Here is a 114,006-nt window from a genome sequence, read left to right as displayed (position 1 = left end):
TCAGTGCTGCCATAATCTGGAACAGTTGTCAAACAAATGATAGTGAATTGAGCCTTGCCTGAAGTTCCCTCCCTTTACAAGGTGAAGTGTTAATACTACTTTATAAGGCCTTGGTAACGCCACACTTGCAATACTGCATCCAGATTTGGTTGCCACAATGCCAAAATGATGTTGTGACTCTAAAAAGAATGCAGAGAAGAGCAACAAAGATGATTAGGGGACTGGAGGCTAAAACATATGAAGAACGGTTGCAGGAACTGGGTATGAGCCTTGGTGGTACAGTGGTTAGAGTGCAGTACTACAAGCTACTTCTGCTGATAACCATCTGCCAGCAGTTTGGCAGATCAAATCTCAGTAGACTCAAGGTTGACTCAGCCTTCCATCCTTCCAAGGTCAGTAAAATGAGGACCCAGATTGTTGGGGGAAATATTCTTATGCCCTGTAAACTGCTTAGAGAGGGCTGTAAAGCACTGTGAAGTGGTATATAAGTCTTGTGTAACTGAAACCTGGCTGGTTTCAGTTTGCCCAGACGGGTTTCACATATGGCATCAGCCCCGACCCCAGGGAAGTGGGGGAGGAGTGGCTATTATAGCCAGGGAGAGCCTTGGCCTGCGTAGACTCATTGCTCCAGAGATTGCGGGTTGCGAGTCCCTCCTTGTGAAGTTCGACTTAGGGGTTCAGGTGGGCTTGTTTCTCACGTACCTGCCTCCCAGCTGCGTGTCACAGGCCCTGCCTGTGCTACTCAAGGAGGTAGCCGGGTTGGCGGTGGAGTTCCCCAGACTTATTGTCTTGGGGGACTTCAACATGCCATCACTCGGCGAAACCTCTGGACTGGCACAGTAGTTCATGGCCACCATGACAGCCATGGACCTGACTCAAGTAATACAGGGTCCGACTCACGAGGGAGGGCACGCACCCTGTTAGATATTTGCCTGGGTGACCTACCCAGACAGGGTAAAAGTCAAAAGTTCAGATTTGTTTATTGCATGTTGATTGGTTGCCTTCTTTTGGTGCTTAAAATGTATCTTTGTAAAACTGCCCTGTTGCTGGCCTAGATTGTATAAATAGGAGAACTGTCATTGTATAGAGCTCTCAATTCTCCATTGCTTCTTCACTGAATTGACTTCCTTGTCCTGTTAACGAAATAAACCTTGTTTGATTCAACGTTGCTTTGAGAGTTATTACATTGGCGACGAGGAAACCGACCCTCCGTGTGCTATCATGGCTACTCCATCGGTAGTCCAGCCACCTGAATTCTTTGACCCAGAAAGAATGACCTGGACAGCCTACATGGCGAAGTTTGAAATATTTTTGGAAGCGGACGGCATGAAAGATGCTGACAGCGGCCGCAAGCGTGCCCTTTTCCGCAATTACTGTGGCACACAGATTTTTGAGCTGGCAGAAACCCCCACTGACCCTGAACTGGCGAACTCAGTTTCCTGGGACACTCTCTCATCCAAGCTAGCCGCTCACTTCAAGCCTACGAAGCCAGCTAAAGTTTTTTGCCATCAATTCTCCCGGATGTCACAAGCAGAGGGGGAAACGATCAATCAGTTTGCGACTCGCCTCAGAACTGTTCTCTCGAAATGCCAATTCGATAATCCAGAGGCTCGTCTCACTGATGCCTTAATCTTTGGCATGCGTAACATTACGATCCGGAACAAGCTCCTCTCTGAGGAGGAATCCTCGCTACAGGATGTCATTAAAGCCGCACAAACTTTTGAAGTTGCCCAAGCCGCGGCTGCGGAGCTTAAGAGCAATGACAAGCATGCCACCGTTTTCCACATTGCAGAAGCCTCTTCTCAGATCTCTGTTCCTGCCGATGCCCATGACACCGCAACTGACTCCTATGATGACTACTGTTGCCAGATCAGGTCCCCTCCACCAAGACCTGCCAGATCACAATTCGCCGCCTTCTACTGTGCTGGCTGCTGAGGCAATCATCCCCGTTCCCGCTGCCCCTTCCAAGATGTCTTCTGCCGCCGCCGCGACCGAAGAGGGCACATCGTGGAAGCCTGTCGAGCTCGCCTCCCTGACGATCTTCCCATGACTTCACCATCCCAGCGACAACAGCCACTGCCACCCCCGCTGAGAGACAACCGCCTACCGTGCCAGCCGACCAGAGGGAACCGCCGTGCTTCGGGAAATTTCTCCTGCGACTGGAACCGAGGTAAACCAAACCCCGGCGCAGCTGCCAGTTCCAGCCCGACCACCACAAAGCTTGTGGTGCCCTTGCTTCTGAACCATAGACCTTGCCAAATGGAACTGGACACGGGATCAAAATATTCCCTTATGCCGTGGCATAAATTAAAACTGTATATGCCTTCCATGACTGTAGCTCAACTTGAGCCCATGGCCACGGCCATTAAGGACTTCCAGGGTAATCCTATTCGGGTTCTGGGCAAGGCACGGGTGCCAATTATATTTAAAGGGGTAAATCATATCCTTCCCCTACTTGTGGTTCAAGGACTAACCATTCTCTTTTAGGATTGGAGTGGATGAGCCCCCTAGGACTGGCTGTCACAGGCATTCATAAGTTAACCAGCTGTACCATGCCTAACTTTGTCCATGAGTTTCCTGGGGTATTTGATTCTGCGTTGGGCACATACAAGGGGCCACCCATTTCTTTCTCTCTAGATCCTAAGGTTCCCCCCATACGATTGAAGCCCCGCAGGGTGCCCTTGCCCATTCTCCCCAAATTGGACCTCCAATTAGATAAACGTATTGCTCAAGGGATATTAGTACCAGTAGACCATGCCCCATGGGAAATGCCTATAGTAACCCCAATGAAGCCTGATGGGTCCTTGAGAGTTTGTGCTGATTACAAATCTACACTAAACAAGGCCCTGCAGCACAACTCATACCCCATTCCAGTAGTTCAGCAACTACTGCTGGGACAAGGCAAACTATTTGCAAAGCTCGATTTAGCCCAGGCTTATCAACAGCTCCCCGTTGATGAGGCCATTGCCCTCTCATAGACTATAGTCACCCATAGGGGTGCCTTCAAGTGCACCAGGCTGCAGTTTGGAGTAAGTGTCGCCCCGGGTCTTTTTCAACGCCTCATGGAACGCCTATTAGTTGGAATAGAAGGCGTGGTGCCATATTTTGATGACATCTTGATACCTGGGGAGGATTATGACCAATTGAACTGCAGAATCAGGGAAGTCCTTTCTAGACTACAGGACTAGGGCCTTAAGTTAAAGGCAGACAAGTGTGTCTGGGGCACTACCAGTGTTGACTTCTTGGGCTTCAAAATAGATGGTGAGGGAATCCACCCCACCCAGGACAAGTTTAGGGCAATTAAAGAAGCCCCAGAGCCCTCAAACAAAGCGGGGCTGCAAGCCTTCCTGGGCCTATTAAATTTTTATTCTGTTTTTTTGAAACAGAAGGCCTCTGCAGCTGAGCCGTTACAGGTCCAAGTGACCACCCTCGGGATGAAAAGGCTCAAAAGCTCTTGTGGCCAGTCAGAGGGGTATCTAATAAATAGAACATTTCTAATTGTTTTATTCAGAAGAAGGGGCTCAAATACAGATTGAATTCTCACCAAATGCTTTAAAGCCTCTCCAACCTTTTGGCTTCCTTGGGCAGCATTGAATGAAAAGGAATTGTCTTGGGCTGCCTATGAATCATATATAGTTAATGTACACTTTTATTTTTTTATATTATTTATTATAAGATTAAAAGTTTTGTGGGACTGCATTATTAGCTGGCCAAAGCTGAATGTGGCTCTCGTGTTGCAGGTTGGAGGCGTCCGTTTTAAATTTCCCACTTTTTATGCTGTGAAAGATGGGAACTCTTGAGGGCATCTGGGAAGCCCAAAAGGAATTGGGGTAAAAGACCCTCCCACCCCCTTTTCACCCATCCTTGAACAGAAAGCATTCACTTTTCAGGTAGTCCTCGATTTACAACAGTTCATTTAGTGACCATGAAAAGCTACAACAGCACTGAAAAAAAAGACACATGACAATTTTTCACAATTATGACCCTTTCAGCTTCCTCATGCTCAGGTGATTTACATTTGGGTGCTTGGCAACTGACTCATATTTATGACCATTGCAGAGTCTAGCGGTCAAGGGGCCTCTTTTGCAACCTTCTGACCAGAAAAGTCAAGGGGAAAACCAGATTCACTTAAAAACTGTGTTACTGATTTAACAACTGCAGTGAACCACTTAACAGCTGTGGCATGAATGCTCATAAAATGGGGCAAAACTCACTTAACACATTTTTCATTTAGCAACCTAAAATTGTGGTCGTAAGTTGAGGACTATCTGTAATATGGGGAACATCTTTCCCATCAATCAGGGGTCTCCCCACTCTTGGGCCACTGCATCAGATGGGGCAGCTGAGGAGCCCAGAGAGGATCTCTCAGAAGCAGGAGAAGCTGCCCTTCTGCAAGGGGATGGCTCTGACCGGGCCTTGAACTCCTGGCTCCCGAAGGGCCCTTGGATGAGGCTCAGAGACCAGGAGAATTTACGGGAAAAGCAGCCTCTGTTCCTGCCATCAATAAGCCAAGACCAAAAGCAGCCATTTTACAGATGATCAGCTGGTGATGCTGGAGAAACAGGCACAGAAACAAAATGGCCGCCTCCTCCCCAAAGGAGCAGAGAGGAGTTCCCCTCCCCCACCCAGTTTTTGCCTTGGTTCCAACTCTTCTCCCCCCTCAGAGTGAAATCGAAGTCTCTGAGCAACAGAGGGGAAAATCCTTGTTATTCCCAACTTCCAATAAGACTCAGCAGCTCAGGTGAGTAGAAGCAGCAACTCAGGTGAGTAGAAATGAAAAAAAAAACCCATTTATTTTCAGGAAACAATTTTGGTCTTCTTACAGTGTGTGTGAAATGGTTATTGGGGAAGCAGCCAGGCCCAACTCTGGATCTCCTGCTCCATTTTTTCTTAGAATTAACCTTTTTGCTTTATTTCAAAGATTAATATCCCAAATAAAAAATAAAAAGATTAAACAGAGACAGAACAAAACTAAACAAAAAAATTGAAAAAAACAATTTTAAAGAGAGAAAATGACATATGCCACCCAGTTGAACCCTGAGTAATCTGTTGCAGAAATAACAGCTTCCTCCTTTGTAAAAGAGGCCCAGAATTTATAATCTTCTACATCTATTTGCAACCTGACCAGGCATAGATTACATATGTGAAAGAAAAAAAAATAGTTAATAGATTGAAAAACAGCAAAGTTAAAATTTAAAGCACTCTGCTAATAGTCTGTTATTGTAATTTATTCATAGAAAGTCTACACAATTTCCTATTGGCCACAAATCACTGATCATTATATCTGAATGCAGATCAAATAATCTGTGTCTAATTTTAAATAGTAAAACCTTCCCTTAGATTTTCAATTAAGAACTTTATCAACAATTATATCTCTTTTTTTTATAATATAGTTTTTTATTGGTTTTTTAAATTTTTTTAACAAAAAACAAAACAGAAAACATAAGTGTACCATCACCATACAGAAAAAAACCCTTCACCAGGGAAGAATCAATTTTTGTCCTTCATATGCTTTGTCTCTGGGTTACATTGTTCATTCTTTATAGAGTGATTGAATTTTATTTCTTACATTTGCATCGCTTACTGATGTTAATATATAATTTTTTACCTTTTCCCACCGCCTCATTGTTGCTAATTTCCCTTCATTATAATTATGTAGTCTAATTTCCATAATTTCATAGTGAATGTGATCCATCATATATTTGCACCAATTTTTTATCGTCCATTTATTGTCATCTTTCCATCCAAGCACTATATTAAGATGTTCCGCCCCAGACGCTTGATGGACCCAGAGGGCTTTCAGACGGCGCTTGGGATTATACCAGAGGCACTTGTCCACAGTTCGGCAGAGTCTCTTGCGGAAGCCTGGAACAAGGCCGCAGCGGAGGCTCTTGACCGGATTGCGCCTTTGCGACCTCTCCGAGGCGCTAGACCCCGTAGAGCTCCATGGTTCAACGAGGAGCTCCAGGAGTTGAAACGCCAGAAGAGATGTCTAGAGAAGCAATGGAGGAAGAGTAGGTCTGAATCCGACCGAACACTTGTAAGAGCTTTTATTAAGACTTACAAAGTGGCGCTCAAGGCGGCAAGATGCGCGTACCATGCCACCTTGATTGCATCAGCGGAATCCCGCCCGGCCGCTCTGTTTAGGGTGACCCGCTCCCTTCTTAACCAGGGGGGAGTTGGGGAGCCCTTGCAGAGTAGTGCCGAGGATTTTAACACGTTTTTCGCTGATAAAGTCGCTCGGATCCGGGCCGACCTCGACTCCAATTGTAAAACAGAGTCGACTGACAACGAGTCAGTCGAGGTGACTGGGGCACGTACTTGTCCACCTGTCTGGGAAGGGTTTGATCTGGTGACACCTGATGAAGTGGACAAGGCCATTGGAGCTGTGAGTTCCGCCACCTGTTTACTGGATCCGTGTCCCTCCTGGTTGGTTTCGGCCAGCAGGGAGGTGACACGGAGCTGGGCCCAGGAGATTACCAACGCTTCCTTGGGGAGGGGAGTTTTTCCATCACTCTATAAAGAAGCGCTCGTGCGCCCCCTCCTCAAGAAGCCCTCCCTGGACCCAGCTGTGCTTAACAACTATCGTCCAGTCTCCAACCTTCCCTTTATGGGGAAGGTTGTCGAGAAGGTGGTGGCACTCCAGCTCCAGCGGTCCTTGGAAGAAGCCGATTATCTAGGTCTCCAGCAGTCAGGTTTCAGGCCCGGTTACAGCACGGAAACCGCTTTGGTCGCGTTGATGGATGATCTCTGGCGGGCTCGGGACAGGGGCTTATCCTCTGTCCTGGTGCTCCTTGACCTCTCAGCGGCTTTCGATACCATCGACCATGATATCCTTCTGCACCGGCTGGAGGGGTTGGGGGTGGGAGGCACTGTCCTTCAGTGGTTCTCCTCCTACCTCTCTGGCCGGTCGCAGTCGGTGTTAGTGGGGGGTCAGAGGTCGACTCCTAGGTTTCTCCCTTGTGGGGTGCCTCAGGGGTCGGTCCTCTCCCACCTGCTATTTAATATCTACATGAAACCGCTGGGTGAGATCATCCGAGGGCATGGGGTGAGATATCATCAATATGCGGATGATACCCAGCTTTACATCTCCACCCCATGCCCAGTCAACGAAGCGGTGGAAGTGATGTGCCGGTGCCTGGAGGCTGTTGGGGCCTGGATGGGTGTCAACAGACTCAAGCTCAACCCGGATAAGACGGAGTGGCTGTGGGTTTTGCCTCCCAAGGACAATCCCATCTGTCCGTCCATCACCCTGGGGGGGGAATTATTGACCCCCTCAGAGAGGGTCCGCAACTTGGGCGTCCTCCTCGATCCACAGCTCACATTAGAAAAAAATCTCTCAGCTGTGGCGAGGGGGGCATTTGCCCAGGTTCGCCTGGTGCACCAGTTGCGGCCCTATCTGGACCGGGACTCATTGCTCACAGTCACTCATGCCCTCATCACCTCGAGGTTCGACTACTGTAATGCTCTCTACATGGGGCTACCTTTGAAAAGTGTTCGGAAACTTCAGATCGTGCAGAATGCAGCTGCGAGAGCAGTCATGGGCTTACCTAGGTATGCCCATGTTTCACCATCACTCCGCAGTCTGCATTGGCTGCCGATCAGTTTCCGGTCACAATTCAAAGTGTTGGTTATGACCTTTAAAGCCCTTCATGGCATTGGACCAGAATATCTCCGAGACCGCCTCCTGCCGCACGAATCCCAGCGACCGATTAGGTCCCACAGAGTGGGCCTTCTCCGGGTCCCATCAACTAAACAATGTCGGTTGGCGGGCCCCAGGGGAAGAGCCTTCTCTGTGGCGGCACCGGCCCTCTGGAACCAACTCCCCCCAGAGATTAGAACTGCCCCTACTCTTCCTGCCTTCCGTAAACTCCTTAAAACCCACCTTTGCCGTCAGGCATGGGGGAACTGAAACATCTTCCCCTGGGCATGTTTAATTTATATATGGTATGCTTGTGTGTATGTCTGTTAGTATATGGGGTCTTTTTTAAATCTTTAATATTTTAAATTGTTAGATTATTTATGATTTGTTTCCACGTGTTGTGAGCCGCCCCGAGTCTTCGGAGAGGGGCGGCACACAAATCTTAAGTAATGAATAAATAAATAAATAAATAGTTGCTTGGGCACTTTCTATCGCTGCAATTTTGATTTCTTCATATTCTTTTACCTCACTATTTTTTATCAATAATGCTGCTTCCTTAGTTATTTTCCAATTACCATTTGTAATTTTGTTCACTTCCACTTGTATTTGTTTCCAAAATTTTTGAACTTTATTACATTCCCAAAATATATGCATACTCCTTTTTCCTTGCACCCATGCCAACAATTTCCTTTCTTCGTTATTTGAAAACGTGCTAATTGTACTGGTGTATAATACCATTTATGTAATATTTTTCTTCTCATCTCTCTTATTCTTGTATTTTTAATTTTTTTAATATTTTCAATTATACCCTCCATATCCCATTCATCAATTTCTAATTCGTCCTGCCAATATCTTGTCAATCCTTTTACTACTTGTTCTTCCACTTGTAATAATTCTCTATATATATTACCTGCTTGTGCTTTTATATTCTTACACTTGTCCCTTAATATCTTTTCTAAATTTGTTTCTTGTCTCATAAATATTTCTTTGTTTTCCCTTTTACTTAAATATGTACTTATCGCATTAATTTGTAACCAGTTTTGTCCCAGGCACCTCTCTATTTCATTTCTATTGATTCTTCCGTCCCTTTCATATAACTGTTCTAATCTCTGTATCCCTTTCCTCCTTAGTTCCCATATTATCTTTCTGAGGTTACTTTCTTTCTTTGTATTTATCACATGCAGCGTTGCTAATTTAGAGTTTGTCATTTTCAATTTATCTTGCCATTTCATCCAACTCTCTATTATCGCTTTAGTAGGATCTAATACTGTAGTCTATTTATTTCTACCTTATTCCATTTCCTAAATAATAATTCCTGGTTCTTAATATCATTAATTTCTTTCTCTAATTCTACCCACGGTTTTTCTTCTAATAATTGTAATTCCATTAGCCTATCAATATGATATGCGTCCCTATAATACTCCAGGCTTGGATTTCCCCAACCACTCTCGTCCTCCGTTGCTATCAGCCATTTTTTAAAAATCCTTGATCTTTTATTACCTTCTATCCACACATTCAATTTAGTATCCCATTCTCTTATCTTTCTTATTGGCAAGGTTCCATGCATTACCTGTAAAATATATAGCATTTTTGGAATAATCATCATCTTTAAAGCTCTTACTTTAGCCAATCTTCTCAGATTTTTATTTCTCCAGTTCTTAATTTGTTTCTGAATTTTTTTCCATATTAAATTATAGTTAAATTCCACCATTTTTTTCGGATTCTTTAATAACCATACTCCTAAATATTTCATTTTCTTGCTACCCAATTTTAAACCCGATACCTTCCGTATTTCAATTTGTTCTTTAGGCCCTGTATTTAAACAAATGATTTCTGATTTTTCCATATTCACTCTTAACCCTGATTGGTTTTTAAACTCCTGAAGTATTGTGATCATTCTTTTAATCATATCTATTGGTGTTTCTGTAACTATTATAGCATCGTCTGCAAATAAATTTAATTTTAATTCCATGCTTCCTATTTGATATCCCTTCCATTGTGTATCTTTTCTAATTTTGTTTGCCAATATTTCAATTGCCATTGCAAAAAGCATTGGGGGTAGGGGGCATCCCTGCTTGGTCCCATTATTTATTTCTATCTTCTCCGTTCTATTCCTGTTCACTCTGATGTAGGCTGTATTATCCTTATATATTTCTTTCATTATTTGACAAAACCCTTTCCCCATACTCAAAGTATTGCATAATTGGAACAAATACTCATGATTTATTTTGTCAAAAGCTTTGTAAACATCTAACTTTAGTAATCCAATTTTCCTTTTAGTTTTGGTAGCATGGTGCAGCACATTCACTATATTTCTAATTGGCTCATATATTCTTCTCCCTTTTATAAAACCATACTGGTCTTTCCCAATTATCCTTGGCAATATATTTTCCAACCTATTTGCTAAAATTTTCATAAAAATTTTATAATCTTGATTTAGCAGACTAATTGGGCGGTAGGAACCAGGTTCTTTTAAATCTCGACCTGGTTTAGGAATTGTTACAATTTCAGACACCCTCCACGTGTATGGAACATCTAGTGTTATGAGGATATTATTATACAGTTTCTCCAAATGCGGTAATAGAATTTCTATATATGTTTTATAATATTCTCCTGTAAATCCATCGGGGCCTGGTGCTTTACCGGGTTTTAACCCTTTTACCACTTTGATTATTTCGTCCCTTGTTATATTTGCATTTAACATTTGTCTTTCTTCCTCATTCAGCCTTTCTTTAACTTCTATTTCTTGTAACATAACATGTTCTTTCTCATATAGTTTTGCATAGAATTCTCTTATTATGCTTTCTAATTCTCTGTTACCATATTTCATTACTCCATCCTTATCCTTCAAACCATTTATTATTAATTTTTCTTTTCTTTTTTTAAGGTATTTCGCCATTTGTAATGCTGATTTCCCCCCCCATATTTCAATTCTCTGTTTCACTGCTATTCTCATATTATTCCAGTTTTCTTCCTCTATGTCCTTTAATTGTCTTTGTTTAAGTTTTAACAAGTCATTCCATTCTTTATTTCTGGTTATTCTCAAATTTTCTCTTATTGATTCTATTTCCCTTATTCTTTTTTCCCTTTCCATCCCCCAACTTTTTCTGATATGAGACTCCATACTAATTAGATTACCCCTAATAACTGCCTTCTTCGTGTCCCAGATAACTGATTGTCTCATCCCACCATTTTGATTTATTTCATAAAATTCCTGAATATCTTTCTGTATTTTTCCTTATTTTCTTCACTTACTGAGACAATTGTATTATATCTCCAAATTCTTTGTCTAATAGTAGGGTCTATCTTTATAACTGCCGTTATAGCTGCATGATCAGATATCCAATTACTTTTGATTTCTGCCTTTTTAACTTGAATATTTCCCATTTTGTTCATGAATATATAATCAATACAACTAAACTTGTTATGTCTTGCTGAGTAGTATGTCCCTCTATTTGAATTATCAGCATGTAAATCTATCATATTTAACTTATTCAAATTTAATTGCTTCTTTTCTTTGTTATTAGCTGTTATTTCTACATTGAAATTCCCAGCAAATATCACCATCCCCTCTGAAAATACATCCAGTTTACGTTTTGCATTCATAATAAATTGTTTAGCATTTACATTTGGAGCGTATATTACCGCTAACGTTATCTTTTTTTGATTCATTTTTCCTTTTACAAATAATAATCTTCCTTCTTTATCCCCTTTTGTTTGTATCACCTGAAAAACATTTCTTTGATTTATTAACATGGCCACTCCTTTACAGTTTGTTTTTCCTCTACTCTCAAAAATATATTTCCATTCTTTACTCTCAATCAGTTTATCCGTTTTTTTCCTTCCCTTATGAGTTTCAGTAAGGAATAAAAAATCCATGTGGTTTTCTTTCGCTAATTTCAATAGTCTATACCTTTTCCCATGCGATGCCAAACCATTTATATTCAACGTCATAATTGTTCGATCACCCATAATATTTCCATTTAACCTTTCTCCCTCTTGCAACCCAGAGTTCTATTAATTTTTTCATTTTTATTGAAAGTTCTCCCCACCCAGGTGCCTCCCCCCGAATCTCTCTCACAAGGAGAGAAAAGCGGGGGGGAAATCCGCTGCTTTGGCTAGGCACCATAAGGGGGCATGGTTCCACCGAAGCTAGTGCCCCCCCCAAACACCCTTTTAAAGTTGGAAATAAAACCCCACACTCCCCTCCCCAAGTCTCCCTTAATTTGATTTAGGTTAAAGCAGATATTAATTTGAAACAGACATCAACTTTTCCCCTTAATATATAAAAACATTAAAACAGTTTAAGACAGAGATTTTTACAAGCATTTCATTTCTTTTTTTGCCGCGTGACTCTTGCTTCCATCTTAGAAGATTCCGGTGCTTCTTTCTCCTTCTCCAAAAGAGCTTGTTTGCCGAGGAATGTTGATTGTAAAAGTTCCATAAAATCTTTACTCCCCCCTTCTCCTGCTGCTCCCGCTTCTTCCAGCACTTCTGTAGCTCTTCCTGCCTGTTGCTGTAAATCTGGATTCAAGCCGAGTTTCGCCAGCATTTCTTTTCCTTCTTGGAATGTTTTTGCTCGATGCCACCTCCCTTCATGAAACACGACGACGATGGCGGGATACTGCCAACTGAAACGCATATTTCCTTTAAACAAGGCCTCCGTTATTGGGCGCATTTGACTTCTTTATTGTAGGGTTGACACTGACAAATCTTTTAACACCCGAATCGGGGCTCCCTTGGAAGTGAGGTTGGTAATTTTTCTTAATTCTTTATAAACTTTTTCAGCCATTCTTTCTGAGAGGAATTTTGAGCATGCGCCAGTGAGTGATGACGCTCTGCTGAACGCTCTTCAAATGAGAAAGTAAACATTGGATTTTAAAACCCTGTCGAACCAACCTAAGTCTCAAATAAATTGAACTAAGCAATAAAGCCATAAATTTGGAACCCGGAGATACCTTGGGCTAACTGAAGGAGAGAGAAACAACCTGGAAACAGTCTGCTTTCCACTCGAAACTGTGAGTAAACAACAAAGCTAAGAGGAGAGATGGCGGAGAAAATGGGGGAGGAACTCACAGGGAGAATGGATTCTTTGGTAAAAGCTTTTCTTGTGGTCGGTCAGCAGTTAAAAGAAATGCAAGACGTGGTTACTAAGACCGCAATTGATTTAGAAACAGTGAAAACAGAGCAAAAAGCCCAAGGTGACAGGGTTTCCAAACTGGAAGAAGAAAGAGAACAAGATAGTCAACGTACAAGTATGTTAGAAGACAGATTGAGAAGGGCAAATTTACGCCTGAGAGGCTTCAAAGCTGATTTTGCTGATAGCAGAAACATGATCCCAAATATCCAGCAGTGGTTTAAGGAGAATAAAATTGAAGTGTTGGACCATGAAATAGAGAGAGCACACTGGGTTTTTGGAGCTAGAAGAGACCCAAATCAACGAGACATTGTAATCAACAATTACAGTATATCTCATTTCCAAAGTTCAGAAGTCTCTGTTCTAAATATCTTATTCATGTTGAATAATCTCAGAGTTCTTGTCAATTTTTTCTGAAAAGCCAAATACTTGTTCACATTTGAGAGTGACAAATGGAATTCCAATTCCTCACACTGGAAATCAGGTACAACTTATTACCTGCTTTTGGATACCACATTGATTTTGCAAACCCTTTCTTCACCTATCAATTTTTTTCTTTATATTGTCACATAAAACTGTAAATTGGAGAGCATTCTTTCTTTTTTTAAAAAACCTAATTTTTATTAGATTTTTTAAAACCATACAAACACATAAAAGACATTAACAAATCATTCAAATAACTTCATTTACATTTCTGTAGCATCAGTGTATAAATTTCAATATATTATTATCCAACTATCTTATCAATAATATTTTCCATTTAATATTTACCTTTTATATTAGTTATTTATTTTATTTCTTTTGTATTCGTATTTACAAGCACTGATTATTAATTACTGGTTATATATATATAATTTTTTTCAAGCCATATATACAATTTTTCCCACACGGTATAGAATTCTTTCCTTTGATCGTTCTACAATTCTATAGTAAGCCTGCTCATTTCTGCATAGTTCAACATTTTCTTTATTAGTATTATCTCTGTTAAGTGGGGGAGGGGTTCATCCTTCCATGTTTGTGCAAGTGCTAATCTGGCAGCCGTTAATATATGTATTATAAAATAATAATTCATTTTTCTACGTTGCCCTCTCATGATCCCCAGAAGATAGGTTTCTGGCTTTAATTCTAATTCATATTTTGTCATTTCCTTTATCCAATTACTGATCATATTTCAAAATTTCCTAATGACTGGGCACGTCCACCATAAGTGGCAAGATGTTCCATGATCAGTTTTACACGTCCAGCATTTTGGATTTACGTTCGGATATATTTTGGCTAATCGTGCCGGGGCCTAATGCCACCGGGAGAACGTTTTCTTTATACGCCATTAATAAAGTAAATTTATAATGTTCCTTTCATATTTTTTCCCAATCTTCTAATTGGATCGTGCAGCCAAAATTTTTATCCAGGCTAACATATTCTCTTTCACTGTTTCCTCACTGTTATCATAATATAAAAGATAATTATACATTTTTGTAAAAAATTAATATCTGGTTCAATCAATATTTTATCTATTAAATTATATTTCTTAGCTATACCAAATTTTACCAGGCCTGATATATATCTACTTTGTATTTGATAATATGTTATCCAATTCATACTTTTCCCTTCATCTTCTAATTTTTGACTGATCTTTAAGCGTCCAGTTGAGTCTAACAAATCATCATATGTTATCTTTTTTGTTATATCTACTGTGTTGGGATGTCAACGTCTCAATTGTTGAAAGCCACCTGGGTATCTCTACATAATGTTTACTCCTTATTTTTCTTCATATGTATAATATTGTTGCTCTTTAGCATGTGATTGAAATTGTGTGTGTTTTCTATCCTTTTTTCCCCCATAAGTGGACATTCTTCTTTCAATGATCTCCCGAAATAATTTATGTTCTTTCAAAGACATGAAAAACACTCTTAGTTTTCTCTTCAAAGGTAAGAAAAGCAGATAAGCAGCAGCTTCCACAGGGAAATTTTCTTTTTACTCCTGGACAGAAAAAAAATAAGAGTGGGATTTTCCCATTAAAAAAATAAGGGAGAAATATTGACAGTCTTTTTAAAAAAATTAGGTAGGGCCAGATTTACTGTATAGAATAATATTGTGTAAATATAAATGTAACATCCACCACAAATTCCTTAAGGTTAAAAAGAATAATTTTGAATTTTATGGTAAACAACGAGAGCAGAAAAAATGTTATAAAAGTCAAATTAGGCATTATAAAATAGTTCAAAAGACAACTAGTCATGAATCGGGTGATTGAAAAGGTTCAAGAAATGCAGTTAAAACCCAGATGTGCTTAAGAAAACTGAGCAGCTGAAGGGAAAGGATGGCGAGAAATTAGACCTTCTGATCACTCCTTAATAACAATTGCAGGCATCCAGCCCCCTCTCTTCTCTGTCTGTGCATGATTGTCCGAAGATCATCTTGGGTCATTTCTAGTCTCCCCTTTAAAAAACAAGGAGCAAAACCACCAAATAACCAGCTTTGGTGGCAAAATCAGCTGTTTGTTGGCAGGAGAAAAAACGATCTCTGTTCAGCACTTGATGATGGAGGAAGGTTCGTATTCCATTCTTCTAAACTCTGAAAATACATAAATGGCACTTACAAACAAAAAAATAAGGGACAGAAAAAAACCCCCTCCCCTTTCAATCCAAGCAACTCTGATGAAGATTGACATCTCATCACTCTCCCTTAAACCAGCTACTCTTCATCCTGTTCCTCACCCCAATTCACTATGAACCCTTCTCTAAAACCTGTCAATCAGCAGAAGCCCATTACTAATCAGAAATAACAACACAAGTCTAGAAGCTATATTACAAAGCTATTACAAGCCATGCAAAGCAGTTTGGGCCCCTCTAGGAGGTCAGGCCAGAACTCAGGACCTTCTGTGGCCGTGGCTTGGTGGGCGTAGAAAGGGAAGGATACTGCAAAATCTCCATTCTCACCTGACTCTGAGACCAGCCAGGGATGGTATTTGACGGTTCTCCAAACTACTCAAAATGTCTGCGACCGGTTCTCCAGAACCTGTCAGAAGCTGCTGAATTTCACCCCTGGCCCATAACTCTGGAAGCAAGCAGAGGTCCTCCCAGAGTCCGAGAACTTCCAGGTGGGAGTAAAGCCAGTGGAAGGAGGTGCCCTTACTCACTGAGGGGAGCAGTGGAGTCCCCCCAAACCCTTTCTGGTCTGAAAACAGCCAGGTGGGGTGGGAGACTTGCTAGGAGACTCGTTTTATGCCAGGACCCAGCAGAGCCGGATTGAATTTCTGCATGGGAAATGGGGAAACCTGGGATGCTGTAGCTGGAGGGTCAGGATGGGCTGCTCTGTGGAAGACTTGCTGGATGCCTGGGACGGAAGGAGACTGCCTGTCCAGGTGGGCATGAAGATTGCATGGAGAGTGGACTGTGCTGAAGGATGAAGCTGGAAAACCAACTAGACTAAATGAAGGTATTTAAAAGAAAAGGGAAATATAAATATAAATAGGAACGCTGGGGTTTTGTTTGTTTGTTTGTCCCTCTCTGTCACTTGTGAACCGAACCAGATGGATACTTCTCCCAATACCCTGAGGACACTCAAATCTCCTCTTTGCAGGTCTCTGAGACTCCTGATCCCAGACAGTCTGAGCCTGAGAGGGGCCCCAGTCTGGCCTTGCAGAATAAGAATTTGGGGGCAGGCAGCCTCTCCCCAGAGCCCATCTGACTCTCCCTCAAATTCCTCACTTTCTAACGTCTGAGTAGATTTCCCAAAGTATCTTCACCCTTGGTTGTTCCTTGGACCTCAAAGTCCTCAACCTCCATTCCTTCCCCAACTCCATACAGCCCCCATTGGGGTCACTCACCTGCGAGGGGGCTGCTAAATGGCCTGGTTCCTCCCTGCATTGGAGAGAGAGACACACAGAGTGAGAGGACAGAAAGGGAATGGACACAGGAACAGGAATGCTTTGTCCTGATCCTCTTCTCTCTCTTCACCATTAAACCTCTGCAGCCTCATGAATCTCTCAGAGGAGACCAGCCTGTTCATTTATTTCATGATTTCACTTCTATGACATCCATCTCTCCAAAGTGACTCCAGGAAGCTTGCAATAAAATTCAACAAATGCCGTATAAAATATTTTAAACATTACATTACAACCTAGATTCCTCCACCAGATCACATTGCCATTGCTCTGACAACAAGATCATATCTGGTGTGTGACCACTGTCTTGAGTTGGGCCCAAGATGATCTGGAAAAGGTCCATGTCCACCATGGTGAACATGAACTTCTGGGCGGCTTCTGAGACCAAACCCAGGGATGGCAGATTGAAGACTCCCAGGACCAAAATGCTATGGCAACTCCATGCCAACCTTGAGATGGTCTCCAGCACTCAGGCAGGGAGGTGGCCATGCATCAAGGAGGCTGGTACAGTATTAACAAGCCCAACTGATCTCTTGAGCTTAGATTCAGAAACAGGGAATCACAACCAGAAACCTGGGGATCAAGGCCCTTAAAGGCCAGAAGAGACTCTCAGAGGACCACTGCCATCCCACCTGCCCTGGGCCCTTGAGACCGGCTGGTGCCAAACCGTCAACCCAGCTGGACGCATCTCTGAGAGGAGAATCTCCCCACTTCCAGAATCAGCCAGGTCTCAGCTATGCCACCTGAAGAGTCTCTAACCATTGGGGATCACGGCATTGCCGGTGGTTTTCCTATTTCCCACCAAGGAATGAAGGGCTCTTTCCCTCAAAGGGGCCCAGGCTCCACCATGCAGACTGTGGGCTGCCTTCCCTGCCTGGATGAAAGTGCCTGGAAATCCAACAGGGAGAGTTCCCCTTCTCCTCCGCAGGAACAAACCAGTGCAAGGAAAGTGGATTCTGCAAGTTCCTCCTACTTGGAAACCAGAGCAGCTTCTCACTCAGAGCAAACTTTTCACCCAGGTGGATCTTCTCATCCTCTGGGGGGTTTCTTGTTCTGGATCTTCACTCCCAATATCAGCCTGGCTCTTATGGAAAGGGGGCCTCCTTCCCCAGCTTAGTTCTTAGGAGGAAATAGCACAACTATGCAGCTTCATGAGTTGCTTTTGTGTTTAAACACACACACACAATCCTCAAGCGATGGGGCCTCTGAAGGTGGAGATTACATGCAAGGAGGACAATTCACTCACTTGGGACTGCATTGTAGTCTTCTTGACGTCTGTCTGCAAAGAGAAAAATCAGTGAAAGCTCAAAAAAAGTCCACCAGAGATCGTTCAATCTCTCCCTCAGTAAGAGGAGGAACCCCAGGAGATATTTCACAGCCTTTTTGTCCCATCAATAAAGATAGAAAGATCTTCAAAATACAAATGTATCTCCTGATTTCTCCTAAGAGAGACCTGCTGCCTCCGAGATGGATGGAGGGGAATTGGGGGAAGCAGCTGGGAGGGGAGGGAGGTTCCCATGGAAATCCTTCTCTGCTGCTCTTTGATCAAAGCCTTTGAGGGGGACAAAGGAACTGGGATGCTTCTTCCCAACTCAGAAGAACCTCAGACTGCCTGAATCTCAGACTCAGCTGGATCAAAATTGGAGTCCCAGCAAGAGGCTGAGATCTCAGATGCTCCCCAAGAGGACTGGGACAATAGGACAGAAGGAGCTCCCCAAAGGGAAAGACTTGGGGGGAATCTCCCCATCTTCCTTCCATCATCCCTCCCCCAAAAGGAAACTTACTATAAAGACAGATCCCAGTAATCCCGCCGACAACGACCAGAGCAGCCACAACACAGCCGATAATGATGAGCCAAAGGTTGGATTTTGAATCGGTGGGTTCTGAATTGGGAGAAAGAGCAATTAAATTTGATTATTTCCTGTATGATGGTAATCATCAATTAAAAAATTGGATTTCAATTTGATTTTGAAACTTTGGAAATCTGGTGTACGTTTGAGACACATCTGCAGAGTTCTTTGGTAGGGGGCTTTTTTCCTTGGATTTTATGCTGAGCCTCAGGAATTCACATATCGTATCATAAAACAATGTGCAACTTCTTTCTTAGAGAAGCAACATACAGTGACCTTTTGACCTTTAAAGCAGGAAACCCTGTTAGTCTCTGATGGGAAAAAGCTCAGACTTGGGAGCCTCTGTTCTGACTCCTGATGTCCATCAGTCCAGCCAAAATCTGCCTTCAGAAAAGGGGCTACCAGACTCCTCCTGATTCTTCCACTTTAGGAATTGTAAACAAAAGCAAATCTATTTCTGGTGCTCAACGTAACTGATGCTTTTCTGCTGGGAGGAAGAACCAGGGGAGGCCTAAGAGAGGATCTAAGGGCATTTCATCAGGATCAGCCAAGTATTGTGATGGGATTCTGTAGTTTCCTTTCTATCCCCTGAAGTCAGTTCTAGGGTCTGGTCCCTACAGCGTCAGCAACCTCAAACAATGGAAAAACCAATGTATTAAAGCTCAGGTATGTTCACATCTGGACACACCTGGGGCCAGATTTCTCTCCCATCCCCCTCCAGGCTGCCCAAGAGCCCGGCATTTCCCTCCCTGCAGCCTCTCACCCTTCAGCTCCAAATCCAGAGGATCCTGGAGGCCGTCGTGCTCCACGTGGCACCGATAGCGGCCCCTCTCTTTGGGGTCGATGTGGATGCTGATCCAGTAGTGGTAGGTCCCATCCGCGTTGGGGGCCAGAAACCCACAGAAAGTGTCCTGCAGCCAGACCTCCCCGTCCCTCGTCCAGGAGGCATCGATCTCCCTGGGGTAGAAGCCGTGGACCCGGCAGACGTGCGTCTCCATCCCATCCTCCACCTCCGTCCTGCTGCTCATCGTCACCACTGGAGGCTCTGCGGAAACACCGGAATTGACTCTGAGCCCCTCCAGAGACTGAAAGGTGGGTGAGAAAATCAGGGGCAGGAAACTCTCCCCCTATTTCCCCCTCCACACCTGAAGCATCTCAAGGGGTTTTGGGAAATGCTCCGAATCTGGAAAACGCTCAACCACAAGAACTCCTGATTTTGAGTCCTTCCCAGGGACTCAGCCTGAAAAACCTCCGGCAGCAAATTGAGGGTCCAAGGAAATTCCTCTCTGTCTGCTTTGACCTCTGGCTGATCTTGGGCTGCTCCCTTCAGGGGAGGGAGAGTGGAGATGGTCTCTTAGGTTCCCTCTCAAAACAGCCACAACACAGAAGATTCTCTCTACTTTCTGCATCCTCTTCTGCTCCCCTGAATCTGAGGCTGCTGCAGGCCTCTTTCCAAGGGACACAACCCCAATTTTAAGGGGAAGAGAGATCAAAGGGAATCTCACACTGATCAATTTGGAAAAGAGATTTTGTCTCTGAAAAGGGGGGGGGCAGGGAGAGAATGATGTCAATGGGAAGAGAGAGGGGGTCCTCTTCCCCAGGCACAGAGGGGCTGTTGGTGATAATCAGTGGGGGGAGGGATCCCCCCATTGATTCTAATCTAATGCAGCTGATCCTGGAGGGATCAAGGACCCCAGGGGGAAAAGGAGAGACCGAGGGGGGAGGGGTGTTCTAGATAGTAAATTAATTGTAGGAAAAAAATATAATGTGACCTCCCCTGTGGGGTGAGGGGTCCTTCCTAAAGTGGGGAGAGGGTTGTTTTGAGAAAGGCTGACTGAGAATTGTGGGAACTTGATTGAAGCTTAAAAGAAAAACAGAAACTTTGTTCCCCACTGAACCCCCTGGAAACAAAAGAACCCCCCATCCATGGCCCTTTTACCCCAGTGGGGACACTGATAATGTCTTCTTAATGGTAGAAGTGGAGCCCTCTAGTGGTGGGGGTGGGAGGTACACCATCATGTGCAAGGCAGGGAGGGAGCCCCCTATGGGATGTGGGGAGAGGCAGAGTTAATTGGGGGGGAATTAAGGGTGCCCACCACTCTCGATTACAGTTTGGCAAAAGGGGGTTTCGCTGAATGGCCCTAAATGGTTCCCTCATTGTGGGCAGTGAACTGGATACCCTCAAGGGCTTTTCCTGCCTGACCCACCCAGACTCCTGCCAGGCAGAGGCTGCATTTCCTGGTCCACTGAATGGCTGCCTGGTAGTGAGAACCAATCAAGGCTTCCCGTGTCCTGGAGAGAGGCTGGAAGGGGGGGGGGGGATTCCCACCAGGGTGAAAACAGGCTGCAGACCAGGGACTCAAAGGGCTGAATGTGTCCAAGAGATCTGGACATAAAGGAGGAAAGTCCAGTCTCCATTCAGATGCTCACCTGTCCTCAGCAGCGTCTCATTCCCATAGGACAGGAACTTCTCCAGCCACTCAATGCAGATTTCCTCCAGGTAGGCCTTCCTTCCCTGATTCTTTCCTGGATCAGCATCCCATTTCCTCTGGGTGATCAGGGCCTGGGGGTCGGGAGCCACCCAAGTGAGGGTCTTCTTGTCGAAGGTGATGAAGGTCTTCCCATCATAGCCATACTGCGCAAACCCTCCTTTGCTCCCGTCTCCCCGGAGCTCACAGCCATACATCAGCTGCCATGTGTGAAGGCCTGAAAGACAAGAGGAGGATGGTTTCCGGAGTCCTGAAGATAGACAGAGCTGCCCCCCTTCCTGCAGGGACTTTGACAGAGGCACTGACACCCCCATTTCCTCCCTAGAGTCCAAGGGAAAGGAAGCCCCCATCACTAACCTCCCTCCTCCCCTCCCTCCCCCTCCCTCCCTGCATTCCCCTCCCCCCAGACGGAGTCCCTGAACCTTCCCAGGAAAAGGGAATCTGGAAAAGGCAGCAGAGGATCCCAAGGGAGACGGAGAGAAGGAGGAGGGGGAAAAAGAAACAGAGGGACGGAGATCCTTCCATCTTTCTCTCTGCTGTTCCTCTGGGGGGAAAGGAAGGGATCCCAGAGAGGGAACAGGAGCCTGGATCTGCAGCTGCAAAGAGGGACTGAGAATCTTGTGGTCTCAAAGAGGATCTGGTTGATCTACATAAAAGCTTGCAGGGATCCCTGTGACCATAAATCTTGGTCCATGTTTACAAATAGCATCAAGCCACAAGGGCCGATTCCCACTTTGGGCTAAACAGAAACAAACCATGGTTTAGTGCAATGTGGGGATGAAGCCTTGAAGGGCCACAGAGGAATATTTTCCTCAGCAACAGCAGCAAGTGGCCCAGTCTGATCTGGACACCTGAAGGGTTATTGGCCTTTGAAATGAGCTTGAAGACCACAGTCTTTGCAAGGCCCTGGAGAAGATACTTAGACTTCAAGTGACCAGATTCTTGGATTTAAAAGAAAACTGAATGCTTGAAAAAACCAAAAGGAAATCCTGAAATGTTTCCACTCCTGTTTGGGCTTGAGAGGGAGGAAGGACGCCAGGAACTCTCAAATCTAAGGGAAAAACCACCTGGAAGGACAGTTGAACTAAACTGACCAGTGTTTTCCCTCCCTTTCCCCACCCAGGAATGTCGGGGGAGGGGATCCTTTCTCTGCATCTTCTGCTCAGCCAGAAATCTTCCCTTTGGAGGAAGAGGAAGATCCTCGTGAGCTCCAGCCTGATCCTTCCCTCGAGAGGAGATTCCCTGATCTCCCCATGGGGAAAATGGACTTTCATTTATTTTTCTTTGAATAGTTTCCTTTTGCTACTTTACTTTATGTTACCTTCTACTAGTTTTTATCTTTTGTTCAAAAGGTTGAATGCAAATTATATTTAAAAGTTCAAAAGGCAAACAAGGTATCATTAAAATTGTATGGAGAACCCAAGAGAGGCTGATGTCCCAAAGCCTTTACATGAATCAAGGCAGAGCAACCACATCTGGAATACTGGGAGCAGTTGTGGCCCAAAGACCCCCAAAAGGAGAGGAGGGAGCTGGAGAAGGTCCAGAGGAGGCGACTCAGGCGAGGGGAGGGGGGAAGCAGCCCCCCTTTGAGGAAAGGTTGGGACATTTGGGGCTCTTTAGCCTGGAAAGGAGGCTCCCACTAGACCCACAGGTGTTTTCAGCCCCTGCCCCCAAACAAGGTTCCTTGAAGGTGAATCTTGTTCCCCAAAGATGGCAGAAGGGGGGGGCTGCTGAAGAAGGCCTCCCCCCCTCCAGGGCAGCCCCACCAAGAGGGCAGGGCAGGAGTTCAGCCTGAGGGACCAAGGATGGGAAGCCACGAAGGCTCTGAGAGACTCTGGAAGGGCCCCAAATGGAGGATCCTTTCTTCTCTGTCTTTCCCTCTCAGGATTGGGAGGATCCTGGCCCTGTGACCCCCCCCAAGAGCCCCCACCCCATTTGGCTCTTCCTGGCCCCTCCTTCCAACTGGGGGTGAGCAGAAGCTCCTGGCATTTGGGGGCCCCTTGTCCCTCCAAATAGGGGGTGAAGGGATCTGGTCATTCCGGGTGGATCTGTACTTGATCCCTTATTTCTCTGGGGTGGAAACAGAGAGAAGGATGAGGACCTGCTTCCCTCAGGATCTAATTAGGATCCATTGCCTTTTTTTTGGAGGGGGGGAAAACTTTGATTCTCTTCCTCCCCCACAGCAGACCCTCCAACTTTCATGGGGGGGGGAGATTTCAGTGTCTTTTTATCTCATTTTATATCAATATCAACATTGAGAAAGACAGGGATAAATTTAAGCATGTTTTCATTAACTGCAATTGGCAGAACGTGTCAGCTATGGAGGCAAGGACAATCTTATATGGATTTTAGAAAAAAAATAAATATATTAAAATACACTGTTTTAAAGGTGTGGAAGCAGCCTTTCCCTTTGAAGGGACCCCCCCCTTTCTCCCCCCTCTGGTTCCTGGGGAGGGGAATATGGGGCCGGAGGAGCCACCTGACCCATCACTCACCTTCGCTCTGATTGTAGCGATTCCTCAGAATCTCCAGGTTTCCTCTGGATGTCTCCTCAGTGCCACGAGCTCTCTGGGTCTCTCTGTCCCAGTATTGGGGATCCTCCTTCCCCACCTTCTCCATCCAGGAGACTTGAGGCTGCTCCTTCCGGCTGTTGCTGTCGTAGTGAACAAAGACCTGACCGTCCACAAACCCCATTTCGACAAAGTGGGGCTGCCCCTGACTGGGCTCCGAGATGGAGGTGACGAAATACTTCAGGGAGTGGGAGGAGGTGCCTGGAAGGGACCCAGAGGGGCAGAGTTAGGGGGCTTCAGTCAAGGACCCTGATGCTCTATGGGGCACAGAAGGCCCCATTCCCAGGTCTGGAAAGAAGGAAGAAGAAGAGGAGAAAATGAAGGGGGAGATGATGGGAGAGAGAAAGAAGAGGGTGGAAAGTGAGAGAGGTTGGGGGGGCAGGGAGGTTGGGGGTCAGAGGTTGAGGGGGCAGAGAGGTTGGGGGTCAGAGGTTGGGGGGGCAGAGAGGTTGGGGGTCAGAGAGGTTGGGGGGTCAGAGAGGTTGAGGGGGCAGAGAGGAAAGGAAGGGAAAGCAGAGACAGAGAGAGAGCAGGATCCCCAAATATTATGTGCTTCCCTCCAATTCTTCCCCCCTTCCAGCAGGGCCTCCCTCCACCCCCTCCCCCTTCTGCATTGCTCAGTCTCTCCCCCAGGGAGGCTGTAGGGGCCCCACAGGAAGAAGGGGGGCTCCATCCCCATCTGGTCCCCCCAAGAGAAAGAAAAAAACATTCTGACTTCAGTGAGACCCAACATAGATTGTGAATAGGTGCAGATTTGAGGGGGAGTGTTATAAAATAGGGGGAGGGAGGGGGGAATTGGGGTGAGACCATTCCCAGGTCTGGAAAGAAGGAAGAAGAAGAAGAAGAGAAAATGAAGGGGGAGATGATGGGGCAGAGAGGTTGGGGGCAGAGAGGTTTGGGAGCAGAGAAGTTGGGGCGGAGAGGTTGGGGGCAGAGAGGTTGGGGCAGAGAGGTTGGGGGGCAGAGAGGTTGGGAGGCAGAGAGGTTGGGGGGGCAGAGAGGTTGGGGGGCAGAGAGGTTGGGAGGGCAGAGAGGTTGGGGGAGCAGAGAGGTTGGGGGGGCAGAGAGCTTAGGGGGGCAGAGAGGTTGGGGGGGCAGAGAGGTTGGGAGGGCAGAGAGATTGGGGGAGCAGAGAGGTTGGGGGCAGAGAGGTTGGGGGGCAGAGAGGTTGAGGGGCAGAGAGGTTGGGGGCAGAGGTTGGGGGCAGAGGTTGGGGCAGAGAGGTTGGGGGCAGAAAGGTTGGGCAGAGAGGTTGGGGGGCAGGGAGGTTGGAGGGCAGAGAGGTTGGGAGGCAGAGAGGTTGGGAGGGCAGAGAGGTTGGGGGAAGAGAGGTTGGGGGGCAGGGAGGTTGGGGGCAGAGATGTTGAGGGGGCAGAGAGATTGGGGGCAGAGAGGTTGGGGGGCAGAGAGGTTGGGGGAGCAGAGAGGTTGGGGGCAGAGAGGTTGGGGGCAGAGAGGTTGGGGGGGCAGAGAGGTTGGGGGGCAGAGAGGTTGGGGGAAGAGAGGTTGGGGGGCAGGGAGGTTGGGGGGCAGGGAGGTTGGGGGGCAGGGTTGTTGGGGGCAGAGAGGTTGGGGGGCAGAGAGGTTGGGGGGGCAGAGAGGTTGGGGGGCAGAGAGGTTGGGAGGCAGAGAGGTTGGGAGGGCAGAGGTTGGGGGAGCAGAGAGGTTGGGGGAAGAGAGGTTGGGGGTCAGGGAGGTTGGGGGGCAGAGAGGTTGGGGGAGCAGAGAGCTTAGGGGGGCAGAGAGGTTGGGGGGCAGAGAGGTTGAGGGGGCAGAGAGGTTGGGGAGGCAGAGAGGTTGGGGGCAGAGAGGTTGGGGAGGCAGAGAGGTTGGGGGCAGAGAGGTTGGGGGGCAGAGAGGTTGAGGGGGCAGAGAGGTTGGGGGGCAGAGAGGTTGAGGGGGCAGAGAGGTTGGGGGGCAGAGAGGTTGAGGGGGCAGAGAGGTTGGGGGGCAGAGAGGTTGAGGGGGCAGAGAGGTTGGGGGGCAGAGAGGTTGAGGGGGCAGAGAGGTTGGGGAGGCAGAGAGGTTGGGGGCAGAGAGGTTGGGGAGGCAGAGAGGTTGGGGGCAGAGAAGTTGGGGGGCAGAGAGGTTGGGAGGGCAGAGAGGTTGGGGGAGCAGAGAGGTTGGGGGAGCAGAGAGCTTAGGGGGGCAGAGAGGTTGGGGGGCAGAGAGGTTGAGGGGGCAGAGAGGTTGGGGAGGCAGAGAGGTTGGGGGCAGAGAGGTTGGGGAGGCAGAGAGGTTGGGGGCAGAGAGGTTGGGGGGCAGAGAGGTTGAGGGGGCAGAGAGGTTGAGGGGGCAGAGAGGTTGGGGGGCAGAGAGGTTGAGGGGGCAGAGAGGTTGGGGGGCAGAGAGGTTGAGGGGGCAGAGAGCTTAGGGGGGCAGAGAGGTTGGGGGGCAGAGAGGTTGGGGGCAGAGAGGTTGGGGGGCAGAGAGGTTGAGGGGGCAGAGAGGTTGAGGGGGCAGAGAGGTTGGGGGGCAGAGAGGTTGAGGGGGCAGAGAGGTTGAGGGGGCAGAGAGGTTGGGGGGCAGAGAGGTTGAGGGGGCAGAGAGGTTGGGGGGCAGAGAGGTTGAGGGGGCAGAGAGGTTGGGGAGGCAGAGAGGTTGGGGGCAGAGAGGTTGGGGAGGCAGAGAGGTTGGGGGCAGAGAAGTTGGGGGGCAGAGAGGTTGGGAGGGCAGAGAGGTTGGGGGAGCAGAGAGGTTGGGGGAGCAGAGAGCTTAGGGGGGCAGAGAGGTTGAGGGGGCAGAGAGGAAAGGAAGGAAAAGCAGAGACAGAGAGAGAGCAGGATCCCCAAATATTATGTGCTTCCCTCCAATTGTTTCCCTCCTTCCAGCAGGGCCTCCCTCCACCCCTCCCCCTTCTGTGTTGCTCAGTCTCTGCCCCAAGGAGGCTGCAGGGGCCCCACAGGTAGAAGGGGGGCTCCTTCCTCAGAAGCTCAAAATGCAGCAGGAAACCCCACCTGGTCCCCCCACGAGAAAGAAAAAACCCATTCTGACTTCACTGAGACCCAACATGGTTTGTGAATAGGTGCAGATTTGGGGAGGGGGGGTTATAAAATGGGGAGGGGGGAATTGGGGTGAGACAAGGCCGTGGGATCCTTACAGGAAACCCAAATTGCTTCCCTGGGAGTTATGGGGAAACAAAGGGGGGAGCGGAAGGATCAGTAATGATGCCATGTAGCCCCCCTAGATCTTCGTCCTCACCCACCCACCCTGATTGGGAAATTCCCCCTCTCATCCCAGAGTTCAGGCATCCGAACAGGAATTGTCTTTGAACCCAGGACTCAGTGGGGCTCAACCCCATACCTTTGGAACTGTCTTCTGCCACACGAATCCCAGCAGCTGATAAGGTCCCACAGAGTGGGCCTTCTCTGGGTCCCGTCGACTAAACAATGTCATCTGGTGGGCTCCAGGGGAAGAGCCTTCTCTGTGGCGGCCCCAACCCTCTGGAATCAACTCCCCCCAGAGATCAGAACTGCGCCCACCCCCCTTGTCTTTCGCAAATTACTTAAGACCCACCTGTATCACCAGACATGGGGGAATTGAGACATCTCCCCCAGGCTTTTATAGTTTTATGTGTGGTGTGCGTGTGTTGCATGGTTTTTAAATGATGGGTTTTTTAGATACTTTTTTAATATTAGATTTGTTTACATTGTCACACTATTGTTGTTATTATTGTTGTGAGCTGCCCCGAGTCTTTGGAGAGGGGCAGCATACAAATCTAATAAATAATAATAATAATAATAATAATAATAATAATAATAATTATTATTATTATTATTATTATTATTATTATTATTATTATTATTATTATTATTATTATTATTACCTTGAGCCATGGAGGCCCAGTGATTAGAATGCAGCATTGCAGGCTAATTCTGCCCACAGCCAGGAGTTCAATCCTGACCTGTTCAAGGTCGATTCCTTCCAAGGTCGGTAAAATGAGGACCTAGATTGTTAGGCTGACATTTCCAACTGCTTCGAGCGGGCTTGAAAGCATTGTGAAGTGGTATACAGGTAGTCCTCCACTTGCAACAGTTCATTTAGTGACTATTCGAAGTTATATCATCACTGAAAAAAGTAATTATGCTCATTTTTTACACTTACGACCATTGTAGCATCCCCATGTTCTTCACATGATCAAAATTCAAACACTTACGACGACTGCAGTGTCCCGCGGTCATTTGATCTCGGTTTGCAAACCTCTGACAACCAAACTCAATGGGGAAGCAGATTCCCTTAAAAACCATGCCATCAGTTAACAAGTGCAAGTGATTTGCTTAACAAATGTGGCAAATTGAGGCAAAACTCACACATTTCTCACCCATAAATTCTGAGCTCAATTGTGTTCGCAAATCGAGGACTAGCAATATAAGTCTAAGCGCTGGTGCTATTGCTATGCCGCAGAAAATCTGTGACTATCTGTTCTGTCGGGCTCTCTGGTAGACTCCTCCCAAAAATTCACAGGTACAAATTTCAGACACACACACGTTTGAAAATTCAAAATAATGTTCTTTATAATGAAAATTCACAACCTAAGCCCTCTTTTGGTATAGCAAAGAGCACTCGTCTCCAACCAAACTGGTAATTTGTACAAGTCCCTTATCAGTTCTGTGATACTTAGCTTGCAGCTGTGAGGCAACTCACAGTCCTTCTTCTTTCACAAAGTGAAACACACTTTGCTCTGGTTTAGTTTCAAAGCGGGGGGAAATAAGCACACAAAAAGTCAAAGTCAGTAAAGCAGTCACAAAACACAACAATCAGATAATCCTCCACAATGGCCAAACCCACAGGCTACTATTTATAGCAGCCTCACTAATTACCACAGCCCCACCCAACCACAGGTGGCCTCATTTTCTTTGATAATAATCTCTCAGTTGTTCCTGCCTGTGCATCACTCTCTGCATGCGTGGCTGTATCATTAACTCTTGTTCTGAATCCAAGGAGGAGCTAGATAATTGATCTCCTTCTGAGCTGTCTGCCACACTCTCCTCCTCCCTGTCACTCATGTCTTCTTGGTCAGAGGAGCCTTCATCAGCAGATTCCACCAGGGGCAAAACAGGCCTGCAGCATGTGGATGTCTCCCCACATCCACAGTCCTTGGGGCAGGAGCTGGCCAGAGCTAACCACAACACTATCCATCCCAAGAGAGAATAAATGAATAATTTCAGCTACCCAATTAGGGTCTGAAAACATAATTCCCAGGTGCTGCCCATTTCCTCCAGTATGGTCTCCCAGTCCTTCCCAGTTCAAGGCAAAGGCCTGGGCCTCCTCCTTTCTGCTCTCTCCCCACAATTCCAGGGGATGCTCAGAGCTTTTGAGGATCCCCAGATCCACTTCCTGCTCTGGGGACATTTCAGAATCCAAATGGATCAGATTATAAACAAATCAATTACTCTCCATCTAGAAACTAATAATTTGCTCTCTAACAATTTGGTTTCAGAAAAAAACTATCCTGCAACCTGCAGCTCCTCCACTGCAAAAATATATGGACAACTCATCTAGATCAATGAAAATCTACAGATGCAATTTATATTGACTTCGGCAAAGCCTTTGATTCAGTGGTCCACAACAAACTACTCCTAAAACTCAAACCCTATGGCATCTCAGGATCCCTCCATAGCTGGATTACAGCATCCCTGTCAAACAGACAACAAGTGGTCAAAATAGGAAGCACCATATCCACCCCCGTCCCAATTAAAAGCAGTGTTCCCCAAGGTAGTATACTGGGACCAACGCTCTTCATTCTCTACATCAATGGCCTTTGCAATTACATCACAAAGAACTGTGTCCTCTTCGCCGACGATGTAAAACTCTTCAACACCACCGATAACACAACTACTCTCCAAAAAGACCTTGATGCTGTTTCTGAGTGGTCTAACACCTGGCAACTCCAAATCTCAACTAGCAAATGCTCTGTCCTACACATTGGGAAGAAGAATCTGAACTCCAAATACACACTGAATAATCAAATTATCACAGATAATCCCCACTCGTTTAAAGACCTTGGTATACTACTGCGGAGAGGGGCGGCATACAAATCTAAATAATAAATAAATAAATAAATAAATAATAACAAAAGATTTAAGTGCCAAAGCCCACTGCAACAATATAGCCAAGGAGGCTTCAAGATTTGTAAACCTAATCCTACGTAGCTTCTGCTCTGGCAATCTCACACTACTTACCAGAGCTTACAAAACTTTTGCCAAACCCATCCTCGAATACAGCTCATCTGTTTGGAACCCATATCGCATCTCAGACATTAACACCCTTGAAAATGTCCAAAGGTACTTCACCAGAAGAGCCCTTCACTCCTCCACTCGAAACAGAATACCCTACAAGACTAGACTTTCAATCCTGGACCGAGAAAGTTTAGAACTAAGACGCCTTAAACAAGATCTAAGTATTGCCCACAAGATCATATGCTGCAACGTCCTGTCTGTCGGTGACTACTTCAGCTTCAACCACAACAACACAAGAGCACACAACAGATTTAAACTTAATATTAACCGCTCCAAACTTGACTGTAAAAAATATGACTTCAGTAACCGAGTTGTCGAAGCGTAGAACTCATTACTGGACTCCGTAGTGTCATCCCCAAGCCCCCAACACTTTACGCTTAGATTATCTACGGTTGACCTATCCAGATTCCTAAGAGATCAGTAAGGGGCGAGTACAAGTGCACTAGAGTGCCTTCTGTCCCCTGTCCTATTGCTCTCCTATATCTCCTATACCTTTCTTCTATTCCTATATCTCTTCTTCAATTCTTTCATTGAAGCCCCAAAGAGCCCCAAAGCCCCTCCCAAGGCAGGAAAGGGGATCCAGGCGGAGGGGTTGGGTGAAGGGAGCCCCAAAATTCTTGATCTGATCTGATCACCTGCAAACGCCACTTTCCGGCAACCTCCACTTGGGGGAGGGAAAGAACTGCGCTTGGGGCGCCCAGATAGACTGGACTGACCTCTGGAGGGGCCCCCTTGTCCTGTTCCCAGAGGGGTCTCCTGGGGGCGGGTGGGGGCGGAGGCAACGGAATCCCCTTGAGGCCTCAACTCTTTGGGACCGAATCTCAAAGTGGCCAGAGGTGGGGGGGGAGGGGGAGCGGACCAGAAAGAGGACCGAATCAGGATTTTATTTCTGGGAATCAACTTTTTTAGGGGAGGAGAGAAAAAGGGGCCGGAACCTCCGAAGGCCGCAGAGGGACTCACCATCGCAGCTGTCCCGGAGGGCGACCGCCAGCAGCACCAGAAGCCAGAGAGGCGCATTGCGCAGAGTCATCCTGCCCCGATCCTCAACCCCCACTCCGCTCTCCGGAAAAGTCGCAGGCAAACAAAGACTCGCCCCGCGTGACCAGCAACGTAACAATCCAGGAAAAGGTGGCGATTGGGCAGGCTCAGCCAGTAGAAAAAATGTATCTCCATGTCGTCATTGTTGCTAGGCAGACATCCAGGTACAACCGGCCAGAGGCGAAAGCGAAAGTTCTGTCAGGAAATCCCCTTCCAGGGGTTCCGCCTCTTGGGTGGAGGGGCAGAACTGGTGGGGGGAGGGGCTGGGAAAAGCGAGCGGATTCTCTGGGCCTGGGGGGAGGAGTGCAGGCGAGGGGGAGGGGAGACCCTCGCAGTGGGGGATCAGGTGGAGCTGCCAAAAAGCAACGCAGTCTTGGTGTCAACAGAGGAGCAACAACATCAAAAGAAGCAGAGAAAGAATAATCCTGGTTTATCCTGCACTAGTGAGGCTCCTCTTTGCCTGCTGGTCCAGTTCTGGTCTCCACGATCCAAAAAAGATGCTGAGACCCTGGAAAGAGTGCAGAGAGGAGCCACAATGATGATGAAGGAAGGTTGAAAGGGATGGAGAACCCTTGAGAGAACTAGGGAGGCCCAACCTATCCAACAGAGGAATTAGGGGTGGTGGGTGTATGTGTCATAATAACTGTCTCCCAGTACTTGAGGGACTTTTCAAGAGAAGAAGGGATGGACCTCTTCTCCAAAGCACAAGGCAGCAGGACACGAAGCACCGGGTGGAAGCTTGTGAAAGAGAGATCCAACCCAGAAGGAAGGAGGAATTTTCTAACAATAAGAACAATTACTCAGTGGAATAACTGACATCCAGGAATTGTGAGAGCTGCAACACTGGAAGTTTTCAAAAACAGACTGGAGAACTGTGAGACTGGGATGTTATTTGGTCTCCTGCCTGGATCTGAGGGTTGGACTAGATGACCTCTGAGGTCCTTTCCAGCCCTGTGAGTCTGTGTTTTACCTCAAACACCCCAATTGATCTTCACTCTGGCTAAAAATGCTCAAAGCCTTTTTTTGGTGGCATTTTCAAAGCAAAGATATTTATTTCTATGGAAAAAATGTCAGAGGTATCAAATACAGTATATAAATTCCCTATTTCCTTTTATTTTCTGGTGTAATGAATCTTTTGGAAGCTTCAAACTCTTCTCTTTTCCCACCATAAACTAAGGTGGCTGCTCTCCTTTGCCGGTTCTTCTGGAGACTCCTTGGACTAAAAGAATAAATCCCTCTTCTGATTGCAGTTATTGTGATGACCAAATTCAGTTGATTTTACTGTACATTTCCTATGCAGTCACCTTTCCACAGAGCATGTACAGAGTGGAGATTAGGCCCTGTCTGTGGAGAAGAGGAGGGGATAGCTTAATAGCTCGAGAATATAACATATAAAACATAAAAGGATATAAATTGAGAGTCTCAGTAAGGCTCTAAGAATTTCCGGAAATAGGGATGAGCTGGAGAATGGCGCCCCCTGCTGGTTTGCAGCTTTGCAGTTTCTCCCCTCACTTAGAACGGGTGGGAGGAAAAACCATCCCATCAGTGTTGATGCACTGAGCCAGTGGTGGCTAATCTTTTTTTTCCCCTTGGATGCCGAAAGATCATGTGTGCGTGCTATCTCGCATGTGTGAGTGCCCACACCCATAATTCAATGCCTGGGGAGGACAAAAACAGCTTCCCCCGCCCCCTGTTGCTGATGCTGTTTTGGCCTTTAAAGCTTTTGGTGGAATGAGATCTCCTCTTCCGGATTCCATCCATCTCCCCATCAGCTCTAGCAGAAGAGGTATGGTGTGGCTACGTTAAGGACTCCCATGTAGTGAGATCCAGGAGATGGGCCTTTTCTAGCCACCTTTGATATCCTCCCAGAAGTCCTTTAAAATATGGTTGTGTGGATGAGCTTGAGGATTTCAAGGAACTGGTGAACTTGCAATTGGGCTACACTGCTTATTGTGTCAAATGGTTTCTTCTAGTTCATTAGTAATAAAATGCTTTGTTCACAATTGCACATTTAAAAAATATTAAAATAAGGTTTATATATTAATATAGAAGATTCTCAAAAGTAAACCAGAGTATATTCTTTCAGGAGTACTGGAGAAAGAACTTGAAAAGACCAATATAACTTCATTGTTATTATTGACAGTAGTGAGAGTAGCCAGATTAAGTGCTTTAATCAAAGAAAATAATACATTCAACTTTATTTCCGCTTGGAAACCACTTCCGGATTTTGTGCTGAAGCTAGAAAAATATCATACATTGACTTTGAATTTTGCTGATCAGAAATATTTCTTGGTATAGAAATGGCTAATACATATTAAATTTGCAAAAGTAAAAGATTGAGGCTGTAAGGTTAATTATTTGTATTCCATATTGTTGAAAAGAACAGACAATATTATTCCTTGGGAGGTGATGGACAAGTGGCATTTGCTTTCGTAGCCAATAAGGGATATTATCTCCCAACCCACATTTATTTTTTTCAGCCAAGAAGGCACCAAGTGCTGCCATCTTCCTTCCACCTTCCAAAGACCACCACTGATGAAGAAGGGATGTAGTTGATTTTAATACTACATTTTTCCTTTTTCTGAGTTTTCACTTTGGAGGCAACGTAACTAGAGAACAAGGGGAACACGACAGGACTCAACATGCTGGATGGTTTTTCTCCTTCCTTGAGCAGAGGAGCTGCTGAAGCTGCACAATGTTTTCACAAATTGCTGAACACAGGCTGCAAATGCATGCATGACTTTGTGACACTCCTGGAGGCATTGAGGGACTGGCACTTTGTCTGCTTCAGATGGGGGGAGAGAACCATGGGCCACGTTGCCTTGGATCCCATTGGCAGTCAGCCATTTTAAGTCGACTGTAGGGAGCCTTCCGCCATTTTAGGGACTGCAGGCAGCATTTGTAACTCTGCACAGTCTGTCAACGAGAGATTCTTTAGGCAGGCCCTGCGGTTGCCTCCAAACTCAGGCACCCGGACTTTAGCCTGGAGCGGATAAGAAATTGGGCCCTGAATTTGAGAGAGATGCTTTTCCCTTCACAAAGGGGCTTCTTTGCCCACCTGAAAATTGGAGGCTCCAAGAAATTCATAGAAATCCAATCAATCAATCAATCAATCCAGGCAAAGCAAAGAGGGCTGAGAGAGAGAGCAGTCTGCCCAGAAAGTTGCTACCAGGTGTATTGTTTTTGTCCTGTCTGTTCAAGGCCTCTCCTCGGGCACATCACAACAACATTGCCTGTTAGACTGACAATGGGATCTAAGGCAACATGGCACATGGTTCTCTCCCCCCATCTGAAGTTGTGGTGTGAAACAACTGAGGGTGTGTATTTTTGTGTGAAAGTAATGCAGTTAGAAGGGGATTTCTTTTCTCTAACATTACTTACAAGGAGTATTATAGGTAGGAGTAGCTGTGGAAAAGCATGAGTAGTAATAGTATTGAGTGGGTTTTGGTGTATCTGTGTGTTGTGTAGGGAACTATGTTGTTAGCTTTTACAGAATAACAGCATTGGAAGAGACCGTGGAGGTCTTCTAGTCCAACCCTTTGCTCAGGCAGGAAACCTTATGCCGTTTCTTATGCGTCTCCAGTCCACCAAACTGAGTAAATAGTTAAAAGAACCTGCAACAGGAGCTAAAAATTTTAAAAAACAATATTCAAACAACAATAAAATCTAAGTATTGCCCACAAGATCGTATGCTGCAATGTCCTGCCTGTCAAAGACTACTTCAGCTTCAACCACAACAGATTCAAGCTTCACATTAACCGCTCCAAACTTGACTGTAAAAAATATGACTTTAGTCATTGGGTTGTCGAAGCGTGGAACTCATTACCGGACTCTGTAGTACCATCCCCTAACCTCCAACATTTTACCCTTAGACTGTCCACGGTTGACCTCTCCAGATTCCTAAGAGGTCAGTAAGGGGCGTCCATAAGTGCACTAGAGTGCCTTCCGTCCCCTGTCCTATAGTCTCTCTTATATCTCGTATTTCTTCTCTACTATATCCTCTATAACCTTCATTGTGTATTATTGTGTATTGGACAAAATAAATAAATAAAATAAAAATAAAATGGATTAAATGTGAAGCTTGAACAATACAGAACAACGATTCTAGATGGCATTTCACAACTGCCAAACCATATGGTCTACGTATTCCCTTTTCCAGATAAATGTGTATCTTGCTTATTGCTTGCAAATGTATCCCAGGTCTTCCAGAAGACACTTTCTGTTGTGTAGCTGCTGAGGAAGAAAGTTCTCCCATAAAAAAAGAAAACAACCTTGACTAAGGAGAGAAAAACACACTTCCTTAATTTTTTCTTTTTAAAGGAGACCCAGCCTCTCTTCTTAAAAACTCAAAATCCCCCTTTAAAATGCTGCTCATGAAGCCCAGAATCCCAGGCAGCCCCGACTGCACTTAAATTGAAGTCCTATAATATCAGATTTATTTTCTGGTCACAGAGTCAGCAATGTCCCCAAGAACATCAACCAAAATAAAACCTTGCCTTCAAAGTGTGTGTGCGTGTGATTGTTAAAGAAGAGCACACACAAGAGTTGTTTATTTGCCCTAAAGCAGTCATGGGTTTCACTTTACCATTGGTTCGGAGGAGAGTCTCCTGCCACTGCCGGTTCACTCCGACCGAGGGGAACCGGTACCAACCCACCACCGGTCCAAGGTCGAAGATCCAGTTCAAGGTCTTCAGCAGGTCCAAGAGTGAAACTCAGAGACTCCTGAGGTAAACTCTGTTTCCAGCAAAGAGAAGGAAGCCAGGCCAATCTCTTACACAGGCTGCAGCCAACTGTCAAGTCACCAGAATGTTTACTCTGTTGCTAGGCAACGACCAATGGGACCTCTCTTCTGCCCTCCTCCTTAATGGAGCTTTAAGATGTTTGAGAAACTGTCACCTAGGAGTAAGGAGGAAAGTGTAGAGGAAGGATGAGGTTAGGTGCTCTGACTTCCCCCATCTGTAAAATGGGTATAATCATCACTCTTAAATTAGACTTAATAGTGACATGAGAAGTCTGAGAACACAGTGTCCTTCTAAGTGATGCTTAGCAGTGCTGATTATGCCCATTTTACAGGTGAGACCTCAGAGAACAAGATCTCATTCTAAGTGATGCTTAATATCTAGCATAATATTTATGCTTCCATCTAAAAAGAGAAAGCAATCAGAATTGTTCAGGCTGTAATTAACTTATTTACAATTGTAATTAATTTGCAATTAATTGATTTAATTAATTTGCGATTAATGAATTAAATGAATTTGCAATTATTAAACCCACTGATTTGGCAGCAAACTCCACCGAACTACGGAAGGCTTAGTCGAAAGGAGGCGTGCACAGGTGTTGCCTTGCAAAGGACAATTAGAAAAAAAAAAGCAGCAGCGGTTGGAAGGGAAAAAGCCGCAGGAAACACCCAGAGCGGGTGCAAGACTCTTGGTCTCGAGTGCGGGGACTCGGCAACTCCTCCCACGGAGAACACGTGATGCCCTGATGGGAGCCGATGGGATCCGCCGACCGACAGTTGCCTTTTCTGAGAAATCAAGTGGTAAAAAAGAAGCGCCGTTCTCGCAGTGGCCACGGGAGGCACTGCCGCACTAGTGAAGCTTCCCACAGACAGGACGGGGGTGGAGCGAAGGTTGAGTGACGGTTTGGCTGCTGAAAGAGTCGTTTGAGGCAGATTTCTTTCCCTTGTTTAGAGGCCAACTGTTAAGTGTCGGAATTCCTCAGCCGGGAGCTGTGCTGGCACGTTGGGCTGAGAGAGAAACGAACGGGATCAAAGTCGTCCTTCCGATATTTTCCATGCCTAAAGGAGCCCGCTGAAGGCCCGGCCACAAATGGCGGCCTCTCTCTCCCTCTGACGCCGCCCGCCTTCCTCCCTTCCCAGGCACTCGGCGCTTCCTTCGCAACAAGGGAGGAAGCGACGTCTTGGCGGCCTTCACGTCTTCGCTCTCGGGTGGGACCAGACAGGAGTAACGGCTGACAGGACGCAAGGGGGGGGGGGAGAACATATGGGCCGGAGAACGGGCAGGGGAGGGGGAGGGAGAGGGCGGAGGGGAGGGGAAGGAATGAGAGGAGAACTAGGGAGGAGAAGGAGTGGAGAGCAAAGGATAAGGGGAGAGGAGGAGGGAGAGGGCGGAGGGGAGGGGAAGGAAGGCGAGGAGAACTAGAGAGAAGGAGTGGAGAGCAAAGGAGGAGAGGGGAGGAAGAGGAGGAGGGAATTGGGGAGAGAAAAGGAGGAGGGGAGGGGAAGGAAGAAGTGGAGAGGAGAACTAGGGAGGAGGAGGGGGAGAGGAAGAGTGGAGACAAAAGGAGAAGAGAGGAGAAGTGAAGAGGAGGAGGGAGAGTAGAGAGGAGGAGGCGATGGAGGGGAGATAATTTACAGGACCATCTTCTGCCTCACACATCCCAGCGACTGATTAGATTGCACAGAGTCCGCCTTCTCCAGGTCCCGCCAGCCAAGCAATGTCCACTGGTGGGACTGCAGGGAAGGGCCTTCTCGGTGGCCGCCCTGGTCCTCTGGAAACAACTCTCCCCAGAGATTTGCACTGCTCCCATCCTCCTGGCCTTTCAAAAGACTTTAAACCTTGGCTTTGCCCATTGAGCAGCAACACTGTGCTCCGGCCAGTAGTATGAATAATAAATGGATGAATTCTTTTTTTTAATATTGAGGTTTTAAACTTTGTACTTGGTTTTATTGTTGTACGCTGCCTTGAGTCCATCAGAAGAGGGTGGCTTATAAATCGAAATAAATAAACAAACAAATAAATGGAGGAGAAGACAGGGAGAGGAGATGAGGAGAGAAGGAAGACTTGAGTGGAGGAGGAGATGAGCAAAGAAGGGGAAGAAGGGGAGAGGGGAGGGAAGGAGGAGTGAAGAAGGCAAAGGGGAGGAGGGGAGGGGAGGAAAGAAAATGAGGGGAGGAGAGGAGTAAGAGAGGAGAAGGAAAATGGATGGAGAGGAGGAGAGAGATGGAGGGAGTAGGGAAGAGGAGAAGAGAAGGGGAGGGAGGGGAGAGGAAAAGAGGAGGAGGAGGACTAGAAAAAGGAATAAAGGAGGGGGAAGGAGAGCAAAGGACTGGGAGAAGAGGGGGAAGGAGAGAGGGGAGGAAGAGGAGGAGGGAGGGAAGGAGCAGAGAGAAAGGAGGAGGAAAGAGAAGGAAGAAGGGAAGTAGAGAAGAGGGGAGAGGAGGACCTGGAGGAGGGGAGAGCATAGCTATTGCAGCAGAAAAAAAAAATACAATGGGTTTTTAGGTCTCAATTTGGAAAAGGGAGCTAATCTGGTAGGGCAGAGTGACCAAAAGTGTGGCCCCCACACAGCCCGTGGACTCATCCCTTATGGGCTCTAGAGAGACAGGGTGAGTTTTAGGAGTGGGGAGGGGTTACAGGCCTTTGTAGAAGGAGAAGAGGGCTTGTCCAACTGCTTCCTGTTTTGCGAAGTTGGAAATAACAAAGGATTTTACCCTCCTTGTTGCTCAGAGACTTCAATTTCTCTGAGAATCTCCATGGACATTTAGGAGGTGTGGACTTCAGCTCCAGAATTCCCCACTAACTACCCAGTCACCAGCAACTCAAACTCTCCGTTAAATGGAGAGAGCGGAGGTAATATTGATTGCTGCGGAGGAAGATAAGTTCTTTCTCTCTTTTGCATTACTTTTATCTATAGATGCTGGGGATGCCACAACGAGTCTGCAGAGAGGGGCGGCATACAAATCTAATAAATAATAATAATAATAATAATAATAATAATAATGGTCGTAGTGTCAAAAAAACGGTCACAGGTCACTTTTTTCAGTGCCATTGTGAGAGAAGAATCTATAGAATCTATAGAATCTAGGCATCTAAGGCCTAGAATGGATACAAAACACTCTTATTAGAGTACTAAACTTCCGACCTTTTGGACAGTAGTTCTTGCCAGAAAAGCAAGAATGTACAAAAACATGTTTACATCCTGTATCAAGATGAAGAAATCCTATTGTTTAGGCCAATAAACATTCATAAAGGCTTGATGGATTAATCTAGAGAGTTCCAAGGAACTATGATGAAATTGGATGCAAGACAACCCCATATATGGACAGGAGGAAGGGGGTGTTAATTAGACATGAAACTACTATAAAAGATGATACTTGAAGTTAGGTACTCTACCTTTTGAGGTAGACGGGTAAAAATACCTGTGACTTCAAATTGGTCCCAGTGTGATATTATCACACTGGTATGTTTGGGATCTGTATGTTATGTTTGATATGTGTTATGTTTGATAAATGTTTCTATGATATATATTATATATCATGTGGTTAATAAAAGATTTTTAGCTTTTATTCTCATGGTCTGGGGAATTTTTTTAACAATTGGCGCCCAACTTTAGGGCTCGAGAACTTTTTTCCTGGATGGAGGACGAGAGAAACCTGGCAGGGTGCCCTTACTGGAGTTTTTTCCAGTGGCTGGTTTTCTCTTGCTTCCATGTCCAGGAATTAGCTTCTTTTCGAACTGAGAGGCCAAGAGAATAAGAGATTTCCCGGGGAAAAGTTGCAGCTGCCGGCGAGAGCAAGCGTCCTTGGTGAGTAAAGGTGGCCAAGGGGTCTGATCCTGGGTTGGTGATATGTGGTAGCATGATTGAATACATGTGGGCACGCAGAGCATGTGAGAGAAATGTCTCTATATTTGTGCTGGGTTCTTGTGCACGAGAACTAATTTAAAACACATGTTGGGTGGTGACACTGTGGAGTAAGAGTTTTAAAGGGATCAGAGTGGATATTTACATAGTTGAATATCGGTTTGCTTATGTTTCACTTCAGGGTGAACGTCTATGTCATAATGAAACGGGTTTTATTATGGAACAAAAATATGGGTGTTGACTTTAAATTTAGGACATAGCGTCTAAATTAAAACTAACAGCGGAAGCTGTGATGGAAGTTTTGTTTGTTTTTCTTCTTTCTTTTTCTTTCCCCCCCTCTGACAAGGGATGTAGGCTGCTTGTATGTTGTACGTTGAGGAGCAGAACGGTGTCTTTATGGGGAGATAGCAGCTGTGCTATGTAATATTTTGTCCTTTTGCTGGTATGATTTAAGAAGTGTAATACATATGGTTATAGTTAGATTGCTGGTACAGCGAAAAGATTATTGCAAGAGGTGTAGGGAAGTCCAACTGAACTTCTTGAATTCTTGAGAAATAGAGCTTTTGATGAATGTGAATAATAATCAGAGATAGATGTTTCGGGTGAGCAGATGGTAAGTACTTAGGGGTTTTTTGTTTGATGAATTGGAGTTGAGGCTGTATGTGTAGGGTTTATAGTATTGTTTGTTTAAGACAAGGAATGTGAGAATGTGAGGCTGTCTTGAAGTTAAGTGGGTGGACAGGCTGTGTTTTCTTTTTGAGGAGGTAAGTTTATAATTGTTGAGGGGCTATTGCTGTTCCTGGGATAGTTTGGTGCAGTAGGTTTGAAGGAGAATTAATTTATTACAGCAGGCTTGGTTTATAAGCAGCTGGAGATGAGGGGATTTGTGGATATTTGTTATTTGAGAGAGTGGAGATTTTAAATATTGTATTGGGATAGATGGCATGTGTTTAATACACAGGCGAAAGGTTTGCAGTTCTGTGGCTGAGTTGTTACGTTTATGTGTTATGTATATTAAGAGGTTGAGGATGAGAAAGAGTTATAAAGGTTTTTTTTTATGGCTTTATGTGGCAGTTGGAGGGAATTCCGTATTGGTGAATTCCAAGATTAGTGTATAGATGTGGATATGAAAGAGGTTTTTTTTTCTATGCATAGTAGAGTGTATGTTTTACATATGATGAACTGGAGTCCAGTATTGAGGACAATAACTGGCTATTTTTGATGTTTTTTTATATAAGTGTTTATCTTGGTTTGAATCAGAGAACTGAGATGGAATGTCAAGCCTACTAAGTTACTAGTAATTACTTATTAAGTTAAAGGAAAAGCTAACACTGTATCTCTAAAACAACCTAGTCAAGATACATAGCAGGAATTGGATTTTCTTTAACAATTGCCTTTTATATCTGTTGGAGGTAATAGTCTCTTATTGTATGCCCATAAGAAAATTGCTAGCTGGGAGATTTTGAAGGATATCTTGAGATTCAAGATGAGGGGAATCATATTTTATTTTATTTTAAAAAAAGCTTTGATTATGAATTATGAATTGTACACAAATCTGATAAATGAAATAAAGTACTGGTAGGGAGTCTTGTGGTGTTATGAAATGAAAATATTTAATTGTTGCTGTGACAATTGTTGCTGGATTTTACAATGCTCGTAAGGAAGCTAAACATTTTAGGAAAAATTTCACAATTGAGTAGAATTCGATGATAGATACTTGTTTTCTGGATTAAATCTGTGGCATCATTGAATACAGCTGAGAAGCTCGTGTAGATTTAGATAAATTGGTTCTGTGACAATAGATTTTTGCACTGTATGGTAACGTATTTCTGGATTTGGCTCTGTTTTAAGGGAAGAGAAAGTTGTTTATGAGTGTATGAATGTTGATTGTGCAACATTCTTTTCCTTTTACACATTATTTTCTCTCTGTGGTTTGTAATCTGAGAGAATGCAGGGAAGTGTGGTTGTTTTGTACAGCATGGTATAAGTAGTGTTTATACATATGTTTGGGATTGTGGTTCTGTGTTTTATATTGTTTATTGATGAAGAAATACTCCTATGTGAAAACTGTTAGAAGATATGATGTGGGATGATACGTATGAGGATGCTGGAATGAAGCCAGCGATTACATAGTGGAGCGGTTTGCCTGTTGTCATTTTTATGAGTTGGTAGAGAGCTGTTTGCTGAAGAAAGGGGGTTGGATTAGATGACCTTTGGGGTCCCTTCCAACTCTGGCTGTTGTAATAGTAGTGTTGGTATTTGGGTTATTTGTGGCAGTAAATGTTGGGTTAGCTACAGAATATAATAAAAAGTGTGTAGCTACATTAGATAAACCTGTTGTGATTTAGAAGACAGGTAGTTTTGATAGTTTTGGATTGATGATTTCCTGTGGTAAAGGAAGGTGTTAGAAGCTGAAGGCATTTGAATGGATTAGTATAGACTGGTAGGGTGTCTGTTTATAGTATAATTTTGTTTAGCTCCTAGTAAGTGAACTGGGAAAGGTTTTGTGAAAGGGGGTTGCTTTACAAATGTAACAAAATTGGATAGAAGAGATTTAACAAGAAGTGATAGCAAACAATTTGTGTGATAAGTAGGGTTTTTTACATGCTGTCTGAGAAAAATAAAGCTGAATGATCGGTGTGACTGATTATAAGAAATGCCTGTATAAGATGTGGATTATTGAGTGTTTTAAAAGAGGCAGTAGGGAAGAAGAAGGACAACTAATTTAACTTAGTGTGAGAAATATGTTGGACATGTGCATGAAAGGATGCATAACTGTTTTCCATTCATTGGGAAAGAACGTTTGTTTTTGATTGAGTGTGAATGAGTGTATATACTAAAACATGGATATTGGAATAACATAAATAAGGGAATACAGTGGTTGGGATGAATAACCTGATACTGTTGATAACAAAAGTAAATCTGGTGTACCTGGTGAAGAAGGTACTCCAGGACAAGCTGATGCTAGTAGAAGTCAGCCCTAGTGGTGTTGCTGGGTTTTTGTTTTTTGTTTGGAATTACTTGGTTTTCCTGTTTAACCAGGAACCTCCAGGTGAGCCTGGTGAACCTGGTTAAACAGGGCCTCAAGGTTTTTGTGGTTCAATAGGTTCTTTTTGGAGAATCTGGATCTTGTGATCCAGGGTCTTATGGCAAATATGGTGATACAAGGTTTAGGTGGTGCTATTAGTCCCCACTGGTGAACCTGGTCTGATGGGTCTATGAGGTCTTCCAGGACAATTTGGAAGCCCAGGTCTAGGTCTTCTTGGTTCAACTGGACCTGATGGTTGCCCTGGTCCAGCTGATCCAGCTGGTCCACAAGGTGAACCTGGTAATATTGAATTCCCAGGACCAAAGGGTCTTTAATGGTGAACTTGGAAAATCTGGAGAGAAGGGTATTTCTGGATCTCAGTGTACTGTTTGAATTCAAAGGAATGAGAGGACTAATTGTAGTAGGTAACCTGCTGGCTGGTTATTTCAGTGAATTGAGTGAAAAGAAAAAAAAAATGCCAGCAGTTGAGATATGTATTTGGGTAAGAATTGAATCCTTTAAGTGGATGGGTGAAAGCATTTTCATTTGTAATGATAAATACTTAAGATGAGAGTGAATATAATAGTGAAATAAATATGCCTTGGTATGGAAAAGTATATGTATATTAAATGTATATTAATAATGATAGAGGTACACGTTTTATGGTCTATTTAGTAGAATAGGGAACTGAAAAGGATTCCCTTCTGTCTGAGTATATTTGGCAAAGGCTGGGGAGAAAATTGAATCTCAGAAGCAGCATAAAATTATAACAACTTTGAAACGTTTACCTTTAGCATTTGTATGTGTATAAATGATTGTGCAATGTATATTTAAGTGTGTAATACTGGAACGAGATGCACTGAAATGCTAAATTGTCTCTGAAACAACTAAAAGAAACTTGTCCCAGTTTTTTCTCGTTTAAGGTCTGACGGGCTGGTGGCTTATTTACAAGTGCATAATTTTAAGAGTGAGGACTGATTCCTGAGTGAAAACCTAAAAGAACACAAATGGAAGATTATTTGGGAATGTCCATTGAAAAGACTGATAATGATTGAGATGACTGTGCACGCCATGGACACATATGAAGGGTCTGATGCATGAAGGAATGGACTTTGTCAGTTTATCAGTGTCTCCCGAAAGCAGAGTGAGAGAAAGAAGGACTAATAAACCTTTTAATGTTTTTTTTACATAAATGGAACTTTGGAGGGTGGATACATGAATCTGGGTATGAATGATTTACTTTGCCATTGTCATTCTCATAGAGAAGAGGATATATCTGAATAGGTCACATTTATGTTGTGGAAATTTGTGGATGTAAGCCCCTGATTTCAGAGTGTTAGTGTATACAATACTGTCACATATACACATGACATGCAACTATACGCTGGGGGGGGGGGGCTAGTACACATAATACATAGCAGCATGAATGTGATAATAAAGTTGGTGATTGTTTTGTGGAATATTATACTGTACACAAAGGGATGGGATCAGAGGCTGTGTTATCTAATCACCTGGTGACATGATAGCAGCTCTGTTTCCATACCGGACTGGATCATTCGTATACTGTACACCGATATCATCACTAGCATTAATTGACCCAGATTTGAAAACTGGAATATGCCTCAGATCCACTTTCAGAAGCTATGAAGTGGAAGCAATTTATAAGTAATAGTTTTAAAGGTATAGATTACACACCTTTATATAAGAAGTGAAGGATTATAAAAGAAGAATTATTATTGCTATATCATGAAACAAAAGCACCTTCCAAACTGGTATTTTTATACAATGTAGCCTTAGCAAAATTGTGCAATAAGCTATGTGAAAGAAATGAGACTAAGTTAAACAAGGGAGATGGAAGACACGTTAAGAAAAGGGGAATTAACAAATTCAAATATAATGCATATATGTCCCCTATTGTTTGAAGAAGTCGAGATTGTTATGAAATCTAACTTGCAAGGGTGAATACTTGGGATGTTCTAAATGGACAGAGTAAAATATGCCTGGTGATTGTAGGGAAATATGTTACCAGCCAATTAGTATGTAATATATAGGCAAGAGGTGTGAACACAATTATCCATAGAGTTGCTGGAAAAGGAAAAAGCTGAAGCCCTAGGACAAGTGGGGTTTTATTTGGTGACTTATATGTTCATGCTTATGCATTCTTGTACCTGGATTAGATGAGCCCTGCACAAGAGACAAACCTAACATTTATGGAGATAACATTTTTTGTAAACAAATGGGTCATTTGTGAAAGGGTGAGAAGCAAAACCATTCTACACTATAACATGATAGTCATGTATTAGTAGGCATTACAATAGAGAAAGGTGAGGTGAAAAAAACAATACATAAACATGTCCCAGAAGGTGGAGAAATGGTATATGTACCCCATTATAAGCATATACCAAGATAATGGTTTATTTAGTGGCCTATCTTTACAAATGTTGTTTGATCAAGGCCTAGAGAATATAATATAATTGGTGACATATCCCACACTCATGGATAAGATACATGGAGTAGTAAGGTGGTAGTACTATTATACAAACATATAAGGCGATTTGTTGAGTATATGTCCCTGGTATGCCTTAAAGAACTCAACTTAAGCTGATGAGGCATTGTACATGTGCAATAGAAAGGGAGATAATGAATCTATAATATAAAATAGAGTGACCATAAAGACATATAGATATAGACATGGGAGATGAGTTATTCAAGTAGAGATACGGCACAAGAAACCGCAGTTAGGAGTAGAATCATACAATGCTGCATCTAGTGACATATGGAACACTCCAACTCTTGGTTGCCAGACTCATTTGTAGGAGTTATCATACGCATTGTATTAAGTTATGTATTATGTTCTGTAACCTGTATCTGTATCATATGTATGCTAGTTTGCATTTTCTGATGGAAGGTCCGCTGGCATAAGGATGAATATCCCCACGAATAGGGTGGTCTGCATTATGATAGAAATATTCTAAGAATTTGAAAAATTCTTAGAAAAAATAGAGGAGGGATTGAGATAATTATCTACAGAATCTAGGCATCTAAGGCCTAGATAGATACACAACACTCTTATTAGAGTACTAAACTTCCGACCTTTTGGACAGCGGACCTTGCCAGGAAAGCAAGAATGTACAAAAACATGTTTACATCCTGTATCAAGATGAAGAAATCCTATTTTTTAGGCCAAGAAACATTCATACAAACAGGACAATAACTTGATGGATTAATCTAGAGAGTTCCGAGGAACTATGATGAAATTGGATGCAAAACAACCCCATATATGGACAGGAGGAAGGGGGTGTAAGCCAGACATTAAAATACTATAAAAGATGGTTCTTGAAGTTAGGTACTTTACCTTTTGAGGTACACGGGGAAAAATACCTGTGACTTCAATTGGTCCTGGTGTGATATTATCACATTGGCATTTTTGGGATATTTATGTTATGTTTGATATATGTTATGTCTGATAAATGTTTCTATGATATATATATATCATGTGGTTAATAAAGATTTTTAGCTTTTATTCTCATGGTCTGGGGATTTTTTCTTTAGTGCAATGTGGGAATGAAGCCTTGAAGGGCCACAAAGGAATATTTTCCTCAGCAACAGCAGCAAGTGGCCCAGTCTGATCTGGACACTCGAAGGGTTGTTGGCCTTTGAAATGAGCTTGAAGTCCACAGTCTTTTCAAGGCCCTGGAGAAGATATTTAGACTTCAAGTGACCAGATTCTTAGATTTAAAAGAAAACCGAATGTTTGGAAAAACCAAAAGGAAATCCTGAAATGTTTCCACTCCTGTTTGGGCTTGAGAGGGAGGAAGGACGCCAGGAACTCTCAAATCTAAGGGAAAAACCACCTGGAAGGACAGTTGAACTAAACTGACCAACGTTTTCCCTCCCTTCCCCCACCCAGGAATGTCGGGGGAGGGGATCCTTTCTCTGCATCTTCTGCTCAGCCAGAGATCTTCCCTTTGGAGGAAGAGGAAGATCCTCGTGAGCTCCAGCCTGATCCTTCCCTCGAGAGGAGATTCTCTGATCTCCCCATGGGGAAAATGGACTTTTATTTATTTTTCTTTCATCAGTTTCCTTTTGCTCCTTTACTTTATGTTACCTTCTACTAGTTTTTATCTTTTGTTCAAAAGGTTTAATGCAAATTATATTTAAATATTTAAGAGGCAAACAAGGTACAGTATCATTAAAATTGTATTGAGAACACAAGAGAGGCTGATGTCCCAAAGCCTTTACATGAATCAAGGCAGAGAAACCACCTCTGGAATACTGGGAGCAGTTGTGGCCCAAAGGCCCCCAAAAGGAGAGGAGGGAGCTGGAGAAGGTCCAGAGGAGGCGACTCAGGTGAGGGGAGGGGGGAAGCAGCCTCCCTTTGAGGAAAGGTTGGGACATTTGGGGCTCTTTAGCCTGGAAAGGAGGCTCCCACTAGACCCACAGGTGCTTTCAGCACCTGCCCCCAAACAAGGTTCCTTGAAGGTGAATCTTGTCCCCCAAAGATGGCAGAAGGGGGGGGCTGCTGAAGAAGGCCTCCCCCCTCCAGGGCAGCCCCACCAAGAGGGCAGGGCAGGAGTTCAGCCTGAGGGACCAAGGATGGGAAGCCACGAAGGCTATGAGAGACTCTGGAAGGGCCCCAAATGGAGGATCCTTTCTTCTCTGTCTTTCCCTCTCAGGATTGGGAGGATCCTGGCCCTGTGCCCCCCCCTCAAGAGCCCCCACCCCATTTGGGTCTTCCTGGCCCCTCCTTCTAACTGGGGGGTGAGCAGAAGCTCCTGGCATTTGGGGTTCGTTGTCCCTCCAAATAGGGGGTGAAGGAAAGAGGGATCTGGTCATCCCAGGTGGATCTGCATTTGATCCCTTATTTCTCTAGGGTGGAAACAGAGAGGACAAGGACCTGCTTGCCCCAGAGTTTAATTAGGATCCACTGCCTTTTATTGGAGGGGGGAGACCTGTGATTCCCTTCCTCCCCCACAGCATAAGACCCACCAAGGTCAGACCCTCCAACTTTCATGGGGGAGAGGGGAGATTTTGGTCTCTTTTTTCCTCAGTTTGTATCAATATCAACATTCAGAAAGACAGATGGATAAATTTAAACAAATTTTCATTAACTGCAATTGGCAGAAAAGGACAAGGACTATTTATATGGATTTTTTTAAAAGAATAAATATATTTAAAAAGACTATTTTAAAGATGTGGAAGCAGCCTTTCCCTTTGAACGCCCCCTCCCCCCCTTTGTCCCCGCTCTGGTTCCTGGGAAGGGGAGTATGGGGCCAGAGTAGCCACCCGACCCATCACTCACCTTCACTCTGATTGTAGCGACTTCTCAGAGTCTCCAGGCCTTCTCTGAATATCTCCTCAGTGCCATGTAATATCTGGGTCTCTCTTTCCCAGTATTGGGGATCCTCCTTCCCCACCTTCTCCATCCAGGAGACTAGAGGCTTCATCCTCCGGCTGTTGCTGTCATAGTGATCAATGGCCTGACCGTCCACAAACCCCACAGAGACAAAGTGGGGCTGCCCCTGACTGGGCTCCGAAATGGCGGTGTAGAAATACTTCAGGGAGTGGGAGGAGGCGCCTGGAAGGGACCCAGAGGGGCAGAGTTAGGGGGCTTTAGTCAAGGACCCTGATGCTCTATGGGGCACAGAAGGCCCCATTCCCAGGTCTGGAAAGAAGGAGGAAGAAGAAGAGGAGAAAATGAAGGGGGAGATGATGGGAGAGAGAAATAAAACAGAGGGTGGAAAGAGGGAGTGACCGAGAGGCAAAGGAGCATCTTCTGGAAGGTTGAAGGGGAGAGAGAGGGGAAAGGAAGGAAAAGCAGAGACAAAGAGAGACCAGTACCCCCAAACTTTTTGTGCTACTCTCCAATTGTTCCCCCCCCTTCCAGCAAGGCCTCCCTCCACCCCCTCCCCCTTCTGCATTGCTCAGTCTCTGCCCCAAGGAGGCTGCAGGGGGGCACAGGAAGAAGGGGGGCTCCCTCCTCAGAAGCTCAAAACGCAGCAGGAAACCCCATCTGGTCCCCGAAAAGGCAAAAATAACATTCTGACTTCACTGAGGCCCAACATGGATTGCTAGGTGCAGATTTGAGGGTTTTTTTTAATAAAATGGGGGAAGGGATGGGGGAATTCAGGTGAGACCAGAGGTCGTGGTATCCTTACAGGAAACCACAGAAAGCATCAAACCCAAAACCCATAATTCTACTCACATCTTCCGGTCTGACTTTCAACCTACCATCTCACAACATCAAACTGACACCTGCCAGACCACCATCCCACAACAACAAATGGACAACCCTACCACCTCAAACCAAGAATAGGAAAGTGTGCCCCTTACTTCCTCTCACCACCCCAAAACCAATCCCCAACACAAGACCAATCTCAAATGTAAACTATTAAATGCTAGAAGTTTAGTCAACAAGATATCTGAATTCCTCCTTCTACTTGACACCTCAAATTTTGATAATTTTTATATGCAAAACATGGCTAAATGCTTCCTACCCAGACTCCATTATCACATCAAAAAACTACCATGTTTTCCGCTCAGACCGTGAATCCATCAGAGGAGGCGGAGTATCTATATTCTACAAAAAATCGCTGAACCTAAAAATCTTCAAAGTTGCACAGGATTTATTGGTACCTGAAACTGTTGTCTGTGATTTATCCCTAAATACCACAATTCGCTTCTTACTCTACTACAGAGCCCCGGACTACAACATCGAACATGCTAACAAATTATCCACATTACTAACGTGGGCAACCAACTGCCCATACCCCATTATCTTCCTCGGAGACCTCAACCTACCACACATTAACTGGAATGCAGCACGGAACCCATCCATTCTACTATATATGATACCGTCACCTATTTGGGATTTGACCAACTAGTAACTAACAATACCAGACTTGATAACTGTCTGGATCTCATCTGGGACCAACGCTCTTCATTCTCTACATCAATGACCTTTGCGATTACATCACAAGCAACTGTGTCCTCTTCGCCGACGATGTAAAACTCTTCAACACCCCTGATAACACAACTACTCTCCAAAAAGACCTTTAGGCTGTTTCTGAGTGGTCTAACACATGGCAACTCCAAATCTCAACTAGCAAATGCTCTGTCCTACACATTGGGAAGAAGAATCTGAACTCCAAATACGAACTGAATAATCAAATTATCAAAGATAATCCCCACTCGGTTAAAGACCTTGGTATACTAATAACAAAAGATTTAGGTGCCAAAGCCCACTGCAACAATTTATTTATTTATTTATTTAGATTTGTATGCCGCCCCTCTCCGCAGACTCGGGGCAGCTCACAACAAAGTGGAAAAAACAATTTATAACAAATCTAAATTTATACTAAAAACATTTTTAAAAACCCCATTTTCTAAACTCGCATACATACACACATACCATTCATAAATTATATATGCCCGGGGGAGATGTCTTAATTCCCCCATGCCTGACGACACAGGTGGGTCTTAAGGAGCTTACGGAAGGCAAGGAGGGTAGGGGCAGTTCTAATCTCCGGGGGGAGTTGGTTCCAGAGGGCCGGGGCCGCCACAGAGAAGGCTCTTCCCCTGGGGCCCGCCAACCGACATTGTTTAGTTGACGGGACCCGGAGAAGGCCCACTCTGTGGGACCTAATCGGTCGCTGGGATTCGTGCGGCAGCAGGCGGTCTCGGAGATATTCTGGTCCAGTGCCATGAAGGGCTTTAAAGGTCATAACCAACACTTTGAATTGTGACCGGAAGTTGATCGGCAACCAATGCAGACTGCGGAGTGTTGGTGAAACATGGGCATACCTAGGTAGGCCCATGACTGCTCTCGCAGCTGCATTCTGCACAATCTGAAGTTTCCGAACACTTTTCAAAGGTAGCCCCATGTAGAGAGCAATATAGCCAAGAAGGCTTCAAGAGTTGTAAACCTAATCCTACGTAGCTTCTGCTCTGGCAATCTCACACTACTTACCAGAGCTTACCAGAGCCAGACCCATCCTCAAATACAACTCATCTGTTTGGAACCCATATCGCATCTCAGACATTAACACCCTTGAAAATGTCCAAAGATACTTCACCAAAAGAGCCCTTCACCACTCGAAATAGAATACCCTACGAGACTAGACTTTCAATCCTGGGCCTAGAAAGTTTAGAACTAAGACGCCTTAAATAAGATCTAAGAATTGCCCACAAGATCATATGCCGCAAAGTCCTGCCTGTCGGAGACTACTTCAGCTTCAACCACAACAACACAAGAGCACACAACAGATTTAAACTTAATATTAACCGCTCCAAATTTGACTGTAAAAAATATGACTTCAGTAACCAAGTTGTCGAAGCGTGGAACTCATTACCGGACTCCATAGTGTCATCCCCAAACCTCCAACAATTTACCGTTAAATTATCTATGGTTGACCTATCCAGATTCCTAAGAGGTCAGTAAGGGGCGAGTACAAGTGCACTAAAGTGCCTTCCGTCCCCTGTCCTATTGCTCTTCTATATCTCCTATACCTTTCTTCTATTCCTATATCTCTTCTTCTATTCTTTCATTGATATGTTCTATTACTATACCTTCTTTTCTATTATTACTTAGATAGATTTTACTATGAGTATCTCCTCTATAACCTTCATCATGTATTTTACTATGTGTATATAGATATATACCCACTAAAACCCTCATTGTGTATTGGACAAAATAAATAAATAAATAAAAATAATAAAATAAAAAGTTATGGGGAGGTGAAGGGGGGAACGAAGGGGGGCAGCAATGATGCCACGTAGCCCCCCTGGATCTTCCCCCTCGCCCCCTCCAACTGGGAAATTCCCCTGCCCATCCCAGAGTTCAGGCATCCGAACAGGACTTGGCTTTGAACCCAGGACTCAGTGGGGCTCAACCCCACACCTTGAGCCATGGAGGCTTAGTGGTTAGAATGAAGCATTACAGGCTAATTCTGCTCACAGCCAGCAGTTCAATCCTGACCTGCTCAAGGTCCATTCCTTCCAAGGTCGGTAAAATGAGGACCCAGATTGTTAGGTTGACATTTCCAACTGCTTCCATTGGACTTGTAAATAGTATATAGGTAGTCCTCCACTTCCAACAGTTCATTTAGTGATTGTTTAAGTTACATCATCACTGAAAAAAGTAACTTATGATCATTTTTCACACTTTGTAGTAGCCCCATGTTCTTCACATGATCAAAATTCAGACATTTGACAACTGGTTCATATTTATGACAGTTGCAGGATCGTCCCGGGGATCATGCGATCCCCTTTTGCAACCTTCTGTCAAGCAAACTCAATGGGGAAGCAGATTCACATAAAAACCATGTTATTACTGTAGTTTAACAACTGCAAGTGATTTGCTCAAAAAATGTGGCAGGGAAAGTCATAAATTGAGGAAAAACGCACAAATTTCTCACTTAGCAACATCAATTCTGGGGTCAGTTATGGTTGCAAGTTGGGGACTAGGTTTATAAGTCTAAGCACTGGTGCTATTGCTGTGCCACAGGAAATCTGTGATTATCCCAAGAGAGAATAAAGAATTTCAGCCACCCAGTTAGGGTCGGAAGCCATAATTCCCAGGTTCTCAACTATCCATCAGTGACTCTCAATGCTGAACTCAGAGCTTCTCTAACTCAGCCACTTGGACTTCAGTGTGGACTTCAACTCCCAGAATTCCCCTCACCCCAGAAACCCCTGGAGCCTCTCCACCCTGGCCCCCACTGAGGCTGCTTGGGAGTTCCTGCTGGGACCCTCCATGTTGTATGGGGCGGGGGATCAGCTGGGGTCCTCTCCCCAAACCTCTTCAGCTTCTGTGGGGAGGTTCCTGTCCCCTTAAAGCCCTTCTTATGAACCCAAGCTAAAAAAAAACAAAATTATTTCAGTTTCTCTCATGCAAAGTCCCCACAGAGGAGCATCAAAGCCTTTTCAGCCCTTCCTTGGAGAGGAATAAATTCCCAAGACATAAACTATGCCAACTTTCACTAACAATGACCAAACCCAAAATCTCATTCTCACTGTTTAGTTTCTATTGTCAAAATTGAAACATGGAAGAGACTCTAAGGCTGCCCAATGAACAAGGAAAGCAAATGCTCCTGGGAAATCTCCAAGGCCCCTTTGTTGGTGTCTATTCTGAAAGCTCTTCAGAGCAGAAATTCTTCCAGGGCACCAAATATTTTAAAGATCAATTTCAGGATCATTCAGGGGACTTATTTGGGCAGAACACAGGAAAAAGAAAGACTTCCGCAGTCCAGAGAAATAAACAGCCCCTCTGCCCATTCCCTCCAGTATGGTCTCCCAGTCCTTCCCAGTTCAAAGCAAAGGCCTGGGCCTCCTCCTTCCTGCTCCTCCCCACAATCCCAGGGGCTGCTCAGAGCTTTTGGGGATCCCCAGATCCACTTCCTGCTCTGGGGAGATTTCAGAATCCAAATGGATCAGATTGGACCCTCCATGATCCAGAACCCGTTTCTTCCCCTTGTGGGGCTGAGCAATGATCAAGGCTGAAGTCTGCCTGAGAGGAGAAACGTGTGAATGTAACTCACAATCCTGAATCCTCCTCAAGTCAGAAATGACAGGTGTGACTGTGACACAGGTTTCCATAGGTTTGGCATCCTAACAATCGTGAATGTGCCTCCAGTCAGGAATGGCTGGTGAGTTTGGGCCTGTCTGTGTCCAAGCAAGCGGCTCATTTCATGGTCCCCACCCAGAGGTCTTCTCTCCTTTTACCTCCAAGTAGCTTATTTCATCCTTAAATTTCTGCGAACCTTTTAAAATCTCTTTTCAAAATTTGCTATATTGATAATTTCTCAGAGCAAACAGCCAGAAACACCCCAAGTTCCCCATTACTGTAAATATTTACATTGTAAATATTTTTTTAATTTTGCAAACTGTCCCATGTTGGGAGCTTCTGCAATTCAAGAAGGAACCTCTTGGGGGGCAAATCTCTGCCAGTTCCCCCCCAAAAAAGCTCTGGGGATATTGGGGTTCATTTTAGGACCAAGTGGTGGTGGGGATTAGCAGAAAGTAACAATCAGGAAGGAGGGATCTTCAGGAAGATTAAGAAGCCCTTCTCTCCAGACTCTTGTATTCACAGGAAGCCTTTAACCCGGATCGATCCACTGCACCAGCATCTGCCAAGACACGGATCCGATTAGAGAAACCATCCGGGTTCTTCCAGCACCAGAAGCCCCAAAGCCCCTCCCAAGGCAGGAAAGGGGATCCAGGCGGAGGGCTTGGGCGAAGGCAGCCAGGAAGTTCTTCATCTGATCTGATCACCTGCAAACGCCGCTTTCCGACAACCTCCACTTTGGGGGAGGGAAAGAACTGCGCTTGGGGCGCCCAGATAGACTTGACTGACACCAGGGGGGTTGACCCTCGTCCTGTCCCCAGAGGGGCTCTCCTGGGGGAGGGGCAGCAGAGTCCCATCAAGGCTTTGGGGCCCAATCAGTGGCCAGAGGGGGAGGGGGAGCGGACTAAAAAGAGGACCGAATCAGGTTTCTATTTCCGGGATTAAACTTTCTGGGGACGAGTGAGAGAGGAAGATTCCCTGGAAGAAAAAGGCACCGGAGCCCCCAAAGGACTCACCAAGGCAGCTCCCCCGTAGCAGAGACACCGCCACCATCACCGGGAGCCAGAGGGGCGCAGGGCGCAGAGCCATCCTGGCCGCCACCCTCAAGCGCCGCTCCGCTCTCCTGAAGTCGCAGGCGGAGGAAGAGGCGCCCCCGCGTGACCAACGGCGCAACAATACAGGAAAAGACGGCGATTGGGCAAGCTCAACCAATAGGAAAAAGGTCTCCCCATGTTGTCACCGTTGCTAGGCAGACGTGGAGGCGCAATCGGCCAGAGGGGAAAGAAAAGGAAAGCGAAAGTTCTGTCAGGAAATACCCTTCCAGGCCTTCCGCCTCTTGGGGGGAGGTGTGGAACTGCGAGCAGGGCCGCCGATAGGCCAGTATTACTGCCACTGGCGTCAGGGGGCCGGCCAAATTGAAAAATGGGGGGGGGGGCGGTTTTGGCCCGCCACCGTGCCGGCCCCCTGCCGCCCGCAGCAGTCATTGTGCCCAGCAGCGCCGAGCTCCAGCTCCTCGCACAGGCGCAGCGTGAGTAAGTGTGTGTGTCAACGCCTGCCCTCTTGGCCCGGCAGCCATGCGGGGTTGCTATGGAGCTGAGGGTGACAATGCGGGAGGGAGACGAGGGCAGGCGTTGACACACACACTTACTCACACTGCGCCTGTGCGAGGAGCTGGCCTATCGGCGGCCCTGCCCCTGTGCGCTCCAAAAAGCCGGCTTGGAAGTTCCAAAACAAGGCAGCCTCTTCTCGCAGCCCCAGCCGGAGGAGGGTCGTTCTCCCCCCTCTTTCCACCCGCGATCGCAGGAGGAGAATGAGGCTTTAACTCAATTCAGGGGACGTGGGCTTCTGCAGAGCCCGGGCGCGCGTCCTCCCCATGCGAGAGAAGAAGCTCCCCACCGGTAGGTGCCCGAACTGAGAGGCTGCCCGGGGCTATGCCGCCCCGTGATCCGGAGAGGGTGGGAAAGAAGCAGACGCTGCCACCCCCATTCCCCCCCTCCTTCCAGCGTCGTCTCACTGTTCTAAGGCAGTGTTTCCCAAACTTTGACATATGTGTACCCCTTCTATAATTTTCCTAACGCTTAGTACCCCTCGTCCAAAAAAAATGGATGTATTTTAATAACAATAAAATATATTTATTTTTTTCTCTTTTTGGTACATACACAAAATAATAATAAACACAAAAATTATTCATAATAAAATATAAATAAGACAGGCTACAAGAATGGTGGAAGGTCTTAAGCATAAAAGTTATCAGGAAAGACTTAATGAACTCAATCTGTATACTGTAGTCTGGAGGACAGAAGGGAAAGGGGGGATATGATCGAAACATTTAAATATGTGAAAGGGTTAAATAAGGTCCAGGAGGGAAGTGTTTTTAATAGGAAAGTGAACACAAGAACAAGGGGACACAATCTGAGGTTAGTTGGGGGAAAGATCACAAGCAATATGAGAAAATATTATTTCACTGAAAGAGTAGTAGATCCTTGGAACAAACTTCCAGCAGACGTGGTTGGTAAATCCACAGTAACTGAATTTAAACATGCCTGGGATAAACATATACTGTATATCCATCCTAAAATAAAATACAGGAAATATATAAGGGCAGACTAGATGGACCATGAGGTCTTTTTCTGCCGTCAATCTTCTATGTTTCTATGTTTTTATAAAAGTTATATTGTAAATAACATTTATTTGGATCAATGAGAAGGATGAAATTGTTTGTGCTGAGATGACAGGTTGTCATAATTTGGTTCCCTGTTTGTTAATTTTAATCTGAGATGCGGTTCCACGTCTAGTAGTCTGTTCCTTGTAGACTTCATGTCTACAAATGCTGAAAAAACAAGTTCACATAAAAGCAAGATATATTTCAGAGCTTTTTCTGAAAATGGACCCCCACCAAACTCTTCCCCTACCCCTGGGGGTACACGTGCCACACTTTGGGAAACACTAAGGAACATGTTTTGGGAAACACTAAGAATCTAAGGAAAGGGCGCGGTCAGAAGTGAAAGCCGTCAGAAATACACTGCTCCAAAAAAAATAATAATACAGGGAACACTTAAACTACACAATATAGCTCCAAGTAATTCAAACTTCTTTGAAATCAAACTGTTCACTTAGGAAGCAACACTGATTCAATGAAAATATTTCACTCATTCGGATCTAGGATGTGTTCTTTGAGTGTTCCCTTTATTTATTTGTTTTTTTGAGCAGTATATTTTCTAGAACAATCTTTGTGATGAACATTAAAAAAAGTCATAGAAGTCCTGATCTGCACCGCTCAGATTAATTTAGGGGTTTCCGCCTTGACAATTCCTGTATAAAATTAAAAGTGACCCCCCCCCCCCTCACCCGCCAACCCATTCTGCTTTTCATGAATAATGTTCAAATTATTTCCAAATGGTAAAAATCTCCATTGAGCTGTGTGGAATCGAACAGTTTTCTTAGCAAAGTGGTTTTCAACCTGGGGGTCGGGATCCCTTTGGGGATCGAACGACCATTTCACAGGGGTCAGCTAAGACCATGGGAAAAGACAAATTTCCCATGGTGTTAGTAATTAAATCTTCTATTCTGGCGTCTTGGAACATGTTTTTACAATCTGACCAATCAGGCGTTTATTTACTTGAAGAAAAGGACAGCTTTACTTTACCCACATAGACACGTAGGAAAATGTTATCATATGGGACTTTGTTTTTCATTCAGCTGTGGACTTCACAGCTAAATACAGGTCCAGGTTTACTCTAGTGACCCTGATCTAGCTGATGTTCAAGCCAGAGTGCAGTTGGTGCAAAACAGTCCATGTGTTCACCTCATCACAAGGACGGCACTTATGCATGTGAATGTGCATGGCTATGAAGCGTGGAGCTCCTCAGCGCTTGGAGTGGCAGTGCAGTTATGATGTTGGGAGCCCCACTCACATGCACAAGTGTAGTCCTTGTGATGCGGTCAGCACACAGACTCTGTTGCATGAACTGCACCTTTGTTTTGGAGCCAGCTGTTTCTTGCAATAGAGGTTCTATGTGATTTGAGTTGGTTGACTTTTTTTACACCTATGGTGGAGTTTACGTATAGTTTTAAGCATTATTGCGTATAATTTATCTTCTGGTGACCTGTTATTTATTGGTATTATTGTGAAAACAAATATTTTTCTAGTGTGGTGCAGGAGTATTTTGTCTTTATCCTTTGTGCCATCTTATTGCTGCTTTTAATATTGTTGTTGGCAAAATTAATAATATTTTGTTAATTTGGTGTATTTGCACTGTTCTGGTTATTTATTTATATGTATGTAATATGTTGATGTGACTTGAATATATTTTCTGCATTATTAACACATTGGTCAAAAACTGAGAGGCCACCGAAGAGACATATGGAATCAGCACGGCTTTACTAAAGCTGAATATATGACAGAACTGGTGGCCCTAGCAGCTGCACTTTATAATGTTATATTTGTTATATGTTGTGTTGTCTAGTAAATATTTGTATATGTTTACAGTTCACTGTGCTTTCCTTTATGATGTCATATTTGGATTATAGTAATAAAGATACTTGACCAAAAGATTTAACAAAATGACTCATATTATTAATCTGTCAAGCAAGTGTGCCTTGTTGTAGTGGCAGGGTTTAAATTTTTTTGTGAAAGGTAAATTTAATACATAATTGGTATGTTGCAAAATAAAGTAGTTTTAAAATGGCGGGGGCAGAAACTTAGGCTGTATGGGGCCCCAAAATTCCTGATGGCAGCCCTGTGTTCTTGTGTTCACTTTTCTATTAAAAACACTTCCCTCCTGAACCTTATTGAACCCTTTAACATATTTAAATGTTTTGATCATGTCCCCCTTTTCCTTCTGTCCTCCAGACTATACAGATTGAGTTCATCAAGTCTTTCCTGATACGTTTTATGCTTAGGACCTTCCACCTGTCTCCCAGCCCTTGAGGGGCTTCCCTAGAGAAGAAGGGATGGACCTCTTCTCCAAAGCCCAAGGCAGCAGGACACGAAGCAACGGGTGGAAGCTTGTAAAAGAGAGATCCAACCCAGAAGGAAGGGGAAATTTTCTAACAGTGAGAACAATTAATCAGTGAAGTAACTGACATCCAGGAATTGTGAGAGCTCGATCAAAAACAGGCTGGAGATCTGTTAGATTGTTATGGTATTAGGTCTCCTGCCTGGATCTGAGGGTTGGACTAGCTGAAGGTCCTTTCCAGTCCTGTGTGTCTGTGTTTTACCTCAAATAGCCCCACAGTCACACGATCAATATTCAGAAATGTCTTGTGTTTATGACGATTGTGGTGTCCTGGTGTCACATGGATCAGCTTTTGCGACCTTCTGACCAGCAAAGTCAAGGGAGAAGCTAGAAGAGCACTTAACAACTGGGTTGCAAACTTAATACAGTAAATGCAACGATTCACTTAACCACTCAGACAAAAAAAAATGTCATAAAACGGGGCAATGTCACAACAAATACAGAGGGGAGGAGGGGCAGGATCCCTCGTGTCAACTCTGGGCTACAATATGAAATGAATATAAACAGAGAGCAAGTCCCACTTCTTACTAGCACTGATGATGTTACCTAGATGGGTAATGAAACGTCTGTGTGAAAATGAAGCAATGAGGAGCCCTCCCGGAGGGCAGGCAGGGCAGGACGAGGCACCCTATGAATCGTTGCAGAGGGCGGCCCCCAAGGTGCAGTGGGGGGGAACAGACTGAGTTTGGGGAAGCAATGCAAGAACGAGCAAGATGCCCCGACAAGCTCTGGGAAACTTCTGCGCAGAGACAGGATCCCAAGCAGGCATTGCGTGTCGCCTGGGAGCTGGACGCTGCCTGGTCTTGTGGCACCGGGCTGGGACGGGCCGAACATTGCCCTGGTCCAGTTCTGCTGAAGTTTATCCATGATCGTCAGCAGGGACCTTTTGCCGTCCTGTTGGCTCCTCCTTTCAGCTTTCGCCCTCTCACCGCAGATCAAAGTCCCATGTAACCAATCTGCCACCCACTCCAGCTTCCAAGAGCGGGGGGTGGAGGGTGGGTTGCTCCCATCTCATCTACACCAATCTGCCGATTTCTGGCCTCTTTCCATTTGTTTCCTGATGACGCACGCTAACAGTCATCACATTTATTTATTTATTTATTTATCTATCTATCTATCTATCTATCTATCTATCATTTATTTATTTATTTATTTATTTGATTCATTGATTCATTGATTCATTGATTGATTTGTATGCCGCCTACCTACTCCGAGTAGCTGAGTTGGAAGGGACCTTAGAGGTCTTCTAGTCCAATCCTGTGGCTGGCATAGTTCCCTCTAAGCTGAGCAGTGAGCTATAGCTCACTTAAAAATCATCATCAACTCAGAGTTTTTCAAACCTGCCCAGAAGCCGAGAGGGAAAGAGTGAGAGGGAAGGAGAGAGAGAAGAAGAGAGAGAAACAGATGGAAAAAAGAGAGGAAGGAAAAGAGGAAAAAAAGAATGGTGAGACTGTAGGGAAGGGCCTTCTTGGGGGCCACTCTGGTCCTCTGGAATCAACTCTCCCCAGAGATTTGCACTGTCCCCATCCTTCTGGCCTTTCAAAAGGCTTTAAAAACTTGGCTTTGCCCGTTGAGCAGCAACACTGTGCTCTGTCCAGTAGTATGAATGATAAATGGATGAATGTTTTTTTTATATTGGAGTTTTAAACTTTGTACTTGGTTTTATTGTTGTACAAGGCCCTGAGTCAAGAGGGGGCGGCTTATAAATCTAAATAAATAAACAAACATAAATAAATGGGGGAGGGGATAGGGAGAGGAGATGAAAGTTAGAGAGGAGAAGGAAGACGAGAGGAGGGGAAGAGGGGAGAGAAGAAAAGGAGAGAAGGAAAGGAGGAGTGAAGAGGAGGAGGAAAACAGCAAGGGGAGGGGAGGAGGAAGAGGGGAGAAGGAAGAGGCATGGAGAGGAGAAGACGATGGAGGGGAGAGGAAGGATGAGGAATGGAGAGGAAAAGCGAAGGAGGAGGACTAGAGGAAGAAAAGAGGGGGGAAGGAGTGGAGAGCAAAGGAAGGAGAAGGAGGGGAAAACAGTGAGGAGGAAGAGGAGTGGGGAGGGGAGAAGGGGAGAGAAGAAGAGGAGGGAAGAGAAGGAAGAAGGGAAATGGAGAGGAGGAGGAAAATAGAAGAGGAGGGGGAGGAGGAAGAAAAGAAAGAGAGCATAGCTATTCTAGCAGAAAATTTAAAAATAGAATGGGTTTTTAGGGGTCAATTTGGAAGAGGGAGTTAATCTGATAGGGCAGAGTGACCAAAAGTGTGGCCCACACACAACCTATGGAATAATCTCTTATGGGCCCTAGAATGAGTTTTAGGAGTGGGGAGGGTTACCGGCCTTTTTAGAAGGAGAAGAGGGCTTGTCCAACTGCTTCTTGTTTTGGGAGATTGGAAATAAGGGATTTTACCCTCCTTGTTGCTCAGAGACTCCAATTTCTCTGAGAATCTCTATGGACATTTAAGAAGTGTGGGCCTCAGCTCCCAGAATTCCTCACTTACCATCCAGTCTCCAGCAACCCAAACTTTCCGTTAAATGAAGGGAGCTGAGGCAATATTGATTGCTGTGAAGGAAGAGAAGTTCTCTCTCTCTCTCTCTCTCTCTTGCATTACTTTTATCTATAGATGCTGGGGATGCCGTAACAGTCGTAATGTGAAAAACGGTCACAAGTCACTTTTTTCAGTGCCCTTGTAAACTTTGAACAATCACTAAATGAAACTTGTCAGTTATGGTAAATTGTGATTATACCCATTTTACAGATGGGGAAGTCAGAGAACATAACATTTTAAGTGATGTTTACTAGTGTAATATTTATACTTCTGACTAAAAAAACAAAGCAATCAGAATTTATTCATTCATTCATTCAATTTTTTATGCCGCCCTTCTTAGATTCAGGGCGGCTTAAACATATTAACAATAGCACTTTTTAACAGAGCCAGCATACTGCCCCCACAATCCAGGTCCTCATTTTTCCCACCTCAGAAGAAGGAAAGGTTGAGTCAAACTTGAGCCGCTGATGAGATTTGAACTGCTGACCTGCAGATCTAGCAGTCAGCTTTAGTGGCCTGCAGTACCACATTTTACCCATTTTGCCGCCTCTGCTCACTCTTCTCCTAGTCCCGCCAAGCGACATTTTCTAGTTGACGGGACCTGGAGAAGGCTGACTGTGGGACCTAACTGGATGCTGGGATTCATGCGGCAGGAGGCAGTCCCGCAAGTAATCTGGTCTGATGCCATGTAGGGCTTTATAGGCCATAACCAACACTTTGAATTGCATCTGGAAACCAATTGGCAGCCAATGCAGTCCGCGGAGTGCTGAAGAAACATGGGCATACCTTTGGAGGCCGATGACTGCTTGCGCAGTTGCATTCTGCACAATTTGTAGTTTCCAAACGCTCTTCAGAGGCAGCCCCAAGTAGAGAACATTGGAGTAGTTGAACCTCAAGGTGATAAGGGCACAAATGAGTGAGTAGAGACTCCCTGACCTGATAGGGCCGCAACTGTTGCACCAGGTGATCCTGGGCAAATGCCCCCCTTGCCACAGCCGAAAGATGATGGTCCAGTGTCAGCTGTGAATTGAGGAGGATGCCCAAGTTGCGGACCTCTCTGAGGGGGTCAAAAGTCCCTCCCCAGGGTAATGGACAGACAGATGGAGGTGTCCTTGGGAAGCAGAACCCACAGCCACTCCATCTTATCGAGATTGAGTTTGAGCCTGTTAGGAATTGTTCAGTCTGCAATTGTTTACCTATTAATTTGGCAGTAAACACCAGTGAACTTTGGAAGGCTTACTCTGGAGTAGACATGCACAAGCATTGCCTTGCAAAGGACAATTAGAAAAAGAAGTAGCATATGGAACAGGGAGAGCCACAGGAAACGCCCATGACGACTACAGGACTCTTGGACTCGAGCACAGGGACTTTCCAGCTCCTCCCTCAGATAACATGTTATTCCCCCATATGAGACTAGCTAAAATGAATAAAAAGAGTTCACCAAAATGTTGGAAATGTAAAAAAGCGCTGGGGTCCTACTATCATATGTGGTGGGAATGCCCAAAAGCCCCAATACAGTATTCTGGTAGCTGATAAAACGCTGGCTGGATGAGGTACTAGTACAAAACATGGAGTCGAAGCCAGAGCTTTTCTTATTAGACATCAGCAAGAACAAATTCAACAAAGGAACCTATACAGTACATCTTATTACAGATGTTGACAGCAGCAAGATTAGCATTTGCTCGGAAATGGAAAGATGAAGAGATACCTTCAGAAGAAGTAGTAATAATGAAGAGAGTATCCTGTGCTGAAATGGATAGATTGATGTTAGAGCTCAAGCTAACAAAGTTCAAAGTCTACTGAGCCGTAGTGCTAACTACCATGTTGTATGCCAGTGAGATTTGGACTGCATACAGGAGACACGCTAGGCAACTGAACCACTTCCACATGACTTTCCTCCATAGAATTCTGAGGATCTGATGGCAGGATTAGGTGCCTGACACTGAGGTCCTCTCCAGAGCAGGCTGATGAAAGCCCAGACATGTGGGCAGGCCATGTTGATAGGATGCCAGACCATCGCATCGCTAAAGAGCTCTTCCATGGTGAGCTGTCTCAAGGAAAGAGATCACATGGGGGATGAAGTGCTACGAAGACATGTTGAAAGCCTCCTTCAAGTCCCTTGATATCAAGACCACCTCCTGGGAAACCCTGGCACAAGATCAACCAACATGGTGCATGTTGATCCACCAAGGCTGCCAGACATCTGAGGCCAGAAGAACATTCAGAGCAGAAGAGAAGTGAGCACTCCGCAAAGCCAGGGCTGCAAATGCTGCGACAGTAGCGTCCATACATGTCTGCCCAACATGTGGCAGAACATTCCGTGCCCGTATAGGCCTTACTAGCCACCTGTGGACTCATCGCATAGAGCCCACAACCCATTAGAGGTCCTCCAGCCACAGACCAGTAGAAATGGAGTTGAAGTCTTCAATGAAACACAGCAGCAGTAGGAAGTTGTGGAAAAATATATTCACTTCTTTATACTACTACTACTGTCTATACCAGTGATGGCGAACCTATGACACGCGTGTCAGCACTGACACGCGGAGCCATTTTAGGTGACACGCGGCCGCTGGAGAAACAGGGAGCTTAGAGTGGTGAAGATGCAAATCTCCCCGCTTTCCAATTTCCCACCGACTGCAAGTACAGCAACTGCAATTATTATTATTATTTTTCCTCTCCCCTTAATTTTGTTTTGCACCAATTTTTAAAAAAATTGCGCCGGTTGCAATTTTAATTTCACTCCCAGGGCTATTTACCCGGGGTCCTACTTTGCTTACATTAAACTGCTCATCCCATATCGCTCCGCCAGGAAATCTACTCCAACCTCCCCTCCCCTCCTTCGCTTCTTTCCCTCCACGAGCAGCGCATGGTGTCTCCTCACCTTGGGTCGATCGCATCGGGGAGGGCTGAATAACTGAATTGCCGTTTCTCTTATAGCTGTTACAGGTAAACCCTTACCGGGTTATTAATTTGTAATTTTAAAAAATCATGCCGGGCTCGCAAAAAAGAGTGAAAAAAAAAACCTGCGTGGACGTCGCGCCATTTGCTTCCTCCTTTGGCGGCTCATAACTAGATTTTCACAACCCCCCCCACCCCCCTTGATAAGCTTTTTCTTGAGTCTGAACAGTTTGGGGGGTTCACCAAAGAGAAAAGTGAAAGAGAGGGAGAGAGGAAGAGAGGAAGGAAGGGTTAAATATAAAGGGAGAGAGGGAGAAAAAGAGGGAGGGGAAGAGGGGAAGGATGAGGGGTTATTATTAATTTGTAATTAAAAAAATTCATGCCGGGCTCGCAAAAAAGAGAGTCTGAAAAAAAACAACCTGCGTAGACGTCGCGCCATTTGCACTCCCCACCGCGGAGGGAAAGCATTTGGCATCGGCACCGCCAACCCCCCCCCTCCACGAGCAGCAAAAGCCTGGACGACGGAGCCGAAAGGCAAACGGTGCACCCCCCCAGAAGCAGCAAAAGCCTAAGCAGCGGGGCGCGCCGTTTGCCTTTCGGCTCCATCGTTCAGGCTTTTGCTGCTGGTGGAGGGGGGGGTTGGCGGTGCCAAAAGGCAAACGGTGCACCCCGCCGCTTAGGCTTTTGCTGCATCAGCGCCCACCCCTCCAGAAGCAGCAAAAGCCACCCTAAGCGGCGGGGCGCGCCGTTTGCCTTTCGGCACCGCCAACCCCCCCTCCACCAGCAGCAAAAGCCTGAACGACGGAGCCGAAAGGCAAACGGCGCGCCCCGCTGCTTAGGGCGGCTTTTGCTGCTTCTGAAGGGATGCACCGTTTGCCTTTCGGCTCCGACGTTCAGGCTTTTGCTGCTGGTGGAGGGGGGGTTGGCGGTGCCGAAAGGCAAATGCTTTCCCTCCGCGGTTGGGGGTGCAGGGCAGGCGCAGTCAGCCCCAGGAGACAGAGGGAATGAGAGAAAGGAAAGAGAGAAAGGGAGGGAGAGAAGGAAAGAGTGAGAGATAGAAAGGATAGAGAGAAAGGGAATGAGAGAAAGGAAAGAGAGAGAAAGGGAGGGAGAGAATGAAAGAGTGAGAGATAGAAAGGATAGAGAGAAAGGGAATGAGAGAAAGGAAAGAGAGAGAAAGGGAGGGAGAGAAGGAAAGAGTGAGAGATAGAAAGGATAGAGAGAAAGAGGGAATGAGAGAAAGGAAAGAGAGAAAGGGAGGGAGAGAAGGAAAGAGTGAGAGATAGAAAGGATAGAGAGAAAGAGAATGAGAGAAAGGAAAGAGAGAGAAAGGGAGGGAGAGAAGGAAAGAGTGAGAGATAGAAAGGATAGAGAGAAGGAGGGAATGAGAGAAAGGAAAGAGAGAGAAAGGGAGGGAGAAGGAAAGAGTGAGAGATAGAAAGGATAGAGAGAAAGATGGAATGAGAGAAAGGAAAGAGAAAGGGAGGGAGAGAAGGAAAGAGTGAGAGATAGAAAGGATAGATAGAGGGAATGAGAGAAAGGAAAGAGAGATGAGAGAGGAAGGAGGAGAGAGAAAGAGAGAGAGGAGGGGTAGCGAATTATGGATGTCAGAACTCACGCATGCGTAGTAGCGTGCGCCCACACTTTTTTAAATTTTTTAAAAAGAACAAGAGAAAGCATGAGAGAGAGAGTGAGAGAAAATAAGAGAGAGAACGAGAGAGAGGAACAGAGAGAGAGAAAGAACAAGAGAGAGAAAGCATGAGAGAGAAAGAACAAGAGAGAGAGAGAAAGAAAATAAGAGAACGAGAGAGAGAAGGAAAGCAAGAGAGAAAAAAAGATAGCAAGAGAGAGAGAAAGCAAGACAGATAGGGAGAGGAAAGGAGAGCGAGAGAAATGAGAACAAAAAGGGGAGAAAAAAGGAGAAATGAGAAAATGATTGAGGCAGAGAATGAGAGGAGAGAGAAACAAAAGAGAGAGGTGATTCTTGAAGCATATGGTAAAAAGCATCCAAATAATAAGAAGCCCCCCCAGCCCACACCTGTTTTTGAAAAGAATAAAAGATTAAAAAAACCCAGCCCTCAACACACACATAAGGGGGGGAGAGAGACAGGGATGGAAAAAGAGGAGAAGTGAGAGGGAGAAGGAATGAGGGGAAAAGGGAGGAAGAGAGAGAAATGAGAAACATGAGAGAGAAAAGGGGGAAAGACAGGAGAAGTACCCAGAAATGAGACAGTGGTATAAATTTCAGGAGGGATGATTGATGATTGACTGTATTTATAAGGGGATGTTACATAGGATTGTATATATGAGGGGGTTATGTATGTATGTATGTATGTATGTATGTATGTATGTATGTACTGTATGTATGTATGTATGTATGTATGTATGTATTTATTTATTTATTTATTTATTTATTAGATTTGTGTCATTTTGGTTGGTGGTGTGCCCCAGGATTTTGTAAATGTAAAAATGTGCCGCGGCTCAAAAAAGGTTGAAAATCACTGATTTAAAGCATATGGTAAAAGCACTTAAATAATAACAGAGAAAGAAAAACCCCAACCCTCACCTGTTTTTATTAATAGCTATGTTTTTGAATTTGCTGGTTGTTTTAGTTTTAATAGTAATAGAGTTTGGTTTTGTTTTATTATTAATTTCTTTTAATAAAAAAGAAGGGATTTATTATTTATTTATATTTATATTTATTTTTTGTTTGTTTATCTGTCTACCTACCTACCTACCTATCTACCTATATATCTACCTACCTAGCTACCTATATATATATATATATATATATATATACTTCTATGCCGCCCAGTTTTTTTCTCAAGGTGACACACCACCCGAGTTATGCTCAGTTTTTTGGCGAATTTTGACACACCAAGCTCAAAAGGTTGCCCATCACTGGTCTATACTATACATACAATAAACTAGTATCTTACTAGTAACTTGCTACAACTATCTTAGTTCAATACCTCACAAGAACCAACTTGTGCAGCATTTCAGCTTCTTCAAAGCATATTTCTCACAAACAGCTACAGCACACAACAGGCAGAGAGAACAAACAGAGAAAAAGAACAGGGAGCTCTTGCCTAGCTATATGTGGACCTCATATGCTTAGATTTCAGCAAAGCTTTCGACAAAGTCGACCACTATCTCCTAATCAACAAATTAGAAAAAAGCGGAGTAGACTACAACACATGCAGATGGATCAATAGCTGGCTGACCAACTGCACCCAACGAGTTGTCCTCAGCGGTTCCAAATCCACATGGAAGAATGTAGGCAGTGGGGTACCACAGGGTTCAGTCCTGGGCCCTGTGCTCTTCAACATTTTCATCAACGACTTGGACGAGGGAATAGAAGGGCAACTGATCAAATTCGCAGATGACATCAAGCTGGCGGGGGTAGCCAATACCCTAGAAGACAGGCTCAAATTACAGAAAGACCTAGACAGACTAACACAGTGGGCCCACACCAACAAAATGATGTTTAACATCGACAAGAGCAAAGTCCTTCACCTAGGCAGAAAAAACCTTGGACACATATACAACCTGGGAGAAACCCCTCTTAGCAGTAGCGACTGCGAAAGAGACCTCAGAGTCTTGGTGGGCAATCAACTAAACATGAGCCAACAATGTGCAGCAGCAGCTAAAAAAGCCAACACAATCCTAAACTGCATCAACAGGGGAATACACTCCAAGACCAGGGAAGTCTTAATACCACTCTACTATGCCCTGGTCCGACCACACCTGAAGTACTGTATTCAGTTCTGGACACCACACTTCAAAAGAGACATTGAAACTCTGGAGAAGGTGGAAAAAAGAGCAACCAAGATGATTAAGGGACTGGAAACCAAGACTTATGAAGAGAGACTGAGGGAACTGGGCATGGATAGCCTAGAAAAAAGGAGGGCCAGAGCGGACATGATAGCAGTCTACAAGTATACGAGGGGATATCACAGAGAGGAGGGGATCACTTTATTCTTCAGGGCACCAGAGAGCCGGACGAGGAACAACGGCTGGAAGCTGACCAAGGAGAGATTCAACATGGAGATAAGGAGGAACTTCCTGACGGTCAGAGCGATCAACCAATGGAACAACCTACCAGCGGACGTTGTGAACTCCAACACTCTGGACATTTTTAAGAGAAGATTGAACTGCCACTTTACTGGTGTACTATAGGGTTCCTGCTTGGGCAGGGGGTTGAACTCGATGGGCCTTCATGGTCCCTTTCAACTCTAACAATCAATCAATCAATCAATCAATAAATAAATAAATACTTTACAGATAATTACTAGGTTGCTGCATGCTCAACTGCCTCTGAATGACTCAGCATTCTCAACAGAGGCCTCCTTTCTGTATTAAGATATTACCCAGGGATTTTTAGTTCTTCACAGGACAAACAGCCTCATCATGACTGTGCAGCCCCACCCGGTTCCTCCCTTCGGATTATTGCAAAGAAGCAGAGAACAAAGGCAGCTTAAGTCTTTGCTTCAAGGTAGCCCCTCCCATTTCCACCGCCCTCTCTGCCACACACACACCCTTACTACATTGCAGAGAAGAGGAAAGGAATAGAAGTACTTCAATTGTTTGTTTTAAGGCAAAGAAGGGAAGATGAGAGTAAATGTTTTCCAGAATTCATATTCCTCACTCTCTTTTTTTTTTTCCAATTTTTTTATTATTTTTTTCATAAAAACAGACAAATACATACAAACAATAAACATAAAGTGGGGGTATATTTCCCCCGCTTCTTATGAAAGTATACATTCAAATATAGAAAAAGAATACATAGTTAAATATATGTTAACTATTATAGTAAAAAAAGTTAATAAATTTGGGTTAAAGTTTTACAGATCTTGATGTGAGTGTTAAGTAGGGTTAGTATAACATAATTACCAAAAAATACCTTTAGTATAATCTTAATTACTATAGTAAAATAGTGTCAAACCTTCAATTCAAACAATAAAGCTAAATTCAACTATTATGCATCTTGGTATATTGCTTGTACTTATACATACATACACTACTATATCATAATCGTCAAAAAGTCCTTTTAAGCTAATATTAATATTGTTATCACCTAGGTAAAAACTAATACAAAGAAAAACAACTAAAGATATATCTTATTTTTTCTTATCTATCCATTTATAAACATTGTTCCATGTTTCATAAAATTTAGTATCCTCTTGATCGTTTAATCTTCTTGTCATCATATCCATTTCAGCGCAATCTAATATTTTAGCTATGACCTCTTCTTCCTTGGGGGTTTCCTCCCCTTTCCAATTTTGCGCATATATTATTCTAGCCGCAGTTAATATGTGTATAATTAAATAAAAGATTTCTTTCTTATAGGTCTGATTTGTAACACCTAGTAAGTAAAATTCCGGGGTATTATCTATATCTTGCTTTATTATTTCTTTTAATATTTTTTCAATCATTTTCCAATATATTTTTGCTTTACCACATGTCCACCATTGATGATAGTAGGTTCCTATATCCTTCTTACATTTCCAGCATATTGGGGATGTTTTGGGAAACATTTTTGCTATCCTATTTGGTGGGAGATGCCATCTATAAAACATTTTGATTTGATTTTCTTTTAGGGAAACTGATTTAGTCATTTTCCAATTGTTAATCCATACTTTCTCCCATGTGTCTATATCTATTTCCTTGCCAATATTTCTACACCATCTTATCATAGTATCTTTTAAAGTCAACTCTATATTTTTATGAGCGATAAGTAGTTTATATATTTTCCCTATCATTTTTGTTGAATTAGTGGTAATTAAAGTAGTTAAAGGATTCTTACTTTTATTAAAAATGTAAAGAGTTTTATCCTTCTGATATCTAGATCGGATCTGGGCGTAGTGCCACCAATCTATTATTATCCCTTCTTCTTGTAATTCAATTCTAGATTTAAGCTTCATCTGATCATTTAATAGTTCTTTATATCTATAAGTTATTTTCTTATCCTTTATAGACTTTGGATGTATTATTGCTTCTAAAGGAGCTAGCCAGTCTGGGATACTTAAAAAATGATTTTTCTTTATGTCTTTCCATACTTCTAATAAGTATTTCCTCAACGTATGCCTTTTAAAATATGAATGGTTTTTGTCCTTATCATACCATAAAAAAGCGTGCCATCCAAGCATTAAATCATGTCCTTCTAGGTCAAGTATTCTTTTGTTATCTAAAATTATCCAATCTCTAAGCCATGTTAATGCAGCGGCCTGATAATATAGTTTCCAATTTGGAAGGCCAAATCCGCCTCTTTCTTTAATATCTTCTAAACAATTCATTTTTATCCTTGCTTTTTTACCTTGCCATATAAATTTTTTAACTAAGTTTGTTAAAGTTTTTAAAAAGATACCCCCTGGGTTTATTGGTATTGTCTGAAAAAGAAATAAGACCTTGGGTAAAATGTTCATCTTGATTGTTGCAATTCTTCCTAAGAAAGATATTTTCAAATTATTCCACATTGCTAAGTCATTTTTAATTTCTGCCAGTAATTTCATATAATTATCATTTTTTAATGTTATTGTTTTCGCTGTTAAGTTTATTCCTAAATATTTTACCTTTTTTACAATCTTTATTCCAGAAATACTTTCTAATTTCGTTTCTAGTGTTTTATTCATATTTTTAGTCAAATAATATGTTTTGCTTTTGTTTATCTTTAAACCTGCTACGTTTCCATATTGTTCAATGTTTTGTAGTAAGGTAGGAACTGTTGTAATCGGCTCTTCAATTATAAACATTAGATCGTCTGCAAAGGCCTGGAGTTTGTAGGTTTCATCTCCTACGGTTAAACCTTTTATTTTGGGGTCCGCTCTTATTTTAATTAATAAGGTTTCAAGGGTCATAATAAATAGCAATGGTGATATAGGACATCCTTGGCGAACTCCCTTATTTATGTCAAGTATTGGTAATTGGCTGTTATTCAATATTATATTCGTTGTTTGTTTTGAATATATGGTATCTATTAGGTTAACAAATTTTGGGCCAAATCTCATTTTATTTAATTGCATTTTTATAAATATCCAGTTAACATTGTCGAAGGCTTTTTGAGCGTCCAAAAACATTAAAGATGCCGTCTTGTCTGGGTGTTGTTCATAGTACTCTAGTATATTTATTACAGTTCTAATATTGTTTTTAATTTGTCTCCCTGGAAGAAACCCATTTTGGTCTTGGTGTATTATTCCATTTATAACTCTTTTGAGTCTCTCTGCATATATGGCAATAAAGATCTTATAATCTACATTTAATAGTGATATAGGCCTATAGTTTTTAATCTTTTCTGGTTCTGTACCCTGTTTATGTATTAAGGTTGTCAGTGATTCTGACCAAGATTTGGGAATTTTTCCCTCAAGTCTACATAAATTAAAAGTTTCTAACATATGGTTTCTTATTGTTTCGTTGTCTATCTTGTACCATTCTGCAGGTATGGCATCAGGACATGTAGCCTTGTTGCTTTTCTGTTTTTTAATTGTTATTAATAGTTCCTCCATTGTTATTGGTCCGTCCATGGTGGCCTGTTGATCTTCTGTTATTTGTGGTAAATTTGAAGCCTCTAAATAGTTAAAAACTTCATCTTCGATAACATGATCTTTAGCATATAATTCTTTATAAAAATTATACACAATGTCTGCCTTACCTTCTGTGTCATATTTTATTTTACCATCTTTATCTTCTAATTTTTGAATTAATTTTGATTGACTCTGTTTTCTAAGTTTATACGCTAGCCATCTGCCAGGTTTATTTGCATGTTCAAAATAATGTTGCTTTGCTCTTTTGATCTTTTCAGTTAGTTGGTTTTGTTCTATAACTCTAATTTTATGTTTAATTACATTTATTTCTGTCTTTAGATCTCTGTTCTTAATATGTTGCTGCGATAAGGATTCTAATTGTTTTAGTTCATTTGTTAATTGTAAGTACTCTAATTTCTTTTCCTTATTGTGTTTTGCTGTGTAAGATATTGTTAAACCTCTTATATAGGCTTTAACTGTATCCCATAAGTTCTGTGGAGTAGTGTCTGATGTTTTATTAATTTCAAAAAATATTTTTAATTCCTTTTCAATCCAATCCTTATATTTCTTATCATTTAATATATACCTATTCATCCGCCAGTTGTTCTGTTTGTTGTTCATCGTCATATAGACCACTATTGGGTTATGATCAGCCCATGTATTAACGTCTATCTCGACCTCTCTTATTTGTTCTGCCACCGTTTTTGGTGCCCATAACATGTCAATTCTCGTCCAAATTTTGTGAGGATTGGAGTAAAAGGTAAATTGCCTTTTGTGAGGGTGTCTTTCCCTCCAAATGTCGCTTAGTAGTAATTCCGCTTTCATTTTTTGAAAAGTACTAGGTAACAAATTTCTTCTTGTTTTTTTACCTTTTCCCCCTTTTTTATTACCTCCCCCTCCTGAGTGGTCTAATTGTCTATTCGCAATAGCATTGAAATCACCTATTATCAATAAATTATCAATAGCTAAATCTATTATTGTTTGGTGTAAATTTTTATAAAATGTCATTTGGTCTTCATTGGGAGCATAAATAGAAACGACCACTAGAGGTCTAGGTTCAATATCTACTTGTACAATCAATATCCTACCCTCTTTATCCTTATATATTTGTTTGGAATTTATAGAATTCTTGACATACATCACTACACCTCTTTTTTTTTGGTCTGCTAATGCAGCATACATTTTTCCAATTTTGGGATTCAACAGTAATTTTTGGTTATCTTTTTTAATATGAACTTCTTGTAGTATTGCAATCTGGGCATTTTGGTTTCTAATTTTAGAAAAAATTTGCTTCCTTTTTCTTGGTTCGTTAAGTCCATTAACATTTACGGAGAAGATTTTTAAGTCTTTATTCGTTGTCATTTAATGGGTTTTTTGGTTTCTCGCTGAGGTTGAACTCTTCTAGCACCTTGGTCCTGCTCTATTACTTGGGCAGTTACCCCCAGGTTTTCTTCTTGCTGAGTTGGTAATTTTTCCCCTGGTTGCTGTTGAACTAGTTGTAGTTGGACCACTTGTTGCTTACTTGCGTAGTCGGAGTGGCCCAAACCACTCTGTTCGAGAAAGTACATGGCTTGTTCTACATTTTCCAGTTTGTACCTTGTAGAACGCCATGTCAGAGAAAGTCCTTGTGGAATAAGCCAACGGTAAGTAATGTTTTCTTTGATCAAAATTTTTGTTAGAAAGTGATAATCTCTTCTGTTTTCTCTGACACTTCTTGGAACTTGCTTTAGTATCTTTATTTCTACTCCCTGGCGTTGGGGCGGGGAGTTTCTTGAATGGTGAAGTATCTCATCTCGCAACGCCTTTCTTGTAAATTTAATATGTATCTCTCTTGGAAGGTTGTGCCGACGGATATAGCTATTCGAGATTCTGTAAACTTCATCGATTTCTCTCTGTAAAGCTATGGGGTCCTCTTGAAGTATAGCTCCAATAATTTCCGCCATAGTCACTTTTAAGTCTTCATCTTTTTCCTCTTTTATATTCTGAAATCGAAGTCCGTACGAAGCTCGTTGCATCTCCAGTTGGATAATAGATTCATCATATCTTCTGTATCTCTCATCGGCTCTCCCTTCAAGATATTCCATTCTTTTCTCATTTTTATCAGATTGTTCTTCAACTTTTTTAACTCGGTCGTCACTTTCTTGAAGTGTTTGTTGGATCTGCTTTATCTGGTCTTTCATCTCACCCATATCAGCTTTCATTTGGGCCATCTCCACTTTGAATTCTGCCAAGTCAGCTTTTATAGCTTCTCTTTGTTGTGTTGCCTCCTCCTTTATGGCTTCTCTTTGTTGTGTTGCCTCCTCCTTTATGGCCTCTCTTTGTTGAGTAGCGTCTTCTTGTGATTTGACCATGAAGTCCTTCAAAGTGTTCAAAGTCTCATGTATAGTTGCAAGATTGGACTGCATTGTTTTGTCTTTGTCTTTGTCTTTAGTAGACATGGTTAACACTTGATGCGAAGGAGAAGAATGCGGTGAGACTTGTGGAGATAGAGTAGTTGGTGTAGTTTGTTTTTTGGTTGTTTTAACAAGGGTTGAGGTGTGGGACATTATCAAATTAGAATCCACTATTTCAAATTTTAAGGTTAGTTTCAATTTTATATGTAGTGAAAAGGAAAAGAAATTACTATAAATTCCAAATCTGTTCAATATATTTTGTTTCCCTTATAATATGACTATACCAATTCAATAACAATTCAATTAGTAACAGAATTCAAAAAAAAAAAGAAAGGAGAAGAAAGACAAGGAAAAAGAAATATTATTATTTAGTGCCACAGAACAGAAAAACAGGTGCCTTTTCAAGTAAAAGGAAGACAAAAAGTAAAAAAAGGGAAGGAATGTCAACTATATATAAAAAACAGAAGAAAAAGAATTGGAAAGGAAACTTTAGGAGGAGGGAAGAAAAAAGGGAAGGGAAAAAAAATGAAGTAAAAAGAGTTGTTCAAAAAGAAAAGGAAGGGGGGTAGTATTTTAATTCAACTATTTAGAATAGAGCAGGAACCCAAGGTTTTTTAACAATGCATATAGTTCAAACCAAGCTTCTTCTAGTAATAAAAATATCCAAAAATAGGGAAGAAAGTCAAAGAGAAATCAGGGGGAAAAAAAGAAACAGATAATTATTCAAAGACACAATCACAGTATTGTATACTTAAGTTCTTCTTATAAATCCTGTAGTTTTGCTAGGAAGTAAAGATGAAAATCCAAATCTCAAAGGATAAAGTTATATTTGATGTCAATTCAAAATTCAAAGAGTAAAACAAATCCAAAGCTTGCTTGTGTTCAAAATGAAGTCAGTTTATTTTCCAAGTTCAAGACAGGAACAAAGAACAAAGAAACAGATCCCAAGATGGAGTCAAGTTAATTTCGGTGCAGCAGGCAGATGTTAAACCAAAGAGTTCTCAGCAAATAATCCAAAAGGTGTCAGCAAATAATCCAAAAGGCTCAGCAAGTATTCCAAATAGGTTAATCCAACAATAAGTAATCCAAAAAAGAAGTGATTTCAATCTCTTCTAGATTCCATTTAGTTCATAGTTATTAAGTTATTTCATATTGTAAAAAAGAACAGCAGAAGAAAAAAAAAAGGCAGCAAGACTGTATTCCTCCGCTTCAGAAATTAAGTCCAGAACATTATGGTTTTAAAAATCTATCAGCAACAAATTCTGGTCATCACTAGGAATTTCCTTTAGCAGTTAAAGTTTTCTAAATAGTCATGTCAAATTTAAACTATTTTGTTAAACCATAAAGTCAGAAAATTATTTTATAGGTTCCAAAGTTCACGTTCAAGATGGAAAAGTAAAAGTGAAAAAAAGAATTAGATCCGGCTGTTATTTGCGGATGGGTTTAAACAAGAGAAAACTTTCACTTTCGCCCTAGAGAAAAAAAAACTTTTACTTGGAACTTTTACGATCTTCTGGCTTTAAACACGAAACACAAGGAGATTTTTACCTTAGGTCCTTTCTCTGCTATATTCTTTTTCAATGTAGATGTAGATATTTATACTTTCGCTTCTTTGATTCTGTTCTTCCCGCTGAGTGAGGGGAGAAAGCGCTGGCCGGTCCTCCTAGTCAAGGAGGAGCGGTTCTCCCGTCTCCGAAGCTGCGGGGCGAACCGCTGCCTCCGGAGTCCTGGCGATGGGTCCTCGGGCAGAGGAGAGCCCCCTGTTCATGGATCGGGCCATCCGGGCCCGATCCGATCGCAAATGCGACCTTCGGAGGGGGTAGAAAGGATTCGCCTGGCAGAGCCCTGCCAGACACGTCCCGCCGCGATCTCCACCAAACCGGAAGCCTCATATTCCTCACTCTCATGTCCACTACACCCACACCAGGGTCCTATCTCCACTGTCCCAGCCTCATCTGTACATACGGTCCATCCCTCAACAAATGCACGGAGATCCTTGTGAGGAAATTAAATATGTCATTCAAACAGGACTTTTAAGTCTTGCCCTAGAGCTTGATGGTCAAAACCGAGTAGCCAGCTGTATTCCTCCCTTTCCAGATGCTCTCATGTCTTAAGGTTGCTGCTCCTTCCTTTTCCTCCCACAGGAGGGGACAAGGCAGGACTTGAACTCACTCCTGGTTTCTAGCATGGTACATCCTTGATTTACGATCTGAATTAAGCTCAACATTTCTCTTAAGTGAAATTTTTATTCAGTGAGTTTTGCCCCATGTCACGGTTTTTAAGTGAATCACTGAGATTGTTAAGTTAGTAACAGGATTGTTAAGTGAAGCTGGCTCCTTCATGGACTTTGCTCGTCAAAAGGACACAGGAGAGGGTCACATGACACTAGGACACTGCAACCGTCATAAATATGAACCAGTTGCCCAGCAGCCAAAATTTGATCACATGACCACAAAAATGCTGCAACGGGTCTAAGGGTGAAAAACTGTCAGATCAATGAAACACAGCAGCAGTAGGATTTTTCAATCCCGCTGTAAGTTCGAACAGTCACTAAATGAACCGTTGTAATACGAGGACTCCCTGTAGACTAAATTGAATACATTTGTGGCTGACTGGTTTATCCTTGGTGCTCATTTTTCTTTCATGCATTTTATTTATTGTATTTTATTTATTATTTTATTTATTTATTTATTGGATTTATATGCTACCCAGCGGTGGGCCTCCATTCCTGGCACTACCAGAACGCATGTGCAGAAACCAAATCTCGCGCAGAAGCACCAAACCCACAGAAACTGGCAAGTAAGTAGACAGCCGCCACTCATCCTACTACGCTTCTTGTGGTGCAAGCGGTCTGTCCGCTCCGTTCATCCCATCCACTCTCCCGCTTAACCTCATTGCTCATCCCATCTGGTCACTCGCTTGGCTCCCGTCTGCTCCATTGTGCCGCTGCCCGGCTGCCGGCCTTACCTTGAGTGCACTGCTCTCCTGCTGAGAAGATGGGCCACCATGCAGGGTCCGAGCTCCAGCTGCATGGCCTGTTTTATTCTCCCACAGTGGGACGGGAAAGCAGTAGGCAGGCCACGCACAAAAACCACGCCGGAATCGCCAGAATGACACCGGTTGCACGTGCATGGTGCATGGATGCCTGGTGGCAATGGAGGGAGGCTACACGCTCCACTTCTGCCACTGGAACGGTGGTTCCCGCATTCTGGGGTGTGGCCCATCCCTGATGCCCCCCCTCTCTGAGGATTTTGGTTCTTGTATTGATATTTTTATTGTGTTGGCTGACCAGAGCCTCTTATGTTAGCTGGGCAGTCATATATTCTACTTAAGACATAAATTTCTAAAACTTTTGAATCAGTAGAAGAGGCAAAAATTCAGTTCAATTCATTAGATTTGTATGCCACCCTTCTCCAAAAACTCGGGGTGGCTCAATGAATAAGTGCTTTCAAGTTTACCTTTTAAGCTTTCAAAGATGGCCAGTCGAAAGGGAGGGAGAGGGAAGACCCCCACCCTTTTCACTCCATGCCCCCAAAGTATCCCCTGTAATATGGGGGACAATTTTCCCATCAATCAGGGTTCCCCCACTACATCATATTAGGCAGCCGAGGAGCCCAGAGATGATCTCCCAGAAGCAGGAGAAGCTGCCCTTCTGCAAGGGGACCAGGACACCTATGACTGGTCACTGAACCCCCTGTCTCCTGAAGAGCCCCTGGATGAGGCTCAAAGACCAGCCACTTGGTCAACAGCCTGAGCCAAGGGTGGATTTGAGGGAAGAGCAGCCTCTGTTGTTGCCCCCACAAAGCCAAGAGCAAGCAGCCATTTTACAGATCACCTTAGTGATTGTAGAGAAACATCCAGACACATGAACAAAATGGCTGCCTCCTCCCCTCAGGAGCCCCCCCCTCCAAGTTCTCCCTCCTTCCAAGTTTTGTCTTAGTTTCTCCCTTTCTTCCCACTCAAAATGGAATTGGAATGGGGTCTCTGATTGACAAGAAGGGTAAAACCTCCTCAGACATGCAACTCAGGTAAGAGTAGAAGAAATCATTTATTTTCAGAAAACAATTTGGGCAAAATTACAATATATGTGGAGGTAGCAGCCTGACAGTGCAATTGATCTCACGTTCCATTTTTCTAAATCATGAAAATCCATAAATGGCAATCTATAAAAAATAAGTATCAAACGCTACACTCTGCATACTGATTATTTGTCAAATTTGGTGTTATCCTATAACTCTCAACTAATTGCAATAATCACTTAAAACTGCATCAACTATTTTAGTGACAAAAATCTCAGAAAGCACACAGTAATAGTTTCATGGGAGATTACATTAAACATAAAACACACACAAGGGAAAAAAGAAATAAACCTCCACGTTTATTGGCCACAAGCATCATGAAATTAACAACTTAGAAATCTCTCTTAAAGTAAAACCAAGAAACTCTTCATCCTATTCCTCATTCCATTCTCTATAAACGCATCTCTAAAATCTTTAACCTCTAATCTTTATCCACTAAGAATAATCAGCAGAAGCCCATTAAGGGGGTTATGCAACCTACAGTATCTATTATAAACTATTATCTACAAAATCCAATTTGAAATCTTTTGATCCAACAATTAGTAACACGTAATATGTTCTTTTCTCCTCTGCTCTTCAATCATAAATTTAAAATGTTACTGATTCAATGATGAAAGCAATGCGAAAGATCCAGCATGCAGGGTCTCCTAAGAGTCTGGTCCAATTCAGGAGAAGGCAGATCCATCTTCCTTCCTCTCTCTTTATGCTGGGAGTGTCCACTACGAAGGGGAAGGAGAAAGTATCCAAGGGTTAGTTGGATCCAGACAGTCACAGAGCCTGAGAGCTGCCAGAGGATCAGAGTTTGGGGGCAGGAAGACCCCTCCCCCGAGCCCCCTCCCCCAAATCCCTTCCCTTCCAGTGTTTGTGAATAGGAGAGAGAAGAGGGACTTCCAAAGTATCTTCACCCCCACTTGGTCCTTGGACTCCAAAGCCCTCCCCTCCCTCCCTTTGCCTCCCCCTGGCCCCTACCACTGCACTTACCTGCAAGGGGGAGCTGCTAAACGGCCTGGTTGCTCCCTGGATTGGAGAGAAAGACACAGAATGAATCAATGTCTTTTCCTGTGAGGAGGACAAATCTCTCTCTTCACCATTAAACTTCTTCAGCTTCACAAACTTCTCAGAGGAAGTAAAACTTTTTATTAATTAATTAAGCTTCCACCCCAAATATCTCATTAAGGTGACTCTAGGCAGCTCACAGTAAAATTCAATAAACTGCCATGTAGAACATTTAAAACAATAAATAAAAACCAGATTCCCCCATCAGATCATGTTGCCTTTGGTCTGACAACAAGATCATGTCCCGTGTGTGATTGGGGTCTCGAATCAGACCCAGGACGATATGGGAGAGACCCAGAGACACCAGGGAGGCCATGAACTCCTGGGCTGCTTCCGAGGCCAAACCCAGGGATGGCCGGTTGAAGTCTCCCAGGAGAATCATAATCCTGGGCAACTCCATGCCAACCCTGAGATGGTCCCCAGCAGCTGAGGCAGGGAGGTGGCCATGCATCAGAGAGGCTGGTTCAGTAGCAACAGGCCCAACTGGTCCTGTGAGCCCAAAGTCAGAAACAAAGAGTCACAACCAGAAACCTGGGAAGCAAAACTATAGTCTGGAGGACAGAAGGGAAAGGGGGGACATGATCGAAACATTTAAATTTGTGAAAGGGTTAAAAAAGGTTCAGGAGGGAAGTGTTTTTAATAGGAAAGTGAACACAAGAACAAGGAGGCACAATCTGAAGTTAGTTGGGGGAAAGATCAGAAGCAACATGAGAAAATATTATTTTACTGGAAGAGTAGTAGATGCTTGGAACAATCTTCCAACAGATGTGGTTGGTAAACATAGAAACATAGAAGTCTGACGGCAGAAAAAGACCTCATGGTCCATCTAGTCTGCCCTTATACTATTTTCTGTATTTTATCTTAGGATGGATATGTTTATCCCAGGCATGTTTAAATTCAGTTACTGTGGATTTATCTACCACGTCTGCTGGAAGTTTGTTCCAAGGATCTACTACTCTTTCAGTAAAATAATATTTTCTCATGTTGCTTTTGATCTTTCCCCCAACTAACTTCAGATTGTGTCCCCTTGTTCTTTTGTTCAGTTTCCTATTAAAAACACTTCCCTCCTGGACCTTATTTAACCCTTTCTCATATTTAAATGTTTCGATCATGTCCCCCCTTTTCCTTCTGTCCTCCAGACTATACAGATTGAGTTCATTAAGTCTTTCCTGATACGTTTTATGCTTAAGACCTTCCACCATTCTTGTAGCCCGTCTTTGGACCCGTTCAATTTTGTCAATATCTTTTTGTAGGTGAGGTCTCCAGAACTGAACACAGTCTTCCAAATGTGGTCTCACCAGCATTCTATATAGCGGGAATCATAATCTCCCTCTTCCTGCTTGTTATATCTCTAGCTATGCAGCCAAGCATCCTACTTGCTTTCCCTACCGCCTGACTGCACTGTTCACCCATTTTGAGACTCAGAAATCACTACCCCTAAATCCTTTTCTTTTGTAAATCCACAGTAACTGAATTTAAACATGCCTGGTTTAAACATATATCCATCCTAAGATAAAATACAGGGAATAGTATAAGGGCAGACTAGATGGACCATGAAATCTTTTTCTGCTGTCAATCTTCTATGTTTCAAAAGCCCAAGTGCCAAAAGAGATTCTCAGATGACCACTGTACCCCACTTCCTCTGCCCTGGACTCTCACTTGGGGCCAAACATTAAACCCAGATGAGGTAATCTCTGAGACAGGAGCCCCACCCCCCTGCAGGGTCAGCCAGGTCTCAGCTCTGCCACCAGAAGAGTCTCTAACCACTAGGGATCGTGGCTTTGCAAATGGTTTCTCTATTTCTCCTCAAAGACTTGAGGGCTTTTTCCTCCAATGGGGGTCAAGGCTCCACCATGCAGACTCCAGGCTGCCTGAATTCCCCTGCCTGAATCCAACAGGGAGAGTTTCCCTTCTCCTTTGCAGAATGAACCAGTGCGAGGAGAGAGGATTTTGTGACACCCAGCCGGCTTTCATGCCTAAGGCAGGACTCGAACTCATGGCTTGACCTGGTGCCCTCACCACTAAGCCAAAGTGGCTCCAATTATTATTCCACCAGAAACAGACTCAGAGGGCCTTTCCCTCTTTCCATCCCCACAAAGTCTTGCAAAGAGACAGAATGGCTGATGCAGCAGCAGGAGTCGCTCCCTCCCACTTACCCTGGTCTGAACTGCTGGATCCTTTGTCACTTGCTGGAAAAGAAGGAAAGAAAAAGAGGGTGAGAAAGTCTCTCTCTTGGCTTAGAGGTGGAGAAGCTCAGCTCTTTCTGACCCCAGCCCCCTCCCTCCTTTTCCCTCCCCCTCCCTTTCCCTCTCCCTCCTTTCCCCTCTCCCTCCCTTTCTCCCTCCCTCCTTTTCCCTCCCCCTCCCTTTCTCTCTCCCTCCTTTTCTCTCTCCCTCCCTTTCTCCCTCCCTCCTTTTCCCTCCCTCCCTTTCTCTCTCCCTCCCTTTCTCTCTCTCACACACAATCAAAGACTCACAAATACATGGAGAGAGTTTGGACCAAACTGCTTTGGCTAAAAGGCATCAGAAATATTCTTAAAATTTGTATGTATATCACACAAAGCCAGAAGGCAGAACTGACCTAAAAGACACAGATGGATCCAAAGTTTCTTTTTCTAACCAGTTATTACTTAGGGAGGCTTTGTGATGGGAGACCAAGAGGAGATCCAGCTGGCATCCCCCAAAGCTCTTTTTCCCTCAATATGACCCCTTTTGAGGTCTAATTTTATGGAGCTTCTCACTCATTTGGCCAAGCCTTTCCCTTCTGCCTGCTTGGGAAACAGAGCATGTTCTCAGTCAGAGGGACCTTCCACCAGCTGGATCTTCTCACCTTCTTGAAGGTTCCTTCTAGATGTTTCTCCTTGAGGACTCCCAAAAACAGCCTGGCTGTAATGAAAAGGGAGCCCATTTGCCCCAGCCTGGTTCTTAGGAGGAAGAGGAAGACAGTACACACACACACACACACACAGACCCCTCAAGTGATGGAGCCTTTGGAGACTACATGGAAGAGGACAAGTCACTCACTTGATGCTGCTCTGTAGCCATCCTGACGTTTCTCTGCAAGGACAAAAATCAGTGAGAGCTCGAAAGAATAAACTATATATGTACATAATATATATTATTATAATTATAACAACAACATGTTAGCAATAACACTTTTTGACAGAGCCAGCCTATTGCCCCCACAATCCGGGTCCTCATTTTCCCCACCTGGGAAGGATGGACGCAGTGAAGGGCTACCAACGTTTTTACTACCACACTGTGGGCGTGGCTTATGCAGGACACCCGGCATTTTCTTTAAGCATCTTTGATTGCAAATTGGGTGCTCTGGGGTGGAGCTCCAGTTTTGCTACCCCACTGCGTTCCGCCCTGTTGTGATTCCGTCTGAGGCCCCTCAGGGAACGGCTGATCCTCTGCCGGCTTCCTGCTCAGAGGGTGAGGATGAGGAACAGGAGGTTCAGGCAGACGGGGAGGAGGAATCTCAGGCTGAGGGAGAGGGAGGACAGCCAGAGTCCCCCGAGGGGGAACTCTCCCCAGCAAGCAGCCTGGAGTCCTTAGATGAAAATGCACAAGCAATCATCGATCTCCGGCAGAGAAGAGCAACACAACGAAGGGGACAATTAGCCAGGTACTTTCAGCACTAAAGAGGCAACAGCTGGGTTTGGGTGTGGTGCTCTCCGGAAAGGCTGAAAAGGCAGACCCATCCTTCCTGTATTGTGGAGTATTATCTTTGGGAGTCCTGGGACCTGGCTGTGATCTTTGGCGTCTTGGAATTCTGGTTTGTGACTTTGAATACTGAAACCTTGGGGGGAAAAGGTGTGGGTCTTATTCTCTACAGTGGTGGGTGTGCCAGCAAGAAGTCTGCTGTATTGTCTGGCCGTCAGGACTCTGCTGTGAAGTCTCATACCCTGCCTGTTGGGAAGAACAGGTTTTTCTCTGTGTTTATTTTTCAAATTATAAAGTGCCTTTGTTTTTACCAGCGTGTCTGGCTGTTTTTTCCAGTTGGTGTTGAAGTCTGGGGGCACCCAGACAGAACACGCCCCATCCGGGTAGTAGCCCACCCCTGCATGGAAGGCTCAGTCACTCTTCAGCCAGTGATGAGATTTGAACCGCTGACCTGCAGATCTAGCAGTCAGCTTTAGTGGCCTGCAGTACTGCACTCTACCCACTGCGACACATTGGATCTTCTACGGAGAGATCATCCAAACTCTGTCTCCATAGGAGATATTTCACAGTCATTTTGTCCCATCAATAAAGACAGAAAGATCTTCAAAATACAAATGTGTCTCCTGATTTGCCCCAAGAGAGACCTGCTGCCTCCGAGATGGATGGAGGGGAATTGGGGGAAGCAGCTGGGAGGGGAGGGAGGTTCCCATGGAAACCCTTCTCTGCTGCTCTTTGATCAAAGCCTTTGAGGGGGACAGAGGAACTGGGAGGCCTCTTCCCGACTCAGAAGAACCTCAGACTGCCTGAATCTCAGACTCAGCTGAACCGAGACTGGAGTCCCAGCAAGAGGCTGAGATCTCAGATGCTCCCCAAGAGGGCTGGGACAACAGGACAGAAGGAGGCTCAGAAGGAGCTCCCCAAAGGGAAAGACTTGGGGGAAATCTCCCCATATTACTTCCATCACCCCTCCCCCACCAAAAAATACTTACTGATGAATACCACAATACCAGCAATACCAGCAAACACACCCACCACAACCAGAGCAGCAACAACACAGCCGATAATGATGAGCCCAAGGTTGGATTTTGAATCAGTGGGTTCTGAATTGGGAGAAAGAGCAATTAAATTTGATTATTTCCTGTATCATGGTGACAATCATCAATTTAAAAATAGAATTTGAATTTTGAAATTTTGGAAATCTGGTGTATGTTTGGGACACTTCTGAGCATCTGCAGAGTTCTTTGAGAGGGGGCTTTTTCCCTTGGGTTTTATGCTGAGCCTCAGGAATCCACATATCGTATCATAAAACAATGTGCAACTTCTTTCTTAGAGCAGCTACACAGAGTGACCTTTTGACCTTTATAGCAGGAAACCCTGTCAGTCTCTGATGGGAAAAAGCTCAGACGTGGGAGCCTATTTTCTGACTCCTGATGTCCATCAGTCCAGCCAAAATCTGCCTTCAGAAAAGGGGCTACCAGACTCCTTCTGATTCTTCCACTTTAGGAATTGTAAACAAAAGCAAATCTATTTCTGGTGCTCAGTGTAACTGCTGCTTTTCTGCTGGGAGGAAGAACCATGGGAGGCCTAAGAGAGGATCTAAGGGCATTTCATCAGGATCGGCCAAGTATTGTGATGGGATTCTGTAGTTTCCTTTCTATCCCCTGAAGTCAGTTCTATGATCTAGGTCCCTGCAGCTTCACCAACCTCAAACACTGGAAAAAACAATGTATTAAAGCTGAGGTATGTTCACATCTGGACACACCTGGGGTCAGATTTCTCTCTCACCCCCCTCCAGGCTGCCCAAGAGTCCGGCCTTTCCCTCCCTGCAGCCTCTCACCCTTCAGCTCCAAGTCCAGAGGATCCTGCAGGCTGTCGTGATCCACACGGCACCGATAGCGGCCCCTCTCTTTGGGGTCGATCTGGACACTGATCCAGTAGTGGTAGGTCCCATCCGCGTTGGGGGCCAGAAACCCACGGAAGGTGTCCTGCAGCCAGACCTCCCCGTCCCTCGTCCAGGAGGCATCGATCTCCCTGGGGTAGAAGCCGTGGACCCGGCAGACGTGCGTCTCCATCCCATCCTCCACCTCCGTCCTGCTGCTCATCGTCACCACTGGAGGCTCTGCGGAAACACCGGAATTGACTCTGAGCCCCTCCAGAGACTGAAAGGTGGGTGAGAAGATCAGGGGCAGGAAACTCTCCCCCTATTTCCCCCTCCACACCTGAAGCATCTCAAGGGGTTTTGGGAAAGGCTCCGAATCTGGAAAACGCTCAACCACAAGAACTCCTGATTTTGAGTCCTTCCCAGGGACTCAGCCTGAAAAACCTCCGGCAGCAAATTGAGGGTCCAAGGAAATTCCTCTCTGTCTGCTTTGGACTCTGGCTGATCTTGGGCTGCTCCCTTCAGGGGAGGGAGAGTGGAGATGGTCTCTTAGGTTCCCTCTCAAAACAGCCACAACACAGAAGATTCTCTCTACTTTCTGCATCCTCTTCTGCTCCCCTGAATCTGAGGCTGCTCCAGGCCTCTTTCCAAGGGACACAACCCCAATTTTAAGGGGAAGAGAGATCAAAGGGAATCTCACACTGGTCAATTTGGAAAAGAGATTTTGCCTCTGAAAAGGGGGGGGGGACAACAGAGAGAGATTGAAGCCAATGGAAGAGAGAGGGGGTCCTCTTCCCCAGGCAGGGAGGGGCTGTTGGTGATAATCAGTGAGGGGGATTCCCAAATTGATCCTAATCTCATGCAGCTGATCCTGGAGGGATCAAGGACCCCAGGGGGGAAGGGAGAGACCGAGGGGGGAGGGGTGTTCTAGATAGTAAATTAATAAAAAAATCCCAGGGAAAGATTATAATGTGAGTCCCCCTGTGGGGGGAGGGGGGGTTCCTGAAGGTGGGGAGGGGGTTGTTTTGAGAAAGGCTGACTGAGAATTGTGGGAACCTGTTTGAGACTTAAAAGAAAAACAGAAAGTTTGTTCCCCACTGAACCCCCCTGCAAAGTAATGAACCCCCCATCCCTGGCCCTTTTTCCCCAGTTGGGACACAGATAATGCCTTCTTAATGGTAGACGTGGAGCCCTCTAGTGGTGGGGATGGGAGGTGGACCATCAGGTGCAAGGCAGGGAGGGAGCCCCCTATGGGATGTCGGGAGAAGCAGAGTTAATTGGGGGGGGGGGGTAATTAAGGCTGCCCACCACTCTCGACTACAGTTTGGGTAATGGGGATTTCACTGAATGGCCCCAAATGGTTCCCTCCTTGTGGGCAGTGAACTGGACACCCTCAAGGGCTTTTCCTGCCTGACCCACCCAGACACCTGCCAGGCAGAGGCTGCATTTCCTGGTCCACTGAATGGCTGCCTGGTAGTGAGAACCAATCAGGGCTTCCCGTGTCCTGGAGAGAGGCTGGAAGGGGAGGGGGGATTCCCACCAGGGAGAAAACAGGCTGCAGACCAGGGACTCTAAGGGGCTGAATGTGTCCAAGAGATCCGGCCATAAAGGAGGAAAGTCCAGTCTCCATTCAGATGCTCACCTGTCCTCAGCAGCATCTCATTCCCATAGGACAGGTACTTCTCCAGCCACTCAATGCAGATTTCCTCCAGGTAGGCCTTCTCTCCCTGATTCAATCCTGGTAAACCATCCCATTTCCTCTGGGTGATCTGGGCCTGGGGGTCGGGAGCCACCCAAGTGAGGGTCTCCTTGTCGAAGGTGATGTAGGTCCTCCCGTCATAGCCATCCTGCTGAAACCCTCCTTTGCTCCCGTCTCCCCGGAGCTCACAGCCATACATCCTCTGCAATGTGTGCAGGCCTAAAAGAGAGACAGGAGGATGGTTTCTGGAGTCCTGAAGATAGACAGAGCTGCCCCCTTTCTTGCAGGGACTTTGACAGAGGCACTGACACCCCCATTTCCTCCCTAGAGTACAAGGGAAAGGAAGCCCCCCCATCACTAACCTCCCTCCTCCCCTCCCTCCCCCTCCCTCCCTGCATTCCCCTCCCCCCAGGACGGAGTCCCTGAACCTTCCCAGGAAAAGGGAATCTGGAAAAGGCAGCAGAGGATCCCAAGGGAGACGGAGAGAAGGAGGAATGGAAAAAGAAACAGAGGGACGGAGATCCTTCCATCTTTCTCTCTGCTGTTCCTCTTGGGGGAAAGGAAGGGATCCCAGAGAGGGAACAGGAGCCTGGATCTCCGGCTGCAAAGAGGGATTGAGAATCTGGTGGTCTCAAAAAGGATCTGATTGATCTACATAACTAGAATCATTAGAAAAAAGGAGGATATAAAAGGGCTAAAATGCAAAAATGAAATTTTTAAGCTACAAGCTTTCGCGGACGACCTGGTATTTATCATTGAAGAACCTTTAGCATCAGGACCTAAATTACTGGCCGTCCTAGAAGAATATGGCACAGCAGCAGGCCTTAAAATAAACAAAACTAAAACTCAAATTTTAACTAAAAATATGAGAGAACCGCAGAAAGGTATCTTAACAGCTAAACTTGATATCCAAATAGTTAAAAAAATCAAATATCTAGGCATTAATTTGACAAATAAAGTGTCCAGTTTAAAAGAAAACAACTACAATAAACTAATAGATAAAATACAACTCGACCTGTTGAAATGGAAAAATCTACAACTCTCCCTACTTGGGAGGATCGCAGCTATAAAACTTAGCATTTTGCCCAAAATATTGTTCCTATTTCAAACAATCCCAATTCATTTGAAACAAGAATTCTTTATAAAATTGAATAAAATTACTAGTAACTTCATTTGGCAGAACAAGCGCCCTCGAATTCGGCTAAAGTACCTACAGGATAGAAAAGAAGGAGGAGGTCTGGCACTCCCAATTTGGAAAGACTACTATATTGCCGCTTCACTAACTTGGATGAGAGAATGGATGAGCCTAGCTAACACCAGATTACTTAACTTAGAAGGTCACGACCTTCAGTTAGGATGGCACTACTATCTTTGGGATGAGAATCCGAGGACCCATAAATATTTCACTAACCATCTGATTAGAAAATCTTTAATACTTACCTGGAAAAAAATTAAGTTCAAACTTTACAAAGGAATCCCTACATGGTATGCCCCATTAGAAGCATATGTGCATCCTAATTTCCATAAAAAAAATAATATAATAAGGTACAAGGATATATTAAATTCTAACGGGGAAATTAGATCAAGAATAGAATTGGAAAATTTAGGTCAAAAAACGGAGTGGTGGGAATACTTACAGATACAAACCAAATTTAACAAGGACAAAAGTAACCCTTGTATAACCAAAAATGCACCGTTAGACAAATTGTGTACAGAAGCCCAAGAACAATTAATTAAAAAATTCTATTGCTACCTAAACTATAATGAATTGGATAATATTAACACAAAAATCAATGTAAAACAATGGAATATGGATTTCAAAAAAGAAATTAAAGAAGAGGAGTGGCAGACACTCTGGAGCAGGAATTATAAATTGACTATTGCCACATCCTATAAAGAAAATTTAGTTAAAATGTTTTACAGGTGGCATATTACTCCGATTAAATTAACAAAACTAAATAATAAACTTTCACCTTATTGTTGGAAATGCCACCAAGAAATAGGCACCTATTTTCATCTATGGTGGCAATGCCCAAAAGCTAAAACCTATTGGAATAAAATTGGAACTTGGATTGAAGAAATACTTAAATTAACAATAGAAAAAACCCCTGAATGTTTCCTGTTGGGCATTATCAGGCAAAAATTACCTAAATCCCAAACGAATTTAATTGTTCACTTAACAACAGCAGCTAGATTAACCTTTGCGCAGTGGTGGAAGAATGAGGAGATACCCCCAAAGGAAGCAATAATTAAAAAAATTACATACTGCGCAGAGATGACGAAATTAACAACAATAGTAAGAAACGAAACTATGGATACATTTAATAACTGTTGGGATCCTTTTTATAATTGGATAAGAAAAAAGAGCGAAAATAACATGCCATAAGAATGATATGTTACATATAAGCTCGACTAATTACAAATCCGGTATATAGCTACTTTATACTTAATATAAAATTAAGAGACTATATAGATATATCGACAGTATCCTTACTATTGCTTTATAAAATCTCTTCAATTTGATCAACTTAACACCTGCACTAACCAATCTCGATAAATAAACCGAATTATGATAACAAGCTAATGTAATATGAAACAGTTCCCGTTTTCAGTACAGCTCCCCCGGACATTCGCCAACCCTATATCTTTTCTATCCTTTCTACGTTCTCTCTTCTTTCTATCCTTTTCTCTCTTTCTCTACACCCCCTTCCTATTTACTTCTTCCCCTCCCCCTTTCTAGTTTTTAAATTGTACCTTGTCAATCGACACGCCATTCGGTCGTTCTCGATGGTTACGATCATTGTTTTATGTTTGTATATTATGTTATATTATGTATTATATGTACAATAAAAAATTAAAAATTTATTTAATAAAAAAAAAGAGAATCTGGTGGTCTCAAAGAGGATCTGATTGATCTACACAAAAGCTTGCAGGGATCCCTATGACCATAAATCTTGGACTATGTTCACAAATAGTATCAAGACACAAGGGCCGGTTCCCACTTTGGTCTAACCAGAAACAAACCATGGTTTAGTGCAATGTGGGAATGAAGCCTTGAAGGGCCACAAAGGAATATTTTCCTCAGCAACAGCAGCAAGTGGCCCAGTCTGATCTGGACACCTGAAGGGTTATTGGCCTTTGAAATGAGCTTGAAGTCCACAGTCTTTGCAAGGCCCTGGAGAAGATATTGAGACTTCAAGTGACCAGATTCATGGATTTAAAAGAAAACTGAATCTTTGAAAAAACCAAAAGGAAATCCTGAAATGTTTCTAGTCCTGTTTGGGCTTGAGAGGGAGGAAGGACGCCAGGAACTCTCAAATCTAAGGGAAAAACCACCTGGAAGGACACTTGAACTAAACTGACCAGTGTTTTCCCTCCCTTTCCCCACCCAGGAATGTCGGGTGAGGGGATCCTTTCTTTGCATTTTCTGCTCAGCCAGAGATCTTCCCTTTGGAGGAAGAGGAGGAGCCACCTGACCCATCACTCACCTTCGCTCTGATTGTAGCGATTCCTCAGAATCTTCAGGTTTCCTCTGAATGCCTCCTCATGGCCACGAAATCTCTGGGTGTTTCTGTCCCAGTATTGGGGATCCTCCTTCCCCACCTTCTCCATCCAGGAGACTCGAGGCAGCAGCTTCTGGCTGTGGCTGTCGTATTGAGCAAAGACCTGACCATCCACAAACCCCATTTCGACATAGTGGGGCTGCCCCTGACTGGGCTCCGAGATGGAGGTGATGAAATACTTCAGGGAGTGGGAGGAGGCGCCTGGAAGGGACCCAGAGGGGCTTCAGTCAAGGACCCTGATGCTCTATGGGGCACAGAAGGCCCCATTCCCAGGTCTGGAAAGAAGGAAGAAGAGGTGGAGAAAATGAAGGGGGAGATGATGGGAGAGAAAGAAGAGGGTGGAAAGTGAGAGAAACTGAGAGACAAATGAGCATCTTCTGGAGGATCTGAAGGGTTGGGGGGGCAGAGAGGTTGGGGGGGCAGAGAGGTTGAGGGGGCAGAGGGGTTGGGGGGGCAGAGAGGTTGGGGAGGCAGAGAGGTTGGGGGGGCAGAGAGGTTGGGGGGGCAGAGAGGTTGGGCAGAGAGGTTAAGGGGGCAGAGAGGTTGGGGGGGCAGAGAGGTTGAGGGGGCAGAGAAGTTGAGGGGGCAGAGAAGTTGGGGGGCAGAGAGGTTAGGGGGCAGAGAGGTTGAGGGGGCAGAGAGGTTGGGGGGGCAGAGAGGTTGGGGGGCAGAGAGGTTGGGGGGCAGAGAGGTTGAGGGGCAGAGAGGTTGGGGGGCAGAGAGGTTGGGGGGGCAGAGAGGTTGAGGGGCAGAGAGGTTGGGGGGGCAGAGAGGTTGAGGGGGCAGAGAGGTTGAGGGGGCAGAGAAGTTGAGGGGGCAGAGAGGTTGAGGGGGCAGACACTTTTCCTCTTTTCAAGCTGATCCTGAACTTTGTCAGCCAACTTGGGAGGACGGTGTGTATAGGAATAAGAATAAAATAGGATATAAAATGGAACAGAATAGAATTCTTTATTGGACACACAAGGACACACAAGGAATTTGTCTCTGGTGCAGAAGCTGTCGGGGATCTCAATTATCCACCAGGGACTTTCAAGTCTTAACTGAGAGTTTCTCTAACTCAGCCACTTGGGCTTCAGTGTGGACTACAACTCCCAGAATTCCCCTCACCCCAGAAACGCCTGGGAAATCTCCAAGCCCCTTTGTTGGTGTCTATTCTGAAAGCTCTTCAGGGCAAAAATTCTTCCAGAGCATCAAATATTTTAAAGATCACTTTCAGGATCATTCACTGGACTTATTTGGGCAGAACCTGCGTCTACACAGGAAATAAACAGTCAAAGGCCTGGGCCTCCTTATTCCTGCTCCTCCCCACAATCCCAGGGGCTGCTCAGAGCTTTTGGGGATCTCCAGATCCACTTCATGCTCTGGGGAGATTTCATCATCCAAATGGATCAGATTGGACCCTCCGTGATCCAGAACCCGCTTCTTCCCCTTGTGGGGCTGAGCAATGAGCAATGAGCAAGGCTGAAGTCTGCCTGAGAGGAGAAACGTGTGGATGTAACTCACAATCCTGAACCCTCCTCAAGTCAGAAATGACAAGTGTGACTGTAACACAGGTTTGCATAGGTTTGGCATCCTGACAATCGTGACTGTGCCTCCGGTCAGGAAGGGCTGGTGAGTCTGGGCCTGTCTGTGTCCAAGCAAGCGGCTCATTTCATGGTCCCCACCCAGAGGTGATTCTCTCCTTTTACCTCCAAGCAGCTTATTTAATAGTTAAATTTCTCTCAACCTTTTTTAATGTCTTTTGTATTGATAACTTCTCAGAGCAAACAGTCAGGAACACCCCAAGTTCCCCATTACCAAAGAATAAATAATACATTGTAAATATTTTTTTACTTTTGCAAACTGTCCCATGTTGGGAGCTTCTGCAATGGAAGAAGGAAACTCTTGAGGGTCAAATTTCTGCCTGACCCCCTCCCAAAAAAGCTCTGGGGATATTGGGGGTCATTTCAGGACCAAGTGGTGGTGGGGATCAAGAGAAATTGACAATGAGGAAGGAAGGAAGGTTATTAAGAAGAGCTTCTCTCCAGACTCTTATCCTGCTGTATTCACAGGACAACTTTAGTCGGGATCGATCCACTGCACCAGCATTTGCCAAGAGGGATCCGATTAGAGAAACCATCCGGGTTCTTCCAGCACCAGAAACCCCAAAGCCCCTCCCAAGGCAGGAAAAGGGATCCAGGCGCAGGGCTTGGGCGAAGGCAGCCAGGAAGTTCTTCATCTGACCTGATCACCTACAAACGTCGCTTTCCGACAACCTCCACTTTGGGGGAGGGAAAGAACTGCGCTTGGGGCGCCCAGATAGACTTGACTGACATCCGGGGGGTTGACCCTCGTCCTGTCAACAGAGGGGCTCTCCTGGGGGAGGGGCAGCCGAGTGCCATCAACGCTTTGGGGCCCAATCAGTGGCCAGAGGGGGTGGGGGAGCGGACTAGAAAGAGGACCGAATCGGGTTTCTACTTCAGGGATTAAACTTTCTGGGGACGAGCGAGAGAGGAAGATTCCCTGGAAGAAAAAGGGACCGGAGCCCCCAAAGGACTCACCAAGGCAGCTCCCCCGTAGCAGAGACACCGCCACCATCACCGGGAGCCAGGGGGGCGCAGGGCGCAGAGCCATCCTAGCCGCCACCCGCAAGCGCCGCTCCGCTCTCCTGAAGTCGCAGGCGGAGGAAGAGGCGCCCCGCGTGATCAATGGCGCAACAATACAGGAAAAGACGACGATTGGCCGACCTCAACCAGTAGGAAAAAAATATCCCCGTGACGTCATTGTTGCTAGGCAGACGTGGAGGCGCAACCGGCCAGAGGGGAGGGAAAAGGAAAGCGAAAGTTCTGTCAGAAAATCCCCTTCCAGGCCTTCCGCCTCTTGTGGGGAGGAGCGGAACTGCGAGGCTGGAAAAGGCGGGAGGGGGATCCCTCTGGGCCTGGGGGGAGGGGAGACCCCGCACAGCCCCTCCCAAGTGGCCATCAGGTGGAGCTGCCAAAAACGTCAACGCAGTCTTGGCCTCCATTAACCGAGGGAGAAAATCAAGAGAACCCGGAAGTGATCGTCCTGGTTTATCCTGCACTAGTGAGGCCTCCCCCCCTTAGGATGCTGCTCTAATTGTGGTCTCCACGATTCAAAAAAGACGCTGAGACCCTGGAAAGACTGCAGAGAGGACCCACAAGGATGATGAAGGAAGGTTGAAAGGGATGGAGAATGCAATTATTAAACCCACTGATTTGGCAGTAAACTCCACTGAACTACGGAAGGCTTAGTCGGAAGGAGGCGTGCACAGGTATTGCCTTGCAAAGGAGAATTAGAAAAAAAAAGCAGCAGCGGTTGGAAGGGAAAAAGACGCAGAAAACACCCAGAAGCGGATGCAAGACTCTTGGTCTCGAGCGCGGGGACTCTGAAACTCCTCCCACAGAAGGCACGTGATGCCCTGATGGGAGCCAATGGGATCCGCCGACCGACAGTTGCCTTTTCTGAGAAATCAAATGGTAAAAAAGAAGCGCCGTTCTCGCAGTGGCCACGGGAGGCGCTGCCGCACTAGTAAAGCTTCCCACAGACAGGGCGGGGGTGGAGCGAAGGTTGAGTGACGGTTTGGCTGCTGAAAGGGTCGTTTGAGGTAGATTTCTTTCCCTTGTTAAGAGGCCAACGGTTAAGTGTGGGAATTCCTCAGCCGGGAGCTGTGCTGGCAGGTTGGGCTGAGAGAGAGACGAACGGGATCAAAGTCTCCCTTCCGATATTTTCCATGCCTAAAGGAGCCCGTTGAAGGCCCGGGGAGAAATGGAGAGGAGGACCTGGAGGAGGGGAGAGCATAGCTATTGCAGCAGAAAATAAAAAATTACAATGGGTTTTTAGGCCTCAGTTTGGAAAAGGGAGTTCATCTGGTAGGGCAGAGTGACCAAAAGTGTGGCCCCCACACAGCCCATGGACTCATCCCTTATGGGCCCTAGAGAGACGGGGTGAGTTTTAGGAGGGGGGAGGGTTACAGGCCATTTCAGAAGGAGAAGATGTCCCATGTTGGGAGCTTCTGCAACTCTTGGGGGGCAAATCTCTGCCTGCCCCATCCCAAAAAAAGCTCTGGGATATTGGGGTTCATTTTAGGACCAAGTGATGGGGGAGATCAGGAGAAAGTGACAATCAGGAAGGAGGGATCTTGAGGAAGATTATTAAGAAGAGCTTCTCTCTAGACACTTATCCTGCTGTATTCACAGGACAACTTTAACCTGGATTGATCCACTACACCGGCATCTGCCAAAACACGATCCCATTAGAGCAGCGGTCCCCAAACTACGGCCCGCGGGCCGGATGCGGCCCGCAGCAGCGTACAAGATTTTACCATATATAATATACTAAGTTCCCGAATCTCCCCTCCACTCTGCTGCTGAGCGTCTGGCGGGGGCAAGGAAGAGGAAAGCCAGGGGGCGGGGAGGAAAGCACCCTATGGCAGAGCAGCAACAGTTCCTCTGAGAAAGAAATTAGCCAATTGCTTTCCTCCCCGCCCCCTGGCTTTCCGCCTCCTCCTCCAGACGCTCAGCTGCAGACCGTCTTGGTCCCTCCAGTGCCGCTTTTTTTTTTTTTTTTTTTTTTTTGCACCGGTGAGGTTTGCGCGCGTTTGGGCACTTTTGGTGTTGGGGGGGTCTGCTGCGGAGAGGGAGAGAGAGAAAGAGGGAGACATAGAAAGGGACTGAGAGAGAAAAATAAAGCAAGAAAGAGAGGGAGAGAGAGAACGGGAGAGTGCTGCTTTTTTGCTTTTTTGCTGCCCCGCAGGGAGCCTGGAAGCCCTGCAAGAGCGTCTGGAGGGGGCAGTAAACAAGCCATCAGGACCCCTGCGCACTAAATTGTTAACGGCTACACTGTCCCGGCCAGGCGACGGGGAGGCCCTCCCTATGGTTGCCAGCCGCCCAGGCCCCGCGCTTGGAGCCGGGGGCGACGGGCCTAGCCTTGGCTTACTTGGCCCCGGCGCGGCCGAAGCGCGGGGCGGAGTAGGCGGCGGCGGCTGCTTCAGGCCCACCCCCGAGCTGAGCTTCCTTTGGCTTCCTTCGGGGCAAAGCTGCAAAGCTCGCCTGCCGCCTCGAAGGAAGCCAAAGGAAGCTCAGCTCAACGAGGACCGGCTCTTGGTCCCTTGAAGCTGCCACTGCCGCCGCCCACTGCGGAGATCCCTTCGCCCGAACGGAGGCGGCGGCGGGTTCAAGAGACCAAGAGCCGGGCCTTTTCGGAGCTGCGTTGCTTGAGGAGATCCCTTCGCCCGGAGGCTGAGGCTGCAACAATTCAGCGCCGAGAAAGACCGGCTCTTGGTCCTTTGAACCCGCCGCCTCCGTCCGGGCGAAGGGATCTCCATAGTGGGCGGCGGCAGCTTCAAGGGACCAACAGCCGGTCCTCGTTGAGCTGAGCTTCTTTTGGCTTCCTTCGAGGCGGCAGGTGAACTTTGCAGCTTTTGCCTCGAAGGAAGCCAAAGGAAGCTCAGCTCGGGGGCGGGCCTGAAGCAGCCGCCGCCACCTACTCCGCCCCGCGCTTCGGCCGCACCGGGAGCTCTGGTGGGCGCGGGGCAGCAGGGCAAGCCACGAAGGTGGCGCAGCGTGGGTCAAGCGGGAGGGCACAGCAGTAGTCGTAAGGCGGTGGTGGGGCGGTTGGCTGCAAGGCACCGCCGGCGGCGGCTTGATGTGTTGCAGGACGCCGTACATTGCTGGCGCTGCGCTGGGCATGGGGCTGGCACCTCTGTCCTGGGCCAGCCAGCGGGCCAGTGCCAGCCCCGTGCCCATGCCCAGCGCAGCGCCAGCAATGTACTACGACCCGACGTCGGTGCCACCGTCTTGGGAGCTTCTGCTTGCAGCCGACTGCCCCGCGGCGTGTTGCAGGGCAGAAAAAAAAAAAGAAGAGAGGAAGGAAGAGAGAAGAAAAGGAGAGAGAGAGAAAGAAATCAAGAGAGAGAGGGAGAGAAAACAAGTGAGGGGGAGGGAATGTGAGAGAGAAAAAGAGAGAAATGAGAAAATGATGGAGGGAAAGAACGAGGGAGAGGGAAACAAAACAAATGAGAAAGAAGGAAAAAAACGGAGAGGGAAGAGAGAAGTGGGAAGGAGGGAGGGCGGGAAAGAAGGAGAAATGGCAGGAAAAGGAAGGAAGGAAGAAGAAATGGAGGGAACAAGGAAGGAAGGAAGAATGAAATGAATGGAAGGGCGGAGGAAGGAAAGACTTTTGGGGGGGGTGTACATTTTTTAAAAATTTTCTCTCAACATACATCCAAACAATACAATGTACCATCTAATTTTCCCTGAATAAAATGCAGTATTTTGTCAGTAACTAATATCAATCATCAAAAAAGTTGCAAAAGGTTTTTTTCTAATGTTGTCATCCAGGTACATACTTTTCTTTTAATTAAGTTCCCTCCTTAATGTTCCTTCAAAAAGTACAACACCAATTATATTTCTAACTTATTAATCATTATGCCAAAGCGCTTCCTTCTTTATATATTTTTCTATAAATATTTTTATACATTTTTCTATAAACCAATAAAACCTTGTATAGCCAATCAGATGTTAACAAAAGAAAATTAAAAACAAAACATAAACATGTATGAATTTCAGACTTCTTCCCTCTAAATAGTACATTCCCATTTTGTTTTTTTTATGTTAAAATAAGGTATGTGCAGTGTGCAGAGGGATTTGTTCATAGTTTTTTTTATAGTCCGGCCCTCCAACAGTCTGAGGGACAGTGAACTGGCCCCCTGTGTAAAAAGTTTGGGGACCCCTGCATTAGAGAAACCAGCCGAGTCTTCCCAGCACCAGAAGCCCCTAAGAGCCCCAAAGCCCCTCCCAAGGCAGGAAAGAGGATCCAGGCGGAGGGGTTGGGCGGAGGCAGCCAGGAAATTCTTGATCTGATCCTCTGCAAACGCCACTTTCCGACAACTTCCATTTTGGGCGTGGGGGGCAAAGAACTGCGATTGGGGCGCCCAGATAGACTTGACTGACCTCTGGAGGGGCCCCCTTGTCCTGTTCCCAGAGGGGTCTCCTGGGGGCGGGTGGGGGCAGAGGCAACGGAATCCCCTCGAGGCCTCAACTCTTTGGGACCGAATCTCAAAGTGGCCAAAGGGGGAGAGGGGTAGCGGACCAGAAAGAGGACCGAATCAGGATTCTATTTCTGGGAATCAACTTTTTTAGGGGTGGAAGAAAAAGGGGCCGGAACCCCCGAAGGCCCCAGAGGGACTCACCCTCGCAGCTGTCCCGGAGGGCGACCGCCAGCAGCACCAGAAGCCAGAAGGGCGCATTACGCAGAGCCATCCTGCTCCGATCCTCAACCCCACTCCCTTCTGGAGACGCAGGCAAACAAAGACTCGCCCCGTGTGACCAGCAATGCAACAATCCAGGAAAAGGCGGCGATTGGGCAAGCTCAGCCAGTAGAAGAAATGTCTCCCCATGTCGTCATTGTTGCTAGGCAGACGTCCAGGCGCAACTGGCCAGTGAGGAAAGCGAAAGTTCTATCAGGAAATCCCCTTCCAGGGGTTCCGCCTCTTGTGGGGAGGGGCAGAACTGGGGGGAGAGGCTAGGAAAAGCGAGCGGATTCTCTGGGCCTGGGAGGGGAGGGGCGAGGGGGATCAGGTGGAGCTGCCAAAAAGCAAGGCAGTCTTGGTGTCAACAGAGCAGCAACAACATCAAGAGAACCCGAGAAAGGATCATGTTGGTTTATCCTGCACTCGGGAGGCCCCGCTTGGGATACTGATCCAGTTCTGATCTCCATGATTGAAAAAAGACGCTGAGACCCTGGAAAGAGTGCAGAGAGGAGCAACAAGGATGATGAAGGAAGATTGAAAGGGATGGAGAGCCATTGAGAGAACTAGGTAGGCCCAGCCTATCCAACAGAAGAATTGTGGGTGGTGGGAGTTTGTGTCATATAACTGACTTCCAGCACTTGAGGGGCTTCCCCAGAGAAGAAGGGATTGACTTCTTCAAAGCACGAGGCAGCAGGACACGAAGCATCGGGTGGAAGCTTGTGTAAGAGAGATTCAACCCAGAAGGAAGGAGAAATTTTCTAACAGTGAGGACAATTAATCAGTGGAGTAATTGACATCCAGGAATTGTGAGAGCTACATCACTGGAAGTTTTCAAAAACATTGTGGAGAACTGGGATGGTATTAGATCTGCTGCCTGGACCTGAGGGTTGGACTAGATGACCTCTGAGGTCCTTTCCAGTCCTGGGAGTCTGCGTTTTACCTCAAACAGCCCCACAGTCACGTGATCAAAGTCAGAAATCCCTTGTGTTTATGAAGATTGCCGTGTCCTGGGGTCACATGGATCAGCTTTTGCGACCTTCTGACCAGCAAAGTCAAGGGAGAAGCTAGAAGAGCACTTAACAACTGGGTTACAAACCATCAATATTAAGTTATACTTAAAAAATGCTATGGGAAGAAGAACATATTGTCATTGTAAGTGATGATTAGCAGTGCTGATTATACCCATTTTATAGGTGAGACGTCAGAGAACATGACCTCATTCTAAGTGATGCTTAATATCTAGTATAATATTTATGATTCCATCCAAAAAGCAATCAGAATTGTTCAGGCTGCAATTAATTAATTTGCAATTAATTTAGTTTAATTTACACTTAATTTAATTAACTTGCAAATAATTAAATTAACTTGCAATAAATTAATTTGCAATTAATTAAATTAACTTACAATTAATAAATTAATTTGCAATTAATTAGACACTCCACAGTCTGCATTGATTGCCGATCAGTTTCCGGTCACAATTCAAAGTGTTGGTTATGACCTATAAAGCCCTTCATGGCACCGGACCAGATTATCTCTGGGACCGCCTTCTGCCGCACGAATCCCAGCGACCAGTTAAGTCCCACAGAGTGGGCCTTCTCCAGGTCCTGTCAACTAAACAATGCCGTTTGGCGGGACCCAGGGTAAGAGCCTTCTCTGTGGTGGCCCCGGCCCTCTGGAACCAACTTCCCCCAGAGATTAGAATAGCCCCCACCCTTCTTACCTTTCGTAAGCTCCTTAAAACCCACCTCTGCCGTCAGGCATGGGGGAACTGAGATATTCTTTTCCCCTAGGCTTCTACAATTTATGTATGGTATGTTTGTATGTATGATTGGTTTTAAAATAAGGGTTTTTAGCTGTTTTAGTATTGGATTGTCGCATGTTGTTTTTACCACTGTTGTTAGCTGCCCCGAGTCTACGGAGAGGGGCGGCATACAAATCCAATAAATAATAATAATAATAATAATTAATAAATTAATTTGCAATTAATAAATTAATTTGCGATTATTAAACCTATTAATTTAGCAGCAAACCCCACTGAACTCTGGAAGGCTTCCCCTGGAATAGGCGTGCGCAAGCATTTCTTTGCATAGGACGATTAGAAAAAGAAGCAGCAGCCGCAAGAAACTCCCAGGACGGCTGCAGGATTCTCCGCTCGAGGCCGAGAGCGCTCGAGGCCTCTCGGGGACTTGGCAACTCCTCCCACAGAAAGCACGTGATCCCCTGGTGGCAGCCAATGGGATCCGCCCACGGGCCGCTGCCTTTTCCGAGAAATCAAGTGGTAAAAAAGAAGCGCAGTTCTCTCACTGGCCACGGGAGGCGCTGCCATAAACTTTCCACCTATAGGTTGAGGTGGAAAATTTTGTCTGGCAGTGACGTGGAGCGAAGGTTGGTTGATGTGGTGTCTGATGACAGGGTCGTTTGAGCCAGATTCATTTCCCTTGTTTAGAGACCAAGAGCTTTGGCAGCTGTTGAGTCTCGGAATTCCCCAGCCGGAAACTGTACTGGTAGGCATAGTTCCCTCTAAGCTGAGCAGTGAGCAATCGCTCACTTAAAAATCATCATCAACTCAGAGTTTTCCAAACCTGCCCAGAAGCCGAGAGGGAAAGAGTGAGAGGGAAGGAGAGAGACAGGAAGAGAGGAAGAGAGAGAAACAGATAGAAAAAAGAGAGGAAGGAAAAGAGAAAGAAAAAAAATGGGAGTAAGGAAGAGAGAAAGAAAATCAAAATCTAGTTTGAAACTAGCTCAACTATTTAAGTGGCATTTTGATATTGATAGAGTTGCCCTATTATGAGCTCACTGTTATAGACACACAGTACAGTATTTTATTTTGAAATTCTGAGGCAAAACAGGGTGGGTTTTTAATTTGTTTGTTTGTTTGTTTATTATTTCTGTGCCGCCCAGTCCCGAAGGGACTGCCGCTCAGACACTATACTTTTCCGCCCAGCCCCCCAAAAAATTAGAGGGAACACTGCTGGTAGGTTGGGCTGAGAGAGAGAAGAACGGGATCAAAGTGGCCCATCCGATATTTCCCAGGACTAAAGGAGCCGTGGAGCCCGCTGAAGCCCCGGGGACAAATGGCGACCTCTCTCTCCCTCTGACGCTGCCCACCTTCCTCACTTCCCAGGCACTCGGCGCTTCCTTCGGAGCAAGGGAGAGAGCGGCCTCGTGGCAGCCCTCACGTTTTTGCTCTCAGGTGGGACCAGAAAGGAGTGACGGCTGACAGGAAGCAAGGGAGGGGAGGAACAACTTGCCACCGGAAGTTGTGAATACTCCAACACCGGAAGTTTTTAAAAAGATGTTGGACAACCGTTTGTCTGGTGGTGTAGGATTTCCTGCCTAAAAAAGGAGCTAGACTAGAAAATCCCTTCCCACTCTGTGGTGGCTGTTGTTGAACAGATATAACTTGTCTTCTATTCCTATATCTTCCTTCTATTCTCTCATTGATTATTTTATCCTATACTCTCTCTTCTATTCTTTAGCTAATTCTATTTCCTCAAAGGTGTCCTCTATTAACTTCATTGTGTATTATTGTGTATTGGACAAAATAAAGAAATAAAAATAAATAAATAGAATGGGCCGGCAGGGCAAGACAGTGGAGAGAGGAGGAATGGAAACCAAAGGAAGAGGAAGAGAAGAAGGACTACTAGAGAGAAGAAAGGGAAGAGAGGAAGGAAGGAGGGCAGAGGAGGAGAAGAGGGGAGTAATGGATGAGAGGAAGAAAAGGGGAAGGGGAGGGGAGAGGAGAAAGGGAGGGAAAGAGGAGTGGAGATGGGGAGGAGCTTATTGGCAGGCTTACCATCTTGCTCACTACATCCATTATCCCTGGTCCAAAATGGTGTCGTTCGGGTGGTTCTATACCTCTTCAGGTCATCCCATGCATCACCCTCACGTAGATCTCTACATTGGTTGCCAATTTGAGCCAGGGCCCAATTAATCATTATGTATTGGACTGACTGACTAACTAACTAACGAACGATAATAGAAGATTTATTATTATTTTTATTATTATTATTATTATTATTGTTATTATTATTATTATTATTTACTATAGGTGTAGTCCTCGACTTACAACAATTCATTTAGTGACCGTTCAAAGTTACAACAGTATTGAAAAAAGTGACATAGACATCTTTCACACTTATGACCATAGCTTAACAAACTCAAACTCAACCCAGACAAGACGGAGTGGCTGTGGGTCTTGCCTCCCAAGGACAATTCCATCTGTCCATCCATTACCCTGGGGGGAGAATCATTGACCCCCTCAGAGAGGGTTCGCAACCTGGGCGTCCTCCTCGATCCACAGCTTACATTAGAGAAACATCTTTCAGCTGTGGTGAGGGGGGCATTCGCCCAGGTTCGCCTGGTGCACCAGTTGCGACCCTATTTGGACTGGGAGTCACTGCTTACAGTCACTCATGCCCTCATCACCTCGAGGCTCGACTACTGTAATGCTCTCTACATGGGGCTACCTTTGAAAAATGTTCGGAAACTTCAGATTGTGCAGAATGCAGCTGCGAGAGCAATCATGGGCTTTCCCAAATATGCCCATTTTACACCAACACTCCGCAGTCTGCATTGGTTGCCGATCAGTTTCCGGTCACAATTCAAAGTGTTGGTTATGACCTATAAAGCCCTTCATGGCATTGGACCAGATTATCTCAGGGATCACCTTCTGCTGCATGAATCCCAGCGACCAATTAGGTCCCACAGAGTGGGTCTTCTCCAGGTCCCGTCAACTAAACAATGCCGCTTGGCGGGACCCAGGGAAAGAGCCTTCTCTGTGGCGGCCCCGGCCTTCTGGAACCAACTCCCCCCAGAGATTAAAATTGCCCCTACCCTCCTTGCCTTTCGTAAGCTACTTAAAACCCACCTCTGCCACCAGGCATGGGGGAATTGAGATTCCCTTTCCCCCTAGGTCTTTACAATTTTATGCATGGTATGTCTGTATGTATGTTTGGTTTGCTGTTAGCTGCCCCGAGTCTTCGGAGAGGGGCGGCATATAAATCCAATAAATAAATACATAAATAAATAAATAACTAAACAAACAGTGATGGTATTTAAGGCCCTGCGCTCAAACACACTAAATTAGTTGGTGACCTATTTATCTTGGTATACACCCGTGTTTCTCAAATAGTGGGGTGGGGGCCCCTGGGGGGGGGCCTGGAACGATGCCAGGTGGAGCGTGTGACCCTGGGGACTTCATTTTTTGCTGCAGGGTAGGGGTTTTTTTTGCACCCAACAATAGTAGACAGCAGGAGATATGAAGTGCATATAACAAACCCCTAAGAGACACCATGGAAAAATATTTAACAGGGATGAAAAGAAAGGAAAGAGACGGAGATAATAGACAAATCTAAGTCTTCTAAAAGCTAAGATGGGAAAATATGACAGCTTATATAGCGCTTAGCTTCACTGAGACTACAGTGTCAGGGATGGAGGTTGTGGAGATAGGTGGCTGGGGTTTTATTGTTTTTTTTTATAAAAGTAATAATAATAATAATAATAATAATAATTTATTAGATTTGTATGCCACCCCTCTCCGAAGACTCAGGGCGGCTAAACTTTATTTAAACACACAAAATACAAACAATTAAACTCACACAGAAAATGAGTTGTTGTTCTTGGCTGAGTGTGTTAAAGAAACTTATGCCAAGCTAGTCATTCCTAGTATTTAGAATTCATCAAAATATCAAATTTTGGATATTTCAGTCATGGACATTGACTGCAAGAATTATTATATACCACTGAAAGGAGGTCAAGTTAATCTCATTTAACAACCAAAATTGGAACTGGCAACTCAGTTATTGAACAAAGCAGTCTGTCCACTGTTATCGAACCCTATAAAAAAGGAACTCTCAGTATCATTGACTCTCAAAATGTAAAACTTTATTGAATTCACCATCTCAGAACTGAAGAAGCAAAACCAGCTCTGAGTTTCCTGTGCAAAGGTTTGCTCAGTTAAACAGTAGATTCCCATCCCTCACCACTTAGGTGTTTGTGGTGTTCAATTGTAAAGCTTCTTTTTTTTATGGGAACAGTCCAATTGTCCAGCAAACACCTGCAGTAGTGACCTTGGCATTTTGCAAGTTTTTTCCGTCTGCGGACAGCGTCTTGGCACCCCATTTCCTCCCTACATATTCCAGCCCTGTCCCCTTTTCATTGGCAAATTGAATAGCAATAGAAGCTAGAAGGCAATAAAGCAATTCACTCTTGACACAGTTGTCAAATGTGGAGGGGGGTGGTCCAGGAAGAGGGCAAAGAAGACTTTCACACAATTATTATTTTCTTCAGTTGTTTTTTGTCCTAATACCGAGCCCCCCAGAAAACAGATGCACACCACCGGTTTTCAATAGTAAAGAATTTACTATTTATAAGAATTTATAAGAGTTTCCGGAGAGGGGCGGCATACAAATCTAATAAATTATTATTATTATTATTATTATTATTATTATTATTATTATTATTATTATTATTTTTATTATTTTTATTTTTATTTACAGTTTAGGTTTCTTCAAATTAAATCTACAGTCTTTCAAACGGTTTCCCGAAATGATTTAACGAGTCTAATCAGCTGGCTACAGTCCCCAGTAGTAGATAAGTACAAGAATAATTATCCAACTGGAAATAATATTCAGAAGCAGAGACTCCAAGAGTCTCCAAGAGCTTGAATTCTGGAGATATTCAAAAAGCTGAAATAATCATACTTGAACTCACTGCCTCCTGGTTCCTAGCCTGGTACAAGTAGCCCTCAGCTTATCACCAGAATTAAGCCCAACGTTTATATTGTTAAGTGAAATATGTCAGGTATGCCCTGTTTATTTGTCAAATTTTCTGTTATCATATAATTGCCAATTAACTGTGCAATAATCGCTTAAAATGCATCAACTATTTTAGTGACAAAAATCTCAGAATGCACAAGGCTTGTAATAGTTTCATCGAAGTTTACATTAAAGTCATAAAACCAACACAAGGAGAAAAGCCACCTTTATCCCCCACAAGCATAATGAAAATTAACAATTTATAAATCTCTCTTAAAATAGAACCAAAAAAACTCTTCCTATTCCTATCCTGCTCCTCACCCCATTCTCTATAAACCCGTCTTCTAAAACCTTATCTTTACCCTCCAATCTCTAGCCATGAAGACTAATCAGGAAAAGCCCATTAAGGGTTTAATAAAACCTTATATTTTTTTATGTGTGTAATTTTTTTTATTTTTCTCCACTTTTAAACAGTGCAATATCATATACCTTCAATCTTCAATACAATACAAAGAATTTACATTTATATTCGGTATTTATCATCCAACAATATGCTGCCTCCTTTACTTTTATCACCTGGAAAACTTTCATATAAACGTTTTCAGTATCATTATACAAACTTACAATACTATTTACTATTACATTTCATCTATTTGCTTTCACTTATCTATTAAATTTTATTACATTTAGACCAAAGTGGTTATTTTCAATTGTCATACATCCTTATTTATCTCTTAAAAATTTCTTTACCCTTATCATATACTAATTGCCCTTCAAATAGAAAAGTTAATCTTAAATATTATTTATTTATTTATTTATTTGATTGATTTGATTTGATTTGATTTGTATGCCGCCCCTTTCCGTGGACTCGGGGCGATATTATTTATCCATACTTTATCATCAAAATCTTACAAGATATTATCATAACCGTATCATTCTCAAGGAAAGAAAGGAAACAAAATTATATCAATGAAATCTACTTATTTACTATCATTACATATGAACACCATCGGTTTAAAAAACCCTTATCCAGTTCTTAATGGAAATATAGTATTCAGTTATCAATCCGCCTAATCAGTATGAATTTTTTATCTAAAAACCTTTAATAAAATAATCCCATCTCATCTATCATTTTGTCTATTTCTCACAATGTTTCATTATGTTAGCCAATTCTAATTGTGCTTTCACTGCCAGCCCAATATCATCTTGCCTACTCTATTTATGTTTTTTCACTGTATACCCAGTGTAAACATCTTCCCTAATCTATTTGTATTTCTTTCACTGCTAACCCAGTGTAATCATCTTCCCTAATCTATTTGTACAGTGATCTCTCGGTTAGCGCGGGGGTTACGTTCCAAGACCTCCCGCGCTAACCGATTTCCGCATTATACTGGATGCGGAAGTAAAAACCACCATCTGCGCATGTGCGCCATTTTTTTCATGGCCGCACATGCGCAGATGGTGGAGTTTGCGTGTGGGCGGCGGGGAAGACCAAGGGAAGATTCCTTCAGCCGCCCAACAGCTGATCTGCTCCGCAGCGCGGAAGCAGCGAGGAGCCGAAGATGGGGTAAAGGCAAAGGGGAAACCCCATCTTCAGCTCCTCGCTGCTGCCGCGCTGCGGAGCGGATCAGGTGTTGGGCGGCTGAAGGAACCTTCCCTTGGTCTTCCCGCCAGATCACTTGCCGCTTGCCGCTTGCCAGTCCACGCCCCCCTGGATGAGCGGCCCCGCATGGCCCCAGCGCCGGACTCCGAACGCCGAAACCGGAAGGGGCGAGGTGGGGGAGAACGGGAGGCTCAGCATTCCGTCAGTCGCAGCGCTGGCTGTCAACTTTTCTTTTTAGCACTGGGGAGGCAAGTCAGCTCCTGCCCAGTTTTAAAAAGAAAAGTTGACAGCCAGCGATTGTTCCGCTGCCGCCAGCATGGCCTGGCTGGCAGCGGAAGATGTAACGGAGCCCACGGGGGATTCGCCTTCCTCCCACCCGCAGCCGAGACTGATCGTGGGCTCCTTCGCAACCTCGGAGAGCTTCCAGGGCATGAAAGCTCACGAAAACCAGGAAGCTCTCCGAGGTTGCGAAGGAGCCCACGATCAGTCGGCTGCGGGCGGGAGGAAAGCGAATGCCACGGGGCTGGGCTCGGCTCCCCCCTCGGCTCCCCCCCTTACCAGCCCCGCCGCGGAAGGCTCCATTCTGTTCCCTGCCGGCCCGATTGAGCGGCCGGCGGTCTCCATTCAGGGAACAGACGTCCACCCCCTCCTCGGAGTCCCCGGCACCCAGCGTCCCCACGCCGCCTCCACCTCCCGGTAATGCGCCCGACCTCTGCCTCTCTCTTTCTCTCTCATATACCACGCCGGCAACAGGGAGAGAAAGAGAGAGAGAACTAGCATGGACTTATTTTTTATTTTTTAATATTTTATTTTTTTAATTAATATTTTTTGAAAAACCGCGTTGCAGCGTTTCGCGCTAATCGAGAACGCGCAAATCGAGGGATCACTGTATTTCTTTCACTGCTAACCCAGTGTAATCATCTTCCCTAATCTATCTTCCCTGATCTATTTTTATTTTTTCACTGTATCTTTTCTTACTCCATTTATTCCATAAACCTTTATGAATAATAAACCTTTAAAATATTCTGTAATTCCCAATAGTATTTAATTCATCATCCTCTTCTTTTCCCTTCCATTCTTCCCATTGAAGTATTATATATCATAAATTCCTCTAAAAAAACAATTATCCTGCTCAATTTATAGATTTTTAAATCTTGATGATATTCAGCCTGTGTATTTCTTTTTTTTAACTCTTCCTTCCATTGTATTTCCCAATTGCACAACAACCTTTTATAAGAGCCATATAGTTTCAAGTAGACATTAATCGTAAATTCACCTACCATTTTATTTGTTTGTTTGTTTATATTTATCTATCTATCTATTTATTTTATTTTATTTATTTTATTATTTCTTACTTAAATTTATAGGCCATCTTTCTCCCAATGGATCCAGGGCGGTGTACAAAGATAAAACAAAATACAAAATTTAAAACCCAAGTAATAAAAAACATACATCCATCACTCATGGCATCAGTCATTCATTACTACTGGCCAGAGCAGAGTGTTCTCATCAATGGCCACAGGACTTCCAGTAAAGCTATGTTATTAAAGCCTTTTGAAAGGCCAGGAGGGTGGGGGCAGTGCAAATCTCTGGGGGGAGCTGGTTCCAGAGGACCGGAGCAGCCACAGAGAAGGCCCTTCCCTGCGGTCCTGCCAGCCAGTACTGCTTGGCTGACAGGACCTGGAGAAGGCCACTTCTGTGGAATCTAATTGGTCGCTGGGACATGTGGGGTAGAAGACAGTCCTGTAAATAATGTGGTCCTAATCCATGTAGGGCTATTAGAAACTATTATCTACAAAATCCAAACAAAATATTTTGATCCCAATTAGTAACACATAATATATTCTTTTCTCCTCTGCTCCTCAATCATAATAAAAAAGGGTTACGGATTCAATGATAAAAACAATGATGAAAGACCCCAAATCTATCCTGGTTCCACCATGCAGAAAGGGTCTCTTAAGAGTCCGGCCTGATTCAGAAGGCAGATCCATCTTCATTTCTCTCTCTTTATTCTGGGAGTGTCCTCTGCAAAGAGGAGGGAGAAAGTAGTCAAGAGTTAGTTGGTTCAAGGATGTTACGTATTGAGGTTTGACTAAGTGTAAACTGTTGACCCCCAGGTCCGCTCTCCGAAACGGGAAAACCAAGATCGCTGATTGTTTGAACCAGTCGGCAACCCTCTATTTAAAGAGAGAACGTCCCAGGTGGTTCCTTTGCTGGATCTATGACTTCTACAATAAAGAGTTGTTAGTTACTACTGTCTCCAAGTCTCTTCAGTACCAGAACTTAACATTGGTGACGAAGTTGGGAAACTGAAGAGACCTCCATTCAGCACCGAAGATCCAACCTGGCAGGAAACATGATGATGGCTATTTCTACGCATCAAATTCAAATTGCCTAGCAAGCCTTGTCAGCCTTCCACACGCCAACTTCATTCAACCCAGCCAAAGAGAACTAGGGGTCCTACATGACTCGTTTCAGATGCTTCCTAGAGACAAATGAGTCTTCGGAGAGGGGCGGCATACAAATCTAATAAATTATTATTATTATTATTATTATTATAGGGTGTTTACTGAAAACAGTAAGCGAGCCTTGTTCCCTGTTCTGCCTGACTGGGCTCAGGCAATTCGTAACAGCCCAAAGAAAAGAAATCAAACACACATGTGCTCTTCTAACCAGCAAACTTGTATTAAACAAACAAAAAAGGATTAACCAAACCAGTCCTTAGTGTCAGGAAATAATGATAGTGCAAGGCGTAATTCAGCCAAATACAAAACACAGGAAAAAGCAAACAAAGACAACCTGCATGGAGCAGAAACGTTTCAGGAGTCCTTTGAATCTTTAGAGCAAACAGCAAGTCCCAGAGGTTTCACCTCCCACGTGCCTGAAAAGGCTGGGTTGAAATCCAAAGGAACAGAAACTTCAGAGCAGGAACCACAAAGTAACACAGATAAACAGCCACAGTTTGCCTTGTGCCTCTGTTCCCTTTTATATCTTTAGCCCTCATTAAGGGAACCACACCCAGCCCTCAGTATAAGAACCACACCCAGCCCAGGTGCTACTATGATCACCTGTAATATTCCTTCAATTGAGCCCTCCTTTGCATGGCTCTTCGGCTACGCATGTCTGCAGAGGAATCCAAGGAAGAGAGACTGTCTGAGGGACTGCCTGCCAAATCCCCTGGGCAGTCTGCTGGGTCCTGCGTGCTGTCTGCCAACTCCTCTGAACCAGTGGCCTCATCCTCATGGCTGTCTGCCACGTCTTCCTGGCTGTCAGCCAGGCTTTCGCACTCACTTTGTGCCGCATCTCTCCCATCTGTGGGAGCAACGGCTGGCCCAAGCCCAAACACAACAGTTCCTTAGCCATTGTAGTTGTGAGGTCTTTGACACAGCTGAGTCACTAGGTGAGCCAATGAGGGTGGAAACAATTCCCTGGCAAACGCTTCAGAATGTGTTACAAATGGATTATGCACCGGTTCCATCCAAAGTAGTTCGTCAGCACGAATTCTGTCAGCGGTTGCAACGCAATGGGAGGAATCTAAACCAATATCGACCAACGCTAAGGAAAGCACCCATACATTGGGATTTCTGTGAACTAGATGATGTATTGCAACATCAACTTATCTGCAGGGGTCAAGATATCCGACTACAACAGAGGGTCCTGGCAAAGACTAACATTTTAATGCAAATGGCATTAGACGAGCCGCCGAGTCATCGATTAAAGCTGCAGAGTCGCTACACCGCTGGAGTGCATCAACCCCAAAGAAGCAGACTTCTGAAGTCTATGAAAACCGGTGCCGTGATGACCCCAACAACAGTGACAAAAGCTAAAGCCATGCTTCAGCTGGGGTGAAGGCCATCTGAGAAACTCTTGCCAGTTCAGAGGTGCCATCTGCTGCCATTGCAACAAGATGGGCCATATTGCCAGGGCCTGTAGAGTGGTGTTGCAGTTGTGTTATTGCAGGAAGCGGCAGCAAGAACCAAAGCGAGACAGGGAAAGGCTGCAACCAAGAGCTAAATACCGCCTGTCGCACCAAACTGATCAAAGCCACATTGGCCAGGCAGGCACTCAGAATAACCAGAAATTGGTCATCACAGTGCTTGTAGAAGGGTCTCCTTCCGAAATGGAGATAACACACTGGCTCGTCTATCTCCATAATGTCCTAGACTAATGTGAAAAGAGCCATATCGTGCCTCCACCAGAAACAACTGCAAGTTCAACCGCTGCACATCAATGACTACCAAAGGAACAAGATTCCTGTGATGGCCTATGGGACACTCAATGTCAGATTTGGCCGCCATGAAACAAGCTTTCCACTGTTATCCGTGACCGCCTGTCAAGCCTGCTTGGCCTAGACTGGTTCAGTGCCTTGGATGGGGGGAACTGAGATCAGCACAGCAACTATGACAACCTTCTCCATGAATTCCAAGATGTGTTCAACCAATGGCTCAGCACGTATGTGGGCACTCCAATCTCATTTGTATTTTCTTTGTATTTATTAGATTTGTATGCCGCCCCTCTCCAAAGACTCGGGGCCGCTAACAACAATATAAGAAGACAATTTAAACAAATCTATTATTAAAACAATCTAATTTAGTATAGACTAGTGATGGCGAACCTTTTTTGAGTCGGGTGTCAAAAGGGTGTATGCACGCACGATCTCATGCACTTATAATGCACCCATAATGCAATCCCCCCGCATATGCACACAATCCCCCTGCACTAACCTCCCCTGCGCATGCGCACAGGCTTCACTGAAGCCTCTGTACTTCTGGTAGGCCCGTTAGGCCATTTTTTGCCATCCCCAGGCTTCAGGAAAGCCACTTGAACCCTGGGGACAATGAAAAATGGCTCAATGGGAAGTTCAAAAATGTTTCTGAACTTTCAGTTGGCCCGTTGGGCCATATTTCGCCATCCCCCGGCTTCAGGAAGCTTTCCTGAATCCCGGGAAGAGCGAAAATGACCAAAAAGAAGGTTGAAAATCAACTGGCCAGTATGTGCATGCTGACATAGGCAATGCCTCCTCTACCCTCAGATATGACTCTGTGTCACCTGTGGCAGGCGTGTCATAGGTTCACCATCACTGGTCTAGACCCGAAGATAGTCCCTATTAATTTGTAATTTATTTATTTTGTCAAACAATTATAGGGTGATGATTTGTACAAATTAAACATTAGATAAGTAATGATAAAAAGTAACAAAAGAAGACAATCGGACAGGGACGGTAGGCACAGTGGTGCGCTTATGCACGCCCCTTGGCTAAAACATTGCAGAGTTTCCTTCATACTTAAACCTAAGATTGACTTATTGTCCTAAGATGAACTTATTAGTCAAGGAATACTTGAGCTTGTCAATTATTCCAAGTGGGAAATACCAATAGTCAGACCGTTAAAAAGCGATGGGTCAATCGGAATCTGTGCTGACTATAAATGCATATTAAATAAGGCTCTCCTACAGAGCGTGTACCCAGTGTCAGTAGCTCAGCATTTATTGCACACTTTGGGTCCAGACACCGTTTTTACAAAGTTAGATTTTGCTCAGGCGTATCAGCAACTACCAGTCAACGGCAAGATTTAAAGAGAGAGCTTCCTGGCTGGTTCCTTTGCTGGATCTATGACTTCTACATAAAGAGCTGTTAGTTACTACTGTCTCCAAGTCTCTTCAGTGCCAGAACTTAACAAAGACAGTCACAGAGCCTGAGAGATAGAACAGGATAAAAGCATTGGGGCAGGAAGACCCCACCCCTTTCCCCCAAATTGCTTCCCTTCCCGTGTTTGAGATGAACAGGAGACAGAAGAGGAATTTCCAAAGTACCTTCACCCTCTCTTAGTCCTTGGACTCCAAAGCCCTCCCTTCCTCCCTCTCACCCCATATGGGCCCCACCAGTCAACTCACCTGCAAGGGGGCTGCTAAATGTACTCGTTGCTCCCTGCATTGGAGAGAAAGACACAGAATGAATCAATATCTTGTCCTGTGAGGAGGACAAATCTCTCTCTTCACCATTAAACCTCTTCAGCTTCACAAACTTCTCAGAGGCCATAAAGTAAGTATGTAAGTGAGTGAGTGAGTGAGTGAGTGAGTAATCTATCTATCTATCTATCTATCTATCTATCTATCTATCTATCTATCTATCTATCTATCTATCTATCTATCTATCTATCTTCCACCCCAAATATCTTATAACGGTGACTCTAGGCAGCTCACAGTAAAATTAAATATATTGCCATGTAGAATATTTAAAACAATAAATAAAGATCATACTGCCATTGCTCTGACAACAAGATCATGTCCAGTGTGTTTGATCATGGTCTCAAGTTTGGACATCTGGGAGACCCACAGATACCATGGAGGCCACGAACTCCTGGGCTGCTTCTGAGGCCAAACACAGGGATGGCAGATTGAAGTCTCCTAGGACCATAATCCTGGGCAACTCCATGCCAACCCTGAGATGGTCACCAACAATTGAGGCAGGGAGTTGGCCATGCAGCAGGGAGGCTGGTACAGTAGCAACAAGCCCATCATGTCAACCCAGAGTCAGAAACAGGGAGTGACCACCATAAATGTGGGGTGGGAGCATCCTGAGTGCCAGAAGAGATTCTCAAAGGACTGTTATAACCCCACCAATTCTGCCTGGCCTATTGACTGGGGTCAAACCCTAAACCTAGCTGAGCACATCTCTGAGGGAATCTCACCACCACCACCATTTCCAGAGTCAGGCAGGTCTCAGCTATGCCACCAGAAGTGTCTCTAATCACCAGGGATCATGGCATCGCTACTGGTTTCCCTATTTCCTTTTTTTTTAAAAAAATGTACCGGTACTGTATTTATTTATGTATTTTCATCAAGCATATATTAAAAAGAGATACAAGTATAAACATGAGTCCATGGAGAGGGGTGGCATATAAGTCCAATTAATAATAAATAAATAAATAAATAAATAAATAAATAAATAAATAAATAAATAAATAAATAAATAAATAAATAAATAAATATGTGTTAGCACCAAATCCCCCAGAAATCAAATGCAGACCATCTGGATTAAATAATAAAGGAATTTACTATATACAAGGAGTATATTTACAAATAACAGACTTTTGGAGAAAGCAAAAGTCTATAAATGTCTTTGCCGAAAAGGAGCAGGGAGGATATTGCATCTGGCAAGAGTCCCAGAAAAGAGATAACACAGATAATAATTAGCAGTAATTAATCAAAAGCAAAACCACACAGGAATAATCTTGAAGAATGGAATTATTCTTGAAGCCAAAACTGTTCTTTTAAATGCAAGACAATGATCCCGAAACTAGAAGCCAGAATAATCAGTTGTTCTGTGCAACGAGGCAGAGGTTTCCTTACTCTTAAATACCCTGAGGGCATGACCCATTACCCAGCATTACTACACACGAGTGACTCTTCTCTTAGCCAACCATTCAAGTCTTTTATATGCTCTTCGCACTTTAGCATCTAAAAAAGGCTCCTCCTTTTCTCAAGTCACTCAAGACAGGAAATGCAGGCTCATTCCAGACAGGAAGTGTAGCAGGCCCTGACTGTTGTTCTGACCATGACCTCTCATCTCCATCACTGTCCATGTCAGGTGCCAGAAACACAGGACATGTGGGCCACGCCTCCCTAGTCTCTGCGTCCTCTGAGTCCATGATTATTTGTGCAGGACGTGAGTGAACCACAATAATTATCAATACATGAAATGGATACAAATAAAAGGGAATATTAGGACAGAGATGGTAGGCAGGTTGGTGTGCTTAAACACCTCTTAGGAATGGGGGGAGGAGACAGTCTAAGGTTAAAGTTTTGGGGAAGAAACACATAGTCAGGTAGTTCTTTCCAGGCATTGACAATTCTGTTATTGAAATCGTATTTTCTGCAATTGAGTTTGGAGCAGTTTACCATCGTTTGTATCTATTATGTGCTTTTATATTGTTTTGGTTGAAGCTGAAGTATTCATTGAGAGGAAGGACATTGAAGCAGATGATTTTATGTACTACTCTTAGGTTGGAATCGAAGACGGCAAAGTTCTAATTTCCCCTCTGTGAACTGAGGCTCCTTTTCTCCAATGGGGGTCAAGACTCCACCATGCAGATTCTTGGCTGCCTCTCCTGCCTGAATTCAACAGGGAGAGTTTCCCTTCTCCGCTGCAGAATGAACCAGTACAAGGAGAGAGGATTTTGTGGCATCCAGACGGCTTTCACGCCTAAGGCAGAACTTATGGTCTCACCTGGCGTTCTCATCACTAAGGCAAAGTGGCTCCAATTATTCTTATTATTCCACCAGAACCAGACTCAGATGGAACCCAGAGAGTATGAATTGGGGGGGAGCTTTAAAATGTGGGGGGAGGTCTTTCCCTCCTTTCATTCCCCCATCCCCCCAAAGTCTTGCAAAGAGACAGAATGGCTGAGGCAGCAGCAGTAGTCGCTCCCTCCCACTTACCCTGGTCTGAACTGCTGGATCCTTTGTCACTTGCTGGAAAAGAAGGAAAGAAAAAGAGGGCGAGAAAGTCTCTCTCTTGGTTATAGGTGGAGAAGCTCAGCTCTTTCCGACCCCAGCCCCCTCCCTCCCTCCCTTTCCCTCTCCCTCCCTTTCTCTCTCTCACACACAATCAAAGACTCACAAATACATGGAGAGAGTTTAAACCAAACTTCCTGGACTAAAAGGCATCAGAAATAATTCTTAAAATTTATATAATAATAATAATTTATTAGATTTGTATGCCGTCCCTCTCCGAAGACTCGGGGCGGCTCACAACAATAATAAAAAACAATATTATAGCGAAACAAATCTAATATTAAAAAAGAAGCATATAAAACCCTATCATATTTAAAAACCAAACAACACATACATACCAAACATAAAATATAAAAAGCCTGGAGGAAAGGTGTCTCAACTCCCTCATACCTGGCGGTATAGGTGGGTCTTGAGTAGTTTACGAAAGACAAGGAGGGTGGGGGCAGTTCCAATCTCCGGGGGGAGTTGATTCCAAAGGGCTGGGGCCGCCACAGAGAAGGCTCTTGCCCCGGGGCCTGCCAAACGATATT

General features: G+C 44.7%; 3 protein-coding genes across 10 annotated transcripts in view; all 3 read right to left on the bottom strand.

Annotated features, from left to right (window-relative positions):
• Positions 1 to 13,374: 13,374 nt before the first annotated feature.
• On the bottom strand, positions 13,375 to 54,230 carry LOC139159717 (major histocompatibility complex class I-related gene protein-like). Of its 4 annotated transcripts, none has more exons than XM_070737061.1 (9): positions 54,064 to 54,195; positions 47,786 to 48,061; positions 23,500 to 23,775; positions 20,946 to 21,221; positions 19,279 to 19,560; positions 18,450 to 18,548; positions 17,912 to 17,944; positions 16,609 to 16,642; positions 13,375 to 15,353 (listed from the first exon to the last, which is right to left on the bottom strand). In XM_070737061.1, the coding sequence occupies exons 1-8, from the start codon at positions 54,134 to 54,136 to the stop codon at positions 16,623 to 16,625; spliced, it is 1,335 nt and encodes a 444-aa protein (XP_070593162.1). In that variant the 5' UTR covers positions 54,137 to 54,195; the 3' UTR covers positions 13,375 to 15,353; positions 16,609 to 16,622. The 4 variants fall into 4 exon arrangements, with proteins under 4 accessions (XP_070593162.1, XP_070593165.1, XP_070593166.1 ...); XM_070737063.1 differs by lacking the exon at positions 13,375 to 15,353 and adding an exon at positions 15,864 to 16,207; XM_070737064.1 differs by lacking the exon at positions 47,786 to 48,061 and having other exon boundaries at positions 54,064 to 54,230.
• A 23,210-nt stretch (positions 54,231 to 77,440) lies between these two features.
• Positions 77,441 to 96,673, bottom strand: LOC139159718 (BOLA class I histocompatibility antigen, alpha chain BL3-6-like). Of its 5 annotated transcripts, none has more exons than XM_070737067.1 (10): positions 96,542 to 96,666; positions 89,278 to 89,553; positions 85,733 to 86,008; positions 84,049 to 84,330; positions 83,201 to 83,311; positions 81,570 to 81,602; positions 81,376 to 81,431; positions 80,703 to 80,735; positions 78,472 to 78,507; positions 77,441 to 78,209 (listed from the first exon to the last, which is right to left on the bottom strand). In XM_070737067.1, the coding sequence occupies exons 1-10, from the start codon at positions 96,609 to 96,611 to the stop codon at positions 78,192 to 78,194; spliced, it is 1,191 nt and encodes a 396-aa protein (XP_070593168.1). In that variant the 5' UTR covers positions 96,612 to 96,666; the 3' UTR covers positions 77,441 to 78,191. The 5 variants fall into 5 exon arrangements, with proteins under 5 accessions (XP_070593168.1, XP_070593167.1, XP_070593170.1 ...); XM_070737066.1 differs by lacking the exon at positions 96,542 to 96,666 and adding an exon at positions 91,893 to 92,023; XM_070737069.1 differs by lacking the exon at positions 81,376 to 81,431 and having other exon boundaries at positions 96,542 to 96,673.
• A 9,465-nt stretch (positions 96,674 to 106,138) lies between these two features.
• LOC139159751 (major histocompatibility complex class I-related gene protein-like) overlaps positions 106,139 to 114,006 on the bottom strand; it is an 11,313-nt gene continuing 3,445 nt past the window's right edge. The window contains exons 4-6 of the mRNA XM_070737124.1: positions 113,402 to 113,434; positions 110,855 to 110,888; positions 106,139 to 106,987 (exon numbers count right to left, since the gene is read on the bottom strand). Coding sequence (XP_070593225.1) covers positions 110,869 to 110,888; positions 113,402 to 113,434 — 53 coding nt within the window. The 3' untranslated portion in view covers positions 106,139 to 106,987; positions 110,855 to 110,868. The remainder of the gene's footprint in view (positions 106,988 to 110,854; positions 110,889 to 113,401; positions 113,435 to 114,006) is intronic.

This window comes from Erythrolamprus reginae, chromosome 2, assembly GCF_031021105.1.
Source record: "Erythrolamprus reginae isolate rEryReg1 chromosome 2, rEryReg1.hap1, whole genome shotgun sequence".
NCBI classification, from domain to species: Eukaryota; Metazoa; Chordata; class Lepidosauria; order Squamata; family Dipsadidae; genus Erythrolamprus; species Erythrolamprus reginae.
Note: the sequence above shows the minus strand (reverse complement) of the source record. Positions and strands in the feature narration are given on the sequence as shown.

Excerpts from the sequence above, each read along its gene's own strand:
- LOC139159717 (XM_070737061.1), bottom strand. The coding sequence starts at position 54,136 with ATGGCTCTGCGCCCTGCGCCCCTCTGGCTCCCGGTGATGGTGGCGGTG. Across the intron at positions 23,776-47,785 it reads TCGCTACAATCAGAGTGAAG|GCACCTCCTCCCACTCCCTG; the intron begins GTGAGTGATGGG and ends GGTCCCTTCCAG. Across the intron at positions 21,222-23,499 it reads TCGCTACAATCAGAGCGAAG|GCCTTCACACATGGCAGCTG; the intron begins GTGAGTGATGGG and ends CTTGTCTTTCAG.
- LOC139159718 (XM_070737066.1), bottom strand. The coding sequence starts at position 91,965 with ATGGCTCTGCGCCCTGCGCCCCCCTGGCTCCCGGTGATGGTGGCGGTG. Across the intron at positions 86,009-89,277 it reads TCGCTACAATCAGAGCGAAG|GCCTGCACACATTGCAGAGG; the intron begins GTGAGTGATGGG and ends TCTCTCTTTTAG. Across the intron at positions 80,736-81,375 it reads TAGAAGGAACCTTCAAGAAG|CAAGTGACAAAGGATCCAGC; the intron begins GTGAGAAGATCC and ends CTTCTTTTCCAG.